At 41.9% G+C, this 144,179-nt stretch overlaps 1 long non-coding RNA gene across 1 annotated transcript; it reads left to right on the top strand.

Moving 5' to 3' along the window:
* Window positions 1–42,837: 42,837 nt before the first annotated feature.
* Window positions 42,838–137,583, top strand: LOC140736840 (uncharacterized). Its single transcript, XR_012101013.1, has 4 exons — window positions 42,838–42,911; window positions 122,487–122,653; window positions 125,237–125,279; window positions 134,847–137,583. It is a non-coding gene; the product is annotated as an uncharacterized lncRNA (long non-coding RNA).
* Window positions 137,584–144,179: the final 6,596 nt, after the last annotated feature.

Raw genomic sequence — 144,179 nt, 5'->3', positions numbered from 1 at the left:
GTGAGTTGAGGGCCCCCATTGCAGTATTCATAAAAGTCAGTGAACAAATCCATTACACAGAAAAGGTTTCCCTGTGTACTCCTCCTATATATATACACACACACACACACACACACACACACATATATATATATATGTATATGCACACACACAAATATATATATATGCATACACATATACACACACATTACACACCTATACATATATATATATATTCTCATTTTGGTGGGGAAAAAGGAGTAAGTGAGCGAATAAAGAATAACAACTAAGTCATATAAAATCCACATTATAATAAGTATTTCTCGAGATAGGTATATCACCGTGTACTTTTGCTTCTGTTTATCTTCTCAGCATTTTTAAAGTTAGCCAAACTTTATGGCTCTTCTGAAGGGGGTGAGGATTGTCTTTGGGAAACTCCCGGTCTCTTCCTGATATGTTTCTCTCAGCTTCCTCCTGTCTCCTGCCTTCTCGATTCTCGCATTATTTCCCAAGCCGAGCGAGACAATTCCTCAGCCAGGCTTTCTTTCGTTTTGGTCATGCTGACGGACAACCCTCTGGCCTTCATGTCTGTAGTCGCCTCTTCCACTGTCTGGTACAACTGCGTCCCGTTGTCATAAAACACTCGAAGTTTAGCAGGGTACAGAGTTTGAAATCTAATCTTATTTTGCTTTAGTACTCACTTTACTTTGGAGTATTCTTTGCGTTTCTGGAGGACCGCGGGGGGGGGGTAATCTTGGTCGAAATATATTAATTTATCCTCTAAAAACACTCTCTTCTTACCCCAGGCCCTTCGTAGAATCTCTGCCTTGGTGCTATACCGAAATAATTTAATTATAATTGATTTTGGCTTTCTATCCCGGGTAGGTTTTGGGACTAGTGCGCGGTGTGTTCTCTCGATTTCCAGCTTCATAGCCGGGGGAAGATCCAACGCGTCCCGCAGTAACTTTTCGACAAACTCCATCATAGACGGGCCCTCCGCTCCTTCGGGAACATTGTAGATTCTGATATTTTTCCGCCGTGATCTTCCCTCCAGATCAAGCAGTTTACCTTCTTGGTGATGTATGATTTTTATTGTCTTGCTCAGTATCTGTTCCACGTTTTGAACGTGATCTTCCACCTTCTCAATGTGAGTCTCTGTCACTGCTATTTTTTGATTAACGCTGGTGAGCTCTGCCTTAATATCACGGAGCTGCTGCTTTATATCTTTCTGGACCTCCATTATTTCTTTCAGGATTTCGAAGACATTCGCCGCTTCGACTGAACGAGGCCCAGCGGCCGCCTCGCTCACACAGGGTCGGGTCGGGGAGCCGCTCGCAGCACTCCTCTCAGACGCAGGCTCCGCAGTGTCGCTTTTTTTATTTCCGATCTTTTTCCCCATTCTTGCCCCTCTTTTCGAAAAATATTATATCTGACGGGTTAATGGGGCGTAATACACGTTTTTCCAGAGGAGCTAGTGACTTAAGCTGCCATTCTCGACGATGACGTCACCGGAAACCCCTTCTTTATTCCTTTTAAGTTCTATTTGGTGGCTAGACAATAACTGAACATAAAATAGCTTTGCACATGCAGTCAGTTGTGATATTATCCATTGTGAGTATTTTTAAGTGATATTTGCCGACATTGAATGTTTCCATTGTGATAAATGGTGGCAGGGGATGAACGAACATTAGCCACTTCTGTTGGAGGAGTAAGTGCTACTTGCCCTTCATGATATATGAGGTGTTGTTTTCTCTTCTAGAGCTGTTGAGCAGCATGTTTTATTGAGGCTAAGTTGTATTTCACCAAATCAGTTTCAATGTGTTGGACTGAGGTACAGCATAAGCTATGGCAACATTGAATAGTTCTTTTGATTCTTTCAATAGCTCAATTTAATCATGGATTGAATATGTAATAAGGAGGGAATATGTCTTGCTGCAAATGACATTGCTGGAGAGGAGAAGAAATAAATCAGATTTGTAAATGGAAGCCAAGAGCAATTATAATGAACCAGAGTGTTGTCTCTGGCACTGACACTCAACCACCTGTAGGTAGTGATGAATATACAATACTCTGCTCAATCTCTTCTCCAGAGACACCTATTGGGATAATTCCTATTAATATTAGGCTGGATGATAAGGTGTGATGATGTTCTTACCAGAAACTTAAATAAATAAATGAAGAGTTTTAATATTTCAAGGCCAGGCCATTTATTGGAAGCACCTCAGATGTAGGATGGCATATTTTTCAAGTTGCTGAGTGCAACATGGGACAGCGTAATGTCAAACTGGCCAAAGTTTTAAAGGTGACCTCAGCCACAACTTGCAACAACTTCTATTGATAACCATATTGCAAGGCCCATGTCTGCTGAGAACAGGAAAGAAACCTGTGCTAGCTGCTGTGAACGCTTACTATCAGCACAGTGAATAGCAAAACCTATTGACCTCAAGCCTGCCTCCATCTCCTTGCAATCATGTCAAAGTTGCTGCAATGTAAAATGTTTGGCCACAATCCATGCTGTCCCAGCAACTCCTCTACAGCCATCAAACTCTGACAGCTACTAAGACGCTCTGTCAAATCTCTACAGTCTCACTTCTTCCTTTATGGATGCCTTTGTGCTTGTTTTATTTGGTCTTTATCGCATTTAATCTTACCAGAGTGTTGAAATACCACCGAAATTCCTTTTTCCTCCAAGGCTTCATGATGATGGTTCTCTACCTTCCTTCTATATTTAACTGCTCCCATTATTTTCACTCAAACCTCTGGCATGCCTTCTGAACCCAGTGAAGGAGTGATGACTAATCATCTGCAAGACCACAGAGCAGAAATAACTGAGGGTTCCAAGCACACAACCATCCTGATGCGATTGGCTCCAGTTCCCAACCACTTAGAAGTAATTGACATCAGTACAGGATAATTGGCTGCACATGGAGAATTACTTAATGGGGCTAATTTTTCTGTCCCTTTCTCAAACTGTGCTGCAGCTGTTTAAACGTTGTCATCCAGACCAACAGAACTCTTTGGTTGGCACACCAACGAGATAGATCAAACATGAACAGCTGCACTAAAGCAGCACAAAGATTTGGCTGAATCCCTGGGTATCTTTGTACTTAGAATCACTTTGACCTCTTGCCAGCACCCTCCTGCTACCCCTTTTTACAAGATCAAGGTCAGGACTGGGAGCTGCTCAGGCCAGGGCTGAAGAAATAGTTGCTGGCATGAAGAATGTTCGAAAGACAAAGGTCATAATGTAGAGAAGATATTTCCTACAGTGGGGAAGTCTCGGAACAGAGAGCATAGCCTCAGAACAGAAAGATGTCCCTGTAGAACAGAGATGAGGCGGAAACCAGAGAGTGGTGAACCTGTGGAATTCTTTGCCAAAGATGGCTGTGGAGGCCAATCCACTGGGTATATTTAAAGCAGAGGTTGATAGGTTCTTGATTGGTAAGGGCATCAATGCTTACGAGAAGCAGGAGAATGGGGTTGAGAGGGATAATAAATCAGCCATGATGGAAAGGCAGAGTAGACTTGATGGGTTGAATGGCCTAATTCTGCTCCAATGTATTACAGGCTTATGGTCTTATAATTAGAATGGATTCTGAAGGAGGTGTTTGTAATAGTGCTTTAACTCTTCCTGGTACCTTAAACAATCCCTTAAAAAGTAAAGTGTAGCTGCTAAGGATCTTCTGTTTCAATTTTTCTTCTCCCTGTCTTCACAATAAAAAACAATTACTTTGACTCACACCCTGCTTTTGTTCATTATTCCTGCAACGCCTGTGCAGCACAAAGAAGGACTTCATCTGTTTGGTTAAATGTTCTTGTCTGACAGATGAGGGGAATCTCATTGAAATCTCCCAAATCATGAAAAATCTGGATAAAGAGGATTTGTTTCCATTAGTAGGAGAGTCGAGGATCTGACGACACAGAATAAAAGGGACATCTCTTTGGAACTGAGATGAGAAGGCACTTTTTCAGCCAGAGGCCAATGAGCCTGTGGAATTCATTGTCACAGACAGATGCGAAAGCCCAGTCACTGGGTGTATTTAAGGCAGAGTTTGATAGGTTCTTCATTGATAAGTGAGTTAAGAGTGAAGGGGAGAAGGCAGGAGAATGGGGTTGAAAAATTCAACCATGATTGAACGGCAGAGCAGAATGAAAGGGGTGAATGGCTTATTTGTTCTTCTATCCCTTATGGTCTTCTGCTCATAAGGACAGATTAAAATATAAATAAATGAGAAGGTGACCAAATCAAAAGTCAATAAAGCCACAAGCAATTCTAAATGCCCAAACACTGAAAGACTGAAACACAGTTGAAAATGCAATTCAGTACCACTGTGCAATTGTACTCTCATCTACAGTACTCTCTAGATCTTATTGAAATTCAGCGGTGCCTCTGACAATAGCTTAATCGCTGATCAGCAAAGACCTGGTATATATGGGCAATAGTGGAACTTCGGACTGTAACACATAAAGCTGACACTGCGCATTCAACCCAGCTGAAATTACCTACTCAATCTCTGAATATCTGATTCCTTCTGACTGATAGTTATTCAATCACATAGCCTGATTTTCCAGCAGCCAGTGTTAAGTTCAGCAGTTACAAGGCACGAGAATTGTCCTTTCCCTTTAATCTTTGCTTTTATTTCAGATTTGGCTGTAAGTGACAATGGCAGTAAGTGACAAGTGACAGTACTGTTAAATATTAGATGGAATCAGTTGCAATGCAATGTTGATACTCAGCTGAAAGTGACTGGTGTTAAGCTAATGTGAAAAAAAACATCCCGCATTAAAAAAAATGTAATTACAATTCAGACTAGGCCATGCATAACAATTCAATCACTTTCTCATTAGCCATGCAGTCAGCACTCAGAAAACTAACAGGGCAATTTTATTTTTCTTACCAACTAAATATGACAAGTTAAACCCTGAAGGGTCTTATTCTACCTATTCATTCATTTGAAAACACTTCACAGCACAGTCATCAGCCTTTTCAGCAGGGCATGAATCCCTAAAATCCAGCGATGTGTGTCGTGTTTCTTTTTTGCAAAATCATAAAAACAGAAACAAAATTTCCCTGAGGGATATCAAGCGATTCAAGATTTAATTGTTTCATATCAGTGGGTGAAGCAGGGTCACTGGATGATTATTGTTGAAAGAGATGGGAGGTAGAGTAAAGAAAAGGGTTTGCTTTCATTACAATTAAATGTGGCACCTTAGTTCAACTGGTGGGGAAAGAAGAAGCTGTGGTATTGCCAGGAGTGAGCTAAAGAGCATTCACCAGTGTTCACAGACTTCACTCAGAAGCTGGCTGATTTATGAGGCAGAAGTGAAGCACAGCTATTGTTACCTTGGAACTAGTCAAATTATTATAGATCATAGAGTGTGGGAGGATTGTTCTTGTCTCTGAATTTTGAGAAGTTATTATTTATTTCATTTTCAGCTCATGAAAAATGATTCTGGGACGGAATAAAGTATGTTTCCATTTACACTTTGTGGTCATGTCAGCACCTACTAAAAGCATAAACCAGATCTGATGATAGATCAGCAAAAGCTTACAGCACAAGGATTGTAGCCTTGACCACTCACGTGTACCAAACTATCACAATCACTTTTACCTTGTTTTAGAAACTCATGTTGGCACTGATGGTTTACAGTTCCACACATTAGTCTTCTGCACATTCAGCCATCTATTCTGTTTGTTCTTTAGTTCTTTTTCTATTGTTTATATCCCTGTTGTTCCTTTTCCCCTTTGAGAAACCTTAAGGTGATATACTTTAAATTGCATCTCTGAACTCCTTTTGTTGCCCTTACTGTTTGAAAAATCTTTTCCATTTCCTCAAACTGCCTATCAAATCACTAAAACTTGTGCCATCTGCAAAATTTGAACCACCTTTAAATATTGGAAACTCCATGCATTAACTAATTGATTTATTTAAATTCTAAAAAACTCCCTAAACACAACACTTTACTGTACATACATATCTGAGGTAGCCTAGGTTCTGGTTCAGTACGTAAGCTAATTAATTGTCATTGATTCATTAGACCATATAATAATAAAACAGAAGAGCAGAATTGGACCATTCAGCCCATCAAATTTTCTCCACCATTTCATCATGGCTGATCCATTTCCTGATCAAATCCATTCTCCTGCCTTCTCCCCATAACCTTGCATGCCCTGATTAATCAAGAACCTATTAACCTCTGCCTTAAGTGCACCCAGTAACCATTCCACAGATTCACCAGCCTTTGGCTGAAGAAATTCCTTTTCATCTCTTTTCAAAATGGATGTTTCTCTATTTTGAGGCTGTGTCCTCTGGTTCGAGACTCCCCCACCAAAGGAAACATCATCTTCACATACACTCTATCTAGACCTTTTAACAATCAATAGGTTCCAATGAGATCCCCCCTCGCTCTTATAAATTCCAGTGAGTACAGGTCCAGAGCCTTTAATCAATGTTCATCTGATAAACTGTTCTTTCCTGGAATCATTCTCATAAACCGTTTCTGAACCCTCTCCAACGTAAGCACATTCCTTTTTAAATAAGTGGCCCAAGACTGCTCACAATACCTCCAAGTGAGGCCTCACCAGTGCCTTATACAACCTTAAAATTACATCATTACTATTTAATTCTTGTCCTCTTGAAATTAATACTATAAGATCATAAGACCATAAAATATAGGAGCAGAAGTAGGTCATTCAGCCCATCAAGTCTGCTTCACCATTCAATCATGGGCTGATCCAATTTTTCCAGTCATCCCCACTCCCCTGCCTTCTCTCCATACCCTTTGATGCCCTGGCTAATAAAGAACTTATCTATCTCTGCCTTGAATACACCCAATGACTTTGCTTCCAGAGCTGCCCATGGCAACAAGTTCCATAGATTTACCACCCTCTGACTAAAGTAATTTCTCTACATCTCTGTTCTAAATGGACATTCTTCAATCCTGAAGTTATACCCTCTTGTTCTAGACTCCCCTACCATGGAAAATAATTTTGCCATATCTAATCTGTTCAGGTCTTTTAACATTCAGAATGTTTCAATGAGTTCCCCCCCCCCCCCCCCCCATTCTCCTGAACTCCAGGAAATACAGCTCAAGAGATGCCAGATGTTCCTCATACGGTAACCCTTTCATTCCTGGAATCATTCTCGTGAATCTTCCCTGAACCCACTCCAATGTCAATATATCCTTTCTAAAATAAGGAGCCCAAAACTGCACACAATACTCCAATTGTGGTCTCATGAGTGCCTTATAGTACCTCAACATCACATCCCTGCTGTTATATTCTATACCTCTAGAAATGAATGCCAACATTGCATTCGCTTTCTTCATCACCGACTCAACCTGCAGGTTAACCTTTGGGGTATCCTGCACAAGGACTCCCAAGTCCCTTTGCATCTCTGAATTTAGAATTCTCTCCCCATCTAAATAATAGTCTGCCTGTTTATTTCTTCCAGCAGATTGCATGACCATACATTTTCCAACATTGTATTTCATTTGCCACTTTTTGCCCATTCCCCTAAACTATCTAAGTCTCTCTGCAGGCTCTCTGTTTCCTCAACACTACCCAATCCTCCACCCATCTTTGAATCATCAGCATATTTAGCCACAAATCCATATTTCCCACAGTCCAAATCATTGACATACATCGTAAAAAGCAGTGATCCCAACACCGACCCGTGTGGAACTCCACTGGTAATCAGCAGCCAGCCAAAATAGGACCTCTTTATCCCACTCTTTGTTTTCTGCCAATCAGCCAATGCTCCACCCATGCTAATAGCTCCCCTGTAATTCCATGGGCTCTTATCTTGCTAAGTAGACTCATGTGCAGCACCTTGTCAAAGGCCTTCTGAAAATCCAAGTACACCACATCTACTACATCTCCTTTGTCTACCCTACTTGTAATTTCCTTAAAAAATTGCAGTAGGTTAGTCAGGCAGGATTTTCCTTTCAGGAAACCAGACTGGCTTTGGCCTATTTTGCCATGTGCCTCCAGGTATTCCATAATCTCATCCCTAACAGTCGATTCCAACGACTTCCTAACCACTGATGTCAGGCTAATAGGTCTATAGTTTCCTTTCCGCTGCCTCCCACCCTTCTTAAATAGCGGAGTAACATTTGCAATTTTCCAGTCATCTGGTACAATGCCAGAATCTATCGATTCTTGAAAGATCATTGTTAATGCCTCCGTAGTCTCTCCAGCAACTTCCTTCAGAACACGAGGGAGCATTCCATCAGGTCCAGGAGATTTATCCACCCTCGGACCATTAAGCTCCCTGAGCACCTTCTCAGTTGTAATTTTCACTGCTCATACTTCACTTCTCTGACACTCTTTCTTATATGTCCAGTATACTGCAGATGTCTTCCACTGTGAAGACTGATGCAAAGTATGCATTCAGTTCCTCTGCCATCTCTGCGTCTCTCATTACAATATCTCCAGCTCCATTTTCTGTTGGTCCTATATCTACCCACAACACTCTTCTACCCTTTATATACTTAAAAAAGCTTTTAGTAAATTTTGGACATAAGTTGCCAGATTCCTTTCATAATTCATCTTTTCCTTCCTAATGACCTTCTTAGTTTCCTTCTGCAGGTTTTTAAAAGCTTCCCAATCCTCTGTCTTCCCACTGGCTCTGGCTTTGGCTTCTTTGTATGCCCTCTCTTTTGCTTTTACTTTGGCTCTGACTTCACTTGCCAGTCACTATAGTGACCTTCTTCCATTTGAAAATTCCTTCTTATTTGGAATATATCTGTCTTGCACTTCCCCCATTTTTCACAGAAACTCCAGCCATTGCTGCTCTGGGATCCCTTTCCAGTCAACCTTGGCCAGTATCCCTCTCATGCCATTGCAATTTCCTTTATTCCACTGAAATACTGACACATTGGAATTTAGTTTCTCCTTCTCAAATTTCAAAGTGAACTTGATCATATTGTGATCACTGTTCCCTAAAGGTTTCTTAACCTTAAGCTCTCTTATCACCTCCGGATCATTGCACAACACCCAATCCAGCACATCCGATCCCTTAGTGGGCTCAACAACAAGCTGTTCTAAAAAGCCATCCCTTAGACATTCTACAAATTCTCTCTCTTGAGGTTCAGTACTGACCTGGTTTTCCCAATCCACTTTCATGTTAAAATCCCCAATGTTTATCATGACATTGCCCTCTGACACGCCTTTTCTATCTCCTGCTGTAATTTGTAATCCATGTCCCGGCTGCTGTTTGGAGGCCTGTATACAACTGCCATTAGGATCCTTTTACCTTTGCAATTTCTTAACTCAACCCATAGAGACCCTATACCTTATGATCCTATGTCATCCCTTCCTAATGATTTAATATTATTTGGTATACACAGGGCCACACCATCCCCTCTGCCTACTAACCTATCTTTGCAATACACCATGTATCCTTGGACATTCAACTCCCAATGGTGGCCATTCTTTAGCCAAGTTTCACAGATGGCAACAACGTCATACTTGCCAATCTGTAGTTGAATTTCAGGATCATCCATTTTATTTCTTATGCTGCGTGCATTCAAATGCAACACTTTCAGTCCAGTATTGGTTGCTTTCTGTTTTAATCGGACCATGCCTCTATTGCCCTGTAACTCATCCCATTGGCTGTAATTATGCCTCATCTCCTGCCTGTCCATTCTATCATCTCTGTTGCACCCTATCTTTGATTTATTTCTGTTTTTCCCTTCTTCAACCCTATCACTTCGGTTCCCACCCCCCTGCCAAATTAGATTAAACCCTCTCTAACAGCTCTATTCAACCTGCCTGCTAGGATATTGGACCCCTTTGGGTTCAAGTATAACCCGTCCTTTTTGTACGGGTCATACCTTCCCGAGAAGATGCTCCAGTGATCCAGGAACCTGAAGCCCTGCCCCCTACACCAGTCTCTTAGCCATTCATTAACATGCCTGATCATGCTATTCTTGCGCTTGTTAGCACGTGGGACAGGCAGAATTCCTGAGATTACTACCCTGGAGGTCCTGCTTTTCAGCTTCCTACCCAACTCCCTGAATTCTCTCTTTAGGACCTCCTCCCTTTTTCTACCTATGTGGCTGTTTAGCCGATTCCAGGGTAAATCTAGTGCTTCTCTCCTGCATAGCCCTCCAATTTTCTTTCATCTATGTGCTTACCTAAGAGTCTCTTATATGTCCCTAGTGTATCTTCCTCCAATACCACCCCACCTCCCCACCCCTCCCCCAGCAGTGTACCCTATGCACCCATCACTTTGATATCCACTTTATCCTATCCTCCAATCACCTGAAAATTATGCCCTCATGAGCTAGCAATTCCCATTTGAGAAAAAAGCACTGGCTGTCCACTCTATCGATGCCTCTTGTCATCTTATACACCTCTATCAAGACACCTCTCAACCTCTTTTGTGCCAGTAGAAAATCCTTAGCTGGTAAATCTCCTCTGTACCCTTTCTAAAGCTTCCACATCCGTCCTATAAAAAGACAACCAGAGTGACCAGAATTTGCAGAAGTATATGATAAATAGTAATACTGAACCATAGATATCATTGTTAAATTTACATCAGGTCAAGAGTGTGCCTGCGTACAACACTCCTTCAGTTGACATCTTCTGGAGAGGTCACGAAAGTATATACTTCACTTCTTTTATGTCTTTTTTTAATGTTTGTTTTTCATCTTGAATGTGAATCTGTAACTGTTGGAGCTTGTGATTTGCTGTTTGAAAATCATTTGGGAATTCCAGCAATCTGCAGTCTCCAAGAGGATTCTGAGGAATCCGGGAGGCAGAGGTGGCGAGTGTGGGCAGGTTGCAGGATGGGGTGCAAGCCAACATTTGACCCCATTCTGCCCATTAAAGCTTCCATTAATGCTGATTAAAGCGACGATGGAGACTGAAACATTGAAGCGAATATGAAAGTTTGGAGATCGTTCAGGTGCTTCAGCACTCTGCAGTCTCCAAGAGAATTCTAGCAGACAGAGGCAGAGTGAGCAAACTTCATGGCGAGAAGACTACGGGATGGGGTGTGAGCCATTGTTCAACTCCATTTTGCTGATTAAAGCTTCCATTGTACACCAATCAAAACAATGAGGGAAATTGAAACATCGAGGTGAATGTGGAAGGTGCGCGCCGGCTGCCTGACTTTTGATCGCTGGGGAATCACTCTATTCCTGAGAGGGGAGAGCCTGCCATTGAGCCCAGAGAATATTACCAAGGTTTTCTGTGTTTTGGATATGGACTTGGACTACAGACTTTTCACTTTCAGTCTTACAATTTTTTAGATTCTGTACTTTCTGCCTGATTGTTTTTTTGTGTGTGTGCCAGTTGGGGGATTTGGGGTCCAACGTGGCTGTTCCATTTTTGTTCTTCTTTTGTGAGGAGGGGATTTGGTGTTAGATGATCATGTGGACGTTTTTTTTTTCTTTCTTGGCTTAGTGGCTACCCGGTGAAAAAGAATTTCAGATTCGTACACTTTGATAATAAAAGAACCTTTTCAAACCTTTGAATGTCTAGTTGCTCTATATTGGAAACTATTTTTGTACCATTGTGTTTGAGGAATTGAATATTCAGTACAGAGAATGGCATTCTACAGCTCCAGCAACAGGGGTCCAGTTGTGACCTCTGCTACTGCCTGTGTGGAATTCATACATTCTATCTGCATTTCATGCACTTCCTCTGGGTGCTCCAGTTTCCTCCCACATTCCAAAGATATGCCAGTTTGGGGATTATTTACCCATTGTAAATTGCCCTTAGTGTGTAGGTGAGCAACAAACTAAAGGGCATTTATTTATTTATTGAGATAAAGAGTGGAATAGGTCTCTCTGGCCCTTCGAGCTGTGTCTCTCAACAATTCCCTGATTTAATCCTCGCCTGATCACAGGACAATTTACAATGGCTAATTAACTGACCAACCAGTATGTCTTTGGACGGCAGGAGGAAACTGGAGCATCCAGAGGAACTCATGTGGCCATGGAGAGAATGTACAATCTGCTTCCAGGCAGTGGTGGGAATTGAAACCGAGTCACTGTACTGGAAACTGTCGTGCTAACTGTTACACTACCGTGCCGTCTCACATTTATGGGAAAGTGGGGAGAATAATATGAGATTCATGTGGGATTGGTGTAAATGGGAGTTCAGGGGGTCAGTGGGTTACTTTATTACTGCATGACTCTGTGACATGTGCGATTTCACATCCATCAGCAGTTTGTACTTTGTTAGATGGATCCATTCCTCTCCTGATGGACATCCAAAACCACCTCCTCTTGGTCTTTCTCCCCAGATGTCTCCCCTCCTCTAACAACTTCCTTTCTTTGCACAAACATTGGTAGAGCACACACATGAAAGACCCTTCACCAAATTTGTTGCATAAAATTTACAGCATGGCACTAAGCTTTGAATCATGTGGGCTTTGGAATTTTGAGTGGCTGGTTCTTGAGGAAAAATATATAAATTGACCCACCTCAGACCCTCTACTAACCAGTTTTCCTTGCAGTAAAACAATCCTGACTGATATCTTTTGATGAAACGCCTTTCTGGGAATTGAATTTAACATTTATGCATTGAGGAAAGCACTTACAATCCTGCTTTGGAACTGCATCGTAGTTTCTCTGTTACTGTTGTTCAAAAGCCTAGAATTCCTTAACTAACAGCACCATGGGAGCACCTACACCATCAGGACAAAGAGTATCAAGAAGGTGGCTCACCACAATCCTCTGGGAGAACAATGTGGGTTTATATTAAATATATGCATAAATTTTATAAGGCAGCATCCTGATGTCTAGCTCAGTCTTCATCCTTCATCTGTTATCCCTGACTTACAGTAGATGCACTATCTGGCTTTTATTTCATTGATCTCTTGAGGATGTTGCAAATAGGTTGTTATGTTTTCTATATTTTAGTTTTGGGTACAAGCCAGAAGTGCTTTATTGGCTGCTTTGGGATATCGTGAGGTCATTCCTCCAATGATACTGAATGCAGCAATAGTAAGAAATAGAATATTCTGTAGATTACAATAAAATACATACTGAAGACAGCAAATGTGAAAAACAGGACATCTTGTACTGTTAATGCCATAAGACAGAGTACTCAATGGGACCCATGTGAAAGACTTGTGTAGACAGATTATACAGATGGTGAAAGAGTGACAGATTGTTGAAAAATTACAGGACAAACACTGATCTTTCACCTGTTTAGCCGAGCTCCACTCCAGTGCAGACGGTGGAGATGAATGATGTATCGCCCTGACAGGTGATAAGGGTGCAAAATGAAATTAATCTTAACAAGCTTCATCCAATTACCATTCTAAGGAGGCACTAACCATGCAGAGGAATACAGGGGAATTTTAAACCTCACGGAGCAAATGGCTCTGAAGCTGAAGAAAATTGAAACAGCAAGATAGAATGAGCTTTATGTTGCATCTGACTGGTGTTACATCTGGCTACTCTTCCTGAGAAAAGGCTAGAGGATTTGTTTAATATAGTTGCTGAAGTCAGCACCAATTAATCTGAGTTCGATTTGAACTTTATTTTGCAATGAGTCTCACTTATAAGAACACAAGGAACAGGTGCAGCCTATTTGTTTGTTATAAATAGGTAATTTGCCCCTTCCAGTCTGGTCTAATATTTATCAATATCATAGCTGATCTTGCACCGCAATATCTCAAATGTAATAAATACAGGCCCATCTAAATCTTCTATGCCAGTCCAGAGAACGCAAGACCTATCAGATTCATTTCTGGGATCATTCTGCTTTGGACAAATTCATCGATACAAGAGGAAGTCTGGGAGAGATTCTATGTACATAATGGAAATTGTCAGTAGGCCAGGCAGCATAAATGGAGAGAGGAATAGGGCTAACATCAGTGACAGCACTAACAAAAGATCATTGATCAGAAATGGTAACCATTTCTCACTGTCGATACCTGAGTTGCTGAGTAATTCCAGCTAATTTTGATCACCCATTTATCAGGCAATAAGACCGTAGGATTATAAGACACATGATTAGAATTAGGCTATCCAGCCCATCGAATCTGCTCCACCATTTAGTCATGGCTGATTTAGTTTCCCTCTCAATGCTATCTTCCTTCTTCTCCTTTTATCTTTCCATGACCTTACTAATCACAAACCTTTCAACCTCTGCTTTAGACCCAGTGACTTGGTCTCCAGAGCCATCATGGCGTGTTGGGGAGGCAGCATTAAGAAGAGGGATGCCTCACGTCTTAATAAGCTGGTAAGGAAGGCGGGCTCTGTCGTGGGCAAAGTACTGGAGAGTATAACATCGGTAGCTGAGCGAAGGGCGCTGAGTAGGCTACGGTCAATTATGGAAAACCCTGAACATCCTCTACATAGCACCATCCAGAGACAGAGAAGCAGTTTCAGCGACAGGTTGCTATCGATGCAATGCTCCTCAGACAGGATGAAGAGGTCAATACTCCCCAATGCCATTAGGCTTTACAATTCAACCGCCAGGAGTAAGATATGTTAAAGTGCCGGGGTTGATTGTATTTAATGTATCTAAGTAAACTACTTAAGAACTTTTTAAAAGCTATTATTAATGCTTTTTGAGAGAGTGATTTAGATGCATATCATATTTTTACTGAGTAATTTATGTAATTAGTTTTGCTAAAACAAGTGTATGGGACATTGGAAAAAATGTTGAATTTCCCCATGGGGATGAATAAAGTATCTATCTATCTATCTATCTAAATTCCATAGATAACCACCATCTAGCTAAAGAAATTCCTCTTCATCTCTGTTCTAAAAGGACATATTTCTACTCTGAGCCTGTGCCCTCTGGTCCTAGGCTTTCCCACTGTTGAAAACATCTTCTCCACATATATCACTCTTGCCCTTTCAATGTGTTCCAATGAACATGACCACAATTCCATCATCCAGATCATTAACATTTCTCAAAGAATTCCAACAGATTTGTCAGGCAAGATTTCCCCTTGAGGAAATCATGCTGCATTGGAACTATTTCCAAATAGAAATAAATGGACAAGGGAGAGCCAGTGGATGTAGTGTACCTGGACTTCCAGAAAGCTTTTGATAAAGTCCCACATAGGAGATTAGTGGGCAAAATTAGGGCACATGGTATTGGGGGCAGAGTACTGACATGGATTGAAAATTGGCTGGCTGACAGGAAACAAAGAGTAGCGATTAATGGGTCCCTTTCGGAATGGCAGGCTGTGACCAGTGGGGTACCGCAAGGTTCAGTGCTGGGACTGCAACTGTTTACAATATACATTAATGATTTAGATGAAGGGATTAAAAGTAACATTAGCAAATTTGCTGATGACACAAAGCTGGGTGGCAGTGTGAAATGTCAGGAAGATGTTATGAGAATGCAGGGTGACTTGGACAGGTTGGGTGAGTGGGCAAATGTATGGCAGATGCAGTTTAATGTGGATAAATGTGAGGTTATCCACTTTGGTGGCAAGAACAGGAAGGCAGATTACTATCTAAATGGAGTCAAGTTAGGAAAAGGGGAAGTACAACGAGATCTAGGTGTTCTTGTACATCAGTCAATGAAAGCAAGCATGCAGGTACAGAAGGCAGTGAAGAAAGCTAATGGCATGCTGGCCTTTATAACAAGAGGAGTTGAGTATAGGAGTAAAGAGGTCCTTCTGCAGCTGGTTAGGGCCCTGGTGAGACCCCACCTGGAGTATTGTGTGCAGTTTTGGTCTCCAAATTTGAGGAAGGACATTCTTGCTATTGAGGGAATGCAGCATAGGTTCACAAGGTTAATTCCCGGAATGGTGGGACTGTCATATGTTGAAAGATTGGAGTGACTGGGCTTGTATACACTGGAATTTAGAAGGATGAGAGGGGATCTGATTGAGACATATAAGATTATTAAGGGATTGGACACGCTGGAGGCAGGAAGCATGTTCCCACTGATGGGTGAGTCCAGAACTAGAGGCCACAGTTTAAGAATAAGGGGTAGGCCATTTAAAACAGAGATGCAGAAAAACTTTTTCACCCAGAGAGTGGTGGATATGTGGAATGCTCTGCCCCAGAAGGCAGTGGAGGCCAAGTCTCTGGATGCATTCAAGAGAGAGTTAGATAGAGCTCTTCTAGATAGCGGGGTCAAGGGATATGGGGAGAGGGCAGGAACGGGGTACTGATTGTGTATGATCAGCCATGATCACAGTGAATGGCGGTGCCGGCTAGATGGGCCGAATGACCTACTCCTGCACCTATTGTCTATTGTCTGTTATTTTATCATGTTCCTCCAAGTACCTGAAAAACACATCCTTAATAATGGAATCTAACATCTTGCCGACCACTGAAGTCAGACCAACTGGTCTATAATTTCTTGTCTATTTAATCCCTCCCTTCTTAAAGATTTAAGCATTTGCAATTTTGGGATAAGGTATACATAGGAAAGACAGGATTTGAATAGAAATAGTCACAAGGATTTGTACATAGGAGATCTATCATTCAAAGTTGATTGAGTTTTTTTGATCTGACCTAGAAAGTTTATGAGGGCAGGGCAGTAGATGTGTTTTATTTGGATTTCATTTAGGCCTTAGAAGAGGTTTCAGCTGGCAGGTTGCTCTGAAAGGTTAGATTACATGGGAACCAGAAAGGGCAGGCTAATTGAATACACAGTTAGCATGGTGGCAATTGGTTTGAAAGCAGAATGTGATGATGGAATGTAATTTCTTGGAGTAGAGGCGTGTGACTAGCAGTGTGCCTCAGCGGTCAGTAATGGGCCTGTTAGCGTTTGTCATCTGCAATCAGTGCCATGTTTTTTGGTACACGTGTACACCTACTCATTAATGCATATATCTGACCAGCCAATCATGTGGCAGCAATTCAATGTATAAAAGAATGCATACATGGTCAAGATATTGAGACGTTGTTCAGGGCAAACATAAGAATGGGGAAGAAATGTGATCTAAGTGACGTTGACCGTGGAATGACTGTTGCGGCCAAAGAGGTGGTTTGAGTATGTCAGCAACAGCTAATCTCCCGGGATTTTCATGCACAACAGTCTCAGTAGTTAACAGAAAATATAGAAAATGGTGCAAAATGAAAGATCATCCAGTGAGTGGCAGCTTTGTGGGTAAAAATGATTTGTTAATGAGAGAGGTCAGAGGAGAATAGGCAGACTTGTTCAAGCTTCAAGGTGACAGTAACTCAAATAATCATGTGTTACAACAGTGGTGTACAGAAGAGCATCTGTGAATGTGCAACACGTTGAACTTTGAGGTGGATGGGCTACAACAACAGAAGACCACAGGTGGTAGCTAAGTCACCACAGAGTGTACATCAGTGAATTGGATGACCATCTACAAGGCATGGATAATAGGTTTCCAGATGACACAAATAAAGGTGGAATTGTGAATAATGAAGAAGTCTGTTCTAAAATTACAGAAGGATTTTGAATAAGCAGGCCAAGAAGTGGCAAATGAAATTTAATTTGAATAAGAATTAATGATATATTTTGAAGTTAAATCCAGATAGAACATTTACAGTGAAAAACTAAGCCCTAGGGAACGTTGTAGAATGGAAGGACCTTGAAATACAAATACATAATGTACTTAAAATGGAGTCACAGGTAGATAGGGTAGTGAAGAAGTCTTTTGGCACACTGAGCTTCATAGGAGAAGTTGAGTATAAAAGTTGGGAGGTCGTGATGCAGTTCTACAGGATGCTGGTGAGTTCACATTTGGACTTTTTGTTCAGTTTTTGTTGCCTTATTGCAGGAAAGATGTTATTAAATTGGAAATAGTGCAAAAAACCTATAAAGATGCTGCCAAGATTTGAGGAACTAAGTTATAGAGAGAGGTTAGACAGGTTGGGGTTTTATTCCTGAGAATGTAGGAGACTGAGAGAGATCTAACAGAAGTGATTAACATCTAGAAAGGATGGGGTTAGAAGCCGAAGTAAGAAGGTGACGGGACGGGTTTCTATATTCTCATTTTGGCTTCTTCCCCCTTCCTTTCCGGTGATAAAGGGTCTCAGCCTGCAACATTGCCTCTTTATTCCCCTCCATAGATGCTGCCTGGTTTTCTGTGTTCCACCAGCATTGTATGTGTTAGGCTGGAATTACAAAATCTGCAGAATCTCTTGTGCTTATAGAAACATAGAAAACCTACAGCACAATACAGGCCCTTCTGTCCACAAAGCTGTGCTGAACCTATCCTTACCTTAGAAATTACCTAGGGCTACCCATAGCCCTCTACCTTTCTAAGCTCCATGTACCTATCCAGGAGTCTCTTAAAATAATTTATCATTTCCGCCTCCACCACTGGCACCGGCAGCCCATTCCACGCACTCACCACTCTCTGTGTAAAAAAACTTACCCCTGACATCTCCTCTGTACCTACTTCCAAGCACCTTAAAACTGTGCCCTCTCGTGCTAACCATTTCAGCCCTGGGGAAAAGCCTCTGACTATCCACACGATCAATGCCTCTCATCAGCTTATACACTTCTATCAGGTCACCTCTAATCCTCCGTCGCTCCAAGGAGAAAAGGCCGAGTTCACTCAGCCTGTTTTCATAAGGCATGCTCCCCAATCCAGGCAACATCCTTGTAAATCTCCTCTACACCCTTTCTATGGTTTCCATCTCCTTCCTGTATTGAGGTAACCAGAACTGAGCACAGTAATCCAAGTGGGGTCTGACCAGGGTCCTATACAGCTGCAACATTACCTCCCGGCTCTTAAACTCAATCCCACGGTTGATGAAGGCCAATACACCATATCCCTTCTTAACCACGCAGTCAACCTGCACAGCTGCTTTGAGTGTTCTGTGGACTTGGACCTCAAAATCCCTCTGATCCTCCACACTACTGAGTCTTACCATTAATACTATATTCTTCCATCATATTTGACCTAGCTAAATGAACCACCTCACACTTATCTGGGTTGAACTCCATCTGCCACTTCTCAGCCCAGTTTTGCATCCTATCAATGATCCCACTGTAACCTCTGACAACCCTCCACACTATTCACAACACCCTTCAACCTTTGTGTCATCAGAAAATTTATTAACCCATCCCTCCACTTCCTCATCCAGGTTATTTATAAAAATCACGAAGAGGAGGGGTCCCAGAACAGATCCCTGAGGCACACCACTGGTCACAGTAGCCTGGGGTACATCTCAAGCAACACACACAAAATGCTGGTGGAACGCAGCAGGCCAGGCAGCATCTATAGGGAGAAGTGCTGTCGATGTTTCGGGCTGAGACACTTCGTCAGGACTCGTGACAAAGTTGCTTGAATTTCCAGCATCTGCAGATTTTCTCATGTTTGCCTGGGGTACATCTCGTCTGGTCCCGGTGACTTAGTCAACCTGATGCTTTCCAAAATCTCCAGCACATTCTTTTCCTTAATAAAGATGCTCAAGCTTTTCAGTCCACTGTAAGTCATCCCTACAATCACCAAGATCCTTTTCCACAGTGAATACTGAAGCAAAGTATATATTAAGTACCTTTGCCATCTCCTCAGGTTCCATACACACTTTTCCACTGTCACAATTAATTGGTCCTATTCTCTCACATTTTCTCCTCTTGTTCTTCACATACTTGTAGAATGCCTTGTGGTTTTCCTTAATCCTGTCCACCAAGGCCTTCTCATGGCCCCTTCTGGCTCTTCTAATTTCATTCTTAAGCCCCTTCCTGCTAGCCTTATAATCTTCTAGATCTCTAACACTACTTAGTTTTTATGACACTATTGGTTCAGCCTTGAGCTGTAGGCCAATGTAAATTAAAGGAGTTCAATTCTGACTGTGAGTGATGTCATTGTACCATATGATGGTAAGGAAGACTTTCGTTGTCTCATGAGAAGAAGCAATGATTGGTGGAGAATTGCCTACTCTCCAGAACATTGAATAGAAAGTGCCCATGTCAATTTCAAATGTGCCGAAAGTGAAGCAAAACTGAGCTGCTGGAAGAACTCAGTGGGTCAGTCTGCATCTGTGGATGGGGATGGACATTCAGTGTTTTGAGTCAAGACACTTCAGCTGAACAAAGACTGGAGGAGAGGAGAGATGAGGGGGTTGTGTGTGGCAAGAGCTGGAAAGCTATATGTAATGAGAGGCTGATTGGTAGGTGAGGTGGGAAAATGGAGATGGTGACAGAGATTGGGAGGTGATGATTGAAGACAGCAAATTTCAACAGATTATAGAATCTGATGAGAAAGGATATGGACAGAGGATCCAAATAAGGGAGGGAAGGTAAGCAGCATGAACAGTGGAGGGAGAGGGATAGGGTTTCTGTGGACTGAATGTGTGGGATGACGGGGATGTGGAATAGCTGGTGAGAGTGGAAAAATTAGGTGATCAGGAGGAGGGGTGGGTTGGGTTTTCGATAGATCGAAGAGTGTATGAGACTTTGGGTAAATCAGAAGGAGAGAGATTTGGAGAGGGGGGAGCAGTTACCTGAACTGGAGAACTCAGTGATCATGCTGTAGTGTTATAGAAAATGTTCAATCTATGTGCCAGTTCTTCACCCTGTGCAATGTTGTTGCTATAGCATATGGTGGTAGTGTAGAGTGGTGATTCAGGAGTTAAATTATTGGATAATTAATCCATCAGGTTTTATTAACAGCCTTGAGAACTGACTTTAAATCTCACTAGGCAGCCGTGGAATGTAAAATCTATTAATATTCTGGAATTTGAAATAAGAACTCTTCTTATTTAGGTTGACTGGATGTTCATAGTAGCCTAGCGTCCCTTCAAGGGAGAAATCTGTCATCCTCCTTGCTCACGTTGTGTAGTTGACTGTTTAAAAAAACTGCACTGGCATTTTGTACCATGCATTACTGTCAATTACATAATTACCAAGAGTTGAACTAGCAGTGCTAAATTTAAATAAACCCTACAGTATTTCATCTCTGATGTAAGCTATCAGGTGGAGTGGTGGTGGCGATTCCAGACAACAAAGTTCTTGCATAATGACCTGTATCGTTATCTGCTGTGATGTCATTGTTTTGGTCATGATTAACTACCGATGTCCCAAGTGTTTGCAGTATGACATACTGTAGCAATACACACAATGTGCTGGAGGAGCTCAGTAAGTGAGGCAGCATCTACAGATGGGAATAGACAGTTGATGTTTTGGGCCAAGACCCTTCATCAGGACCTTAAAGATCTTGGCCCAAAATATCGACTGTTTATTCCCATCCATAGATGCTGCCTGACCTGCTAAGCTCCTCCAGCACATTTTGAATATTGCTTTAGATTTCCAACATCTGCAGTAGCTCTGGACTCTGTAACTTACTGTATATAGGGCTAGGGTGGGAAACTTTGTCACATGGTGTGAGCAGAATCATCTGCAGCTTAAGGTGAAAAAGACTAAGCAGCTGGTGGTGGACCTGAAGAGGGTTAAGGCACTGGTGACTCCTGTTTCCATCCAAGGGGTCAGTGTGGACATGGTGGAGGATTACAAATACCTGGGGATACGAATTGACAATAAACTGGACTGGTCAAAGAACACTGAGGCTGTCTACAAGAAGGGTCAGTGCCGTCTCTACTTCCTGAGGAGACTGAGGTCCTTTATCATCTGCCGGACAATGCTGAGGATGTTCTACGAGTCTGTGGTGGCCAGTGCTATCATGTTTGCTGTTGTGTGCTGAGGCAGCAGGCAGAGTGTAGCAGACACCAACAGAATCAACAAACTCATTCATAAGGCCAGTGATGTTGTGGGGGTGGAACTGGACTCTCTGACGGTGGTGTCTGAAAAGAGGATGCTGTCCAAGTTGCATGCCATCTTGGACAATGTCTCCCATCCACTCCATAATGTACTGGTTAGGCACAGGAGTAGGTTCAGCCAGAGACTCATTCCACCGAGATGTAACACTGAGCGACATAGGAAGTCATTCCTGCCTGTGGCCATCAAACTTTACAACTCCTCCCTCGGAGTGTCAGACATCTTGAGCCAATAGGCTGGACTTATTTCCACTTGGAATAATTTACTTATTATTATTTAATTATTTATGGGTTATATTGCTATATTTCTACACTATTCTTGGTTGGTGCGACTGTAATAAAACCCAATTTCCCTCGGGATCAATAAAGTATGTCTGTCTGTATTCCTCGCCTGTGTGCTGGTCTTTCTTGATCAGAATCCATCTAGAATCGTTGTCCCCATTTTCTTTAAAGGAGATATGCCAATTTATAACATCAAGATAGCTCCATTTTGAAAAAAAATGAGACTATATGTATATTACTGATGGAGATAGTGGTAAGGACGTATTAGCAAGACTATCTAAAGGAAATCAAGCTTTTGGCAGCCTCAATGCAGTTTGGAAATCCACACAACTCAAATTTAACACCAAAATCAGAAGTTTGAAAAACAACATCTTAAGTGTGCTACTTTATGGAAGTGAATGTTGGAAGATGACGAAAGACATCTGCAAGAAACTTGACACGTTCCAGACAAAATGTCGATGACGGATCAAGAAGATCTTCTGGCTTGAGAAAATCAGAAACCAAGACTTGCTTACATCTTGCAGTATGGAATCAATCTCAGTTTGTGTGAAGACGATGGAGATGGCTGGGCCGTGTAATGAGAATGCCAAATGATGAACTAGCAAAAGTAGCACAAAGGTGGACCCCACACGGAAAGTGAAGTAGGGGCAGGCCCAAAGTGACGTGGCGAAGATCTGTGGAAGCAGAACTGAAAGAATTAGGCATGAACTGGGTAATGGCAAGCAGCAGAGTGAAAGACCGGCAGAAGTGGAAGACCCTTGTGGAGGCCCCATGTGCCACCTAGGCACTAAGGGTTCAGACAACAATGACGATATGTAATATTAGAAACAGGAGCAGTAATAGGTCACCCTGCTCTTCATCTCTGCTCCACCATTCAACAAGATCATGGCTGATCCAATGACTATTTTGCAATTTAATTGTTCACAAGTATTTTCTTAAATAAATTGAAGTTCCACTTCCAGAGCTCTCCGAAGTAGAGAACTCCAAAATTCATAGTTACCCAAGGGAAATATTTCATCCTCATCTCCATCTTAAATGGTCAACACATTACTTTGAAGATGTGCCCTCCAATTCTAGGTACTCTCTGTAGGGAAAACATCCTATCAACATCTTCCTGTCAGTCTTTCTCAATGTTTTCTATATTTCAATAGGAATATCTCTTTTTTCTATACTTCAGTGAGTATAGATACAAATGACTCCAGCATTCTTCATTCATCAAAGCATTCATCTCTAGAATCCACCTGATGGATTCCTTCTGAATCATTTGTAGTGCAAGCCATCTTATTGGAAAATGTCTCTCTAAGATCCCCAAGGTCATATGCATCGTTTGAGTAATATTATCTGTCCATCGTAACCTCTGTCATCCTCTCCTTCTTTTACCTTCTGTTTTACCGAACATGAGAGTCTTTTCCAAGGAATCCTGTCTTCTCATGATGTGGCCAAAATATTTGAGCTTTTGTCTCATAATCAAGCCTCCTAGTGAGCAGTCTGGCTGTATTTCTTCAATTATATTCTACTTTAAATATAGAGATCAAATTGTATTCCACATCCATTCTCTCCAAAACTCCATAAAGTTGAACCTAATCTTCTGTATATTTATTCTCTCTATCCTATGCAGGAAACTTTTATTTGCATCTTTATTAAATCCATTCTGGAAATTGAAATACACATTATCTCAAATTTCCCTTCTATCCACTGTGTAACACCCTCAATCAATATTAGCAAATATGTCAAATATAATTTCTTTGTTATGAAACATGTTGACTTTACTTGATTGTTTTAATTCTTCCAAATGTCCTGTTATTGCTTCCTTAATGTCGATTCCACCATTTTGCCAGTGACAGATGTTAGGCTAAATGGACTTTGGTTCTTGTTTCTCTTTTGTTAAGTATTTGGCATTGTGTTTGTGGTTTCCCAACCTCTTTGGAGCCTCCTTAAAAACTCTGATAGATTACAACCACCATTTCCACCATCTATGCAGCCACTTTAAAATCCCAGGATGCAGGCCATCAAGTTCAGGAGAATAGTTGGCATTTAACCCTATTAGTTTGATGGACACACCCCCTGAGTAATCGAGTCTGAAGTTTATCCCTTGCTTATTTAAGTCACTCATGATTTATTCTTCACATAGTATCTTTCTTTTTCACAGGAATATATCTTTGTTGAGGTTTATGAAATAACTCCTTAAGAGATATCTCCTTGGCTGATATACTGCTTTTGCCCTTAAGTCAATTTTTTTTCCAAGTCCATCAGCTAACTCTGACCTCATGGCATTGTAGTGGTCTTAATTTAAATTTGGAGATTAACTTCAAGTACAAGTAAAAACCAAACCACTGGAGGAACTTAATGCATCAAGTAGCATGTGGGAGGGAGAGAGGAATTATTCATGTTTTAATTGAGATCCTGCTTCAGGGCTGAGAGGGAAGAAAGCTGGTATAGAAAGGAGAGAGAGGGAGAGGACTGAGACATGGGCTAATAAGTGATACACAGACTGAGGAGGGGTGAAAGATGATGAGCAGATGAAGCGGGGGAGCGGTGGAGTTGGGAGGCAGAGGTGGATGAGTGATAAATGGAAGCAGATTTAAAAAAGGCAGATGGGCGAGGTAGGTGGAGGGGAAAGGAGTGTGGAGACAAAGCTGGAGAATGCACAGAAGGTTACAAACTGATTAGTAAAGAAGGTGATAATGTGAAGAATAAAAAAACGAGATGAAAGGCAGGATGGGAAGGGGATCTTCTGGAGGAAGTAAATGGTTGGTAGGTGGATGTAAAAGCTATGGGGAGGTTTAAAAGGGGTGCTGGAGTGAAGAAGTGGGGAACAAAAATGGAAGACTGGAGGTGGATTAGAAGGTGAGATAGAGAGGACCACAAAACATAAAGATTACATGAAACTGGAAATGACAATGTTCATGCATTGTATAGGACCCAGGTGGAATGTTGTTCTTCTATAGATGCAGTTCATCTATCAGTTAGTTTTTGGCTCCATATTTCAGAACCTACAGTGTCTTGTGTCTCCAGCTTCAGTCTCAGGCTTGTCACCCTCAAACTGATCTGAGATTCAGCCATATCATGACCACTCTTTCCTGGGAGATCAAGTGTAGACTAGACCATTTTGCAGGGCATCTACACTGTGTTGGCATCAGCCATCTTGAGCCCCCAGCTGCATGTCATTTGAACCCTCCTTCCCATTCCCACATTGACCTGCCTGCCTTCGGCTTTCTTCCCTACCATTGTGAGGCCAAGTCTGGAAAACGAAACTCTGCGCTCTGCTTGGATATTTTACAATCTAATGATAAGAATGTTGCATTTCCTAATTTCAGGTAACCCACATTCCCTTTTCCCCTTATCTCAACCCCACCAGAACACCAAGGACATTTTCCCTGCCTTTGTTCAGCTTTTCCATTCCTTGCTGCCCCAACTGGCTCCATTTGTCTATCTATCCCCTTGACTTATTCTACCTATCATTACCAGCTCTTGCTCAATTACTCTTCTACACTTCCATGGGGATTTGCCATCTTTCCTCTTCACTCTACCCTGCTCTCCAATCTTGTTGCAAGATTTCAATCCTTTGGACTCAACATATGCTATTTGCGTACTGAATTCTTCCATTTGTTCATACTTTGCTCCGGCATCTGCAGTTGCTTGTTTAACCAAATCATGCCATTAATCCAATCTTATTGCATAATATCAGTTCTAAAATAGCCTGCTACCTGGTTGCTTCACTCAGTGAACTCATTCTGCAGGTTACTCTTGGTAATTTGATTTTTACCATTTAACTGATTAAAATCACCCATTATTATTGTAGTATCTTTTTTTACCAGCCCATTATTTCTAAACAATACCCTGTCCTACAGTTTAGCCATCATTAAGGGGCCTATATAATATTCCAGCCAGTGACTTTTAATCCCAGCTATCTCTTATCTCCATCAGATCTGATTTTATATCTTCAGCCTTTCAGCCAATATCATTCTGCACCATTCTTTAATAACAATTCCACACTTCCTCCTTTCCCTTTTTATCTATCCTTAGGGAAAATTAAATACCCCACAATATTACTCACTTAGCCTTGATGACACTGCGACCATGACTATCATGGTATATCCATTTGTGTTGTCAATTTGCCTATCATTTTCAATAGGTTTCAATAGGTATATTTAATTTCAGAGAAATGTATACAATATACATCCTGAAATTCTTTTTCTTCGCAAACATCCATGAAAACAGAGGAGTGCCCCAAAGACTGAATGACAGTTAGATGTTAGATCCCTGGAACTGCCCCCAGTTCCCCCCTCCCACGCAGAAGCAGCAGCAAAGCAATGACCCCCCTCCCCGACCAGCTAAAAATCATTGTGTCCCCTACCGAGCACTCAAGCATGGAGCAAAGCATCAATAAAGACATAGACTTGCAGTACCCCAAAGATTATCCATCTGCCTGGTAATTCGACATACCCCAGGCTCTCTCTCTCTCTCCCTAATACAGTAAAAAGAGGTAGTCCCATTTCACAGTGAGAGGGGAAACATAATAAACAACTTGCTGCTTTATGATGTCAGAAGTCTGCTGTGACGCTTTTTCCAAGCTCTGCACCCAGAGTTGGCCCCAGAAAAGTGCAGATCTCTGGATACACAGCCCTCAGCAGCTAACCCGCTGCTCCCGATGCTCTGTGTTCTCCCGCAATGCCTCACTCAGGGGCACCGGCCTTGAATCGACCCGTCTCCAGAGCCATGAAAATCTGGCACCCTGAAGGTGCACTAGTCTTCCAGGCCTGCATTTTATGAAAGCTGCTCACATTTGGATAAGAGCCTTTAATATCATCTTGAAATTTTTGTTCTTAATCTGAACTATATTTTGTATGCTTAGCCTCTTCGCAATACACTCTGCATATTGCCATTCATGATATCACTCTGCATCCCCTCCTCTCTCTTTTTGTCTTCCTCAATACCTCTTCATCCAAGCCCCTAAGCTTCCATTTCTAGTGCTACGGATCTTTTCTTGAATAACTTCATTTAGCCAGTAGTTTAATGACTTTTGTTGTGTTTTCATGTGTAAAAGATAAGACAGCAGTAAGATTTTATCTTCTTTTGCTAAGGATAGTCAGAATTGATAGGTCTGGAGTGAATGTGAAAGTATAAATCAATTATGTTCTATTTGAATGGGGGTACTTGCTGAAGGTGTTTAATGGCTGACTTGTTTCTTCTGAGTTCAGAATAAAGTATGAATAACACCATTGATATTGATGAAAATCAAAAGCATGGGTATTGATGCACCATCAATAACTCTCTGAGACGTGAGGCGAGATATCAGCTTTTATTTACTGGAAGAAAGAACAAGCAGCAATTGACCACCATACTACATCCTGGAGACTGAGGGCAGGGCTCAGGCCTCAATCGCCTTTATACCGGGGTCTGTGGGAGGAGCCACGGTCAGTGGGAGGAGCCACAGGAGCAGTCAGCGGGGGTGGCGTGTCCAGACAGGTATATGTAGTTCACCACAGGTATAAGCATGGATTCTTTAACTTCATGCCCATTCAGGTGCTTTTGTTAATGATAACCAACTTGTACCTGAACATTGGGGAAGAAACAGTTTTGTCCAGTGTTTCACTCATATGTCTTGGTGGAGCAGCCCATCTCCAGATTGGCATGGAATTCTAAAGATAATATGATACCGAACACCGCAGAACCTCACGGGTTGTGAAAGTTCAAGAAATCAAATGAGCAGCTTGGCAACTAAGGGGTGTTGTTGGGGCTAGCATCAGTATGCAGATTTTTGACAAGATGGATTTGGAGGCAAATTAACAGAAACTGAAGATATCCAGGGCCATTTCTCAGTGGCTTTTGGTTATTCCTTTTAACAATATTTTATTAGGCTGCTGAATATAAGCAAAAAATAGACTCAGAGGTGTACGGTGCATCTTTTGTCCAATTGTATCATCTGCCCTGATTACAATCCCACAGCTTGTGCACAATGCCAATTTGGATGCCTAAGCAGCCAACCTGTTTATTTTTTTTAGCTGGGTAGTCTCCAGCTTATTTATAAGCCCACTCAAATATTGTATTAGGTGGACCTCCTATGTACTTGGGGCAACCCAATTGTTTCCTCCTGCTGATTGTCAATTATCAGCTGGCCAGCTTCCAGCTGAGAAATAAATCACTGGCAATTATAAATGCCCAAAAGAATCTGCAAAACAGCTGGACTCTATTCTGCCTGCCATCATTGTACCAAGGTTCTGAAACTGCTCTTTGCTTTCTTTTCACCGCTTCTTAGGTTTTGTCTTAAATTAGAAGTCAATGAACGACAATCCATAATTTATTTTGTTCTCTTTAAAAGTATTTTTAATGTACATCTTGTCCTTTATCCTTCCATATCATATCACAATCTTAAATAAGAGGAGCTCATTCATTTAATTTAAACTTGGTAACAATTCATCTACAGGAGGAGTATGAGGGTTTTTAACTCATATAAGATTTAAGATTGAAATATTTAATTCTCTGCACATGAAACTATTTACATACCATGGGCTGGTGGATTCATGCATATATCACCCCATAAGCAATTCCTCTGAATTAGTCTTTCCTGTCATTTAGCAGTGAATAATCAGCCAGATTGGAAAAATACTCTTTGAACATGGGTGTCACTTCATAAATCCAAGTGCATCTTTTCCTAAACTCCTTGCTTGAGACATCCCAATTCGGGTTCATCCAATATACTGAAACAAGAATCACCAAAATCACAGCAGAGATCAAGTTAGTTGTTACTAGGTCAAGCATTCCCTGCTTGTCCTACCAGTAGCCATTACCTCTGAAGTGCTTTGCAAACTGCATGAAAGCCTTTTCATAATTATCCAGCTGAGTGGGACTACATTTGCCCGGTTCCATTCTTACCTACCCACCATTAGTACTTGAATCATCTGCAATGGATTCTCTTTTACTCATACACCATGACCTCTTGCCTTCCCAAGATTTTACCCTTGCTTCTCTCCCATTTATCATTTATGTGCTGCCTCTCAATTACATCATCTAAAAACAGGCAGATATACTTTATTGATCCCAAGGGAAATTGGGTTTCGTTACAGTCGCACCAACCAAGGATAGTGTAGAAATATAGCAATATAAAACCATAAATAATTAAATCATAATAAGTAAATTATTCCAAGTGGAAATAAGTCCAGGATCAGCCTATTGGCTGATCACTGTCAATTCAAAGGTCTGCTGATGTTAATGAACTCACCATCACATCTTTAAATCTTTTTTGACCCCATCATTCTCTCTAAATTGTGAGACATACTTATCCAACATCATACATTGAATGACAGAAATTTCTTCCAAATAGCTATGGGAAGACCCAAAATACTGTTAAAGCTGAAAACTTCATCCCTTCCACTGGCAACAACTAAGGGTGATTACCTCAGTGCTGATCTTAATGTGTTGGCAGTCACATATCTGCACTGTGTCTATTTCCATAGCCATATGTTATTTCCGTAGTCTGCCCTCCCCAGCTAAATTTTTGCCTGAAACCTTTGTCCATGGCTTCTCCATCTCTAGACATTACTTTTCTTCATTAGCATCTCAGTGTCAATCTTCTGCTGATTAGGAAGTCTATTAATACTCCACATTCATGTCCTAAATTGTCCTGTTACTTATATGTGCACATGTTAATAGCTTATTAAACAACATCTCCAATTTGACACCCTCATTCTCGTTTTAAATCTCCTCAATGTGTCAGTTCTCCCTCTTTTTGCAAGGCCGTCCAGCTTCCCGCAGACACATTAGTGATTAGCATGCTATTACAACTTGGGACGCTCTGGAGTCAGAGTTCAGCTCCTGCATTTTTCTGTAAGGAGTCTGTACATTCTCCCCATGGACTGCATGGCTTTTCTCCATGTGCTCCTGTTTCCTCCCACAGTCCAAAGATGTTCCGGAGTTGTCCAAAGATCATGCAGTATCCACACAAACAGGAGGTTTTACACTTCAATCTCATATGTTTGGTGGGGTCAGAGATTGGCTTCCCTAGACTTACGCAGCCCTCTGCATAGTCCGTCCCCTTAGAGGATCCACCTCCCAAGCACCAAAGACATGCTGGCCTGTCTGAGTGGAGCGAAGTGGTTCAGTGTGCTGGACTTGAGGAGTGGATATTACCAGATCCCTATGAGTGAGGCTGGGATAGAGAAGATGGCATTTATATGTCCACTGGGACTCTTCCAGTTCGAAAGGATGCCCCAGGGCATATTGGGACCCCCTGCAACCTTCCAGCATGTCGTGGAGAAAACGGTGGGGTGTATGAGCTTGCTTGAGGTATTGTTTATCAGGATGACCTCAAAGTGTTTCAGTCCACCTTAGAGGAACATGAAGAGAGGCCACTGAAAGTGCTGGGTCGCCTGAAAGCTGAAGGGTTAAAACTTTCTTTGGACAAGTGCCAGTTCTGCAAGACATCTGCCAGTTATGACGGGCACATAGTCTCAAGGATGGAGTAGCTATGGATCTGTCTAAGATAGAGACGGTGACCACATGGCAATGGCTCCAGACAGTAAGTGCTTTGCACTCGTTCCTTGGGTTCTGTGGTTACTATTGGAGGTTTGTGAGGGGCAACGTGAAAGTGAGTCACCTTTTAAATCAGCTTCTGTGTGGTCGCCCTCCTTTGGGGAAGAAAGGGAGGAGGACAAAAGGAAGTTAAAGAGTATCTTAGCCCTTTGGAGCCTTTAGGACTGAGGTAGAATGCGAAATGTGAAGAGGCCTTTCAGTCACTGAAGGAAATGCTGATCCAGGTGTCTGTGCTGGCTTTTGCAGACCCCTGATTGCAATATGTACTGCATACAGCACCAGCAGAGAGGGCTTAAGGGTTGTCCTGTATCAGTATCAGGACACCGGGTTAAGACCTGGTGCGTTTGTCAGCTGGAGTCTGTTGCCCTCTGAGCAAAACTACCCCACACACACAAGTTGGAATTTCTGTCATGGTGGATAAGTTGAGTGACTACCTCTATGGCGAGGCTGGGAAAGAGAAGATGGCATTTATAGAGGTGAGAGGTGAGGACGGACAACAACCCTAACTTATATCCTGACCTCAGCAAAATTGGATGCCGCAGTCCATCGGTGGTTTGCGGTTTTGTCTGCCTATGATGTCAACTTGAAGAATTGGCTGGGAAGTAGGAACGTTGATGCTGATGCTTTGTCCCAATGTGTGCATGAAAGGCTGGACAGGGATGAGGAGTGGGAGAGCGTTCCTTTTCGGGAGTGAAAGCCATGTGTCAGTTTTCCATCACGGTGAAGGCAGACTGAAGGCAAGGGTAGCTTCGAGTGGTAGATCAATTGGGAGCTTATGATGATGGCATTCCTCCAGTTTACTGTAACCTGACTACTCTGAAGACAAACCAGTTACTGGAATTGAGTCCTGGGGAAGTGGCAGCTGCTCAGCGAGATGACCCGGACATCGGTACCATTTAGTCAGCGGTTGAAATGGGAACATGGCCCAAGCAGAGAAGCCAAAACACGCCTGCAATGCCTCCATCACTGGGAGAATGTCCCAGCTTGCTGTTGAGGAACCAGATCCTATTCCGGGTCACATCACCACCGGACCAGTCTCGGCGTACCCAGCTGGTACCAGAGTATTGTGTTGAAGTCACTTCATGATGATTCTGGACATTTGGGGGTTGAAAAGACCTATGGATTGCTCAGAGACCGGTTTTACTGGCCCCGACTGAAGCTGGATGTCGAAGAATACTACAAGTCGTGCATTCGGTGCATATGGAGGAAGACGCTGCCTATGAGGGCAGCTCCACTGTCCCACTTACAGAGTGCAGGACCCCTTGACCTGGTGTGTATGGATTTCCTGTCAATAGAGCCAGATGCCAGAAACATGGTGAATGTCTTAGTCATCACGGATCACTACACCAGATATGCGCAAGCTTTCCCTACCAAGGATCAGCAGGCATCCACTGTGGCCAAAGTGTTATGGGAGAAGTATTTCAGTTATTATGGCCTCCCCAGGTGGATACGTAGTGATCAGGGACAGGATTTCGAGAGTAGGCTCATACATGAGTTACTGAGCAGGCTTGGAGTCGAGAAGTCGAGGACTACTCCTTATCACCCACAGGGTGATCCCCAGCCAGAGAGGTTTAATCGGACCTTGCTAGACATGCTTGGAACCTTGGAAATCAGCAAGAACAACAAGCGGAGTGAACATATTGGACATCTGGTCCACTACTACAATTGTACACGAAATGAAGCTACCAGGTACTCGCCGTATTATCTGATGTTTGGGTGCGAGGTGAGGTTGCCCACCGCCCTTTGTTTTGGGACTGGCGAGGAAGACCTACCATTGAAGATTTATCTGAAGTACGTGTCTGATATGAGAAGGGAGCCGAAAAAGGCTTATGAATCAGTTGAGGTTGTGGCTGCCAAGCAGAATCAAGGAAATAAGAGGAGGTATGAGCAAAAGGTTAGGTTCTCCCAACCCATGCCTGGAGATGGAGTCCTCATAAGGAATTTGGGGCTACCTGGGAAGCATAAATTGGCTGACCGCTGGGTGGCTTCGCCCTCTGTAGTGTAGAGTCAGATGCCAAATGCACCAGTTATTAGCTAGGACATCTTTAGGGAGCGGTGTCCCAGAAAGGGAGGCCCATTATTAAGGACCTCCAGCAAGCAGGGCATGTCCTTTTCTCACTGTTACCATCAGGTAAGAGGTATATAAGCCTGAAGGCACACGCTCAGTGATTCAGGAACAGCTTCTTCCCCTCTGCCATCTGATTCCTAAATGGACATTAAATCTTTGGACACTATCTCACTTTTTAAAAAATATATAGTATTTCTGTTTTTGCACTTATCAAAAATATATTCAATATATGTAATTGATTTACTTGTTTATTTATTATTATTATTATTATTATCATTTTTCCTCTCTGCTAGATTATGTATTGCATTGAACTACTGCTGCTAAGTTAACAAATTTCATGTTGCATGTCAGTGACAATAAACCTGATTGTTAAATATATAATGCTTTATGGTAAAGGTTGCATAGAGCTAGCTTTATTGTTGTTCTTAAACATCTTGAAAGAGAGATACCAAAGGAAGCAAACTCATGTCAGGAATTCTTGGAGAAAATCAAAGATACAGCCATTCTTTCTTTATCTATTCATGGGATGTGGATGTTGTTGTCATTAAGAATTTAAGAAATAGGAGCAGGAGTAGGCCATCTGGCCCATTTAGCCTGCTCCGCCGTTCAATAAGATCATGGCTGGTCAGTCCATAAGCTCAGCTCCATCTACCTGCCTTTTTCCCATAACCCTTAATTCCCTTACTATGTAAAAAATTATCTGCTTCTTAAATATATTTAGTCAGGAAGCCTCAACTGCTTCCCTGGGCAGAGAATTCCACAGATTCACCACTCTCTGGGAAAAGCAGATTCTCTTAAATCTTCTCCCTTGAATCTTGAGGCAATGTCCCCTAGTTCTAGTCTCACCTACCAATGGAAACAACTTTCCTACTTCTATCTTATCTATCCCTTTCAAAATTTTGTATGTTTCTATAAGATCCCCTCTCATTCTCCTGAACTCCAGAGAGTACAGTCCCAGGTGATTCAATCTCTCCTCACAGGTTAACCCCTTCATCCCTGGAATCAACCTGGTGAACCTCCTCTGTATGGAGAACAGAACTGCACACAGTAGTCCAGGTGCGGCCTCACCAGTGCCCTGTGTAGTTGCAGCATGGCCTCCCTGCTCTTGAATTCAATCCCTCTAGCAATGAAGGCCAACATTCCGTTTGCTTTCTTAATAACCTGTTGTACCTGCAAGTCAACCTTTTGTGATCATGAACAAGCACTCTCAAGTCCCTCTGCACAACAGCATGCTGCAATCTTTCACCATTTAAATAATAATCTGCTCTTCTATTATTCCTTCTAAAGTGGATGATTTCACGTTTATCAACGTTGTATTCCATCTGCCAGACCTTGGCCCACTCACTTAACCTATCTATATCCCTTTGCAGACTCTCCACATCCTCTGTACAATTTGCGTTTCTACTCAGTTTAGTGTCATCAGCAAATTTTGCTACGCTAACTCAGTCCCCTCTTCCAAATCATCAAAGTAAATGGAAAACAGCTGTGTGCCCAGCACCAACCCCTGCGGCACCCCACTTACCACTGACTGCCAGCCGGAGAAACATCCATTTATACCAACTCTCTGCCTTCTATCGATTAACCAATCCACTATCCATGCCAATACACTTCCTCCGACTCCATGCATCCGTATCTTATTTATAAGTCTCTTGTGCGGCACCTTATCGAACGCCTTCTGGAAATTCAAGTATATGACATCCACCTGTTCCCCTCTATCCACTGCACTCATTATGTCCTCAAAGAACTCCAGTAAGTTTGTCAAACAGGACCTGCCCTTTCTGAATCCATGCTGCGTCTGTCTAATGGATCCACTCCTTTCTAAATGTTTCGCTATTTCTTCCTTAATGACAGCTTCAAGCATTTTCCTGACAAGAGATGTTAAACTAACTGTTTAATGTCTCTTCAAGGCCACGGTTTAATGTCTCTTCTTATCCCTTCTGTACTAGGCCATTTCAGAGGGTTGTGAGGAACCATGTCAACAAGATTAGAACCAGTTGAACTTTAATGAAAATCTGGTAGTTCAAATCTACCATCACTGACTCTAATATTTTTATTCCAATTTAATTCAGTTATGTGAACTTAACTCAGCTGGGTGCTCAAGGATTATTTGAACTCATATTTCTGGATCAATAGGCTAGGCTTACAATTGCCAGTCTATTAATTAATCTCAATTGGACCCTACACCCAAGTTCATCAGTAAGCTTGACAGAAATTTCTGCATTTTTCATTTTTGAACAAGAGTAATTCCAGTATTCATTGTTTACATTTCCTTTGATTCACAAAAGTCCATGCAATCAAACCACAACAGCTAACATCAGAAATAACAACATTAATGTAGCAAGATCATTCCAAGATGATTTACAAGAGCTTTACAAGCATAAGATATTTGGGTAGATTTGTAATATCTTGGTCAAAGAAGCAGATCTTAAGAACTATAGAAGAAAAGAATTGAGTGAGAATGTCATTAATGCCTAGAAACTGAAAGCAATAATCAGATTTCCAGCGCTAAGGGCGCACAGAAATCATGGAGTGTTGAAGGATCCTAATAGCTAATAGAATGTTGGGGCCTTTGAGAGATTTGTAAGTAGAAAGTGTAGAGTAATTGCAAGTAGCTTTAGCCAAATCTTCATTTTTGAAATACAATTTCTTTTTCATTTTTTTCCCAATTGCTTTTCTATCATTGTATCTGAAGCAGCCGGAGATTCAAAATGTTTTATATTCAGAAGTTAGTTCTTTCTCCGTCATTCCACATTTAGTTAAATTGACTAAGATGACTAAAACATTTGTTTTAGTCATTTTGATTGCATAATCTAGAAGGTTGTGTTGTTCTAAACAGGATTTAAATAAGGATGATAGCATTCTATATCTATGAAAGTGTTGTTCTATCCTTATGCTTAATATTGTAAGTTACTTACAGTATTTTGTATGTGCAATTAGGTGCAAATAGATTCACCAAATGTAACAAATTTTTGGTTTCTTGCTGTGAGCAAACAATCTATTTTATTTGGTACATAACTGCATTTTTGCTACAACTTCTATTATCAATGACTATTGTCAGTAACATGTAAAGCATTCTCAGCTTTGTAACACCTTCACACACAATGCACTACAAGATTGAATGGAATTGAAAAATCGATCACAAAACACAGTTGGGGCTTCCATGCGTGCACGCATCTTAAAATGAAATTAAGTTATTGGTCTTGTGAATATGAAGAGTCAATGCATGAAGATGTCTTTTGGTACAGAGGGATGATATCATTTGGCATGTGATGCACCTTTGATATCACTGCTGCAACTGCCAAGTGAGCATTTGCACCGGGGGAACTTGTTGGGTCTTGGGTGGATGTTGATGTGGTCATGAGCACAATTCATAAGGATGCCCATACCTGAGCTCTTGTGTGGAGACCAATATTGAAGACAAGCATAGACTAAATGACTAGTCTTCTATTTTTTTTTTACCAGAGCTGGGTCTGAATACTCCAATGTTCTCCTAGAACCTCTGACAATATGATGCCGGATAGTCTAAAATGGGAAGTGAGTCGCTGGTTTCTGCATCTGTACATAAGACCATAAGACATAAGAGCAGAAATAGGTCAATCAATAATCAAAATTCTTCATGTTCTAGGCCTCATTGTCTCCTTGTGAAACTGAATCCTTGCTTTTCTCACTTGCAGACCCCAGTCAGTGTGGATTAACAACATCTCCTCCACAATCACCATCAGCACAGGTGCACCACAGGGCTGTGTACTTCGCCCCCGCTCTGCTTGTTTCATACTTATGACTGTGAGGCTAGGCAAAGCTCCCATGCCATTTTTAAGTTTGCTGACAGCTCAATTGTCATTGGCTGAATTAAAGGTGGTGACGAATAAGTGTATAGGAGGGATTTGAAAATCTGGCTGAGTGGTGTAACAACTTGTTAGCAAAACGTTAGCAAAACCAAGGAGATTATCATTAACATGAGATGCTGAAAATCCAAGAAACACACACAAAATACTGGAGAAATTCAGCAGACCAGGTAGCATCTATGGAAAAGAGTGCATATGACTTTTCAGGCTGAGATCCTTCAACAGGACCAAAGAAAAGAAGATGAGGAGTAGAGTTTAAAGGTGGGGGGGGGGGGGGGAGGGGGTGGAGATTATCATTAACTTCAGGAGGAGGAACCCAGAAGTCCATGAGCCAGTCCTCAACGGGAGATCAAAGGTGGAGAGGGTCAGTAACTTTAAATTCCTCTGTGTTATCATTTCAGAGGATCTGACCTGGGTCCAGCATACCTTTCGAAGAAAGCACGACAGATTTACTTTTTTAGAAGTTAGCCAAGATTTAGCATGCCATCTAAAACTCTGACAAGCTTCTACAGATGTGGTTGAGAATATATTGATTGGTTGTGTCAAAGCCTGATATGGAAACTCCAATGTCCCTGTATGGGAAATCCTACAGAAGGTAGTGGATATGGCCCAATCCATCATGGGTAAAGCTCTTTCCATTATTGAGCATATCTATATAGATTGCTGTTACATGAAAGCAGCATCAATCATCAAAGACCCTTACAACCCAAGCAATGCACTCTTCTCACTACTACCCACAGTTAAAAGATACAGGAGCCTCAGGACATGCACCCCTAGGTTCAAGAACATTATTACCCCACAACCAACAGGCTCTTGGGCTAGAGCAGTGGTTCCCAAGCTTTTTTTGGCCATGCCCCACCTAATCACCTCTAAAATCCTGATGCCCCCTGTGGTGATATATAATTCTTATTATTCAAAAAGTGAACTCCTATTCACCTGGAGGAAGCCTAAAAGACCATTAACTTGGTTTAAACAAGCTTCCAAAGAACATGGCATTCATGAAAGAGAAAAATAAAAGAACCAAAGGACTGTTAAAGTTCTGAGGAAGAAATTACTAAGAAATTGTAAAAAAAAAGAACATTAAGTGATATTAAAATAATAATAATAAAAAATAAATAAAACAATGCCGATTCGTTTCTACAGCATACAAAGACAGATACACCGTTTAAAAGAGATGACGCAATGTACACACCTTCACACCACCAAGAACCGAAAGCTACTGCAAAAAGCAGCATTGGCGCGACCTCGTACGAGTTTCTTACGCGTTTGGACTTGTTCATTCGTTCCTTCCTACATCAGTCAATTCATTAATTTAATTATGAAAGCCATTTGATGGTTGTAATGATGGTGATACACTATATATACAGTACATACGCAATTACACATGTACATACACACAAGTATTTTTATGTATGAATACTGTATATACACATATGTATTAACTCGCACACACACTCATACTCACACAGACTTACTAGAAAAAATTCACTGTTAATAACTCATTCTCGAATTGCCCCCCTTAAAAATCAAATTACCCCCCTGTACACCCCACGAACAGGGCTACTGTAGCCCACGTACTGGGCTAGAGGGAATAGCTTCACTCACTCTATCTCTAAACTGTTTCTACAACTTATGGAGTCACTTTCAAGGACTCATTTATCTCATGTTCTCGAAATTTCCTGTTTATTTATTATTATTATTATTATTATTATTATTTTCTTGTTCTCTTTATATTTGCACAGTTTTTGCTTTTATTGCTCATTGGTTTTTGTAATGTGAGATATTTTCTTTTTTTGACTCTATTGTGTTTCTTGTATTTATTGTGATTGCCCACAAGAAAATGGATCTCCGGCGGCATATATGCACTTTGATAATAACTTTACTTTCAACTTTGTCATTTGGCCCATCGAGTCTTCTGGTCAGGACAAAAGATTGGACCTGAGATTCAAAACGTTTTATATTCAGAAGTTAATTCTTTCTCCATCCTTCCACATTTAGTTAAATTGACTTAAGCACCTGTAAATTAACCTCTGAAGATGGCATACTTCAGAAGGTTGTGTACTAAACAGGATTTAAATAAGAGTGATATCATATCTATGAAAATGTTGTTCTATCCTTAGGTTTAATATTGTAAGTTACTTACACTATTTTATAAGCATCACATGAGCTGACAAACTTTTTTAAAGTATTTATGAGTTCCAACTTACTGTTCCCTTTAGACTTTTAAAATTGCATGGGCCTACTCTGCATAAGCAAGCTGAGTTACTTGTACCAATGGCTTCTTGCATCTAAGGACAAAATATCGGTTCCAATGTGCAGCATCATTTTAGCATGTACTCCATAATTGGTCTGTTTTTAACGTCAGCGATTAGAAATCCACAAATACTCATAATCTAGATTGAGTTTCATTGAAAAGTACAAACATACATTTACAATATAAACTCAGTAAAATATTTACTGTGATTATATTCCTCGTTCCACTGTTCCATTCTCATTAGCAACTTTAAGCTTATTTCAGATGGCAACAAGAGTCAATGAGGTGGTGTATCTGAGAAGATCTTCACAGATTTTATTACAACTCACGTGGAATCATGATTAAATTTGGCGACATCCATTTCTTAAGCAATCTTAATATGAGAAAATGACTTGAGGTGCTCCAAAAGAGCACTACCAAGGAAAGAACAGACAGCAAACCACATGGAGAGATTTCAGGGCAGATGTGCAATTGATTATTCAAAGCGATAAATGTTGAGCTGTGTAATTAAAGATTAACAGTGAAATTTGGAGAATCAAAGAAGATTAAAGAGAGGATTTCAGAGCTTAGGGTACTGGTGACTGATGGCACAGATACCAGTGATGATACTGTTATGAACAAGAGTGACCAAAAGGCCTGAAGTGGAGGAATGTGGCTATGCCAGTTCATTGCAGAAGGAGGAAATTACAATCCAGTGGGGCGGGGGGGGGGGGGGGGGCTGGCGATCAGATATTGGAATATTAAAATTGAGGCAATAGTCCAAATTGTGCATTATTGAGTTTGCTGACCATATTGCCAATCATATCTCACTGGGCCCCACAACAGGTAGGTCTCCATTATGGTTTGGATAGTAACTTGGTGGTATGCAATGTTGTCCAGAAGCCTGACTTCTAAAAAGTCTCACCAATTTTACCATCTCTGAGACAGCCATTTATGACTTACAAAAGTTGAAAAGAATAACTTTGAAAAAATAATTTTAAAACATAAAACAGAAATTAAATACATAATTGCACATAAACTATTGAAAAATGATAAAAAAACAAACTATGAACACAAAAAGATTCTGCAGATATTGGAAATACTGAGTGACACACACAAATTCTGGGGTAGCTTTGCAGATCAGGCAGCATCTTTGGAGAGAAATAAACCATCAACATATTTGGTCGAGTCCCTTCATGAGGACTAGAAAGGAAGGGGAAGAAGCCAGAATAAGAGGTGGGGGAGGGGAAGGAGTGCACACTGGCAGGTGATAGGTCAAACCATGTTTTCTTTTCCACAAGCTGCAGTATTTTTGGAAGAGTAACTAATTTTTCCCTTTATAATCTAATCAGTGTTCTGTAAATGCCACTGAAATCAGTAGGGTTTTGGATCCTGCATGACCTCTGACCTAATGCAGGATCTCGCAGTTCAATCAACAACAGCAACCATAACTCCATCGATAACTTATCATCATGACAACCCTGGCCTTAATCCAGTCAGAGATGTTCCTTTTCTTCCGTTGTGCCTTCCCAAATCTTTCTGCAATATGAAACTAACTTATTTCCCCAGACCACTTGGAGAGTTGTGAATGCCAGCCTTTCCTCTTTAGACACTTCCTGCAACTTCAGTAAGGCATAATGAAAGGCTCCCTTCACAATTTCATTATCTATTCTCCCCACTCCCATTCGGCAAAATATACAAAAGCCTGAAAGCACATACCACAAGGTTCAAGGACACATCTATCCTGCTGCTAGAAGACTATTGAATGGTTTCCTAGTGTGATAAAATGTACACTTGACCTTACAACCTACCTTGCACCTACCTGCACTACACTTTCTCAGTAGCTGTTACACTTCATTCTGCAACACACACAAAATGCTGCAGGAATTTAGCAGGACAGACAGCATCTATGGAAAAAAAGTACAGTTGACATTTCAGACCGAGACCCTTCATCAGGACTAGAAAGAAAGAAGAGAAGTCAGGAAACACACAAGATGCCGAAGGAACTCAACAGGTCAGGCAGCATCTATGGACCAACTTCATTCTGCATTCTGTTATTGTTTTACCTTGTACTACCTCAACACACTATGTAATGATTTGATCTGTAGCAACAGTATGCAAAATAGCTGTTTGCAGTTCACGTGACAATAAAATGCCAATTCCAAAGAGTCGTCAACATGAAAAATTAACTCTGCTTTCACGGAATGTGCCCAAACCACTGAGAGCTCCCATCAATTCTTGTGTCTTTTTTTTTCCAGAGTTCCAGCATCTGTTGCTTTTCAATGTTGATGAAGTTATGGTTCAGTTTCTGAGGCAGCAGAGATTTGGATGCTCTTTAAATAAAGGAGAAAAAAAATGAGGAAACCTATTAGGGTCCAATCTAATTAGGGTCATGAATGTGGGTTTCAGCAGATAAGCAGATGCAGGAGTAGTGCGGTAATATTACAGTCATGGGATTTAACTATTTTGGATGATGACAAAGACCTGAGGTTCAAAACTCAATTATCGCAAATATTAAACACAAGGGATTCTAGAGATGCTGGAAATCCAGAGTAACACGCACAAAATGCTGGAGGAATTCAGCTGGCCAAGCAACATCTACAGCTCCTGGTGAAGGGTCTTGGCTGGAAACATTGACTGTTTATAGGTCAGGCAGTATTTATGGAAATATAGATATAGATATCTCTATAGATGCTGCTTGACTTGCTGAGTTCTTCCAGCATTTTGCATGTTAATTATGCCAAATAGTCTGGTTTACTTTTAAACATTTGGCAAGAGAGGGAAGTGAGTTTTTTGCCAGTCAAGAAAGATTCATTCAGGTTAATCTCATTTTCCAGGACTTGCTCTGTTGCCCTGCAGGTTATGGCACCAAAGAATACACCCATGTTACTTTTATTTTGCTGAGCATTTCTCCCCAGCTACCCTTCAAGACAGTGGGTTACAGACCCCCTTTCACTCAGCTCCCACTAATCCTTCCACTAAATACTTCAAATCCATGCCTCTAGAACCAGAATTCAATTGTGCTCTGTTTTTTTAGCTGAAGTACTAATCCTCAATTATAGAAAGACTCTGTTCCAGGAATGATTGTAAAAAAAAATGCCGCACTGGATCTCTAAAGATTGAGTTCCTGTTGAAGTGATATGTTGTCTCTTAAGCACTTTCATCTGTGTCATATTTTAAAATTAACTAACAGCAAATGCAACCTTGGACTATTCAGCTCCTTTCACACAGATGCTTTATTGCTCTTGTGAATTGTACAAGAAAAAAGATGTGTGTGGATTGCTAATGGTGATTACTGTATAACCACCTTCCAGAACTGCAGCTATTTATTTAACTTGTGAACATTTGCCATGGAAATTGACAAATTAGTGCCATACTTTGGTGACAAATGCTGCTGCTATCCTCCGAGGGTTAGCTGATATTCTGAGCTCATCGCAGCTATTATCTATATGTCATTTAGCTATAACTTACAAGAAAAGAAAGATCTGAAGAGGTGAGATGAGTAATATCTTTCAAACATCCACCCTCAAAGACATTTTCTAATCATGGTATTATATGACAGATTGATATTAAAAGATAGTCAGTCTTCCAGCATCTTTCATAACTTATGCGTTTAAAGCTATCTAACATTGGATAGACCCTCCACAGATGTTTTGCATGCTAATGTTGTTTTCTAAGATGCATTTAAAGTCTCCACTTACTATTGAGCAGACTGCAGATGGAGAATCTTGCAACATGCAGTCAGATCCAGACTGTGCAAGATGTAACTGGAAAGGAAAATAACAAAGTGACAAAGTACAAAAAATATTCAACTAGCATTTGCAATACTGAACTAACTTCCAAAGTTTTTCTTGAAACATGAGCTTATTTTGATTTATTAGCTCTATTTCAAAGTTGTTGGTTGCAGTAAAAGGCTAACTAGATAAAGAAGGAATATACAGTCTTAAATCCAGATTATTGAATCTGACAAACACTCTTTATTCCAATTTATTAAAAAACTTATTTGCACTCTGAGCATAGACAAATGAAAAACCAAACAGATTACTGGAAGATTATGAGATATTAAACTTCAGTTTATATTTAATACTTTTTCACCTTCCTCCTGTGTTTATCAAAGTGTGGAAATGTTCCTCTGGTGTTGGGACTCATTAGTGCTTCGGTCTTGAGGAAATGATTAATCACTAATGTACAATTGGTCACTTTTAAATCACGATTTGAGCCCAGCAGTCCAAAGTTTTAAAGATCATTTTAATCAAAAGAAAGTCAAGGAGGGAAGACCGGAGAATAGAGTGTAGACAGCTGATGGTATTACTTACAGTGGAGGAATCAAAATTGGGTATGTGCCTGCAATGGAAACGTACAGTCAAATTAGGGACTTATGTTGCTGGAGGACATTACAAGGTTCTCAGCTCTGAAATTCTTTCCTTAAATCTCACTACTTCTATGCAATTTCTTCCTTAAGTAGTACTTGGAAATCAATCTGGCCAAGCTTTTGAACACTTGTCAGAATGTGACCTAGCTTCAAATCTAATTTTGTGATGCTGCTTAGAGTCTTTAATTGTGTTAATAATATTATAACTGTTAGGTTATGTTGTTAGGCAGTGATACTCAACATTACCACACATACAATTTGATTTATATTCTATAGTTCAACTAATAAGGAGGAATACCTTTAGCTAGATGGTGGCAAATCTGTGGAATTCATTGCCACAGAAAGCTGTGGAGACCAAGTCACATTGGGTATATTTAAAACAGAGGTTGATAGGTTCTTGATTAGTAAGGTTGTCAAAGATTATGGGGAGAAAGCAGGAGAATGTGGTTGACAGGGATAATATATCAGCCATGATGGACTGCTGTAACCAACTCAGTGGGCCAAATGGTCTAATTCTGCTCCTATATCTTGTGGACTTATGGTAGATAAAGGCCTGGTCTCAGCTTTTTGCACGTGCAATTGACTTGTTTGGTGGAATGGGAAGCTGGGGGAAGTTTGGTGATCAATGAGTTAGTCTATTCTTCCACCTCTTTATCAAAGCATTCTTGAAGTTAAATCACACAAAGGGAAACATGAATAAATCCCTTTTTTAATTTTCTGTAGCATTTCACAATAATAAAGATCGCCATGTTAATGCTGAGCTTCAATCAAAATGTTGACTACTTTTAAATTGTAGTCTTAAACTGTAATTTGATTTATTCTTTCATTTATATTCAGTTAACCACTCACTAAAGTTGTTTATTGATGAGGAATAAACAAAGCAATATAAAAAGAAATTTACTCTTCCTCTGATCATCATTATGTAATCACATATTTCAAAGCCTGCAAAAACTATTGTGATGGATAGTCACCGTACAAGGCTAGGGAACCTTTGCTTTTTTTCAAGCTCGGTTTTCTAGCACAGCAGCTGAAACCTCTAGAGATCAAAGAGTTGTTTGAATAAGTTAAACTTCCAACTAATATCCTTTATTTACCTACTTGTTGTAAGTGGAAGCTGGTTTCAGTTCTTAATGTAAGTGGCAAGCAATAAGTAGTCTGATGTTAAAAGGATAGTTTTGCAAACAAACAGCACTGTATATAGAACACAGTCCCACAACACTTGGGCTGACTACTCAAGAGATGCAGTTTAAGACAATGGGGTTATGTTAATAGACCTGTTTCAAACCAGACAATGCTGGCTATGTTACTTAGTTCAAGAAAGTATGTAGACCAGATTAATGCTATCACTTAGCACATGATATAGATGGCCTCTTAATAGCTGGAAGTTTTGTGTGCTCAAAGAGTCAGCTTCACAGCTTTAAACTATGGGATTCTGGGAACTCAGATTGTTTGCATAATAAGTGTGTAACCACCTATGGTGAAGTTATCTGCTGCTATTTATGTCAGATAGGGCTTAAAATCTATGTTTGAGGTGAGAACGTTGCAGTCAGCAACCCCAGTACCATTACTCTAGTTGCAAAGGAGCATGATATTTGAAACACTGAAAGGATAGGTATAAAGGGACCCCTCAGGACCCGCTATGTTGTTTGTTGCTATGTGTACACATACACTCAGTGGCCACTTTATTAGGTACATGTGTACACCCGTTCATTAATGCGAGTATCTAATCAGCCAATCATGTGGCAGAAACTCAGTGCATAAAAGCATGCAGATGTGGTCAAGAGGTTCAGATGTTGTTCAGACCAAACATAAGAGCGGGGAAGAAATGTGATCTAAGTGACTTAGTCCATGAAATGGTTGCGGGGTGGTTTGAGTATCTCAGAAACTGCTGATCCCCTGAGATTTTCATGCATAACAGTCCCCAGAGTTTACAGAGAAAGGTGTGAAAAACAAAAAAAAAAGTCCAGTGAGTGGTATTTCTGAGGGCCAAAATGGCTTGTTAATGAGCGATGTCAGAGGAGAATGGCCAGACTGGTTCAAGCTGACAGGAAGGTGACTGTATCAAATAACCATGCTTTACAACAGTTCTGTGCAGAAAGGCATCTCTGAATGCACAACACGTCGAACCATGAAGTGGATGTGCTACAGCAGACAAATGCCACAAACGTACACTCAGTCGCCACTTTATTACATGAGATACCTGATAAAGAGGCCACTGAGTGTATGTTGGAAATATATATAGCATAGAAGGTATGATTTGTGAAAGTCCTTCCCCTCCCAAAATTTCCTGTCACCTACGTGATAGTGAAACAGGTAGACTTTTCAGAGGTGGGAGAAGGGGAAACAAAATGAATTAATTACATTTCTTCTGGAAAGCCTCACAAATATCATCATAAAGTTTATTCAGTTTGTAACCAGATGGGATGCCTGTTGAAAACAGGAGCATTGCTTTTATTTGGGGCATTTGTTCTGGCCTGCGTTGACAGCACCTCACCAAATGAATTCTAACTGGAAACGCTATTCTACTGACAAGCACTGCGACGACACTGACAGCTATACAATACAGCGGTCAATACCTCTCACAGATCATTCGCTTCTCGTGTGTGGAAATCATCAATCTCTCATCCATGATACACAAAACCAGATGTTTCAACAATCTATACAAATTAGTCTGAGCGTGGCCATTTTTAACTCCGCAGTCTGTGACAAACTGCTTCTTTTTCATCTTTTGTTTATGAGTCTTCCTCTCCCTGTTTTGTGCTTAGCTTGATGTAGTAGTTTTGGACATTTATAGCAATCTTTACAAATTACTTTCCAAGCAGCATTTTAGCATAAACTGCCTGTCTGAGTTATGAACTTGTCTGTCCTTAGCGTGCTTGCTTAAGTGTTATATCTGATGGTTGTTTATTAGAGATAGAGAAGCTGGAATGGTTCTAACAGCATGAGACAGCTCCAATTGCTATGAATTCCAGTGCAACTGCAAAGCTGAGGCTTTAGGTCTGAACAGTGGGGATGTACAAGCTGAAATTTTGTCCATGTTGTTATTCCTAATGCATTTCACAGAAATAATTTACCTTTGAGTTCAGTTAGAGTTTCGATGTATGCAACAAAATAAATACAAAGGATGAAGTCAAGTCAGGTTTATTGTCATTTAACTATATACATTTAAGACATTTAACTCTATACCATCAAATAAGACAATGTTTCTCTGGATCCTCTCTTCTTCCTTCTCAGTGTCAGGGAAGGGGAAACTATTCTGATCTGAGCTCTGGAAACACAAGGGATGGTAGATGATGGAACCTGAAGCACAAAGAAAACAAACTGTTGAGGGACTCCGAGGGTCACACAGTATAGAAAGGGATGGTTGGCATTTTGGATTGAACCTTGATGCAGACTATCCCACTGCCTCCACAGATGCTGCCTAATCCACTGAGTTCCTCCAGCAGTTTTTATATTGCTCCTGATTAGAGCCCTAGTGTATGCATGCATTATTGTTCTATATTTGACCTTGAGCAATGTAATGCGTAGAAAGAAGCATTAAGAAATAGGTAGAGGTGCTAGAACATGCATATTAGTTTTCATATTTTCTGTATATTTATAATACATAACTGTCATTCATAAACACAAGAGATTCTGCTGATGCTGGAGGTCCAGAGAAATCCACACAAAAAGCTAGAGGAACTCAGCAGGTTAAGCAGCATTTATAGAGAGTCCTGATGAAGTGTCTCAGATCAAAATGTCAACTCTTTATTTCTCTCCACAGATGCTGCTAGACCTGCTGAGTTCCTTCAGCATTTTGCGTGGGTAGCTACCATTTGTTCAAGTTGTTTATAGATTAACTATTCACAGGCTTTTTAAGCTTCTTTAATCTTCTCAATGGAATTTATGTTGTCCTTGTCTTCACTTTCTGACTTCAGAAAATTGCCAGTATTTGATGTAATTCAGATAAACTTTACTTCATTTCTTCCAAGTTTGAATGGGTCAGTTTCCAGAACACATCGCACAGGAAATGAGTACACTTTTAATTTAGTCTCCTATTTACCTGAGATATTTATTTGTACTATACTTCAGCTGTCATATTAACATACCATCTTTAAATATCAGATTTACTGTTACTGCTCGTTATGCAGCTGGAGTTTAAGGCAGCAGTGAAGGTCCTCCTTCTCTGGTGGTGTTCAGAGCTTCTTTCATCACATCACTACTGTCAGTCATGCCAATCCCAGGTAGAGACTCAAGAATGCCATCACACTCAGATTTAGAAGAACGCTTCATTGTTGCTTCCATTACAATTTTGTTTGACCAGTCAGGGTTGTTAGTCCTGAGCTGAACCCCTGAACCTGGAGGACCAGTGGACCACTCTTAGTCTGGCCTCTGTCCTTTGACCAGTTTGGCACGTGTGACCCACCCAAGAGCCAGAGCATAAAGCCCTGACTACAGCCAACGTAACTCTGCAGGTCACTGAGGCCTGCGACCCTCCAAATCACGGCACGGTCCTCTTGGAGGTCAGATTTACGAAGTGGTGTTCATACATTTTTATTTTATTTGTGTGAGTAAATAAACTAACGTGAAGACTACAATGCCTCAGGCCATTGAACTTGAAGCATTTTAATATTGCCACAATTCTGATATTTCTAATTATAAATAAAAAATGTGAATGAAGGTTGGAAATAGGTTTCTTGCAAACAGGACAATCCAGACCTTTGTGTCAATCGTACAGTCTGTGCAGATGGCTGGAGGCATATCACAGCTTGTTCACAAACACAACCTTTACATAGAATTTCAAAGTGAGACATAACAAAAAAAGCTCTTTTTTTAGCATTGCACGTATTTCTTGTTTCTTAATCCTTATAATAAACATAACAATGAAATTCAGCTTCAAGCCCTTGAACAAGATGGGTGCTAGAGACCACATTGCTGGGTTTAATGACCAAATCTTGTTTACCTTCATGACAGGAAAATGCAGAGCATTCAGAGGTGTGAATTTTGTGTTGATTTATGAGCAGAGAGGATGAATGATTTGAATACGATTTTGAGAAGAACAACTGCTTGCAAGGCATTGAATGAAATATGAAGCTATTCATACAAACATATAGGTAATTATTTGGGGGAAAAATATTTTAGAACAGTTGTCCAGAGCAATAAGGTAAACAGTAATGTTGGGAAATGTATTCAAAAGTCCTTGATTGCAAAGGGCAACTTAATATTTAGCTGAATAAATTGTGCAGAATAGGAAAATGTGTTTTGTAATTTTTGGTAATGGGTTCAATTATTTAAAAAAGCAATTTTCGGATTGTGAATAAGATACCATTTCTCTCTATTACTTGTTTCTTTGCCACACTTAAAAAAAACACACTTCATCGTCCGTAAAGTCCCTTAGACAGTGTAAGGATTTTGAAGGTCACCATATACATGCTAGTCATTCGTTCTTTTTATAAACACGTCTTTTATCTTAGTTCAAAGAGAAAAATGAAAAGTTTTTTTTAACATGGAGGAATTAGTAAAGGTTAAACATACCAGAAGCATTTTACTTTGAAGTTCAAGAATTGAAACCCTTGGCTAAATCCTTTCAGGATGGAGGAAGTGTAACTCAACAACACATCTTTTGTTTAACAGCTGAAGGAGCAAACTGGTGGACCATAAGTTAGCACAGTGTTTAAGTCACTGGATAAACATAAAGATGTCCGGATCATTATTCCGCAGACCTCATTTTTATACACCTTTTTAATGTAAGGGTTCATAGGATGTGAATGCCATAGGTAACAGCAATAATTGCTGTCTGTCTATCAAATATGCTGAGAAGACATTTAAATGCCAACCACTCTGGCTAATCTGCTGGATTTGGTATTAGTATCAGCCAAACAAAGTGCCATTTTTTACACTGCTAAAAACCTTCTTTGAAGGTCATTAATGCGTCAGATTTTGTTTTCCAGCAATTCTGGTAGATGAGGCTAACTGTCTTTCCCAAAGGATTTAATTAATTATTTGAATTTAAATCCTTCATCTTTGAAGGTGAGTTTCAAACTGAGGCAAGCTGCCTCAACGATTATCACCAAATAACACTCACATCTAAAGAAGTACATTAAGAGGTTGATAATGGCTAGGATTAACTGCTGTCTCAGCATCACCTGGACCTCCTGCAATTTGCCTACCGCCACAACAGGTAGATGTAATTTCACTGATTCTCCACAATTTAGCAGTGGGAGATGCATTACTTGAATTTATGCACATATACTGTATGCCCATTGCTGAAAATGGACTGGCCATCTTTTGGACGAAACTTGAAAACAAGGCCTTATCTGCCCTCTGGGGTGGACTTGCCAAAGTATCATTTTAAAATTCTCTGTGGTCTTACGGTCAAACAATATCATTAAAAAAAGATTATCAAGTCATAATTTGCAGCATTTTAAACAATGACAACAGCCAAGTATTTTAGGCTTTCCTGGAGTCAATAATAAGTAATTATAAATCCCCTCATTATCTAGTGAGGGGACTCAGCATTTTCTGACTAGATTCCTTAACTCTTAAAAAAGAGGATGTGAGGCACCTTTGTGATGTGCTGTAGTCCATATGGTGATGGTATACCTGCAATGTGTTTTGATAAGGTCCTTTCCAAATGATAAAGGAACATTAATAAAATTGTGTGACTCTAATTTGTTGGTATATTTTAGCTTCCAGTAAGTTGTTGTTTGTAGCTAAAGGAAACTCTACAGACAGTCACTGTGTTTTTTTATCTCAGTGACGATGGAGATATCAGTTGCTGAATATTTCTGTTTAAAGAATAGGGTTGGAGATTTTCAGGATTCTTCAGGCACCAGTTTGGTTTTCTTAAAGTTACTACTCACAGGTCAACACATTCTGTGCACCCATTACAACAGCAAAACCTCTAGTTTGACAGCTCACTCACACATTACTTAAAGCAGATTCATTACTTTTTAGAGAAAACCTATTCCTTTCTGCTTGGTTATTTTGCTGCATGAGAAACTTGATCTTCTAGGTCTAGACTAGCAGCCTATTTGTTCCTGGGACCAAATTTCTAAACGTGGTAAAAGTACGAATTGAGGCTAAACACATTGACTGGGATGCCACAAGATGAGTGTGCTAGTTATCTGTATTTAGGAGCGATGGGTAATCAATATGTTTTGCATCCATCTTCACTATTGGGCTTAAGATCCAATCCAACTCACCAATTGCAGGGCATGCCCTGCCCTGAAAATAAAGGTATATGATCTGTGCATATCACTACCCTCACCATTATGTTTATGCAGGAAATGTCAGTGCGCCATTTGTTTGAATGAGGTCCTGTTCCCCATGGAAATTCTGTTTACTTAGCTCTTTCTTTGATGCTTTAAGTTATTTGTTGAATTATTAGGACAATTTAATTACATTTATTTTATATTTACGTATTAAAAATTTTATTTTTCAATTATTCTATCTACTTCTCCCGGGTGAAACTAGGGGATTTTTGATATTATGATCTTGGTTGGTTTAGAGCCTTATTGAACAACTGAAAAATATAATTGCAAGGCAAGTATTTTGGAGACTGAAACCTCTTCTTGCAGTGGAGTATTCTAAATATTGCACAACTTTACAGTCTAATCCATTGCAGGCAATTACTCTTAATTTCTGCCAGATGACTGTTCATCACCTGCATTGATTACTGAATACAGGGAACTTATAAAACTTCTAGAGAGCACTTCTTTCTCTTCTATTGTAAGTACATTGCTCATCTTTTAGCCGTCCATCTTCCTCAACCACCAGAATGTCAATTGAACAAGCTCGTGGTGATGGTGCATTAAAGTTTTTCAATTCTCAGAGGATGCCGTTCTTTCTGATCCATATTTGCAGTAACCTCAGTATAATGCCAATTGGTTATATTGAGTAGACACAAATAGGTCCCTGATGTTTAAATAATTCTCAGGGATTTGTTTCTTAATTGTCACGTTGAATAAGCACATTCATTGAGTAAACAATGATTTACATTAAAATCTAATATACTGAGTGTTGATCATTTTCAGAATCAGGTGCATTATCACTGTCTTACATGATCGAAGTTTGTTGTTTTGAAAGAGCAGCATTGTGTAAAAACACAAATTGACTATAAACTACAAAAGTAAATAACTAGTGCATAAAAACTAGGAATAATGAGGTAGTGTTCAGGGACTGTTCAGAAAACTGATGGCAGAGGGGAAGAAGTTGTTTTGGAATCATTGAGTGGGGATCTTTTGGCTCCCTGATGGTGATGAGAATTCTTATTGATGGCTGCTGCCTTCTTGAGGCAGCACCTCCTGAAGATGTCCTCGATGCTGGCTGTGATGGGGCTGGCTGATCATTAATTTTTTATTATCTTAGCGTCTTTCAGAAAATTCTGTTCTTGGTGTTTGTTTTCTTGTGTAATTTTTACATTAAATTCTGATTTGACTTATAATAGAGAAATAAAAGGTTGGTGCCAGTGAAGGAAATGCACCAATTAAGCCAATTACTGGAGCCGCAGATTCCATTAACCTAACTGTGGTACCGTTTTCAATGTCACTAATCCTTTACGCTTCCAAAGAGTCACCCGCAAGTCAGTAAAATACATTGAAAATTGTGAGAACATTTTATTTTCTAAACTTTGATGCCCCTGTCCTAATGCTCACCCAGTTCAATTAACTTATTGTCCCTGGGCGTGAGGTTAGGTAATGCCTTGATTAGCTTTAACTCCTCTTCCTTCTTTATAGGTCTTTCTACGGTCAGTCCTCTGTGTTTATGAAATCTACCCCTGCCTTGTAAACTTCTAAGAATTTGTGCTCTGAAAATTTCTATTTAAATCCCTACACAACTCAATCTTTTCTTTCCCCTTTAGGAAATCATCACAATTGTTCCCTTAATGAAGGGCCGTTGTTATCAGAATATCAGCACTCACCTTTCTCCAAATCACGTACAGTCACGGGATTTGATACATATTATTACTCCTTCATTGTCAACTGATTGCATCTCTTTACCCTGCTGTATGGTTGTAGGGGGGATTTTCGGCAGAATGGATAGGCAGTTCTGGTTCTAGTTGTAATAATGTGAATGGAATATGGAAATGAGACCAGATGTTTGGATGGAGGTGACCACTTTATAAGGGACACCATTTTGATGGGGTATGTGGATCAAGGTTGAAAGGAGTCAGATTAAGGCAGAGGGTGGGCATTGTGTCTGAGGTGACTATTTGGCCAGAAGTAGGTGTGGTCAATGCAATGCATTGGTGGTGTAGGATTTTGCGAATAAAACATATGAGAGTCATTTTATGTGTTTAACAAAAGCCATAGCCTTTTACTTCCATGACAAACAAACCAAAAGCAGTCGCCTCACACTGACATTATTACGTCAGACACCGTCTCTTAAAGTGAACACAACAGCTCAATGGTGGTGTTTGTGAATTACGTAGAACAGTCTCTGTTCTGAACAATGTGTAATTTGTCACCCATTACATAACTCTACACAGCACCAATCCCCGTCCCCCCCTAAAGAATTCACCCAAACTGGCATTGTGAGTCTGTGTGGTGCTTGTACTGGCTCGGGTCCTATGTGACTTGTTTGGAGTAACAACAGGTTACTTGTCTGGAGGTGTGCTGACAGGCACATGGTCATATTGTGATGTAGGGGTATGACAGCAGATCCATCCAGGTCTTGGTGGATTGGTTAAGGCAATCTACAGAAATACTTTCAGGTTTACCCCTCCTACCTACTATAAACATCTGTCCACTCCAGTCCAAAATGGAATGAGGGCTAAAGGGGAGTATTATGGCAACAAAAACAAATGAGGTAGAGTGTAGGTCAACTGGAACCCAAGAGTGCTGTACGACAAGATGGGAGGTAGGAATAAGGATTGAGTTTACAGAGGACGGTGGAATGCTGAGACACTGACAAGGTGGTCCTGGTGTTATGAATAAAATCACCTAGAATCCATAGAGGCTGCCCCTACACCAACACAGCTGCAGAGGACTGCAGGTCTGCTTTTGGAGCTATCCTGGAGTTCAAAGTATGTATACATTATACAATCTTGAGATTTCAGAATTAGGTTTATTATCACCGGCATGTGACGTGAAATTTGTTAACTTAGCAGCAGCAGTTCAATGCAATACATAATATGGAAGAAAATAAAAATAAAAATAAGTAAATCAATTACAGTTTATGTATATTGAATAGATTTAAAAACGAACAAAAAACAGAAATACTGTATATTAAAAAAAGCTGAGGTAATGTCCAAGGGTTCATTGCCCATTTGGGAACCGGATGGGAGAGGGGAAGAAGCTGTCCCTGAATCGCTCAGTGTGTGTTTTCAGGCTTCCGTACCTCTTACCTGGTGGTAACGGTGAGAAAAGGGCATGCCCTTTTGCTGGAGGTCTTTAATATTGGACGCTGCCTTTCTGAGACACCGCTCCCTGTGGATGTCCTGGGTACTTCGTAGGCTAGTACCCAAGATGGAGCCAACTAGATTTACAACCCTCTGCAGCTTCTTTCGGTCCTGTGCAGTAGCCTCCCCCACCTCCCATCCCATAACAGACCGTGATGCAACCTTTCAGAATGCGGTCCACGGTACATCTGTAGAAGTTTTTGAGGGTATTTGTTGATGTGCTAAATCTCTTCAAACTCCTAATGAAGAAAAGCCACTGTCTTGCCTTCTTTATAACTATTTCGATATGTTGGGACCAGTTTAGATCCTCCGAGATCTTGACACCCAGGAACTTGAAACTGCTCACCCTCTCCTTTTCTGATCCCTCTATGAGGATTGGTATGTGTTCCTTCATCTTACCCTTGCTGACGTCCACAATCAGCTTTTTCGTCTTAATGACGTTCAGTGCCAGGTTGTTGCTGTGATACCACTCCACTAGTTGGCATATCTCACTCCCTTACGCCCTCTCGTCACCACCTGAGATTCTAGCAACAATGGTCGTATCATCAGCAAATTTTTAGATGGTATTTGAACTATGCCTAGCCACACAATCATGGGTAGAGAGAGAGAGTAAAGCAGTGGGCTAAGCACACACCTGAGGTGCGCCAGTGTTGATTGACAGTGAGGAGGATATGTTATCACCAATCTGCACAGATGGTGGTCTTCTGGTTAGGAAGTTGAGGATCTAATTACAGAGGGAGGTACAGAGGCCCAGGTTCTGTAACTTATCAATCAGGATTGTGGGAATGATGGTATTAAATGCTGAGCTATGGTTAATGAACAGCATCCTGACGTAAGTCAGAATCCTGACATCATCCTTTTCTCCCTGGAGCGACGGAGGATGAGGGATGACTTGATAGAGGTGTATAAGATGATGAAAGGCATTGATTGTGTGGATAGTCTGAGGCTTTTTCCCAGGGCTGAAATGGTTGCCACAAGAGGACACAGGTTTAAGGTGCTAGGGAGTAGGTACAGAGGAGATGTCAGGGGTAAGTTTTTTACTCAGAGAGTGGTGAGTGCATGGAATGGGCTGCCAGCAACGGTGGTGGAGGCGGATACGATAGGGTCTTTTAAGAGACTTTAGGATAGGTACAATAATCTTAGAAAAATAGAGGGCTATGGGTAAGCCTAGTAATTTCTAAAGTTGGGACATGTTTGGCACAACTTTGTGGGCCAAAGGGCCTGTATTGTGCTGTAGGTTTTCTGTTTCTATAAGTGTTTGTGTTGTCTCGATGGTCTAAAGCCGTGTGGAGAGCCATTGAGATTCATCTCCTTCCAGACAGTCACAAAACAAAGAAACCCAAAGGAACCCCAAAAAATAGAAGACCTTCGAACACTCACTGTGCTGAAAGAAAAGAAGATAATCATACAATCAGCAACTGCAGTCAAACGGCTTTCTGAACTGAAGTCCACAAAGAGAGTCCAAGACCCATAGTTTAGTGCAGAGCCTAATAAACACTGTGGAGCAGCAATCTAAACTGATTCATCCCACGCCTTGGGCCCCAACACTGGCACCTGGTCCTCGCCGCCTCAATTTGGCCTGTACCCAATCTTTTTGATTTGGCATTTAAATTAAATCAATCGAACCTCGGGTCCTCCTTGCTCTCGGCAACAGGCCCACTGCACCGCCTCGGTTCTGCCACATCAAATTGACTCCAAGGCGAAAGGGAAGTTACAGACTATTACTTGAGATGATCATTTGCCAGAAAAAAAATATGATTAACTAAGTACTTAGTGGTTTTCCTTGTTTCATTAGCCACCAACCAGAAGTCTCAGAGATTCAGCTGTGTGATCTGAGCCCCAGTAGGACTCACAGGAGACAATTGTGCCAACATCCATCCATCAGGAACATCCTTGGAGTAGCCTTTACGGAACGGTGAAACCGCGCACACAGGCGATTGGATGTAGGTGATACACTGTGGTCTGATGCAATTTAACACAGAGGTTGCGGTCCACAGGGATGACATGAATTGTGAGCTGTGGTCGGAAGAGATATCAAATGGGGTGCCAAACTGAGCGATCCAGGTGCTGATGAATGCCCGATCCACGCCATAGCCCTCATCAACACTGGATGGACAACCTCTGGCCACATGACGGCATGGTACACCATGGTAAGGAGATGCAGGAAATGGTGGGAGGTGGGAGAGGAACAACCAGGCCCACATTGATGTAGTCAAAGCATCACTCCGTGACCTCGTAAGGTCCCCAAGTTGCCCGAAGGTAACGGTTCGTTTTTGCCTGCTGACACACAACACAGGCCGGACTACAGTCTCGCACGACCTTCTTAAGACCGTGCCACACAAGAGTTAAAGCAACCAGTTTCATGAAGTCTTCCACCCGGACACGAGAGGCTGTGGATGGAGTTAAAAGCAGTACGCCTCCAGTTTGCAGGGCAAGGACGACCAGCTGAGACGTTGCATAGGAGGGAAACTCCTGCGTCCCTGAACTTAACATCAGCCAACCACAGCCTGTGACTGTTGTCCCCTAAGCCTGGACCTCTGGATAGGTAGCTTGGTCAGCTACCCTGCTGGCATTGCCATACACATTGGGTTGATGTTGATGGCAGGCCATGAGAGGCAGTTGACCACAGCATTATTTTCCCTTCAATGTACTGTCAGTTGTGAATTCTGAAATGTAGGCCGGGTAACAGTGTTGCCATGCAGACCAGGGCCCCGATGCTTTGGCCATTGTGTGGATGGCAGGGGGGAGGTGTGTTCAATCAACACTATGAAATGCGACCCTCCGGCAGAAATGAAAGTGACCAATGGCCAGACAGAGACCGCGAATCTTACGGTCTGATATGCAGTAGTTCCTCTCGTCCGTGGTGGAGCTGCCTGCTGAAGAGGGCATGTGGCTCCCTCACACTCCCAACCGTTTGAGCACAGCGCCCACTGTCTGAGGTGTCAGTAGTGATGGCTTTCGGTGCATTGGGGAGTGGGTGCAGCAGTAGGGTTGCACTCGGAAGCGCTTGTTTGGTGTCATCAAATGCCCTGGTCATGTCTGCTGACCATTCAAGTATGCAATTAGGAGCACTGCCTTTAAGGGCACTATAAGAGGGGAGCACAGGTTCAGCAGCTTGTGATAGAAATTCACCATACCTAACTGAAAGCTCTTGCAGTGCTTTGGCAATGTGGGCCAGTGGAATGTCCATAATAACAGCAACTTTTGATAGCAGGGGTGTCAAACCTTCTGGTGGCCAAGAAAGTCAATAGTAGACAACCTGAACCGGCATTTAGAGGGGTTAGCCATCAGCTTGAAAAATACTTGAGAAGTATGCAAAGATGTAATAAAAGTCCTGCTTTGGATGCACTGCCGACAAGCATATTGTTCGCGTAAACGTGAAGAAAAATCTAAGTCTTTTAACAGAGTCCATTAGTCACTGAAAAATCTGTGCAGCATTTTTCAGCCCAGACAGAAACTCAAATAGGCCAAACGGGGTTACAACAGCGGTCTTGGAATTTCTTCAGTGCCCACAGGCTTCTGATGGTAGCTCCTGACTAAGTCCAATTAAGAAAAATGATCTTTCTGGCTAAATATGCCAAAAAGTCTTGAATATGAGGTTACGATTGGGTTGGTAGTCTCATTAGGGTGGCAGTAATTGCCACATGGACAGCAACCATCTTATCTTGGTAAAGCCCAGGGGCTATTTGACCTGCATACAAAGCCAAGCATTTCCATGTCAGCCTAAATGCTGGTCAGTTTTTGCATCCAGTCCATGTGCACGGGCGAGGACCGGGGAGCCAGTTACGGAAAGTGGTGCTCCACCCCACGCTTTGTGACAAAATGGAAAATGTGGGCTTGGTAAAGTTTGGGAATACGCCCAGCATGTGAGTGAATTCACATGTGGTGGTGCATGCTCTAGACAGTTGTCATGGGGAATTTACTGGGGATATAGGATAATAACCTTTGTGTCCACAACCGACAGTTCTTAAAATCTAATAGAAGTCCTTTGTGCTGAGGAAATTTGTGACGAGCAAAGGTCTAGCAACTTTAACCAAGACAAAGCCCCACGTGTACGTGGTCTACTGAAGCACAGCATCATGCATGGTGTCCCACAGATCCGGATCCAGCTGCCACTGGTGGCCTCCAGCGAGGGTCCATCGCTTTCTATTTTATACTCAATTGGCGATGCTGACAGCACACTCATTTGAGTGCCCGTGTCACACGGGAAGCGTTGACCTGAAAGGTTTCCATAATGAACAATAGATGATCCTGCAGCTGGAACTCATGGTGTTCACGGATCTCTGATGTCCTGATGCGCTGGCACTGTCGAAGCTGCATGGCGGTCAGCGCATCTTGCCGCTTGTGCGGAAGTATGTGCCGTAAAAATGTAGGCCCAATGTCGTTTGCTTCAAAGCTGCGGGCATGAGTCTACTGGAGGCTCTGCTGACAGGCCTTATTGAGACAGAGAAGGGAGAGTGAAAGATGAATCTCTGCCTGGCTGAGTGGGACTATTGGCCATTCTAGCAAGCTCCTTATAGTCCCTCATGGGTACAGCAGCAAGGGCTGCGCAACCTTGATCAGGCACTTGTTGCATAAAGAGCTCTTAAAAAAATAAAACAAGGGTGATGATTACAAAGGAGAGATAACACGTGGTCCAGTCGTTCTGAAGGCCTAGCATCATCCAAAGCCAGGAAAGGGGATCAACCGTTCGGCCCACTCCTATTTATCATGTGCAGACAGCTCATCTAGTTGACTCACCACTCTGGCTGCAGTGGAAATACTAAATGGAGCTACGACATAGTAAAATTTGGTATTGTCTGCCGTGATTTCTTGCAGCACAAACTGGGCTTTCACCTACGCAAACTACCCGGCAGCTTTAAAGGGACTGCATTGGTTGAACTTTCATTGAGTTACTCAGGAATCGCCTGAGAGTGTCGGGGTCGCCAACGTGGGATTTTGCGACTAAACCATGCCAAGGTCATTTTATGCATTTAACAAAAGCCGCAGCCTTTTAGTTCCATTATGAACAAATCAAAAGTGGCCACCTTACACTGATGTTATTACGTCAGACCCTGTCTTTTAAAGTGAACACAACAACTCAATGACGGTGTAGAATACTCTCTATTCTGAACAATATAGATCATCTGGCACCCATTACATTACCCTACGGTGGGATGATAGCAGGCATTCATGATTGGTGTTGTACTGGAGAGGTCATGTTGGCTTGGGAGTGTCCAATTGCAGGCAGTCGGAAGGATGGTATGATCCTAGTAGAGCATTGTTCAGCGACCCCATCATCACCGCATGTGACAGGGATCATTAAATCAGTACGAGAAGAGACCAATGCATGAAAGTGCCTGATCAAATTCCTGGATGTAAAATGACCTTGAAATTGCCATTATATTTCACACTGGGGAAAGGAGTGATTTGTACTTTCACAGCACGGAGACAAACACTACAATGCATTCGAAATTCTGGGTCACTGTTTCTTGCACATAAGGAAAAAAATAAATGTTCAGCCCAAACACTTCTGCTTAGTTCATCTTCACACTTGGTGGGGGGGGGGGGGGGGGGAACTGAATTTGAAATGGTAGAGATGGGTAAAATTTAACAAATACCTAAATAAGATAACAAGAACCAGTGAACTCACAGGATGAAGAGCTTTGAGTTTTTTAGAATGTTTTTGAAACTGTAAAAACAGCACCTTGAAGTGGGAAGACTAGAAAACGCATGATAAGGAAACGTGATAATTGGTGAATCAGATTTTTAAATTAATAATTGCAGATAACAAGCACATGCAGGAAGAATTGATCTCATCCTGATGTTTTCAATGGGTTATCAGACCATGGCAAATAACGTTTGTGTGCAGTGTTCATGCCAGTGTTTGCTTCCGATCACACTGGGCATCCGAAATGAGTTTACTGCTGGCTGGAGAAAGCTGCCCAACCCCATGCCACAGCAGCTGAAAGGTTTACGTGGAGGCTGTTAGTACTGTAATGATGTAATTTATCCATGATAAAGTCGTATTATAAAATTAGCAACATCAGTAAACAGTAAAAGAGGTAGATGTAGGTGTGGTGAGGGAAATGAATATGAGAAACAAGGCAAAATATGGCTGATTACATATATTGTTGATTTTAATGGTTTTTTCCCCCTTTTTCTTTCTTCCTATTTACTTCTCCCTTTGCTATACTAGTCTTTACCACCCCTTTCCAGCTGGCAGCATCACCACTGGGTCACCCTTTTTCTCCAGGTCTATCTCCATAGACCTCCTCATAGTTCTACTACCACCAAAGGATGTTCTTAAAAGCATGAAGTCTAGCAAACTCATATGGGATTTAGGTTAATTGGCTATCGTAAACAGTTCCATGATTAGTCTAGGTTTCAATCAGGGGTTGCTGGGTGGTACGGCTCAAAGGGCCAGAAAGGCAGATTCCGTGCGGTTTCTTTCTTTCTTTCTTTCTTTCTTTCTTTCTTTCTTTCCTTCTTTTCTTCTTTCTTTCCTGGCCCAGGGAATTTCTATTTATTTTTTTCTGCCTTGCAAATTTGAATTTGAAGGTATATACATTGTGAGTTGTATCTCTAGATTCCAATGACCTATTCCCATCCCATTATCAGCAAGACAGTTTTCAGACCACATTAAAGCCTGCTTTTGGATCCCATTCTTTCTTTCTATTTTAAGTCAGACTGGTGCCAGTCTACAGGGTGGTCTATCTGCTGACTATTCTTCCTTATGAATTGTATTTTTTACCCCATAATAAACACTCTGTCTGTGAATTCTGTTCACACTTACCTTTCAAAGTATTGGCCATTGTATTTCTGGGTCTCTGCTGGAGGCAGTTGGCTCAGGTCCTGTTTTGGAGAGACTTGACCACAGAATACTGCTTAACATTCCAATGGAGAAGTGATACCCTATTAATGATTCCATATTTTGGTTGAGTTGTTAACACGAGTCTCTGTTGGCCCTCTTACGTGGACATAAAAGGTCACATGGTCTCTCAAAGAACAGAAAGATTATCTTCATCTTAGATTGGCAAACACGTTTAATGGTCATTATCAGATTAGTGCTCGTGCGAGCTTGTTGTGGAAATTTTGACTGCTGTGTTTCTTGGAATAAAATAGTGTTTTCTCTTCAGAAGATGATTATTAAATTTAAAGTAATTAGGAATATTCTGAAAGGGCTGTAAGAGTTGATATATAAATGCACTTCTTCCTTTCTTACTTTTTTCTTGTACAGTGATCATTCCATCTTTGGCTCTGGGTGTGAAATCTTTCTACAATACAATGATTTAACTAAATGAGTTAAATGGAAGATCATTTGTCCTTCCTTTAGAAATCAAAACAGATTTAAACTTTCTAGTCTGATGTCTTTGAGACTTGACCAATACTAGGCTACAGAAAATGCTGGACTAGAAATGACTGCAAGAACCCCCAACGTAAATATATGCTTAACCCCTTAGACTTAAACTGTATATCCCTTGAATGGCCTCTCGCTTTGAGCAAGCAGCTGCACGCATCAACAAAAGAGATTGGTCTTGTCAGATTCCAAAGGAAATCCCTTAATTGTCACTCATTGATACAGAACTGAGACAATGTTGATGGTGCCATATTTTGGATGAGATGCTATCACGAGACTCTGTGGATGTATGGTATCTTGACAAGCAGAAAGATCATCTTCATCTTAGAATGCAAAACAGGTTCAGTAGTCATCGTCAGATAAGTGTAGAAGTTTGATTTATTTAATTACGAGGGGTGATTGATAAGCTCGTGGCCTAAGGTGGCAGGACATGAGTTACACAGCTCTCGTTACATCCACATGCAATTCAGCTCTTTGAGTTATTGTGCAGAGAGTTTGAAGTTAATAACTCATCTCCTTCTACCTTAAGCCACAAACTTATCAATCATCCCGATGAGTTATTAACTGAAGAGCTATTAACTTTAAACTTTCTGCATAATCACTCAAAGAGTTGATCTGCATGTGCATGTAACGACAGATGTAGAACTCAGCTCCTTCTACCTTAGGCCACAAACTTATCAATCACCCCTCGCCCCTCATATTTTATTTATTGAGATATAGGGTGGAATAGCCCCTTCAAGCTGTGCCATCCAGCACTTCCTCTATTTAACCCTAGCCTAACCACAGGAAAATTTACAATGACTAGTTAACCTACCAGCTGGGTACATCTTAGGACTATGGGATACCCTGGAGCACCTGGAGGAAACCCACACAGCCACGCGGAGAACACACAAACACCTCACAGGCAGAGGCAGGATTTGAACTCCTGTAAAGCATTGTGCTAACCACTACACCACCACTGTGGAACTGCCTGTGGACATTGACCACAGTAAACTTACTCAGTTCTTTGATCAGAGATTAAGGGAGCTAGGGCTTTACTTTCTGGAGAGAAGGAGGATGAGAGGAGACATGACAGAGGTATACAAGATATTAAGAGAAATAGATAGAGTGGACAGCCAGCGCCTCTTCCCCAGGGCACCACTGCTCAATACAAGAGGACATGGCTTTAAGGTAAGGGGAAGGAAGTTCAAGGGTTATAGTAGAGGAAGGTTTTTCACTCAGAGAGTGGTTGGTGCGTGGAATGCACTGCCTGAGTCAGTGGTGGAGGCAGATACACTAGTGAAATTTAAAAGACTACTAACAGGTATATGGAGGAATTTAAGGTGGGGGCTTATATGGGAGGCAGGGTTTAAGGGTCGGCACAACATTGTGGGCCAAAGGGCCTGTACTGAGCTGTATTGTTCTATGTTCTATGTTATATTTATTTACTCACTTCAATTTGTTAAGAGCAAGTTTTTATTGCTTATCTCAAAATCTGCTAATTCAGAAAAAGAAAAACCCTCATAAAAATGCTGGTACAGTCACCCAGATGGTTGGTCTGCAAATCATTGATGCCGGATTCAAAGCATGACGGATTGTGGGAGTTGCTGGACTACAAAATGCCAGACTAGAGCACTTAAACCTGCAATGGCAAAATAGTGGCTGTGGAGAGTAATGAACACTATACTGCAGGCAGTCTGTATGCATTCTGTTCAAAGTTCTTCCTTGTTGTGAAGATATCTGTCTTGCTCCAATATCTGAGACACACTGACCCGCCCTTCTCTCACTCCCTCTTCCGCCCCCACTCCGAGGAAAGTAACAGTACTGAAATGGATGCTACACTTTTACAACATTTATTGCAGAGGTGGTTCTCTTCTACAAACAGACAAGAAGTACCTTGCAAATCTCTCAAGTCCTTTCAGAAAACAGTTCATAATTATATCCTGACGAAGGGTCTCGGCCCGAAACGTTGACAGCGCTTCTCCCTATAGATGCTGCCTGGCCTGCTGTGTTCCACCAGCATTTTGTGTGTGCTGTTGTTTGAATTTCCAGCATCTGCAGATTTCCTCGTGTTTGCATAATTATATCTTTCCATTTTATCAGATCACTTAAGCAGGTTAGAAGTGCAATATGGTCTCTTCCTGCAGCAGCAAACACCCATCTGGAACAAATCTGTTGAGAGGCAACACGGTTATTCTTGCAAAGAGATTTAGAGAATATAGAACATTACAGCACAGTACACGCCCTTTGGCCCACAATGTGGCTCCAACCTTTTAACCTACTGTAAGATCAATCTAAGCATTCCCTTGAAACAGATAATGGGTTAATCATAGGGGTGATCCTGACTTAAATGATTTCAGTTTACAAGGTACTCTTACCTATCCTCTCTCCAAGTGAGGGAGGAAACAAAGCATTTTAGAGTCTAGAACAACTTAAAAAGAGTCACTATGAAGATTAATGCCTGGTTTTAACAAAGCAAGAACTATTTTTAAGAACTACAGCCAGGTGTACAAGAGGTCTAAGGATGAGGTGATGAATATATAACTGAAAGATCTACAGTAATGTGAGATGATCATCTGCAATTCCATGCATTGCTGCAGCTAAGAGATGTCAAGAGCAACAGGAGAAAACTCAAAGAATAGTGGATGCACATTCAATTAACCTCTGGAGCTTGGCTGTATCAGCAGGAGGTAATGACCTTACCAGGAATACAAAGTAATAAGAAGCCATCAATATCTTCCAAGAATGCACTGAATTTAGCTTATTTGCCAAGTAAGTTGATCTCCCTTCCTGATATCTAATTGGTTAAATAAGCAAATCTCTACCCAGTATCTAGACAGACACAAAGCACAAATACAGAAAATGCTGGAAATACTAAGCAAGTCAGAAAACATCTGTTCAGAGGGGAATAGTGTCGATCTAAGAGGGTGAAGGGTTTCTATCAGAGTTCAGACTTCTGTGTTGATAAAGAACGTTTACTTAATTTCATGGTAAGGAAGAGTAATTTTCAGTTTTGCATTCATCTTCAAAAAAATGAAAATCTGATCACACCAGAGACAGAGAGTGAGAGAAGGGGAGATGGAAAGATTAATGATGTGTGCTCTTGTAAACTGCAACACTTCTCTTGTATGAAGAATGGTTAAATTTTAGTGAGAGCGCCTTTAGAGAATGTTACTGATGGAGAAACATATGTTAATCGCTAGTTCATGAAGAACATCCCTCTTCTTCTTTCTCACCTTTTGTGCGCTGTCTGCAATGTATCTCATTAAATCCCTGAAGCACTTCTAGTGTTGGCATCCACGTGAAAGTCTGTAGGTCTGAAATCTTTTCCTGTATTACTTCTCTGCAGGTCACTGAAGAAGAATATGGAAACCCAAATGTATTTGACCCACTGGTAATTCAGAACATACAATGTTTCTTGTTTCTGTGTTAATCTGTCATCTACCTTAAGGTAAAGGGTAGAAGATAAAGAGGGAGCCATTTGGATAAGTATGAATGGTTATAAACCTCTCATGTACCACAAATAACTTAAACCTGATGGAGAAGATTTTGTTGCTGGAACATTACTCCTGAAGGTCTCAAGAACCTGAAGAACTGAGCTATGCTGGATGATGTTCTGTAGCTGGTAGCATAAGCAGAGCTTTGGTAAGTGGCTGTACAACTATGCTGCAAGATGGGTGACATTTACAAGTACATCAACAGCAAAACCCAGCATGCAACACTTAAACAATTATTTGAACTTCTTCCACCAAGTCAACTTGAGTTAGACACCAAGTGGCAAAGACAGAAATGGAAGGCCTAGAAATTCAATTTTCTAATGCACCAGCAGCAGTTGGACAGACACAGTGAATTATGACCTTAGGCAATGTTTGCTCGGATACCCCATCCCATTAATTTAATCTATCATGCATATTGATGCAGGACCCTAGCTCAACAAATGTTATGGGGAGCTCAGTTTCTTTGTTAATGTCCTTAATTGAATGCTTTGCAGTTATAAGGGATGTGTATTATCAAAGTCTAGAAGAAATGTATAAGATAATGAGGCCTGCTATCTTAAGTACATATCTTAGAGTATGTATACTTCATACAATTTTGAGATTTGTCACAATACAAAGAAACCCAAGTAGAACCCATTAAGACAAAAGCAGACCACCAAACACCCAATGTGCAGAGAGGAATGACAACAAATTGTGTGAACAATAAAAGCAAGCAAGTGGCATTTAGAACCGCAGTTCATAGAAGTGAGTCCACAGCCCATTCAGAAGCAATTAGATGCAGGCCACAGCCTCAGTTCAGTGCAAAGACGAGTAAACCTCATGGAGCAGAGAGCTGAACTTGTTTCCAGCCCCAATAGCCTGCCCTTTTCAATCTGGCCCAGTGCTTAAATCATCCAAACCTTGGGTCATTCCTTGTTCTTGGACCCAGCCCTGCGGCTTCAGTACACCCTAGGGCCCAACCTCCACCACCTAGATTTGGCATGTATCTGACCTTTCCAATTCTGCTCGGCACCTAATCAAACCTGAGGTCTTCCCTTGCCCTTGAGCCCCGCTCCACCTCAGCTCTGCCTACCCTCTGCTCACCTCGGTTCTGCCACATCGATTTGTCTCCCAGTCTGCTGTAGCAATGGGCATACATTGGCTAATTCTCCACTCTCCAGCCCAGACTCTGCCACCTTGATTTAGACTATATAAGCCACACCACAACAGTCCTGCACCTTTGAGACTTCAGTTCACTCTGCAAAAATGGCAGATCAGACAGGCGGTTCAAAAGCACAACTCTGACAGGGAAGTTACAGGCTATTGCTTGCAGTGATCATTTATCAGAAAGGTTTAATTAATGAAGTATTTAGCTGCTTGTTTTTGGTTTATTTAACACCAAGAAGTCATCACCGAGCAACAACTGTGCACTCATAAACTGGAAAGACAGACCAGAGCATTTTACTTCACCAGATGTGTAAGCACTTTGTGATACCAGAAAGTGGGAACTTGAACAGGGTTCCTGTGTGGGACTAACAGATGTTCCTCTTAATGACCAAGAATGCCATAATGTGCAGGTGAACAGAGGTCTGCTTAATTTTGGAATCCATGTCTTCCTGTGGAGGTGCCTAGGGAACATTTTCATTTACAGGCTCAATAAAGGAGTAACCGTTGAATTAAGAAGTTTTAACATTGAAGTTGCCATGGAGTTCCTGTGCATCCCAAGTTTTATTTTCTTTATGAGTTCTGGTAACTGATGTATGTGCAATGTGAATATATACTATAGAGTTTCTTACAAGCCCAGCAATGACAGAAATACGAAGGATTGCAGGTCAGGCAGATCAGACAATAATTTCTTGAAGAGAATAAGATTGGCAAACAATCTATTATAAACTGCGTAATACAAGCCTATTAATTTGCACAGAAACCATCTATACCATTTTATTTTCCTCAGAACTTGATTGAAATGCTCTTATCAGAATTTAAGACGATACTTTTGTATCAGTTTGATTCTTGGACGAGTTTAACTCTGATTGAGGTGTGTTACATTGACTTCACTTTCTCTGTAACCTGAGTGGGCTGACTATTTTCCTGAGAATTGATTGGGCGGAATTAGGTTGGCTCTTGGTGATTGAGGGAAAAACAATTGGACTCTGATACTTAAAGGATGAACATGTGGAGAAATTAATTAGAAAGTACGATTAAAAAAATCAACTTTGATTGGAGTACTGCACAGATCAACAGAAACATTCCACGCAGGTCCGGTGAAGAGTTTTAAAAAGGAGGAAGTTTTTCCGATGCGAGTCATTGACTGCAGTACTACGCAGATGCAACAGAAATATTCCCGCACTGGTCTGGTGAAGAGCTTTAAAAACCCAGTCTTATAAAAGCGGGGTACCACTTAGTGGAGCGGTCATCAGAGTGGTCCGAGTCAGAATAGTAAGGGTTTGGCTCAACAGGACTTTGGTGAGGACAGGCAGAGGCAAGGTAAGTAGGAAAGTTCATTCCCTATCTCTTATTTCTTTTTTTATGAATTAGCTCTTGAGAGAATAGGGGATATGTCTGCAAGCCAGTGTTCTGTTCTGAGTGTCAGACGTGAGGTTTCTGGGAGACTTCCAGCCTCCCTGATGGCCACATCTGCACCAGGTGCATCAAGATGCAGCTCCTTAGAACACCGTGTCAGGGAACTGGAGCTGCAACTAGATGACCTTCAGCTTGTAATGGAAAGTGCAGCAGTGATAGACAGGAGCTACAGGGAGGTAGTCACCCCAAGGCTACAAGAGATAGATAAATGAGCGACTGTCAGGAGAAGGAAGGGAGAACATCAGAAAGTGGAGAGCACTCCCGTGGCTGTCCCTCTCAACAATAAGTACTCCATTTCAAGTACTGGAGCGACCTGGAGGGAGCAACAGCTTACGGGCCCCTGGCACTGAGTCTGGCCCTGCAGTTCAGATGGTTAAATAACTGAAGAGAATGGCAGCAGTAGTAGGGGACTCAAAAGTTAGCGGAGAGATAGGCGATTCTGTGGACGTGAAAAGGGAACATGGATGGTAGTTTGCCTCCCAGGTGCCAGGGTCCACAATGTTTCTGAATGTGTCCATGATATCCTGAAAAGGGAGGGTTAGTGGCCAGAAGTCGTGGTACATATTACCAACAACATAGGCAGAAAAAGGGAGGAGGTCCTTAAAACAGAAATCAGGGAGTTAAGAAGGAAGCTGAGGAGCAGGACTTCAAGGTTTGCTGCCTGTGTCACGTGACATTGAGGATAGGAATAGAATGAGGTGGCAGATAAATGCGTGGCTGAAGTATTGGAGCAGGGGGCAGGGATTCAGATTGCCGGATCATTGGGACTTCTGGGCGGGTATGACCTGTACAAAAGGGAAGGGTTGCACTTGAATCCGAGGGAGATGTATATCCTTGTGGGCAAGTTTACTAGAGCTGTTGGGAGTGGTTTAAGCTAATATGGCAGGGAATGGGAACTAGTATGATGGAGCTGAGCAGAAGCCAGCAGGTTTACAAGTAGATGATGCAATAATAGGTAATATAAATGTAAGGAAGGACAAGGCAATGACTGGGTACAACTGCAGACAGAGCAAACAGTTAAGTTGTACCACAGAGGCAAAATTCATAAGGGCATAGAACGCAGGACTGAAGGTGCTGTATTTAAATGCATGTCACATTCGGAATAAGGTGGACAAACTCGTGACGCAACTAGAGATTGATCAGTACAACCTTGTGGACATCACTGAGTCATGGCTGAAAGAAGGTCATAGTTAGGAGTTTAAAACAAAAGATATACTTTATCAAAGAGACAACCAGGAAGGCATAGGAGATGGTGTGGCTCTATCGGTAAGAGATGGAATTACATTTAGAAAGAGGTAACATAGAATCAGAGAAAGTTGAATCTTTGTGGGTGGAGTTAAGAAACTGCAAGGGTGAAAAAAAACATTCTGGGAATCGTATATAGGCCTCCAAATAGTAGCCAAGATGTGGGGTTGAGATTGCAAAGGGAGCTAGAAAGGGCATGTAATAAGGGTAATGACACACTTGCAATGGGGTACTTCAATATGCAAGGGAATTGGAAAATCAGGCTGGCACCGGATTGCAAGAGAGGGAACTTGTTGAATGCTTATGAGATTTTTTTTTTCAGAGCAGCTTCTGCTCGAGCCTACTCGGGGAAAGGCTTCCTTATATTGGGTGTTGTGTAAGAACCCAGATCTTATTAGGGAGCTTAATGTAAAGGAATCCTTAGGGTGCAGTGATCATTATAGAATTAGAAATCTACAGCACATTACAAGTCCTTCGGCCCACAATCTTGTTCCAACCATGTAACCTACTCCAGGAACTGCCACATAGCTCTCTATTTTCCTAAGTGCCTTAAAAGACCCTATTTTATCCACCTCCACCACTGTCACCTGCAGTACATTCCAGACACACACCACTCTCCGTGTGAAAGACTTACCCCTGACATCCCCTGTGTACCTACTTCCAAGCACCTTAAAACTATGACCCTCATGATAGCCATTTCAGCCCTGTGAAAAAGCCTTTGGCTATCCACACGATCAAGGCCTCTCATCATCTTATACCCCTCTATCAGCTCATCTCTCATCTCCCGTCACTCCAAGGAGAAAAGGCTAAGTTCACTCATAAGCAACATAAGGCATGCTCTCCAATCCAGAAACATCCTTCTAAATCTCCTCTGCACTCTTTCTATAGTGTACACATTCTTCCTGTAGTGAGGTGACCAGAACTGAACACAGTACTCCAAGTGGGGTCTGACGAAGGTCTTATATATTTGTAACATTACTTCATGGCTCTTGAACTCAATCCCATGGTTGATGAATGCCAGCACACCATACCATATGATTGAATTCATACTGCAATTTGAGAGAGAGAAGCACAAGTCACATGTATCATTATTGCAATGGAATAAAGGGAATTACGGAGGCATGAGAGTGCAGCTTGCCCGCTGGATTTGAAGGGGATACTGGCAGGCATGATGGCAGTACAGAAGTGGCTGAAGTTTCTGGGAATAGTTCACAAGGTACAAGATAGGCATCTCCCACGGAAGTAATTCTCAAATGGCGGGGCTAGGCAACTGTGGCTGACAAGGGAAATTAAGAACAGTATAAAAGCCAAGGAAATGGCATACAAAGAAGCAAAAGTGATTGGGACATTGGATGACTGGGTAGTTTTTTAAAATCCAACAAAAATCAACTAAAAAAGCAATAAGAAGGGACAAGATGAAGTTGGAGGGCAAACTAGCCAATAATATAAAACAGGTTACTAAAAGTTTTTTTTTCAGTTATATAAAGAATAAAATGGAGCTGAGAGTTCATATTGGATCAATAGAAAATGATGCTGGTGAGTAGTAATGGGGAAGAAAAAAAATGGCAGATGAAGTTAATATGTACTTTCCTTCAGTCTTTACTGTGGAAGACACTAGCTGTATGCCAGAGGTCCACGAGTGTCAGAGAGCAGGAGTGAGTGGCATTGCTATTACAAAGGAAAAAGTGCTATGCAAACTCAAAGGTCTAAGGTGGATAAGTCACCTGGACCAGATGGACTACATCCCAGCATCCTGAGGGAGGTTGCTGAAGAGAAAATGGATGCATTGGTCATGGTGTTTCAAGAATCACTTGATTCTGGCATGGTCCAGGAGAACTGGAAAATTGCAAATGTCACTCCACTCTTAAGAAGAGAGGAAGACAAAAGAGAGGAAATTATAAATCGCTTAGCTTAACCTCAGTGGTTAGGAAAATGCTAGAGTCCATTATTAAGGATGAAGCTGTGGGATTCTTGGAGACTAATGATAAAAAAAGGTCAAAGAGAAATTTTGCCTGACAAATATGTTAGAATTCTTCAAAGAAGTAAGAAGCAGTGTGGACAAAGGAGAGGCAGTTGTTATCAGTTACATAGATTTTCTGAAGACTTTTGATAAGATGCATCGCATGAGGCTGCTTAACAAGATAAAATCCTATGATGTTACAGAAAATATACTGGCATAATAGGGGAATGGCTGACAGGCAGGAGGCAGTGAATGGAAATAAAGTGGGCCTTTTTTGGTTGGCTGTCAGTGACTAGTGGTGTTCCTCAGGGGTCAGTATTGGGACCCCTACTTTTCACATTGTTTGTCAATGATTTAGATAATAGAATTGATGGCTTTGTGGTAAAGTTTTCTGATGATACAAAGACAGGTAAAGGGATAGGTAGTTTAGAGGAAGCAATGTGTTTGCAGCAGGACTTGGACAAATTTGAAGAATGGGCAATAAAGTGACAGATGGAATACAATGCTGGAAAATGTATGATAATGCATTTTGGTAAAAAGAACAGAAGTGCAAACTATTCAAATGGGGAGAAACTTCAAACATCAGAAGTGAAAAAGGGATCAGATGTCCTTGTGCAAGACTCACAGAAGGCTAATTTACAGGTTGAGTCTGTGGTAAAGAAGACAAATTCAATGTTGGAATTTATTTCAAGGGGAATAAAATATAAATGCAAACAGTTAATGCTGAGGCTTTATAAGAAACTAGTCAGGTTGCACTTGGTATATTGTGCACAGTTTTGGGCCCCATATCTCAGAAAGGATGTGTTGTTATTGGAGAGAGTCTGGAGGAGGTTCATGAGGATAATTCTGGGAATGAAGGGGTTAGTATATGAGGAGCATTTGGCAGCTTTGGTCCTGTACTCACTGGAATTTAGAAGAATGTAGGGGGATCTTGTTGAAACCTTCCAAATGTTGAAAGGACTAGACAGGGTGGATGTGGAGAGGATATTTCCTGTGGTGGGGGTAACCAGAACAAGAGGGCACAGCCTCAAAACTGAGGGCTGACATTTTAGAGCAGAGATAAGGTGGAATTTTTTAGCCAAAGAGTAGTGAATGATAAAATTGGCTGAGCCAGCATAGTTTCCTTAAGGGGAGATCTTGCCTGACAAATCTGTTGGATTTCGTTGAAGAAATAACAATCAAGATAGACAAAGGAGAATTGGTGGATTTTCAGAAAGCTACCAATGTATGACAAGGTGCCATACATGAGTTTGCTTAACAAGTCAAGAGCCTATGGGATTACAGAAAGGATATTAGCGTGGATAGAACAACGGCTGATTGGCAGGAGGGAATAAAGGCATGCTTTTCTGGTTGACTGCCGGTGACTAGTGGTGTTCCATGGGGTCTCTGCTGGGACCGCTTCTTTTTCTATTATATGTCAATGATTTGGATGAAAGAATTGATAGCTTTATGGTCAAATTTGTGGATTATATGTAGATAGGTGGAGGGGGAGGTCGTGCTGAGGAAGCAGAGAGGCTACAGAAGGACTTAAACAGATTAAGAGAATGGAAAAGAAATGGCAAATAGAATAGAGTATCAGAGAGTGTATGATCATGCACATTGGTAGAAGAAATAAAAAATGTAGCCTACTTTCTAAATGGAAAGAAAATTCAAAAATCTGATGTGCATAAGTACTTGGGAGTCTTTGTGCAGGTTTCCCTAAAGGTTAATTTGCAGGCTGAGTCTGTGGTGAGGAAGGCAAATGCGATGTTAGCATTCATTTCAAGAGGACTAGAATTTAAAAGCAAGGATGTAATGTTGAAACTCTATAAAGCACTGGCCTCACTTGGAGCATTATGAGCAGTTCTGGGCTGCTTAACTTGGAAAGGAGGAGCTGATGTTGGAGAGTGTTTAAAGGAGGTTCACAGAAATGATTCTGGATTCAAAGGCTTACCGTATAGATAGATAGATAGATAGATACTTTATTCATCCCCATGGGGAAATTCAACTTTTTTCCAATGTCCCATACACTTGTTGTAGCAAAACTAATTACATACAATACTTAACTCAGTAAAAAAAATATGATATACATCTAAATCACTATCTCAAAAAGCATTAATAATAGCTTTTAAAAAGTTCTTAAGTCCTGGCGGTAGAATTGTAAAGCCTAATGGCATTGGGGAGTATTGACCTCTTCATCCTGTCTGAGGAGCATTGCATCGATAGTAACCTGTCGCTGAAACTGCTTCTCTGTCTCTGGATGGTGCTAACTAGAGGATGTTCAGAGTTATCCATAATTGACCGTAGCCTACTCAGCACCCTTCGCTCAGCTACCGATGTTAAACTCTCCAGTACTTTGCCCACGACAGAGCCCGCCTTCCTTACCAGCTTATTAAGACGTGAGGCGTCCCTCTTCTTAATGCTTCCTCCCCAACACGCCACCACAAAGAAGAGGGCGCTCTCCACAACTGACCTATAGAACATCTTCAGCATCTCACTACAGACATTGAATGACGCCAACCTTCTTAGGAAGTACAGTCGACTCTGTGCCTTCCTGCACAAGGCATCTGTGTTGGCAGTCCAGTCAAGCTTCTCGTCTAACTGTACTCCCAGATACTTGTAGGTCTTAACCTGCTCCACACATTCTCCATTAATGATCACTGGCTCCATATGAGGCCTAGATCTCCTAAAGTCCACCACCATCTCCTTGGTCTTGGTGATATTGAGACGCAGGTAGTTTGAGTTGCACCATATCACAAAGTCCTGTATCAGTTTCCTATACTCCTCCTCCTGTCCATTCCTGACACACCCCACTATGGCCGTGTCGTCAGCGAACTTCTGCACATGGCAGGACTCCGAGTTATATTGGAAGTCTGATGTGTACAGGGTGAACAGGACCGGAGAGAGTACGGTTCCCTGCGGCGCCCCTGTGCTGCTGACCACCGTGTCAGACCTACAGTCTCCCAACCGCACATACTGAGGTCTATCTGTCAAGTAGTCCACTATCCAATCCACCATGTGAGAGTCTACTCCCATCTCCGTTAGTTTGTGCCTTAAGATCTTGGGCTGGATGGTGTTAAAGGCACTAGAGAAGTCAAGGAATGTAATCCTCACAGCACAACTGACCCCCTCTAGGTGAGAGAGTGATTTGTGCAGCAAATATGAGGAGCATTTGATGGGTCTAGGCCTGTATTCACTGAAATTCAGAAGAATGAGGTGGGGAATCTCATTGAAACCTATCAAATGTTAAAAAGCCTCAACAGAGTAGATGTGGAGAGTGTTTCCTATGGTGGGGAAGTCTAAGAACAGAGGACACAGCCTTAGGGCAGAGGGATGTCTATTTACAAGGGAGATGAGAAGTGATCTCTTCATACAGAAAGTGGTGAATCTGCGAAATTCCTTGCCACAGGTGGCTGTGGTTGCCGACTCTTTGGGTGTGTTTAAGTCTGAGGTTGATAGTTTTTGATTAGTCAAGGCATGAAGGGTTAAGGGGAGAAGGCAGGAGATTGGGGCTGAGAGGGATATACATCAGCCATGATGAAATAGTGAAACAGACTTGATGGGCCTTTAGTTTAGTTTTGCATCTTTGTCAGCATAGATATCCTGGACTGAATTGCAGATTCCTGTGCTGCACTCTTCCATCTTCCTTGGTCTTCAGAGAACCATGAATACGCACGACCAAAAATTAATAAATATTCACTGAAAAGATCTATTTTGAAATGGTTAACCCTGGTATTGTTGGATCTGTAGACATTATAAGTAAAGATTAATTAGTCCATTGACTACTGCTGTAAGAGCTGTTTGTATAGACTTACAAATGTGAAAACAGAAAATTCTTTTGAATAAGAAAACTTTAAGGTGGTATAATCCAGTTAGGCAGTCACTTTTGTTAGTTCCACAATAGCCTTGAGTTTATAAGCCCACCTATGAGAAGCAAACACCTACCAATCCATCTGAAACTTGTTTTTAATAGGGTCAGTCACCACTAGCATAATACTGCAGTGTGCCACAAAACAAACTCTGTAGTTTAACTCCGGAATTCATTGTATTGCCTTACATTCATGAAGCTGGATGGTTGCCTGCTCTGGTTTACACACTCTCGTGCTTTAATCACCTCTCAGTTCCTCTATTCCAAAAGAGAGCATTTTGTGGTGATGATTATTAGCACAGCCACAGAAAAAGGAGAATCAAAGTCACCAGACACAACACAGAATTGGCAACTTATAAGCATTACAGAGACATCACAATGATTGAACTAGAACATTAACAAAATACCATTCTCTTTCAACATAGCATTAGCCACATCCAGTGTGCTAGTTGCTAATTAAAGATAAAATTTTAGTATATGCAGTCTCAAAGTTCTTTGTCTTGTCAAAAGATGAAAACTGAAATTTTCAGTTACACAATATAAATTAATTAATTTGCAACCTTAGGAGATCCCTGTTTGCAATGATGAAGCACTTAATCTCCTAAAGGAAAGACCTTTGAGGTCTCAGAGTTGATCTATTGAAAAGTCTCACCTTTTTGCTATCTGTGCTGAACATATGGTAAGCAATAATTAAACCCAGTAAACACACACAGCTGAATATCTTTTAAAGTTCTGCTTCCCTCTGTAACAAAATATTCTGTGTCATTGTGAAATTGTCTAACTGTACTTTCCTGAATAGAACAGTGTCTTAATTCAATTAATATTTGAGGACAAGAGAAAGGCAAATGCACAAACAATGGTTCACAGGAGTTGGAAATTAAATGTTTGATTGTATCATATAATTGCAGAAAGAAACCCCTGATGACTGTAAACCAATATAATTTTAATCCTATTGGCACATTAAGAAAGGAGAAATTATATGTAATGCATTGGCATAACTGGCTTTGAAATAAAAATGTGATTTTAAAATGAACTAATCCTTTCAGAACACAACTTGTGCAAAATTATTTTGGAAATTTATTTTCAGCATTTAATCAGACCATTTATTGGGACAAAAATTAGCCTTATTATAAAGTCACTTTTTGCTCCTTTGCTAAGTCCCCATTAGGATTGTTATGATCATATTCAGTGCACCGACAGATTGTAGGGTGAGCTGGCAGATTCTCATGTTGGCATGCTGTAAGTGAATTCTAGTGACATGTTGAAGGGTTTATGGTTAGCACTGTTGTTTGAGCATTCCCTGCAAATTGATAAAATGTTGCCAGGTTTGCAGTCTACAATCATTTTGATTTTTAACGGTTTCTCTTCTTTGGTGCTATCAGTCACAGCATCCCTCACTGAAATGAGTATTCATAGAATGGAACAGTGTGGTAAGGGGCTATTTGGTCCACACATTGAAAGACCCAGACAATTAATCCCACTGCCCTGCAAACTTCTGCATTTAAGCATCTATTCAATTCTCTTTTGTAAATTTACAACCAGTAGTATAATAATTTGCGTGAAGCACGATGAACTGCAAATGGTTTGTTTATTGGCAGGTGCTCAGGTGGTCACAGAGACTAATCCAGGATCCATATAACTAGTGTCACCCTCAGGTTCAGCTAGCGGCTTAATCTAGGGGAAGACAGCCTCCAGCCCGGCCGAACTTGAGGAATCTTGTTTGGGTGGATGCTGCGTGATGTGCTTCCCTGTTACAAATCAGTACCACAAAATAACAAACAGTACACAATATGCGATTAAACGATTGAGCTTTATAATTATTAATTTGACTATAGGTTAGTAAAGAAACAAAAAAGAAAAAGGTCCCATTCACATGAAACAGTCTAATGCGCACATTGGAGCTCATTGCTCCGTCCATTTGTTCCCCATTGACCTCCTCTGAGCATTGCGGACTCTCGCTCCAAGTCCACTCTGTCCGGCGGTCTACTCCCTTCATCTCTCGCCGACGAAAGACTGCCAACATCCCTTCTCTCAGACCCACAAGAAAGAACAACATGCCTCTCATTGGATGGCGCACATTCCAAAGACCCCGTTATCTCTAGTCATAACCCAAACATTGCTGCTACAGAGAAACCATTACATCAGCAGTGAACCCTTACAGCATGTTACACTAGGATGCTGGAGTGGATTCCCTTAATGGAGAACCCCTGTGCATGACTTTGTTTAACATGGAGAGGCTGATGCATAGGAAGCCACCTCATGGTCCTTGGCAGACTGGGGTCAGTGTCCAGTAGTATGGAATGCAAGATTACTGGGGACCTTTCACAACCATTTGGATCGCTCTTTTTCTGGAACTTCCCCTTTGACCTTAGTGCTAAGGGTGACCTTACCGGGAGCTTAGTGCCAGATGTCTAAACTTCAGACGTCATCGCCGTTGGGTTGTCAGGAACTCACAAGCCATCATTTCGTCACGAGAGGAAATGCTATCTCAGGCAGTGCATTCCATGGATGTGTGAAAATGTCTCTTCATCTTGCCCACTGATTCTTTTATCTTATTTTGTATCGGTTCATTTGGCAGTATGACCATCAGGCATTCCCACGACATGGTCACTTCGTAAAGAAGGCATAAACTGAGCAAACTGATCATTGGTAGCAGGACTACAAACAGCAAATTAAATATCCCAGCATATCCACATTGCAGTCTATTATATTTTTGGCAGGGAACCAATAGCTGATGTTTCTCAGATGATTTCACAAGAAAGGAAGCCGAGTTGATTGACTAAAAATTAATAGCCGTCATTTTCAAAAGAACAGTTACAGAATGAATACGTGTAGAATACTAGCTAAATTAAACATATTGCTGGCAGTGAGCAATGCTGTATCTTCTGCATAAAATTACAAAGAGACATTGATAGATTAAGTGAGTGGACTAAATGTTGACAGATGGATTTCAACATAAATAAGTCTGAAGCTGTCTAATTTGTACCAAAAAAAATAGGATGGTCATTATTCAAATAGCAAAAGCTGTGAATTGTGGAGGTTCAAAGAGATCTAGGTGTCCAGCTGCATAGGAAGTAAAGGTGTAATTATCAGGTACCGAAAAAAATTAGATGAGTAATGACGGTTACATGTTTTCCAAGTGGATTGATACAATATATAGGGGGTGCAATTTTGCTACAGCAACACAAAGCTGTGGACTGATGTCAACTGTACCCTCTTCCATAGATGCTGCCGGGCCTGCTGTGATCCTCCAGCAGTTTGTGTGTGTTGCTTGGATTTCCAGCATCTGCAGATTTTCTCTTTTTTGCTGTGCTTAAACCACATTTGGTGTTTGGTGCATATTTTCACATACTGCACCTTAAAAAGAATGCAATGGTGCGGTAAGAAGATTACCTGAATTTTGTCAAAGCCCCTGGGTTAACTCATGAGAAGAAGCCACACAGATTAAGGTTCCATCAGCAGCAGTATAAACAGCAGATGTGGAGTGGATTGACTGTGATTTTTAAGACTGAATGCAGATGATAGAAATAAATAACCTGGTGAGGAAGTTTAGAACAAGACGACATATTTCTAGCTCCAGGCAGTTAGGTGGGAATCATAGGAGAACATTCGGCCAGCTGAAGCACAGCTAAATAGCTTAACCCCACTTTGCAACTCTTGCATCATAGTCTTGTGAACCTCGGCTTGGTTTCTAGAACTTCTTTACCAATAGAACAAGTGCAGTTGAATTTTTCAGAGCATGTCTTTGGTACGTGTTGAACAATAGATAAAGCAACAAAACTAGTCGTTATGGCAGATGGCACAGAATGTTGTAATGAATCAGACCCTCATCTTCTTCTTCTCATCTTAGTTCCTTTAGCAAAAACATTCAAATGTTAAAATCAAGTACTGACGGACTTCTGCAAAATATTTTTTGAGTGCAGGCCAAGCAAGAAGTTAAGATACATCTTAATGCATAGACTAAAATCTCCTTTGCTAATAACAGCAGAAACAGAACATAGCTAGTTATTTCCTTTCAGAGTTTTATATCATTTTGCTTGTCAAAGATATATTAAGAACAGTGTGGTTAGGTTGTGTTCAATTTATTATAGTAGTATGTGAAGGTTTGAGTTCCAATCCTATTGTGGAAGTATGAAATTTAAATCCAAGTGAATAATTAAGCCTGGAATTAAATTTTTTCCTTGCATCACAACAAGCATCAATGATTTTACTGGTTTGTTATTTAATTGCTTGGGCAATGTATTTTGGACAATTAATTGTTTGAGCAATGCATATCAAAAAAGGAGATACATCATCCTTGCTCACTATCAGCCACTTTAAACCTCCTGAAGCAACCTGGAAATTCACCCAGTATATCATAACTATTAAAACAGACAGTTGATACAACTTAATGTGCCACCTCTCAGACTCAGGCGCCTAATTCAAACATGGTCAAGTTGCTCCCAGGTCAGTCAACTCTTGCAGTGCCATTCTCAAAAATATCTCTGCCAATGTCCTGTCCTACCAACATAGCAGACCAGCCAGAGGTATTGGTATATTGTTTGCATAGAATAGATCAGTAAGTCATCAATATTGCTTCAAGATTTCATGGCATCAAGACAAATATGGGAGAAATGTCCAACCCGATTACCAAGCAATCAAACATCTCAGAACACAGGAACTCCCTACACAACTGTATTATGAAAATGCCTTGAACTGGACAACGAAACTAAAGCAATTTCATAAGGCTGCTTGCCACTGTCTTTTCAAAATCCAGTTAAGAAAGGGCAATAAATATTGGCTGTATCAATATCAAAATGAATTAATTAAAATACGCCTGCAATGAAATTCTACCTGAGGTTTAGGTATACAGTTTACAGCTCTTCTCGGAGGATAGTCACCTTGTCATGGTGAAGAGGTGTGAGAGTTCCTGACATCCTGAGAGTGAATGTGTCTGGAGTTTAGCTCCTGGGAGGATCACGTGGTGATAAGGTCAAAGGAGTGGCTGCAGATAAAGAGTGATCCAACCAAGACCTCAGCAGTGGAGTTGGCAGACGATGATGATGCATCACAATGGCAGTGAAGACAGAGGAAGGCTGCACCCTGGACCCTGACTCCGATCTGTCACTGACTGTGTGGTTGCCGCCAGTGCATCAGCCTCTCCATGTTAAAAAAAAATCATGCACAGGCATTCTCTATTAAGGGAATCCACCCTAACATCAAATATTAAGTTCTGTGGCAATAGGGAAATGGCAAAGGGGTAGAATTGGAAGCTGGCACATTTTTGGTGTTTGATTCAGTTGCTGGGCTCTTGGACTGAAGCAGAAAGAGCATTTCAGAAGATGCTCTCAAGACCGAGCAGCCCCATTTAGTTTCCGCTTTGCTCACCACATTTGGGGAAGGGTCTGGAAAAGGTGCCCTCAAAATAGCCTCTCTCAAAACCCCTTGCCTGGATTACCGCAGCCAAAGAGATCACCATATGCAGTCAGAAACAGAGAAATGTGATCTTTGGAACCTGGCATACGTGCACTCAGATAGTACGACCAGTGATGGACCAGAGATGAAACGTGCGATCATCACCAGACAACTGCGGAGATGCCGGACTGACCTAGCAGATCTTTCTGAAACCCATCTGCCAGATGAAGAGCAATTGAGGGCAGAGAAGGATGGTTACACGTTCTTTTGGAAATGGGAGGCAGTTGATGAGCCCAGGATCCATGGTGTTGGGTTTAATATAAAGAACCAGCTTGTCAGTCAGCTTTCTCAACTTACCGTGAACAACTGCGATGGTCTGTTTGGTGCTTGCCAACAACCAGATGGCAACCATCAAGAGTGCTTATGCACCAACACTGGGCTCACACAAGTATGGAAGAGAAGCCCTCTTCACTTGGCTAGATGTGACACCATCAAGCATCCCAAAGGATTACAAGCTAATTCTTGTAGGGGACTTCAATGCCAGGGTCAGTAAGGAAGGCATTGGCGACATCAAATCAAATGAAGTACTACTTGTCACCATATGTGCCCTGCACAATCTTATCTTCACAAACGAAAACCCTCTTCCACCAGAAAAACAAATTCAAGACACCCTGGCCCCCCCCCCCCCCCGGAAATAAACAGTGGCTTCTCATTGACTATGTCATTGTCCAAGCTAGGGATTGCCATGCTGTGAATATCACAAGGGCCATGATTGGCATAGATGACTGCTGGACAGAATATCACCTGATCCGCTCCACATGCCCATCAAACTTATGGAAAAAGAGGAGGGTTTATAAGAACACTTGAGAGCCTGCTTGACACTGCCTTCCAACAGTATCTTCAGGCCTCCATTTGGTGAAAATGTCCAAGAGGAATACTTGAAGGATATCAAAGAACACTGTTGTCTACTTAGATCCACCATCCTTGATACCTCCAAAAACATCCATTGGTACGTCCAGAAAACATCTGGATTGGTTTGATGATAACAGCCTGGAGATAGGACAACTCATCTCCAAGAAAAAGAAAGCCTTTTGTGCCTGGTGGAATGAAATAGACCATAAAGCCAAAAGAGAAACTTACTTCAGAGCCATGACAAACATACAGTGCAGGGTGAGAGAGCTAAAAATTTCTTGGTGGACTCAGAAAGCTTTGGAAACCCAGAGAATGGCAGACTCTGGTGATACAAGAAGCTCCTTCAGTGCCACTAAAGTTGTCTGTGGTCCAAGTTACTTTGGATTAACACCCCCCCCCCCCCCCAATGCTCAGAGGATGGGAAGAACTTGCTAAAGGATCAGAAGGATAACAATGATCGATGGAGAGAGTGTTTTCAAGAACTTATCTGTGACAGCACTGCTGGACTAGAGGTTACTAAGCAAGTCCTGTAGAGACCTGTGAAAAAAGACACGAGAGAACCTCCCAGTGTGAAGGAGGTCCATGATGCCATCCATGATTACACGTTGTATTGGAGGAATAGGAAAATCGACAGAGGAGATGGTGGGGCTCTGCTGGTACAGAATGGCAAAAAATCATTAGAAAGATGTGACATAGGAGTGGAAGATGTTGAATCCTTGTGGGTTGAGTTAAGGTGCTCAAATAACTAAAAGACCTAAAGGTAAACAAGTCACCCAGACCTGATGAACTGCACCCTAGGGTTCTGAAAGAGGTAACAGTAGAGATTGTGGAGGAATTAGTAATGATCTTTCAAAAATTATTGGACTCTGACATGGTGCCAGCAGACTGGAAAATTGCAAATGTCTTCAAGAAAGGAGAAAGGGAGCAGAAAGGAAGTCATAGACCAGTTTGGAAGATGTTGGAGTCAACTTTTAATTGAGTACTTGGTGACACAAAACAAGATATGACAAAATCAGCATGGTTTCCTTAAAGGAAAATCTTGCCTGACAAACCTGTTGGAATTCTTTGAGGAGATCACACATAGGATAGACAAAGTGGATGTAGTGGATGTTGTATATTTAGACTTTCAGAAGGCCCTTGATAAGGTGCCACATGAGGCTGTTTACCAAGTTAAGAGTCCATGGCATTACAGGGAAATTACTGGCATGGTAAGAACATTGGCTGATTGGTAGGAGGCAGCAAGTGGGAATAAAAGGATCCTTTTTTGGTTGGCTGCCAGTAACTAGTGGTGTTCTGCAGGGGTCAGTATTGAGACTGCTTTTTTTATGCTGTATATCAATGATTTATTTGATGGTGGAATAGATGGCTCTGTTGCCAAGTTTGCAGATAAAGGTTAGTGGAGGAGCAGGTAGGATTGAGGGAACAGGCAGGCTGCAGAAGGACTTAGGTTAGGAGAATGGGCAAGGGAGTAGCAAATGAAATACAATGTTGGAAAAAACATGGCCATGTACTTTCATGCAGACTATTTTCTAAAAGGGAATAATCCAAAACTCTGAGATGCAAAGGGACTTGGGAGTCCTTATGCAGAAAGGTCAACTTGCAGGTATAGTCGGTGGTGAGGAAGTCAAATGCATTGTTAGCATTAATTTCAAAAGGTCTTGAATACAAGAACAGGGATGTGATACTGAGGCACTGGCGAGCCCTCTCCTTGAGTATTGTGAACAGTTTTGGGTGCCTCATCAAAGAAAAGATGTGCTGGCATTTGAGAATGTTCAGAGGAGAGTCACAAGGATGATTCTGGGAATAAAAGGGTTATCATTTGAGGAATGTTTGATGGCTCTGGGTCTGTACTTGCTGGAGTTTAGAAATATGAAGGGAGGATCTCATTGAAACCTATTGAATGTTGAATGACCTAGACAGTGTAAATGTGGAAAAGATTTTTCCCATGGTAAAGGAGTCTAAGACAAGAGGGCACAGCCTCAGGATAAAGGGGCGTCCATTTAAAACAGAGATAGGGATACGTAGTCTGTTTTGTCATGTGCTTTTGTGATATCATTCTGAGAATGTTGTCTCATTTTTTAACTGCATTGTATTTGTGGTTTCTAAATGACAATAAACTGAAACTGAACTGATCTGAACATTTCTTTAGCCAGAGGGTGGTGAATTTCTGGAATTTATTACCACAGGCAGCTGTGGAGGCTCAGCCGTTGGATGTAGTTAAGGCAGTTCTTGACTGGACATGGCATCAAAGGTTACAGGGCAAAGGCTAGGACGTGGGGCTGAGGAAGGGGAAAAAGGATCAGCCATGATTAAATGGCTGGGCAGACTCGATGGGCCAAATGGCCTTATTCTGCTCCTATTTGTTATGGTCTTATCCTTCACCTCACTGGCCAAGATCTGTCATAGAGAATCCCAATCATGTATAGAATGGACAACAGGCTTTTCGACCTCAACCAGTTCAAGGCCAAGAACAATATTAGCACCACCATATCCTGGAGCTTCAGTATGCAGAACACAATGCCATTGCAGCACATTCTGAAGAAGATCCCCAATGGATCCTGAGTGCCTTTGTCAAGGTATATGGAGTCCTAAGTCTTGTTTTGAATATTAGAAAAAGACTCAGGTCTTATATTTGTCAGCACTCAATCAGCCATTTATCTGGCCATTCATATAATTTGACGATATTGCCCTTGAAAATGTAGACCATTTTCCCTATCTTGGCAGCATTTGTTGCTCAAAAGCCGACATTGACTCAAATTAACCATTAGTTGAGTAGTGGTAGAAGAGGCAATGCAAGAATAATGAAGAGTCTTTGAAGACCATGACTTACAGCTCCAAACAAAACTTGTGGTCAATAGAGCAAATGTCCTTCCTACTTTTGTATGAATCTGAATCATAGACCACCTACAGTAGACACCTGAAAGCCCTGGAACAATATCACCCAAGAACCTTACATAGATTTTGAGGATCAGCTGGAAAGAGAAACTCCAACATTCAACAACCAACCACAGCCGCCATTTTTAATCTTTCCCACACTGCATCAGAATATGCAGATCCCAGACTGGCCTGTACAGCCACCCGTGGATCCACCAATAGACAACCCCTTAAGAGAACATCATGGTCAACTCGAGTGATCACACTACTACTACCAGAGTTTGTTGGGAATGGGTCTGGAAGTCCTTAGTATCTTCTTCAGACCCAGTGATGTCTCGTGACATCAGGTCAAACATGGGCAATGTTCACAAGCATGATTCTTGTAATTGCCACCTACCATTCTCCCTCAGATGATAATTCAGTATTCCTCCAGGTTGAACAACAGCTGGAAGAAACACAAAGCGACAAGGGCACAGAACATACTTTGTGAAGGAGAAATTACTATCCATTACCAAAAGTAGTTTGCTAGCATCACCACAGACAAACTTGACTTCATCCTCACCAGTCAACCCGTAGCAGATGCACCTGTTCACGAAAGCACTAGCGGAAGCAATTATCATGCAGTTCCCGCAGAGGCAAAGCTCCATGTTTATGTCAAAGAACCCCTCTTTTGTGCTGTGAGGTACAATCACCACATTTAATAAAGGCTATTTGTCAAAGGAGGTGTTCAACCTAACAGATTAGCTCTGAATCTTTCTCTCTTCACAGATGCTGAACGATTTGACCATTTTCTATCTTTGTTACAGATGTCCAACGTTATCAGTTTTTAATATAATTGTTATCATGTTTAATGGGTGGTCTAACATGATAGTGTGCTTCACAGCACAATAAAGACATTATATCTCTTCAAACATTTGGTTCTTGAACCAACCGGCACAGCCCTAATCATGGTCTCAGTTTAGCCAAACTGAGTACTTTCATCATTTTGCACTACAATGGACGTTCTTGTTATTCCGACTGTGTTCTTACTTGTAATAATTGTGTACAAATTATGTTTTTCTTGTGAATGCTGCTTATATGTTGTAAAGTTCCAGAGATGCTGCTGTGAGTTAAGAGTTTCATTGTATACATATTCTTGTGCCTATGACAATAAACTTGATATGCTAAACCAGCCATATACACATGGCCTCACTCTCCCCTTCTGATCCAACCTAAAGCATCAGCCTGCTCACAAAGTTCATTTGTTATCAAAGTATGCATACATTATATAATCTTGAGATTTGTATCCTCACAAGCAGCCAGAAAACTAAGAAATCCAAGTGAACCCTTTCGAAAAAAGATGTTCGCAGAGAAAAAAACAAGTCCTCCAAACAATAAAAGTAAGCAAATAGTGTTCAGAACTAATATCCATGAAAAAGAGTTCTGACAGTGCAGAGCAAAGTAAACATCATGGAGCAGTGAGCCAACCTGGTCTGTCCCTTTCTTCTGGCCCCTACACCCTGATCTTTTCAATCTGGCCTGGCGCTTAAATCACCATCTAAACATGGGAGTCTGTTGCTTCAATACGCCCTGGGACCTGGAGCCTACCACCTTGACTTGGCCCATACCTGACATTTTCAACTCAGCTTGGTGCTTAAATCGATTGAATCATGGGTCCTCCCTGGCTCTCGGTGACAGGCCCGCTCCCTCACCTCCACTCACCCCGACTGCCTTGCCCAGGTTCTGCCACATCAAATCGACTCCAAGTCCAAAGGGAAGTTACAGACTATTGTTTGTGTTGATTGTTTACCAGAAAAGGTGTTCTCAATAAAGTATCCAGTCGTTTCCTTTGATTTGTTGGCTTTGATAAGTAGTTGCTGAGCTTCACCGATGCCACACATCCATAGATGTTTGCACATGATGTAGAGGTAGCATCAAGCATTCCTAAAAAATAAGCAACACACAAAATATTGGAGGAACTCAGCAGGATAGACAGCATCTATGGAAAAGTGTAAACAGTCAACATTCTGGGCCGAGACTCTTCACCTGACCTGATGAAGGCTTTCGGCCCGAAACATTGACTGTTTACTCTTTTCTTCAGATGCTTCCAGGCCTGCTGAGTTCCTCCAATATTTTTTGCATTGGTCGGATTTCCAGCATCTGCAGATTTTCTCATGGTTGGAATTCCTAAGAATAACCTTGCTGAAACCGCAACGCAGGACGACCATTGCTAAACCACAGAGACAATATGCAGTGGACAGAGCTAAGCAATGGCCAACAGATCTGATTAAAGCCCCTTAGTCTTGAATATAACACATGAACTTGAATATAACACATGAGCAGGGATGGAAAAGCTGTAAGAGAGATTTGTGCTATTAAAGTATGAGAAAGTGACAATGATGAGATTATAACCAATTACCTTAACTTTTCAATAGTACTTCTATCTTTAATCCATTCATTCAACTTCAACACTCTAGGGTCATTACATTCACCACAAACTCAGCTGGATCCATCCCAGAGATAACATAGGCCATAAGGGGAGGGTAGGGCTGGGTAGGCTCTGGCAAGTGACTAACCTTCAGATTTCCCAATACTTATCCACTGTTGAAACAGCATGTCAGGATTGTGATTTTTGTAGTATGCAGCTGCAGGCACATGGGACACCACCGCCTGCAGATTCCTCTTCAAACCCTGATTTGGAAGCATATTGCAGGTCTTTCATTGCTGCTGGGTCTCATTTCTGAAACTCCCTATTTAACTAAATGCATTGGACAAAAGGATTTAGAGATTGCAGAGATTCAAGAAAGTAACACAAGGACACTAAAGGATTATCTTTAAATACTGACCTTATCAGCAATATCCACATCCTGAACAATAACTTAAATAAATAACCTAAACACAAGAAATTCTGCAGATGCTGGAAATCTCCAGCTGAGTTCTTTCAGCATTTTGTGTTTGCTGTTCAAATAATTAGCCTTTTCCTATTCCTATGCTTGGCTGTTCACACTGAGTGAATTCTCTTTAAATACTGTTTCATATAATATTCCATAGAGATATTTATATGGGTTTTCTTAATGATATCCAATGATGCATCTAAATATACACAGAAAATAACTGGTAATAATGCTATATTTTAAAAATTAGAATTTCAGAAATGATGATAAGCCCTGCTTTGCTCAGGCTGTTGTATTCAATGGATCTTCTTCATAATGAAGCTAATATTCAAACGGAGCCCTTGAGGATTATAAAGAAGCCAGAAAAATACTCAAGAACAGAATAAGGAAAGCCTGGAAAGGCCATGAAAAGTACATGACAAGCTGGATTAAAGAAAATCCCAAGGCATTTGATACAGACGTCAAGAGCAAGAACTAGGAAGTGGGTGGGACTACTCAAAGATAAAGGAGCAAACAGTCTGAGGATTCAGGTGAAGCTCTAATGAACACTTTGCATCAATATTTATCAAAAGTAGTTCAGGAGTACAGAATGAAGTATATTAATTTGCCAAGGCATTTCCAGATAAAGAAGGAGGTAGTTTTGGGTCACTTAAAGAGCATTAAGGTGGATAAGTTCCCAGGACCTATGGCATATACCCAAAGTTTCTGAGATAGGCAACAGGTGAGATTGATGGGGCCTTGGCTAATATATTCATGTCCTCACTAGCCACAGATGAAGTCCTGGAAGTCTGACGAATAGCTAATGTTGTTCTATTATTCGTGAATGGAAATAGGGATAATCCTGGATATTATATATTGGTGAATCTCACATCAGTGGTTGGGAAGTTACTGGAAAAGATTCTTGGGGATAAGATTTATGAGCATTTGGAAAACCAAGGCCTAATTTGGGCTAAACTGTACAGCTTTATGCAAGGCAAATTGTGTTTAATTAACATAAGGTTTTGTGAGGAGATGATGCGTGTGACTGATGAAGGTATAACTGTGGATCTTGTTTACGTGGATTTTAGAAGAGCTTTACAAGGTCCCTTATGGAGGACTCATCCAGATTAAGATGCATAGGATCCACAGTGTATGGGTCATTTAGATTCAGAATTTACTTGCTTCTAGAAGACAGAGCTTAGTTGTCGATAGGTCTTACTGTGGCTGGAGGTCAGTGACTAGTGGTGCTCTGCAGGGATCTGTACGTGGACCTCTGCTATTTGTGATAGATACAAATGAGTTGGATGAAAACATAGATGGCTAGATTAGCAAGTACGTATACAATATGAACATTGATTGTGTTGTGGATGGTGTAGACTGATATAGAAGGATAAAGACCAGTTGTAGATGTTGTTTAACCCTGCCAAATGTGAGGTGTTGCACCTCAGGAAGGACACAAATATGTAATGGTATGACCTAAAACATATTAACGTGCATAGGGATCTTGTGGGCTAAGGTCCCTGAAGGTGACTACACAGGTTGAAAAGATGATAAAAGTAGGATGCTTGCCTTTATTAGTCAAGGAATTGAGTTCAAGAGTTGAAGAGCTTTGTGGCAGCAGGAGTATTGCATTCTATTTTTGTCACCCCATTACAGGACAGATTTCGAGGCTTCTCCTCCATCTATCTTTGTATCATCTGAAAACTCAGCCAAAGAAACCCTCAATTCTGTCATCTGAATCATTACTTTTTACATGATATGTTAGTGGTCCTAACACTGACTCCTGCAGATCACCACTAGTCACTGACAACCGACCAGTAAAGACACTCTTTGCCTCCTGCCAGGCAGCCAATCTTCTCCCATGTCAGTAGATTTGCTGTAATACCATGGGTACTTCACTTGTTTAGCAGCCTCATGTGAGGCACCTTGTCAAAGGCCTTCTGAAAATCCATGTATACATCTGACTCTCCTTCACCTATTCTGCCTGTTATTTCTTAAAAGAATTCTATCAGACTTGTCAGGCAAGTCAAATCTGTTGGAATGCTTTGAAGAATTAATGTTATGTTATGCTGCTATGTATTGAATTGAACCTTGCTTAATGCCGAGGCTGTATTCCCAGGAATGAGCGTACTAGTGGGACCATTATAGCACTATATATATAGAAATGTGTTATGAACAGTCATGCTGTGTCATGAAACAGTCTCAAACACCTGCCTTTCTCCCTGCTGTTACACACTACTCTGCTGTGATTCTGGCAAACATTTTATACTTCAATGAAGCTCCTGAGGCAATGAAATATTGCTCTGAAGCTCAGTGTGAATTCACCCATCAGGGAGACATACAGAGGCTGCCTGGCAAGGCTTTGCGAGTCCAAAGATCCTTCAAGGTGGCAAAACATATCGATAACATTGTTAAGAAAAGATATGGAATATCAGCCTCCATTAGCTGGAGAATGTAATACCATAAAACACTGAGCACTTCAGCACAGTACAGGCCCTTCTGCTCCAGATGTTGTGATAAATGTTAAGGCCAATCTAACCCTTCCCTACTACATAGTCCTCCACTTTTCTGTCATCCATGTGTCTAACTAAGAATTTCTTAAATGCCCCTAATGAATTTGCCTCTACCACCACACCTGGCAGGACCTTCCATGCACCCACCACTCTGTTTTAAAAAAAAAACAAAATTTCCTCTAACCTTTCCCTTGTATTTTCATCCAATCACTTTAAAATTATGCCCCTTCTCCTTTCGGATAAGGTCTCTGGCTATCCACTCAGATTGCCTCTTATCATCTTGTACACCTCTATCAAGTCACCTCTCATCTTACTTCACTTCACCCACCTTCATTGGTCATACTCTTTAAATCCAGGCAGCATCGTGGGAGATCTCCTCTGCAGCCTCTCTAAAGCTTCCACATCCTTCATATAATTAGGCAGCCAGAATTGAACACTATATTCTAGGTGTGGTCTTGCCAGAGTTGAACTCAATCCTCTGATTAATGAAGGCTAACACACCATAAACCTTCTTAACAACCCGATCAACTTGAGGTATCTATGGTCAGAGACCCCACAATCCCTCAATAACTCCACTTTGCTAAGAATCCTGCCATTAACCCTGTGTTCGGTCTTCAAATTTGACCATTCAAAGTGAATCACTTCACACTTTCCCGGGTTGAAATCCGAGAAGAGAGAGGTTCCACTCCAACTTTATAAAATATTTGTTGGAGCTCAGCTGGTCACCACATTGCAGGAATCATGTGATGGCACTGGAAAGGGTGTTGAAGAGTCTCACTGGATGCTACTCAGGATGGAGCACCTCAGTTATGAGGAGAGACTGAGGAGGCTAGATCTGTTTTCCTTGAAACATTTAAGAGGGGTTATGATTAAATATATGAAATGACATGGTGTATAGATAAGGTAGTTTGCAGAAAAATTTACCCTGTATCAGAGACAGATAAAACTTGAGGACATAGATCGAGGGTAAGAGAATTCAAAGGGACTAGGGGGAGCTTTTTCCACTCAGAGAGTAATGATTATCTGGACCATTGTTGGTAGAATCTCAGGTGGTGATGAGAGGGTGTACAGGAGAGGGTGTACAGGGTGTATACGCCAACTCGTGGAAATGGTGCTGTAGCAGCAACCTGGCACTCAACGTCAGTAAGACAAAAGAGTTGATTGTGGACTTCAGGAAGGGTAAGGTGAAGGACACATACCAATCCTCATAGAGGGATCAGAAATGCAGAGAGTGAGCAGCTTCAAGTTCCTGGGTGTCAAATCAACACGTACAAACAAGCTGGATTTAACCTGGTCCCAACATATTGATGTAGTCATAAAGAAGGAAAGACAGGGGTTATACTTTATTAAGAGTTTGAAGCTATTTGGCATGTCAACAAATGCACTCAAAAACTTCTATAGTTGTACCGTGGAGAGCATTCTGACAGGCTGCATCACTGTCTGGTATGGAGGGGCTACTGCACAGGACCGAAAGAAGCTGCAGAAGGTTGTAAATCTAGTCAGCTCCATCTTGGGTACTAGACAGCAAGGTACCCAGGACATCGTTAGGAAGCGGTGTCTCAGAAAGGCAGCATCCATTATTAAAGCCCCCTGCACCCAGGACATACCCTTTTCTCACTGTTACCATCAGGTAGGAGATAAAGAAGCCTGAAGGCACACACTCAGCGATTCAGGAACAGCTTCTTCCTCTCTGCCATCCAATTCCTAAATGAACATTGAAGCTTTGGACATGAGCTCACTTCTTTCAATATACAGTATTTCTGTTTTTGCACATATTAAAATAATCTATGCAATGTATGTAATTGATTTACTTGTTTATTTATTATTATGTTTTATTTTAATTATTTTTTTCTCTCTCTCTGCTAGATTATGTATTGCATTGAACTGCTGCTGCTAAGTTAACAAATTTCATGTCACATGCCGGTGATAATAAACCTGGTTCTGATTCTGAATGCAATGCCTGAGAGAGTGTTGGATGCAGATTTTCCAACAGCATTTAAGAAGGGTCGACATAAGCATTTGAATTACTGAGGCTCACAGAACTCTGCAAAAGTCTTAGGCACAAACATGTAGCTAGGGTGCTTTGCACAGTACCATAGTAACTACATTGCTGCCATAAAAAAAGCAAATATCACGACATATAGTGTCTATAAGTTCACCCCCTTGGAAGTTTTCATGATTTTTTTTGTTTTACAACATTAAATCACAATGGATTTAATTTGGGTTTTTTGACACTGATCAGCAGAAAAGATTCTTTCATATCAAAGTGAAAACAAAATTTCTACAAATTGAACTAAATTTATTACAATTATTAAACACAAAATAATTGATTGAATTAATTACTCACCCACTTCAAGTCAGTATTTAGTAGGTGCACTTTCAGCAGCAATTACAGTCTCAAGTCTGTGTGGATGGGGCTCTATCATCTTTGAAGATCTGGACAATGCAATTTTTCCCCATTCTTCTTTACAAAACTGCTCAAGCTTTGTCAGATTGCATGGGGATCGTGAATAAACAACTCTTTCAAGTCCAGCCGCAAATTCTCAATTGGATTGAGGTCTGGGCTCTGACTTAGCCACTCCAGGAAATTAACTGTTGTTTTTAAGCCATTCCTGTGCAGCTTTGGCTTAATCCTTGGGGTCATTGTCTTGCTGGAAAAGAACTCTTCTCCCAAGTTGCAGTTCTCTTGCAGACTGCGTCAGGTTTTCCTCCAAGTTTCCCTGTATTTTACTGCATTCATTTTACCCTCTACCTTCACCAGCCTTCCAGGGCCTGCTGCAGCCACCACCATGCTTCACGGTAGGGATGGTGTGTTTTTGATGATGTGCGGTGTTTGGCTTACACCAAACATAGCATTTAGTCTAACGGCTAAGAAGCTCAATTTTGGTTTCATCAGACCATAGAACCTTCTTCCAGCTGACTTCAGAGTCTCCCACATGCCTGCTCGCACACTCAAGCCGAAATTTCATAGACACATAGAAAACCTACAGCACAATATAGGCCCTTCAGCTCACAAAGCTGTGCCAAACATGTCCTTAGCTTAGAACTACCTAGGCTTATCCATAGCCCTTCTAAGCTCCATGTACTTATCCAGGAGTCTCTTAAAAGATCCTATCGTATCTGCTTCCACCACCGTCGCTGGCAGCCCATTCCACACACTCACCACTCTCTGCGTGAAAAACCTACCCCAACAACTCCTTTGTACCTACTTCCAAGCACCTTAAAACTGTGCACTTTCGTGCTAGCCATTCTAGCCCTAGAAAAAAGCCTTTGACTATCCATATGATCAATGCCTCTCATTATCTTGTACATCTCTATCAGGTCACCTTTTATCCTCTGTCACACCAAGGAGAAAAGGCCGACTTCACTTAACCTATGCTCCCCAATCCAAGCAGCATCCTTGTAAGTCTCCTCTGCACCCTTTCTATGGTTTCCACATCCTTCCTGTAGTGAGGCGACCAGAATTGAGCACAGTTTTTTTTCAACATTGGCTTTCTCTTTGCCACTTTCCCATAAAACTGCGACGGGTGAAGCACCTGTGTAATAGTTGTTGTATATGCTGTTTCTCCCATCTCAGCTGCTGAAGCTTGTAACTCCTTTAGAGTTATCGTAGGTCTCTTTACGGCTTTCCTTGCAAGTCCCATTCTTGCAGAATCTCTCAGTTTTTGAGGATGGCCTGCTCTAGGCAGACTTACAGCTATGCCATAGTCTTTCAATTTCTTGATAATTGACTGAACTGTACTCCAAGGGATATTCAGTGACTTGGAAATTTTCTTGTCTCCATCTTCTGACTTGTGCTTTTCAGTAACCTTTTTGAGGAGTTGCTTGGAATGTTCTTTTGTCTTCATGGTGTAGTTTTTGCCAGGATACTGACTCACCAGCAGTTGGACCTTTCAGATACAGGTGTATTTTTACTACAATCAATTTGAACACCTTGACTGTGCACTAGTAATCTCTAATTAACTAATTACATGACTTCTAAAACCAATTGGCTATACCAGTGATGATTTAGTGTTTCATATTAAAGGGGGATGAATTCTTATGCAATCAATTATTTTGTGTTTTATTTTTGTAATTAATTCACATCACTTTGTAGAGATCTGTTTTCAACTTGACATGAAAGAGTCTTTTTCTGTTGATCAGTGTGAAAAAAACCAAATTAAATCCACTGTAATTCAATGTTGTAAAACAAAGCATGAAAACTTCCAAGGGGGTTAAATACTTTTGATAGCACTGTATGTGAACCTGATTCTGATATGGGCATTTACTGAGTACAGAGAATGGGAAGGGGACAGGGAGAGGGAAATCATGTTGGGAAAAGGGAACTGGAAAGGGCAGGGATTGTGAAGCACTGGAGAGGCATTTTGTCAATAACTCAATTATTTAGAATCAAATTACCTTGCCTCACATCTCAGGGCACCCACACTACCCCCTGCCCCTGGCATGCCATCTCTGCTGCCTGCCCCCTGGCACTCCACCCTCACCACTCCAATATCCTTTGCTCCTGTCAGATTTACAAACTCGCACTCCACTCCACATTGAGGAATACAGTACTTTGGATAGGTCTTAGCACACTAGCTATATACTGTATATGTGTCTAAGACTCTTGGCCAGTTCTGTAGAAGATGCTGGAAGGGGGCTCAATAGACTCTTTCTAAGTTCTGAGTCTATGACTGATGTGATGAAGCCATTCCTTTCTGAGATGTGGGTCTCAGTGCTGTATCCTGGACCTCAGGTAATTACAAGCCATTGCCTGTAATTGTAGAATCTGTTCCATGCATTAACAGATCCCACTGTCTCCTTCATCATGTCCTGTTGTATTTGAAGGGAGATGCTGCCTCTTCACCTCTTTACTTGGCTGCACTGATCTTCCTTTCTTACCAATACGCCTGGCCCAGTAGTGGACAGCCCAAGTAGATGTTTTCACAGAGTTCCATGTTATGGTATTCACCAAGCTTGGCAGCTGGCTTGCAGACGTTTCATCACCAGTTGAGGTGACATCCTCAGTGCGCATTTGCCGTTGCTTATCTCTAGGAGTCTTGCATTTATATAGGCCCCTATTCACTTGCTCGGTGCTGATTGGTTACTCCTTCAGTTGGCCTTTAAACTCTATTGGCTTGTATTTCTTTGGCTCTTAGGGGTTCATAGATGGTGTCTATTTCGATATGTTTGTTTACGGAGTTATCAGAAGAGAATCACACTTCTAGAAATTCTCGTGCCTGCTTCATGTTTGCCTGTGCCAGAACCTCCACAGTGTCCTAGTTCCGTAAACAAACTCTGGGCTAGCACCTAATTAGATACTGGTATAAAGAAATGGATATTGGGGAAAAACACTAACACTTGAAATTACTTACTGGTAATCAGAATCAGGTTTATTTACTGACATACGTTGTGAAATTTGTTTTGTGGCAGCAATACAATGCATTACATAAAATGACTATAAGTTACAATAAAAATAAGTAATACATGAATAGTGCAAAAGAGAAATAATGAACTAGTATTAATGGGTTCATGGACTATTCAGAAATCAAACAGCTGAGGGGAAGAAGCTGCTCCTAAAGTATAATGTGAGGGTCTTCAGGCTCCTGTACCTCCTCCCTGATGGTAGTAATGAAAAGAGGGCATGTCTCAGATGGTGAGAGTCCTTAATGATAGATGACAACTTCTTGAAATATCAGCGCTTGAAGATGTCCTCAGTGGTGGAAATGGTTGAGCTAGTGATGGAGCTGGCTGAGCCTGCGATCCTGTGGATTGGAGCTTGCATGCCAGACTGTGATGCAACCAGTCAGAATGTTCTCCACTCTACATCTGTAGAAATTTGCCAGAACCTTTGGTGACATGCCAAATCTCCTCAATAAGTGATGGAAGCATCTAAATAATAGACTACATGATGAATATTCTAGTTTTAGACTCAACTTTAATATAAATTAGCCATAAGTCCTATTAGATTTAAATGATCATCCATATTTCTCGACCCCAGATAGATATTTCCTGAAATTTGTGCATTTTCTGCCACTGAGGTTTGTAAAGATAATCAATCATTTGCTCATTGGAGATAATCAGTGGATAAATGTATGCAGGATTAGGCAATTATGAGCTTTGGGAAATCTGCGCAGATGAGGAGTTGAAGCCTGGGGTAGATCAGCTATGGTCCTGTAGGATGGTGGGACAGGCTAATGGGATGAGGTAGCTTACACCTGCTCCAGTGTTGCTATGTTCTTACGTTTTTGTTTCTAAACTCCCCAAAAGTGGAATCAAGTCCCTTAAATCTACACTATCAGACTCTTTGTTTACCTTATGTCTCTCTATCAGGTGACCCATCTGTTTTTTGTCTCCAGACTGTTCAATCGTCTCTGATGGGTTCCGGTATCAGTCCATCAGTGCTTCAGAGCACTATCAACATCCAAGGATTTAATACAACTTGTCTTCTTTTCTTTCTAGAAAAGTACTCCAGTGCTTTGTTTGCATTCTTTCTATGGATATTAACCTGAGTTACTACTTCTGACTCTAGGCTGAACCTGCACCCCTAATCATTCTAAATCCCTGCCTCCTTATTCTTCCAGTGAATGTCCATTACATTACAGGAAGCATACTTTGCCATTATTCGACCATAGTCCATTCAAATTTTTGTCAACTATGTTATCATCTTCCATTCTATTACCCCTTCCTGCAATTTGGTGCAGTTGGCATTTTTTGAAATTATGCTCTGATTCAAAGATTCAACGTACATTTAGTATCAGAGCATATATGCAGTATGCAACCCTAAGATTTGTCTTCCTGCAGACAGCCATGAAGGAAAGAAACGGCATGGAACACGTTCAAAGAAATATCAAACACACAATGCACAAAAAAAGAAACGAATCACACAGAATGGCAAAAAATGAGCAAATAACACACAGAATATTAAACATCAAACTGCAGAATCTTTGAAACAGTCTAGGAATGTTTGGTTTAGTTCAGTTCAATTCAATTTAGTGCTGTGTTGTTCATTGACTGCAGGCCACAAAGCCAATCCACCCCAATCAAAATTGTGCAAAATGGTAATAAAAAAAGAGTAAACAAAAACCAGACACATATATAACATGAGCTGCAGAGTCTTCTGAAATCTAGTCCAATCCACACACCACACTGATCAAACCTTGCCTAAGACCCAAGACTCCTGTACTTCCTCTGGCAGCAGCGAGCAAGAGGGAGAGGGAGCCTGGTCAAACACAGGTAGACGGCACTGAACACCCCCTCATGTTCTGCTCTCGTCATCATTGATTTCAATCTTGGTTGGCAAATTGGTCGAGATTTGGTGCCGGTCATGGGCTCGCATTCTGCCATTAGGCCACACACTCCGTTCCCAACCTCACTCTCAACCATGCCGATTTCCCTCAGAGACAGCAGAAGTGCCAGTTGGCTCAAAAACACATGATCAAAATGTAAATTACAGACTCCAATCACACTCAGGTTCGTAGTAGAAGTATACTTAAAAGAAGAAGCAGTTTTGTGACTGTCTGCAGTATGTTGTCATTAGTCACATTGGTCGGTGGTGCTATTTTAGACCATCTTACAGATGCAGGGTGACCATTCTCGTTAGTGTGCATTACAGTATAGTTGTGGAGTATAATCAATGCTATAACACTTGGCTATCTAAAGCTGGCTAAGCAGAAGCCAAAAGAGCTACATTTAAGAGGTGGAGTACAATGGACAACATTATCCTGTGAGATTATCTCCATTGATTGACAACTTTACAATACCCTCACCTCATTTACATAAATTGTGAATCATGGCGGTCCTAGAATCAATACTTACAGAATAACACTTCCTAATTGCTCCCGGTTTTTATGTTCTTGACTGCAACCAGCTTTCTATCTATTGTTTCATATTGCAACATATAAGAGAAGTTTGGATACGTATATGGAAGAGAGGCGAATAGAGGGCTATGGTCCAGCTGTGGGTCAGTGGGACTAAGCAGGGTGATAGATTGGCAAGGACTAGATGGGCCAAAGGGCCTGTTTCTGTGCTGTAGAGCTCTATGGCTCTATGACTGTATCTTTTCTGATTCTACTTATTCTGTGTGCAGTCATAAGTCTGCACCTGACTTTGCATCCTTTTAAGAATCAAAGCAGCTGGAATAAGCATATAAACTAACTCCTCAAATGAAAAAAATATAAACAGCTCTGACTCATGTATATGACTAGAGAACTACCTTTATTATGGATCCAGGGTTCACTGAAAGACATGTTATTTTTGATTTCACACTTCTGAGTTAGATAGTTTTCTCTTGCTTTGAGATTATATTCTGTATGTGAAATACTCTAATATCTCTGGCAGAATGCCTAAGTGGAAGATCAGCTATTCTGCTGGGAAGTAATTTCAGGAAACAATGTAACTGTTCTTTCTACTGTAAGATTTCACTGTCATCCAAAATTCTAGCCATTGACATACAGATAGATAGATGATAATGACAGCTTAGTAATGATTCCTTTCAGGCCACGCTGTTACAGGTATAGTTACTCACTGTCAGGTAGACTAGAACATCTTAATAAGACCTCCAATTGGGCTTCCCTAGTATAAGCTGTGAGTCAGAGCTGATGGACGAGAAAGCTTACCAGAGTCCTTCTGCGCATCGTAGTTATTAAGAAAGATGATGTAGATGGGCAGGATTATGCTGTTAACAAACCCATTCAGACACACAAGGAGAGGGAGACCCAAGGAATGGGGAAAAGTTGTCAGCAATTCCTTTCAGGGTATCGCCAGAAAAGATGTATATACTTCAATAAATATACAGGCCCGTGTAATGACTAAGTGAGGACCAAATGCCTGCAGACCTTTCCACTGGAGATCCATTGAGGTGCAGACACATACACAAACACACACGCACATTGAGACTTAGTACCATTGCGCTGCAGACTCAATTTAACCCTGTCATAGCATTTAGAGAGGGGGCATGTCCTTCAATGGAGAGCTGATGAATGAAACGGAGTATTCAACGTGAATGAGGGAAGTTAGTTTGTCTGGTTCAGTTACAGCAACATGCAGTTTTGTTGTGATCAATATGGTGAGCAGGACTAAAAAAAACGTGTTCTTGAAGATTTTAGCAAAAGTCAGATGAGTAACCAATCGTAGAAGGGAGGTGGAAAGGGCTAGAAGATCATCATGAAGTTCATTTACTGAACTCATTCCAGAAAATGGATTATTAAGGAGAATAGTTAACAGAAGATTTAAAAATGCTTAAGAATTTAAAATTGTTCTTGTTCAACACAGTAACAGCTTTCTGCCGAATTCTGTACAAGGCAAATGCCAAACCATGCAAGACACCAATGCTTATCCTAGGACAAACTATTAGTGCAGGGACTTTGAATCAGATTTGAAATATAACTTGAAATACTGAAATTACACAACAATCACAGACAAAGTCGAGTTTATTCTCATATGCACAAGTACATGTATGCACAGGTGCATTGAAAATTTTACTTGCAGTGGCACCACAAGGGACACAGGATCATATAAACAGCGTTGAAAAAGTAAATTATTCACAATTTTTACAAGAAAAATCACAATTAGAACAAAAAAATCACATGGTAATGCAAAGTTGTCAAAGTGGTCATTGTTTGTTAAAATGTAGTGGTTTGTGTTCAAGGGAAGGGATGTACCTGTTCTTGAGCTGTGGAACTTTCAGGCTTCTGTGACTCCTACCTGATGATAACTGTGAAATAAGGCACGCCCTAGATAATGGGGATTTCTTCCATCTCCTGTAGATACTACTGATGGGAGAGAAAGATGTTTCAAAGTTCAAAGTAAAACTTATCATCAGAGTCCATGCATGTCACCACATACAACCCTGAGCCATATTAAGCAGAGTCTACTACTCCGCACCTTCTTACACCTGGAACATTCCAATTCCAGTTCCAAATCTCGATCAACTTGTCAGGATATTTTCAGCAGTACATTTGCAGAAGTTTGTTAGTGTTCAGTGGCATGCTGTATTTCTTAACCTCCTATGAATGTAAACACTCCAGTATGCTTTGTTTATGATTGCACATATGTCTTTAGGTCAGGCAAGTCCAGGAAATTAAAGTTGTCAGCTCTCTCCACCATAAATCCCCCAGTGTAGACTGGTACATGTTTACCTCCTCCCTCTTGCTAAAATCAATAATCAAATCTTTAGTTTTGCTGACATTGAGTGAGAGGTTGGTTTTGCGACACCGCTCAACCTATGGTTCATCGGCAACTGTGATTTGTCTAATGTTACCACCAAATTTGAAGATGGCATTGGAGCTGCGCTTAGCAATGTAGTCAGATCTGTTTAGAGAGGAGAGCAGGGGTGGGGGGTATGAAGCACGCAGCTCTGAGGTGTACCTGTGTTGATGATTAGTGAGGAGATGTTGTTAACCAGTCTTGACTGACTGAGGTCTGCATATGAGGAAATCGAGTATCAAGTTGCAGAGGCAAGTACAGAGGCCCTGGTCTGGAAATTTGCTGATGAGTTTTGACTCATGATTGTGTTGAACACTGAGTGGATGAAGAAGAGCAGCCTGACATACAGGTTTCTGTTGCCCAGATGTTCCAGATCAGAGTGAAAGAACCAGAAAATGTGCTTCTGCTGTTGGCCATGTAGGTAAACTAGAACGATCCAAGTCATCTTTGCAGTCGTAGTTGATTCACACCATAACTAACATCTTGAAGCACTTCATTATGGTTGCTGTCTGATGATAGTCACTAAGGAAGATCACCATGCTCTTTTTGGGCACAATAGATGCATTTTTAAACAGATGGGAGCCTCAAACTGCAAAAATGAGAGCTGTAGAGCATGCAACACACACCTGTGATTGCGGTTTAGTCTGAAATTGCCTCTTTGACCATGCAAAGGCCTTCCAGCGGTTGTATCTGGACTTCTTACATAGCTTTAGGTTGCCGGTCAATAAAATCCTAAGACCTAGCCCTCAGGAAATTACGATTTTCCTTTTTCATCCACAGCTTCTGATTGGGGAAGACGTAAAATATTTTTATGTGTACACACTTGTCCATGCATGTCCTTATGAAATTGGTGAAGACTGCGACTTATTCAGTTAGGGCCACTCCCACTGCAAATCCTTGAACACGGTCCAGACCACTGACCTGAAATAATCCCAAATTCATCCCTCTGCTTTTGCTATCGAGCTCTTCAGAGTCCACTTCACTCTGGGTGGTAGGTTCTCGTGAATAAAACAACGTGAGGCATTTTATGTTTCAGAAGAACCATAGCAACTCATTTATTGAACCTCAAAACAGTCATGAAGCACGGTACCAGAACTTTATGTAATACGTCACCACATAAGACCAGTCTCTTAAAGTGAACCCCAACTCCATGTCAGTGGTTATGAATTATGTACATTTCCACCGACTATTTTACCCTACACAGGCCACCCCCAGAATTCCCTAAAACCTCAATGTGAGCCTATCTGGAGCTTGGGTCCTATGTTCCATCGGTGGAGGAACAGCAGGTACCTCTGACTCATCCAGAGATGTGTTAACACGCTGCTGATGGTCATGTCGTGATGGCAGGGGCATGGCAACAGAATCCTCCAAAACTTGGAGGGACAGTTTAAGGCGATCTACCGAAATACATTCAGGCATTCTCCTATGATGAAAGTCTTTTCTCTCTGTTCCAAAACCTAAGGGAATGTTAATGTGCATCATGGCACACAGAATCAAAAAAAGGCAGAATGTAGGTCAACAGGAACCCAAGAGTGCTGTACGCCATGATAAGAAGGAAGAAGTGCAAAGTAATTGAATTTACTGAGGAGGGTGGAATGCTGTTGAGAGGCCAACCAGGCAATTGTGGTGTCAAGAATAAAATTATCTGGTTGCTCATATACCAATTCAGCCGTGGATGACTTCAGCTCCTCTTCTGGTGCTGTTCTGAATCCCAGCAGGACCCACAGGAGACGATCATGCCAGTGTTCATCAATCAGGGAAGACCTAAGAGCAGCTTTTAAGGAGTGGTGAAACTGCTCGCATGGGCCATTGGACTGCAGGTGATATAGTTTAAAGTGAGGTTCTAGGCCATCACAGCCAAGAGGCCTGAAATGAATTGGGGACAATGGTCAGAGGAAATACCAATTAGGGTTCCAAACTGATCAACGTAGGTGCTGATGAACACCTAAACCATGTTTGTGGCCATCATTGATGCTAGAGGGATGAACTATGGCACCTGGTGGTATGATCCACCCTGGTAAGGAGGTGCATGAAAGCACAGGAGGGAAAGAGGACCAAGAAGGTCTATATTGACATGGCCAAACCATCGCTCAGGGACTTCAAAAGATGCCGATGGTGTCTGAACATGGTGGTTAATTTTTGCCCACTGGCACTCTGCACAGACTGCAGTCCAATCACTCACATAATTTCCAAGGCCATTCCACACAAATTTTAGTGCAACCAGTTTCTGTGAGGCCTTCCTGCCTGTTTACAGGAGGCTGTGTATAGAGTTCAAAACAGTCCGCCTCCTGTCTACAGGCACTATGGGGCGAGTGTGACAGGTTGAGATGTCACAAAGGAGAGAAATCCCAGCTTCCCTGAACTTAATGTCAACCAACCGCAGGCCCGTGACTGCTGTTCAGTAACCTCTGAGTCTGTAGCTTGGTCAGCTGCTATGAGGGCATAGTCAACCCCTATGTGTATGGCCTCAATGGTTGGCCATGAGAGGCAATCAGTCACAGCATTATTTTTCCTTTTGGTATGTTGTATATCATTTGTGAACTCAAGTATGTAGGCCAGGTTGCATTGCTGCTGTACAGGCCAATGGTCTGGTATTTTGGCCATTGTGTGCACAAGGGGTTTGTGGTCAATGAATGCTGTGAAATGGTGACCCTCTAGAAGAAAATGAAAATGGCAGACAGCCAGATAGAGACCAAGAATCTCACAGTCAAACGTGCTGTACTTCCTTTCAGGGGGTGGAGCTGCTGCTGGAAGAAGGTGAGGGGTTGCCACACGTCTTCAACTAACTGTTCCTCCTCAGCGCCACAGCATAGTCTGAGGCGTCAGTAGTAATAGTGCATTGGGGAGTGGGTGTGCTAGTAGGGTTGCATTAGAAAGTGCTTGTTTGGCATCAAATGCACTGGTCATGTCTGCTGACCAAACACATGATTAGGGGTATTGCCTTTACACACACTCTACAGGGGGAGCATAAGTTCACCAGCTTGTGGAATGAAGCAGTGATAGAAATTCACCAGGCCTAAAAACTCCAGTAGTTTTTTAGTGGTGCGGTGCAGTGGGAAATCCATAATAGCGGCTACCTTTAATGGGAAGGGTTTCATATTTTCTGCAGAGATGTGAAAGCCAAGAAAGTCAACGGTTGACAACCCAAACTCATTTAGCAGGGTTAATAATCAAGCGGTGTTGGCTTAAGTGCTCGTGAAGTATGCAGAGATGAGATACCTGTTTGGATTCCGACGCACTGGCAACAAGTATGTCATCCAGGGAAATTAAAAGAAGATCTAAGTCTTTTAATAAGCAGTCCATCAGCTGTTGGAAAGTCTGTGCTGCATTTTTCAGCCCAAACAGCATGCACAGAAACCAAACAAGTTATCACAGCTGTTTGGGGACTGTCCTCCGGGCAGACAGGTACCTGATGGTGGCCCCTAATTAAATCGACTTTGGAAAAAATTAACTTTCTACCCAAACATGTTGAATAGTCTTAGATGTGTGGGACTGGGATCAGGAGTGGTGATCTTGTTGCGGTGTCAGTAATTGCCACAGGGGCGGCAATCACCATCTGACTTAGGGACCCTGTGGAGGGGTACAGCTCAGAGGCTATTCGACTGGCATTTAATGCTGAGTCTTTCCGTGTTGGCAAACTCAACCTTCGTGATTGCCAGCTTTTGGGTCCAGTCTACACACGCAGACATGGACTGGCAAGTCAGTTGTGGAGATGTGGTGCTCCACCCCCATGTTTTGTGACTGTAGTGGAGAATGAAAGCTTGGTGAGGTTTTCGATTTTGCCCAGCATTCAGTTAAACTCACATGTGGTGGTGCATGTGCTTGACAGAGTTATTATTGGGAACTTACTGGGGGAGCAGGGTAACAACCCAAAGTCCTTGACATCCAGAAGCCAGCAGTTCTTAAGATTGACTAATGGTCCTTGGGCACACAAGAAGTCTGCACCGAGCAGAGGCTTTGCCACTTCAGCTAGGACAAATTCTCATGTATAATGTCGACCACTGAAGCAGAGCATCTCCCTTCGTGTCCCATAAATTTGGATCCTGCTGCCATTGGCGGACTCCGGCGAGGTTTCATCGCTCTTTGCCTTCTCGTCAATAGATGATGCCGGCAGCCCACTCACTTGAGCACCCATGTCACACAGGAAGGGGTCTCACAAAATGAACAGTAGATATTTCTGGCAGCTGGAACCCACGCTATTCACAGACCTCTGACGTTCCAAAGCGCTAACTAGTGCTAATACTTCCTTGCATTCGTTCCAAGGTGAGCATGGTAAAAACACAGACCCAGCGTCATCTGTTATGTTAGTAGTCTGCTTCACAAGCTTATGTTGAAGGCCTTGCTGACCGGGCTTACTGAGGCAAGAAATGAAGAGGAATTATGCACTGCTGCCTGGCTGAGTGTCGACTATCAGCCATTTTAGCAAGCTGCCTATACTCCATCATGGATGCATTAGCGAGGGCTCTGTGAACTTGATCAGGCATTTGGCACATGAAGAGTTCTTTAAAAATAAAGCAAGGATGGTGATTTCCCAAGAGAGACAGCATGTGGTCCATTAACTCTGACAGCTTAGTGTCACCAAGGCTGGCAAAAAGAGCAACTTTTCAGCACGCTCAGACTCTGCTAGTCTAAATATCTGTATAAGGTGAATTTTCAGCGACTGCTATTTATCGTGGTTCAGGCAGGTGTTCTAGTAGACTCACCACTCTCGCAGCCATGGAATTACTGAGCAACGTTACTTCATTAAAAAGTCTGGTACCGTCTGCAGGCAATTTGGGCCTCAACTTGTACAAACTAAACAACAGCACTGTTACACCCAAAACTCCTGCAGTTTCAAATCGACTGCATTGGCTGACATGTTCAATAACTCTGGAATTGTCCTACAGCATCCGAGTCACCCAAGACAGAATTTCACAAGTGAAACAACATGAGGCACTTTTATGTTTAAGAAAAAACGCACTCATTTATTGTAATTAAAAAACTGAACATGAAGCATGGTAACAGAACTTCACATAATATGTCATTGCGTAAGACCAGCGTCTTAAATTAAACCTCAACTCAATGCCGGAGGTTGTGAATTGTGTACATTTCCACTAATTACGTTACCCTACAGCATCTGTGGAGAGAAACAGAATTACTGTTCCTCAAGCACATGTAGATTGCCTTGGGGTTTTCATTAATCCTACTCACCAAGGCATGTCTCTTCTTAAATTTCTTCTTGGCTACCTTATAATTCTCAACAGCCCTGTCTTGTTTCCTGAGCCTTATGCATGCTTCCTTCTTCCTCTTGACTAAATGATCCATTTACCTCAAATGCAATATTAGTTCAGTTCCAATGAACTTTTGCATCAGCAGAGGTAACAACCTTTGACCCTAACTCTTGTTTCCATGGTATCTTCCTAAAAAATGGAAGGTTTCTTCTCCAGTTTTCCGATCAGTATTTATTTCCTTACATCTCCATCAAAAAACATTGACTGGTCATTCAATTTATGCTGTTCATTCAACTTATGGTCATACATACAGTGGATCACAGTGTTTAAACACAGAGCACAAACCATTACAATTCAATACCACAATCCATTAGTTCTAAAGGGATATCCTGGGAATGCAAAAGGTCTCTTTAAATCTCTTTATCTTGACAATAAATTAGAAGAATTTGTTTTGTGTGCTTTTAAATTAAATTAACACATGATTCAAACCAAATGACTTTAAATGAAGAGTACTTTGAATTGTATTTGGATTTAAAAACTACCTGCCAGAAATAGCGGAGTTATTCATTTTTGAAGGGGATGTGAGTGGCAATACAGCTCATTCGCACCGTGGGAACATCTCTCATGTATGTTTACTTTTAGCTTATGGAGGCGTAAGGCTGTAATTTAGAAGTACAGTCTCCTTGTCCTGCTTTGACATTCTGGATGATCAGATTGAGAGAACACTGTGAACTCCCCTGATAACAGACTTGTCCTCCTACGCAGGTCAGCAAGAGTGAGGAGGAATCTTCCTGCTGATCAGGGCACAGCAATAAGGCTAACAGGAACCTGAATAGTTCAAGGATACTCAATTAGCATCAACCTTACCATATACAATGCCATCAATATATGCAATATTGACTGTTGACTCTGCAGACGGTATTGACTGCAGAATATGGCAGGTTAACCCCTCTGCTATAAAAGCAGGTCTGCTATTACATGCAGAGAGTAATGCTGCATCCTTCTTATGACTAGAGTTAGAAAACAATCTATTTCACTATTTTATTTACTTTTATTTATTTAGAGATACAACACAGTAAGAGGCCATTATGGACCATCGAGTACACATCATCCAATTAACCCATGTCACCCATTAACCTACTAACTCATACATCGTAAACTCCCAAGGCATTATAGGAAAGATACTGGCATGGATACTGGAATGGCTGACAGGCAGTGGCAATGAAGGGGGTCTTTTCTGGTTGGCTGTCAGTGACTAGTGGTGTTCCTCAGGGGTCAGTATTGGGACCGCTACTTTTCACATTGTTTGTCAGTGATTTGGATAATGGAATTGATGGTTTTCTGGCAAAATTTGCAGATGATACAAAGATAAGTGGAGGGGTAGGTAGTGCTGAGGAAGCAATGTGATTGCAGCAGGACTTAGACAAATTGGAAGAATGGGCAAAAACGTGGCAGATGGAATACAGTGTTAGGAAATATATAATAATACATTTGGTAAAAGGAACAATAGTGCGGACTATTATCTAAATAGGGAGAAGGTTTCAACATAAGAGGTGCAGAGGGACTTAGGAGTCCCTGTTCAAGACTCACAGGTTAATTTACAGGTTGAGTCTGTGATAAAGAAGACAAATGCAACGTTGGCATTTATTTCAAGGGGAGAACATAAATGCAAGGAGACAATGCTGAGGCTTTATAAGACACTAGTCAGGCTACACATGGAATCTTATCAAAAGTTTTGGGTCCCATGTCTCAGAAAGAATGTGTTATCATTGGAGAGAGTCCATAGGAGGTTCATGAGGATGATTCTGTGAATGAAGAGGTTAACATATGAGGAGCATTTGGCAGCTTTCAGCCTGTATTGGAGGGGGATCTTATTGAAATCTACCAAATGTTGATAGGACTGGATAAAGAGGATGTGGAGAGGATGTTTTCTATGGTAGGTATGTCCAGGCATAGCCTCAAAATTGAGGGGTGACCCTTTAGAATCGAGGTAAGGAGGAATATTTTTTGCTCAAGAATAGTGGATCTGTGGAATGCTCTGCCACTGTTAGTGGGATCAGCCATGATGGAATGGTGGCGCAGACTCGATGGGATGAATGGCCTAATTCTGCTCCTATGTGTTATGGTCTTATGGTTATTGGAATGTGGAAGGAAACTGGAGCACCCAATGAAACCTCATGCGATCACGGGGAGAATGCACAAATTCCTTACAGACAGTGCTGGGAACTAAATCCTGATTGCTGGTGCTGTAATAGTGCTATGTCTACTGGTACGCTAACAAGTTACCCCAATATCTTAAGAAAATACTGTATATTGTTTATTTCATAGAGTCAAGGAGTTGTACTGCATAGAAACAGGCCCTTCAGCCCAACTCATCTATGTTGATCAAGGTGCCTTCCTGAGCAAGTCCCATTTGCTTATATCCCTTGCAAACTTTTCTATCCATTTCTGTTCTGAATATGTTTTAGTTAAATCTTGAAGGTCCTTGGGGAAAGAGTAGGACGAAGTGAAGAGCTCTTCATTGTCCTTTTGAGTGGCATTCACCTAACTCAACTATTAGCAATGTTGATAGAATAGTTTGGCTAGAGAACAACTTTGATCAATTGGTAAGATGGGTAGAGCAAATGGAACTTAATCCAGAAAAATGTGAAGTGAAGCATTTTTTTATAAATGACATAATATAAGTAGGACTGGTGCAATGAACTGTAGGATCCAAGCAAATGCAGTGAATAGTTGGACCTAAGCATACATTTGGAAGGATCTCTAAACGCAGCAGCACAGGGAGCTAGGGTGATTAAAAAGGCATGTAGGATACTAGCATTCATTAGCTGAGTGTGGAATATAAGAGCTAGGAGATTGTGATATAATGCTATAAATCATTATTTACACCATAGGTAGAATATTGTGTGCTGTGCTGGACACCACACCAGGACATGACATGATTACACTTGAGAGGATTCAGAGCAGGATGACCAGGACATTGTCTGGAATGCACCATTTCAACTATGAGGAGAGATTGGGTAGGCTGGGCTTGGAATGGGGGAGGCCGGCAACATTATAAGGGGGATAGATAAGGTAACTGTGAGAAAGTATTTCCCTTAATCAAGGTGTCTGAAAGCAGAAGGAATAAGTTTAAGGTGAAGGGTAAGAAATTTGGAAGTGAGTTAAGGAAGATATTTTTTTCCAGCCAGAAGTTGGCTGAAATCTGGAATGCTTTGCCTGAGGGAATGGTGGAGGCAGAATTACTCCCAACATTTGAGAAGTGTTTAGAAGAGCGTTTGAAATTACATGGCATAGATGGCAATGGACTGAGTACTGGGTAATGGGTTCAGTATGGATAGGTATTTGACAGCTGGCACAGAACTGGTGAGCTGCAAAGTCCGTTTCTCTGCTCTATGATTTTTTGACAAAATAACAAATGAGATATGTAAATGAACATTAGAGTATCAACCTCTGAACTAAAGTAATATTTTCTCAGGGTCAACCATTTTCCCAAGGTACCCCAGACACACCAGAACACTAGGAAATTCTCTCCAAAGTATTAATGTTACTGAGACATCAGGAGTACAGTTGGCCCTCCTTATCCGCGAGCTCTGTATCCGCAAATTAACCAACCACGAATCGAGAAAACCCGGAAATGCTCTTCCAGCGCTTGTTGTTCGGGCATGTACAGACTTTTTTTTCTTGTCATTATTCCCTGAACAATGCGGTATAACAACTACTTTACATAGCATTTACATTGTATTAGGTATTATAAGTAATCTAGAGATGATTTAAAGTATATGGGAGGACGTGCGTGGGTTATGGTGGATTGGGATCGAAGAAAATCGGAAGTTCTCTTACTAAGTAAGTCGGAACAGGTACATCCAGTATTATTTAGCGTCAGTTAGTCAAATGTTTGTCTTAGTATATAGTATATATTTTACCTTTCTATGCATATAAAACACTTAAAAACGTATGTTTCAGCGCCGGACTCAGGAACGGAAGTTCCCGAGTTCGATCCAGTGACAGATCGCTATTGAGTGCGCTCTCCATTTGTGCCGGGTTGATGTGGAGGATCAGAAACTCGAAACCCCAAAACCCAATAATTAAACCACTGTGTTGCTTAGTAATAATTGTAGCTTTCATCGGGGCAGGGCCTTTCTCACTTTATCGTTTAAAATTGTTAACCGACGTAGCCTAACGCTTTTATAATGACCGATGGTATTTCACCTCTTTCCAATCGCTTTATTTCCACTTTATTTTCAATCGTGATCTTGATTATTTTCATGAACAGAAACACTGCGGATTCAGAACTCCACCGCCGGGTCCTAATGTCCACCGCACTGAGACATGTTAAATAAGGCCTGGGGTTCCGCTGGGTCCTAAGATCCAGCGCATTGAGACAGGTTGAATAAGGGACTTGAGCATCTGCGTTTTTTGGTATCCGCGAGGGGTCCCGGAACCAATCCCTCGCAGATAAGGAGGGCTGACTGTACCTTCATCAATCCTGCTACAATTAAAATGTTAAAGTTAAACAAATGAAGAAGCTTTAGCACTTTAATATTGTCACATCTGTGGCATGGTATGTACAGGCTGAATCAAAGTGGTCGGAGAGCGGGGAAATGAGCCAATATTTCACCAATCCTGGAGCAAACTTGGAGGCAATTTGATTCAGCAGAACTGAGGCGAGGTGAGCAGAGGTAATGCAGAGTTAAGGCAGTGGGGCCTGGACCTGGGCCTGAATGTGAGGCAAGACCCGAGGTTTGATCAATTTAAGCGCTGAGCTGAATTGGAAAAATTGGGTACAGGCCGAATTTAGGTGGCAGGGCACCGGCCCGAGAGCGTATCGAAGTGGCAGGGTCCGGGTCCGGGTCAGGGAGCAAGGTCTGGACAATTTAAATAGATCTGGGATAGATTGAAAAGGACAGGGTTTCAGGGCCAGAGGCAAGGCACAGGCCAGTTCATCTTGCTGCTCCACAGAGTTTACTCGTCTCTGCACCAAACTGTGGCCTGCAACTGTCACAGTGTGAGCTCACTTTTGTAAACTTTAGTTCTGAATGCTACTTGCTTACTTTTATTGTTTACACATCTTTTTTTTCTTTCTTATTTATCTCTGCACATTGGGTGTTGGACAGTCTTGTGTTTTAATGGATTCTATAGAGCTTCTTCGTTTTGTAGCTGCCCGCAAGAAGATGAATCTCAAGGTTATATAAAGTATACATACTTTGGTAATAAATGTACTTTGACTTTGGCTTTGATCTTATTTCATTTGATTTAATATGTGCAATTTACTATTTTAGCTTGCACTTTATTGTTTATTGTTATTTATTTTGGTTACTTTTCTTACAAAGTCTTCACTGTTCTACATCCACCCTAGTTAGCATTCATATGAGCCAATTGTCTTCATGGTCATAATCCTCATGCCATTTGAACAATAGTGCGTAAATATAATCTCTGTGCCTCATTACAGAGCTCAGGGCAAGTTATTGTCATATTCTTATTTAGTTCTGTGCCAAAATTGCTTTTCAATTGTAATGAAAAAAATATCAGTACAAGCAAAATCAGCTAGCAGTGCACTAAGGGTTAAAATGCAAGAAATATAACACTTTATATTGCATCCTGCTCTGTATCCTACTCTGCACTGCCTATCCATGCTGAGTTTCCTTGACAAGATATGTATTAGGAACTATTTAATCAAATTTGTGTAGAAATGTACTGTTTTCTTGTTTTATTCTGTGTAATGTTTCTCTTTCCTTCTTGATCCCTTTGTGAAAATGATGGGTCCACATACTAGACAGGTATTGGACTGGCGCTTGGGAGCTAGTTGCTTTGGTGATTTATTCTCACATTAGTTCATTGTCTCAAGGAGAATGTTGAAAAGAGGTAGAAAAGGGGACCAATTTGTACCCTGTTTTCCTCTACTTTCCATTCTTTGAAGATTTAAAATCATTTGTTTAACCTGAATAGTGTTTAGAACCATAAAACACTACAGCGCAGTACAGGCCCTTCAGCCTTCCATGTTGTGCCGACCCATATAATCCTTTAAAAAAGTACTAAACCCACACTACCCCATAACCCTCCATTTTTCTTTCATCCATGTGCCATGTTTTGCTGGAGGGTCCATGGAGCAAAATGGAATTTCCTACCTCTTGCGTGGTGCAAGAAAATCTGATTTCCCTCTGTCCAGTAATTAGAATATTAGAAACAATTAGCTATGTAAAGTGATAGATTTAACCTTTAAAGATCTGGAACTACCTTCACTTGTGAATTATCTCTGAATGCACCTGACCTTTCTGAGATACTGTATTTCACACAATTAGAGCATTTTCCATTTACTGCAGCCTGACAAGCAGATTAGCTATTTGCTCTAAAGTAGTTGAAAGCAGCTCTGAAAGGGAAGGTTATTTATCCCAGAACTTAAATTGGTCCTAAATATACTTACTAATATTTTCATCTTACCATAATTACTTATTTGAAATCACTTCAATGATATACTTTGATAGCAATTTAAAAAACTCCTGGAATTTCATCCAACCTTGATAGTGCACAACATGTTGTATAGCATCATCAACATGTGGCAGCCCATGCTCGACATACTTCTGTTGAAGTCAACAAGGGTAAAGGTATAGACATTCTTATTTCTATAAAATGCTTTTTCTGTTACATCATGTCCACCATAGAACCATTCTCTGGGATAACACTGGCAACGTCCTGTGACTGAGCATCAATTCTCTCCAATAATCATCCTCATATGAAATGGCAGCTCTAATAATTTCCCTGCTAATACAAACCCAAGTTTTACATGCTCCAAATAAATTGTAACTTTGAGAATTAGTGTGGGAGCTTCTCTGGGAGCCTGTAACCATAATCTTCAGTTTGCTTCTGCAGCATCTCAAGGGCTTATACTGTAGATATTTTCAAACTGACAGTTAAAATAAAGGTTTTGCCTCTTTAGATTATGCATTTCAGCCTTAAAATGTACATATGTTGCATAACGCCTTATAAGCAGTGAGATTAGTTTTGGTCTGAGATTTGAAATGTCTGCATTTCAATCATTTCAAACCAAGTGGGGCCCTTCTGAATCATTAATATTGTCTTATGACAGCTGCCTTCAGGAACACTCACAATTAGTGAGTCATGTCAGTAAAGACCATGCAGCAAAAAATACCCACGGCTAAGATGTTGGCAGTAGATGAGGATACGCTATAGATCAGAGAACTGTTGTGAGCCAGTCAGAAGATGATTGCTGTGGAGCAGATGAAGAAGGACATAATGTTAAGTGAAAGAAAGGAAATAAGAAAAAGTTGAATGATAAGATAATATTATATTATATTATGCTGTTATAATGAGCATTAGAAATAATGAAAGAACTAATAAAATATTGATTCTATTAGGTAAAAAAAATAATCTAATACAAGTGGAAAAAGGGTAAGTGATGTTACTGATACAGTCTACATAAAGAAGATGTTTCTTTCATGGATGTGAACAGTGAATACGTCAGGCTGATCCTTGCACCATCATTCTCCGTTTCTTTCCTTCCTTTCACAACATGGATCCACCTTTATTGCAGTAGTGTATAAATCATCAACTTCTATTGTGTTTGGTGACCATATCCAGCATATATTTACAGCCTGAACTTCTTTGTCCCTTTTTTTTCTTCTAAACTTTCTGATGGACTCGCTAAACGTGCATTGCAACAGGATCACTTTTCCACCTCCTTTATACCGATCGCGCATCGCCAGGTATTTTCAATGTTCCTGGGTCTGGTAAATCCCCTGCTCTTTTGCCCTGTGCTCACCTATTATTCCAATTTTAAAGGTGATTTACACAGACTTCTCCGACCTTGTGTACTCCATTCCATAGTCCCTGTTCTACTGCTGCCTGTGTGCTAGAACTTTCTGTGTTTACTTATTTTATCTTACCTGCCCTCTGTACCTCTCTTCTACAAATACTGACTTTATCAATGTCTCACCTTAATCAAATTTCTTTATTTCTGATTTCACCTTCACATATTAGTCATAGAATCACAGAAAAGTACAGCACAGAAACAGGCCCTATAACCCAGCTCCTCAAGTCCCAGCAACATCCTTGTAAAGTTTATCTGTACTCTTCAAAATTATTGACATCTTTCCTGTAGGTAGGTGACTGAAAACTGCACACAATACTACACATTAGGCATCATAAATGTCATAGAACTTTAACATAACATTTGAACTCCTGTACTTAACACTTTGATTTATGGAGGCCAATGTAACAATAGCTTTCTTTTTGACCCTATCTACCTGTGTTGCCACTTTCAATGAATTATGGACCTGTATTCCCAGATCCCTTTGTCCTACCACACTCCTCAGTGCCCTACCATTCACTGTGTAAGACCCACCCTGGCTGGTCCTACTGAAGTGCAACATCTTGCATTTGGCTGCATAAATTCCATCTGCCAATTTTCATCTCACTTTTCCTGCTGGTCCAGATCCTGCTGCAAGCTCTGATAGTCTTCCTTGATGCTTACTACAACTCTAATCTTGGTGCCATCTGAAAATTTACTGATCCAATTAACCACATTATCATCCAGATCATTCATATAGATGACAAACAACAATAGACCTAGCACCAGTCCTGAAGCACTCCACTAGTCACAGGCCTCCAGTCAGAGAGGCAACCATTTAGTACCACTCTCTGGCTTCTCCCACAAAGCCAATACCTAATCGGATTTACTACCTCATCTTGAATGCCAGGTGACTGAATCTTCCTGACCAGCCTCCCATCGGCCCTTAGCAAATCACTTGCTAAAGTCCATCTAGGCACCATCCACTGCCTTGCCTTCATCAACTTTCCTTGAAAAACACTATAAAATTGGTTAGACATGACCTACCATGCACAATGCCATGCTGACAATCCCTAATCCCTGTTTATCAAAATACTAGTAAATCCAGTTCCTCAGAATAAATTCCAATATATTTCCCACAAATGATGTCAGGTTCACTGGCCAAAATTTCCTGGTTTATTTTTAGAGCCTTTGTATAGGCCAATCAGCCATGCCAACAAACCTTTACAAAGAAGAGGTGTTTCTCGCAGATCTGTGGCAATTATTTAAAAAGAGAGCTTCGAGGACATTTGTCCATTGTATGTGGTCTATCAGTGGCATCAACAGAGCTCTACAAACTAAAAAGTACAGAAGGGATAAGCAGAACGGCCATTGTTGGGAGTAGGTCAGTAGTGAGAATAGAAGCGACAGGCTTTGGCTCAAAGGAGGCTTCGACTTGGAAGAGGCATCGGCTATGTGTAAAGTGACTGTTAAGGTTTCCTAAGCAAACATGAGGAAATTTGCAGATGCTGGAAATTCAAGCAACACACACAAAATGCTGGTGGAACACAGCAGGCCAGGCAGCATCTATAAGGAGAAGCACTGTCGATGTTTCGGGCCGAGACCCTTCGTCAGTCCTGACAGTCAGTCAGTTTGTTGGTCCTGACGAAGGGTCTCGGCCCGAAACGTCGACAGTGCTTCTCCTTATAGATGCTGCCTGGCCTGCTGTGTTCCACCAGCATTTTGTGTGTGTTAAGGTTTCCTTTTTGTTTTTTTTTCCCTCTCTTACTGTACCATTTAAATGGCTGTGTATGCTCTTCATGTCGGATGTTGGAGAACTAAGAGACCCAGTCTCACAGGGAACTACATCTGCGTGAAGTGCATCCGGCTGCAGCTCCTTGAAGACCGTGTTAGGGATCTGGAGCAGCAGCTGGATGACCTTCAGCTTGTACGGGAGAGTGAGGAGATCATCGATCAAAGCTACAAGGAAGTAGTCATCCTGAAGTCGCAGGAGGCGAGAAGCTGGGTGACTGTCAGGAGAAATGGAAATAGGCAGTTAGAGCAGAGCACCCCTGTGGCCATTCCCCTCAAAAAACAAGTATACAGCTTTGGATACTTTTGTGCAGGATGACCTCCCAGGAGAATGCCATGGCAGCCGGGTTACAGGCACTGATCATGAGTCCGTAGTGCAGAAGGGAAAGAGAGAGAAGAAGGAAGTGGTAGTGATAGAGGACTCGATAGTGAGGGGAACAGATAGGAGATTCTGTGGACGTGAATGGGACAGGGTCAGCGTTGTCTCAGATCGTGTCCACAACATTTTGGGGAGGGAGTGAGAGCAGCTAAATCTCTTGGTACACATTGGTACCAATGACATAGGAAGGAAAAGCAATGAGGTCCTGAAAAGAGAATTTAGAGAGCTAGGTAGAAAGCTGAGAAGCAGGACCTCCTGGGTAGTAATTTCTGGATTACTGTCTGTGCCGTGCACCAATGAGGGTAGAAACAGGATGATTTAGCAGATAAACGCGTGGCTGAGAAGCTGGTGCAGGGGGCAGGGCTTCAGGTTCTTGGGTCATTGGGATCTCTATGGGGAGGGGGTCTGACCTATTCAAAACTGACGGGTTGCACCTGAACCTGAGGGGGACCAATATTTTCTCAGGCAGATTTGTTAGAGCTGGTGGGGAGGGTTTAAACTAACTTGGTGGGGGGTGGGAACCGGAGTGAAGGGACTCAGGATAGGACAGATGGTAAAAAAGTAAAGATAACATGCAGTCAGACTGTCAGAAAGGGCAGGCAGGTGATGGGACTTAGTTGCAGCCAACAGGCTGAGTATCAAAACATTAGGGATGTAGAATTAGGAAGGATAGCAAATATGGTATTCAAGGTGTTGTATCTAAATGTGTGTAGTATAAGAAATAAGGTGGATGATCTTGTTGCAATATTACAGATTGCCAGGTATGGCATCTGGAGGGATAGGAAGGTAGGCAGAGGGGGAAGCATGGCTCTACTAGTAAAGAATGGCATCAAATCAGTAGAAAGATGTGACATAGGATCAAAAGATGTTGAATCCTTGTGGGTTGAGTTAAGAAACTGCAAGGGTAAAAGGACGTTGATGGCAGTTATATCCAGGCCTCCCAATGGTGGTTGGGAGGTGGACCACAGGTTACAACAAGAAATAGAAAAGGCGAGTCAAAAGGGCAATATTATGGTAGTCATGGGAGATTTCTACATGCAGGTCGATTGGGAAAATCAGGTTGGTAATGAATTTCAAGAGAGAGAGTTTGCTGAAAGCCTAGAAGATGGCTTTTTAGAGCAGTTTGTCATTGAGCCTACTAGGGGATCAACTATACTTGATTGGGTGTTACGTAATGAACCAAAGGTGATTAGGGAGCTTAAGGTAAAGGAACCCTAAGGAAACAGTAATCACAATATGACTGAGTTCAAATTGAAATTTGATAGAGTGAAAGTAAAGTCTGATGTAGCAGTATTTCGGTGGAGTAAGGGAAATTACAGCAGCATGAGAGAGGAGTTGGCCAAAGTAAATTGGAAGGAGCTGCTGGCAGGGATGTCAGCAGAGCAGCAATGGCATATGTTTCTGGGAAAATGAGGAAGGTGCAGGACATACGTAATCCAAAAATGAAAAAATACGCAGATGATAAAATAGTACAACCATGGCTGACGAGGGAGGTAGAAGCTATTGCAAAAGCAAAATTAAGGGCATACAACAAAGTAAAAATTAGTAGAAACGTAGAGGATTGGGAAGCAGTTAAAAACCTACAGAGAGCAAGTAAAAATATCATTAGAAGGGAAAAGATGAAATATGAAAGCAAGCTAGCAAATAATATCAAAGTGAATAGTAGAAGTTTTTTCAAGTATGTTAAAAATAAAAGAAAAATTAGAATGGACATAGGACTGTAGAAAATGAGGCAGAAGAAATAATTACGGGGGAAAAGAAGATAGCTAATGAACTAAATGAGTATTTTGCATTAGTCCACTGTGGAAGACACTAGTAGTATGCTTGATGTTGTAGTGTGTGAAGGAAGAGAAGTGAATGCAGTTATTAGTATAAGAGAGAATGTGTTCAAAAAGCTAAAAGACCTAAAGGTACCCAGACCAGATAAAATGTACCATAGGTTTTCTGAAAGAGGTAGCGTTAGAGATTGTGGTGGCATTAGAAATGATCTTTCAAAAATCATTGGACTCTGGCATGATGCCCAAGGACTGGAAAATTGCAGCTGTTACTCCACTCTTTAAAAAAGGAGGAAGGCGGCAGAAAGGAAATTATAGAACAGTTAGCCTGACCTCAGTGGTCTGAAGATGTTGGAGTCAATTGTTAAGGATGAGGTGATGGAGTAACTTGGTGACACAGGACAAGATAGTACAAAGTCAGCAGGTTCTCCTTCAGGGACAATCCTGCCTGACGAAACTGTTGGAATTATTTGAGGAGATTACAAGTAGGATAGATAAAGGGGATGCAGTGGATGTTGTATACTTGGACTTTCAGAAGGCCTTTGACAAGGTGTCACACATGAGGCTGCTTACCAAGTTAAAAGCCCATGGTATTACAGGAAAGTTACTAACATGGTTAGAGCATTGGCTGATTAGTAGGAGGCAGCGAGTGGGAATAAAAGGTTGGCTGCCAGTGACTAGTGGTGTTCCGCAGGGGTCGGTGTTGGGACCGCTACTTTTCATGCTGTATATCAACAATTTAGATGATGGAATAGATGGCTTTGTTGCTAAGATTTTAGATGATATGAAGATTGGTGCAGGGGCAGGTAGTGTTGAGGAAACAGGTAGGATGCAGAAGATCTTAGACAGATTAGGTAAATGGGCAAGAAAGTTGCAAATGAAATACAATGTTGGAAAATGCATGATCATGCACTTTGGTAGTAGAAATAAATGTGTGGACTATTTTCTAAACGGGGAAACAATCCAAAAATCTGAGATGCAATGGGACTTGTGAGTCCTTGTGCAGAACACCCTAAAGGTTAACTTGCAGGTTGAGTTGGTGGTGAGGAAGGCAAATACCATGTCAGCATTAATTTCAAGAGGTCTAGAATACAAGAGCAAAGATATGATGCTGAGGCCTGGTGGGTCCTCACCTTGACTACTGTGAACAGTTTTGGGCCTTAGGAAAGATGTGCTGGCATTGGAGAGGGTTCAGAGGAGGTTCGCAATGACGATTCCAGGAATGAAAGGCTTATCATACGAGGAATATCAAGGCTTATCAATACCCAGAGATGGCTCTGGGTCTGTACTTGCTGGAATTTGGAAGGATGATTGGAGATCTCATTGAAATTTTTTGAATGTTGAAAGAGTAGATGTGGAAACGATGTTTCCCATGGTGGGAGAGACTAGGACAAGAGGACACAACCTCGGGTAGAGGGGAACCATTTCAAAACAGAGATGCAGAGAAATTCCTTCACCCAAAGGGTGGTGAATTTGTGGAATTTGTTGCCATGTGTGGAGGTCAGGTTGTTGGGTGTATTTGAGGCAGAGATTGATAGGTTCTTGATTGAACATGGCATCAAAGGTTACGGGGAGGAGGCTGGGAACTGGTATTGTGGAGGAATTTTAAAAAAGGATCAGCAATGATTGAATGGCGGAGCAGACTCGATGGGCCAGATGGCCTAATTCTGCTCCTATGTCTTAAGGTCCTAAGGTCTTAAACAGTGGAGCAACATTAGCTATCCTCCAATCTTCTATTACCTCACCTGTCTCTAAGAATGAGTTAAATGAAGAATGAATTGGGTGAAATTGTTATGGGAAACAGAGAAATGGCAGAAGAATTTAATGAGTACTTTAGATCTGTTTTCACTAAGGAAGACACAAGCAATCTCCCAGATGTATGGATGGGCCAAGGACGTAGGGTAACAGAGGAAATGAAACAGATTGACATTAGGAAGGAAACGGTGATGAGAAGCCTGATGGGACTGAAGGCTGACAAATCCCCAGGTCCAGATGATCTGCATCCTAGGGTACTAAAGGAGGTGGCCCTGGAAATTGCGGATGCATTGGTAATCATTTTCCAATGTTCCTTAGATTCAGGATCAGTTCCTGAGGATTGGAGAATGGCTAATGTTATCCCACTTTTTAAGAAAGGAGGGAGGGAGAAAACAGAGAACTATCGACTTGTCAGCCTGACATCAGTGGTGGGGAAGATGCTAGAGTCCATTATTAAGGATGAAATAGTGGCATATCTAGATAGCAGTGATAGGATTGGGCCGAGCCAGCATGGAATTACCAAGGGTAAATCATGCTTGACTAATCTGTTGGAGTTTTTCGAGGATGTAACCAGGAAGTTAGACGGGGGAGATCCAGTGGATGTAGTGTACCTCGATTTTCAGAAGGCATTTGATAAGGTCCCACATAGGAGATTGGTGGGTAAAATCAAAGCTCAGGGCATCGGGGGGAAGACATTGACATGGATAGAAAACTGGTTGGCAGATAGAAAGCAAAGGGTAGCAGTGAATGGGTGTTTCTCGGAATGACAGGTGGTGACTAGTGGGGTGCCACAGGGCTCGGTATTGGGACCACAGCTGTTTACGATTTACGTCAACGATTTGGATGAAGGCATTGAGAATAACATCAGCAAATTTGCTGATGATACTAAGCTGGGTGGCAGTGTGACATGTGATGAGGATATTAGGAGAATTCAGGGTGACTTGGATAGGCTGGGTGAGTGGGCAGATACTTGGCAGATGACGTTTAATGTGAATAAGTGTGAGGTTATCCACTTTGGGAGTAAGAACAGAAAGGCAGATTATTATCTGAATGGTGTAGAGTTAGGTAAGGGAGAAATACAGATCTAGGAGTCCTTGTTCATCAGTCACTGAAGGTGAATGAGCAAGTGCAGCAGGCAGTGAAGAAGGCTAATGGAATGTTGGCCTTTATTACAAAGGGAATTGAGTACAAGAGCAAGGAAATTCTCTTGCATTTGTACAGAGCCCTGGTGAGACCACACCTGGAGTATTGTGTACAGTTTTGGTCTCCAGGGTTAAGGAAGGACATCCTGGCTGTAGAGGAAGTGCAGCGTAGATTCATGAGGTTAATTCCTGGGATGTCTGGACTGTCTTACACAGAGAGGTTAGAGAGACTGGGCTTGTACACGCTGGAATTAAGGAGATTGAGAGGAGATCTGATTGAAACATATAAGATTATTAAGGGATTGGACAAGATAGAGGCAGGAAATATGTTCCAGATGCTGGGAGAGTCCAGTACCAGATGGCATGGTTTGAGAATAAGGGGTAGGTCATTTAGGACAGAGTTAAGGAAAAACTTCTTCTCCCAGAGAGTTGTGGGGGTCTGGAATGCACTGCCTCAGAAGGTAGTGGAGGCCAATTCTCTGGATGCTTTCAAGAAGGAGCTAGATAGGTATCTTATGGATAGGGGAATCAAGGGATATGGGGACAAGGCAGGGACCGGGTATTGTTAGATGATGATCAGCCATGATCTCAAAATGGCGGTGCAGGCTTAAAGGGCTGAATGGTCTACTTCTGCACCTATTGTCTATTGTAAATATCTCTGCTAGGGCCCCTGCAATTTCTGCATTTGCCTCCCATAAGGTCCAAGGCAAGACCTTGTCACGCACTGGAGATTATCCACCCTTGTCTGCTAGAGCAACCTCATGCCTTCTTTTAGTGATACTGATTTCCTTCTTAAGTGTTCACATGCATTTTTATACTCAATAAGTACCTCATTTGTTCCTATCTGCCTGTACCTGCTATGCACCCCCTTTTTTCTTAAGAAGCCTCTCAGTAGTGCTTGAAAATCAATGTTCTCTACACTGTTATATTTGCCTTTTATTCTGACAGGCACCCACAAGCTTTGTATTCTCAAAATTTCACTTCTGATGTCCTCACACTTACCAAGTACACCTTTTCCAGAATACAGCCTGTCCCAATCCACACTTGCCCGAACCTTTGTGATACCATCAAAACTGGTCTGTCTTGAATTTAGAATCTTATCCCGTGGACTAAATCTATCCTTCTCCATAATTACTTTGAAACTAATGGCATTATGATCACTAGATGCAAAATATTCCCCTACACAAACTTCTGTCACCTGCTCTGTCTCATTCCCCAATAACAGATCAAGTATCACACGCTCTCTTGTAGGGACTTCTAAGTACTGGTTAAGGAATCTTTTACAGTTAGAGAGCTCTCTACAAATTTGTTCCTCTGACTCCCATGGAATGTTGTGTGGTCTATAGTGTAGCCCCATTAATGTGGTTATACCTTTCTTGTTCCTCAATTTCACCCATACAGCCACACTAGAAAAGTTCTGCAGTCTGTCTGACGGAGCACTGCCATGAGCTTTTCCCTGACTAGTAATGCCACTCCTCCCCCACTAATCCCTCCCACTCTGTTGTGTCTAAAACTACAGAACCCCAGATTATTGAGCTGCCAGTCTTGTCCTTCTCACAACCAAGTCTCACTAATGGCTGCAATACCATAATTTCTCATGTTGATCCAATCCCTGAGCTCACCTACCTTTTCTACAGTACTTCTTGCATTGAAATATACATAGCTCAGAATATTAGTTGCACTATGCTCAACCTTTTGATTCCTGGCCTTGACTGAAGTCTTACAACACCTCTCTACGATCTGTTCTGACACTCTGGTTCCCATCTCACTGAAACTCTAGTTTAAAACCTCCATGCAACACCAACAGACCCTCCTGCTTGGATGCCTTCCAACTGCAAACTGTCTCTTCTGTTTAAGTTCCTGCCTTCACGGACGAGAATCCCAATGATCAAAAAATCTGATGCCCTCCCTCCTATACCAACTCCTTAGTCACATGTTAAATGTATGCTCTTCCTACTTTTGGCCTCACAAGCATGTGGCACTGGTAGCAATCCCAAGATCACAACCATGGAGGTCTTGTCCTTTAACCTAGCACCTAACTCCCTGTACTCACTTTGCAACATCTCATCACCCTTCCTATCTATATCTTTGGTACCAACATGGACCACAGCCCCTGGCTGTTCACCCTCCCACTTAAGAGTGTTGAGGACTCAATCTGAGATGTCCTCGATCCTGGCACCATACCATCCAGGAATCTCATTTTCATCCACAGCACCTCCTTTCTGTTCCCTGAACTACTGAATCCCCTATCACCACAGCTCACCTGTTCTCCCTCTCCCCCTTCTGGGTCTCAGAACCAGACTTAGTGCCAGAGACCCAAGACCCATGTTCTGCCATGATCCCACCCATTATAGACCGATTGTTTTCAACATTAGTCTTCCTAAATTCTTTTGACAACCTTTCAGATATGACCTTTGTGGGGATTTTCAGATAGTTTATTTTATATATCGGAGGCTTCTCTTTCCAGACGTTGGTGTTTATATCAGAGTTATTATCAGCACAGCAGTTAGTGTTGTGGTTAAAATCAGGCTTTCTTACTGTCATGATCACAGTGTTCTTTTTATGATTATTTTGTCATCCTATATTTGAAAAATAATTTTAATTCTTGTGACTGAAGCTGCATATTACAGCTCAAATTATTAAAAGAGACACTAATGTAAAATTAACCTTGAATGTTAGCTATTTCACAATCATATGAAGTGTATAAAAATAACAAAAGGTACAGCACTTTGTCAGCATTCTCACTAGAAGAAAAACTCAAGTAATGTAACCTGTAACACAATCATATATGTGTAAATAAATATGAGTTTTTAGTGTTACAAGTAGATATCTCCATCTCGGTGGACTGAGACAAGGTGAAGGGCAATATCAAGCTGCCAAAATATATTTTTTTGCCTGTGAACTGGAGTTGTCTGTCAGCTCCTCCCACAGATTCTTTTATCAACCATCAGTTGCTGTGAGAAGCTGCCATACCATATCAGTTCTCACAGGCATCCGAACTGTCAATTTGTGCTGCAGATGAAATGGTGCATAGCCTGAGCCATGCAATAGATCAAGACAAATTTATTTATCCCAGTCTTGGGATACTTTGTACTTCACTGGTTAGCTTACAAACAAAACAGGCATGAGAACGAGGTTGCATTAACCATTTTAACATTGTGTGGCCCAGAATGTCATATGCATCTTGCAAAAATGACTCATCCCCCCACGCCACCCTCCACAATTTCTCCTCAACGCAATCTGATTTCTTCCACCTCTCCCAACACTCTCTTTATCTCCCAATGGCCTTTTTCCTGGTCAAACATGAACAGTCATCTGAGCAGTTGCTGGGGACCATTCCCAGCAGTATCTGACTGCTCGCCAGTGCAGCAGATCTTCCTACCAGCCAGCTGGCTAGACCCCATTGTGAACTTGTGCTAGACAGCAACGGGACTGAACAAAACCTGAGGTCCTGTTGAATTTAACAGCAAGGTACCTGGGATCATGCTGCCAATTTACTTGATCTTTAACTTTGTTTTTATTCTGATCTCTTTTATCCACAAAATGATAGCCTCTGGTACAAAGCGAAATCAAAAAGCTTGTAGTAATTCATTTCTCGGTATACTTCAACCAGTACAGGCTTTCCTCAGATCATGAACACCCAATATACTGTATGTACAACATGTATATTTGAAAGTCTGACTGGATGGATAGCAGATGCTTGCAGAACTGCAGATATCTTCTGCTATGCTAGGTTCCTCATAATATCTGAATGATTGCATTAATGCTCTTGTTTAACTACACACTGCCCTTGCTTGCCCTATATTTTTATTTAAATATGATGCCAGGAATCTGCATTTTTTACTTGTAAGCTGGGTTACTCTGTTTAAAATAAAAGTGCAGAGGATGTGTCTGTATCATTATGCAGGAATATGTTAATATATTTTGCTTTCTGTGAGTATTTATGAACACATCAATCAAACTACCATGGTAGCCTGACAATTGGACACTTAAAAAAGCAAGTGATTTTCATCAGAGTTGGCCTCGGGTCTTTGTTATAGAACTGCAGCTTAAGGCTTAAAACTATTGCTTGAAATCGCTTGCTTGTAGTCTTTTCTTGCTGTCTTTTTGTACTTACAATTTGTTGTCTTTTGCACACAGGTTGTAAGCTCAAGCTGGTGAGGTCTTTCATCGATTCAATTGCATTTCTTTGTTTTTCTGTGAATGCCTGCAAGAAAATGAACCTCAAAATTAGAATATGGTGGCATATACACATTTTGATAATAAAATTACAATGAACTTCAAACTTCATGAAAGAGCATAAATGTGTGAGTTTTTCAGAAGTGTTTGTTTTAGAGTTTTATTGTATATCTTTATTTTCCTGTAAATACCTGCAAGAAAATCAATCTCAATTTACTTTGAACTTTAAAATTATTCTGAATGCCATCAGCATCTAAAAACATATTGCCTATAAACTAATAATGATCCATTTCCAACCCACCTAACCCATTTGGACAATTGGAGTCATCTTCAAGCTAAAAGCATTGATTTTGATAACCTAAGAGAGTGTTGTTTATTAAATGCCATGACAAGAGACTCCATCGAATAATTAACAAGAGCTTTGATTGTGTATTGATTTCTCCAGCATGCTTTGACAACATGACTTACGTGTAGCATTCCTTTATCTCTTGCTTTGCAAAATGATGCCAGGAACTGGGGATGTAGGCTGTTGCAGCTCGTTAGTTTGCTAATGTGCTTTGCATGGGGTGCTGCAATGCTGGCTCGTATATTTGATTTCTCTGATCTTAGCCAGGCTGCTAGTCCACTGAATGAAGACTCATCCCCACAGGGAAGAAGAGAAAGAAAATTGGAGGGCAAGCTTTCTCGAGCATAACAGCAGTAATGGGCTGTGGGAAGATTGGTTGGCTGGCTACCCTCTCAGTTGGAAAGTGTAGAGTGCTGCAGGGTCATGAAGTACAGAAGCTTATAAAACAAAACCTCAGTGGCAAGTTATTCATCTACTGTATAAGCTCGCTTTTAGTTAGTTTAAATTATAAATGGAGATATTATCCTTTATCAAGGTCATGTGTTCCTTTAAATAAAATAAAATCCCAGTTATTTTTGCTTGCTTAGACTGGGGTGGCATGGCAGCATAGAGGTTAGCGCAGCACGTTACAGTACTAACGACCCGGGTTTAATTCTTGCCGCTACCTGTAAAGTGTTTGTATGTTTTCCTAGTGACCATGTGGGTTTCCTCCAGGTGCTCTGGTTTCCTCCCACAGTCCAAAGACATATGCCGGTAGGTTAATCGGTCATTGTAAATTGTCCAGTGATTAGGCTGGGATTAAATTGGGGGATTACGTGCTGTATGGCTCAAAGGGTCTGGAAGGGCTTGTTCTGCGCTGTATCTCAGTAAAGAATAATAAAATATTAACTAAGGAGAGAATTTGGTGTTTTTAAATTGTCCTATTTTATATTAACCCCCTTTTCACTTTGCATTTTTGGTCCTTTTTATATTAATAGAATTATACAGCATGTAAACACTTCCTTCAGCCCAACTTGTCTATGCTGACCAAGGTGTTCTCCTGAATTATCCTCATTTGTGTACGTTTGGCTCCCATCCCTCAAGCTTTCCCATCCACGGACTTGTCCAAATGTCTGCTAAATGTTGTTACCGTACTCACCTCTATGATTTGCTCATGCCATAAATCCATCAACTCTGTGTGGACCCTCAGGACCCCAGTAAATCTTTCCACTCTCAACTTAAACTGATGCTCTTTATTGTTAAACTCTCCAACCCTGGGAAAAAAACTGTGACCGTGCACTTTACATATACCCCTCATGATTACATTGTATCAACCTCTGTAAAATCAACCCTCTGCTTCCTTCATTCTAGGGAAAACAGTCCCAGCCTATTGAGTCTCTGCAGACCCAGCAACATCCTTGTGAAGCTTTCCTGTACGCTCTCTAACTTAATTATATCCTTTCTTTGAGACGTCAGCCAGAAATGCACACAATATTCCAGGCGTGCTCTCTGCACAGCTGTAACATGATGTCCCAAATCTTGTCCTCACTGCTTCCTCCAGCAAAGGCAAGCCTTCTTCAAAATGTTGTCTACCTATGTTTCCATGCTCTGGGAACTATATAGTAGTAGTGCAATCACTTGAGTCAAGTGTGATATTCTCCAAAGAGCTTGTCTATTGATAGGTCTTCAGATGGCTTGGAAAGCTAGTCTGGGATCCACATATTTTGCCCTTAATGGAGAATGCCTATGCCTATGACTTATTTTTTAATATGCAGAGGCTGATGTACGGGCAGCCACCATACAGTCCGTGAAAGATCGCAGTCAGGGTCCAGTGGCATGGAATGGAAGATGACTGGGACCTTTCACTGCTGCAGTCTTCCTCCGCCTTCACTATCATTGTGATGCATCTTTATCTTCAGTCAACTCTACCATTGAGATCTTGGTTGGAATGCTCTTTGTCTGGGAACTCCCCTTGACCTTACCACCATGGGTGACCCTACCAAGAGCTAAACTCCAGATGGCATTGCTCTCTGGATCTCAGGAACTCACAAGCCTCTCCACCATGACAAGGTGACGATTCTCAGAGAAGGGGAACTATTCTGTCCCTTAGTCTCTCTTCTACAACAAACACTTGGGGCCTGACATGTAATGTGCAAGCGCTAACCTGCTTTAGTTTCCCAAAATGCATCACTTCACATTTGTTGATTAATATTTCCTTCCTCTCACACTATCATAGTCCGTCCACTTGGTTCTCTCATAACATCTTTCTCTTTCTCTGCATTACCTCTCACAATCTGAATGAGTGTCATTAACTTGATTTCTGTCTCTCTACAAATTTGCTGCCTGACCTGCTGTGTACTTCATACATTTTCTGTTTATTTTTCAGATTCCCAGCAGCATCTCATGGTACTTTGTTATGTCATTCTACAGTAAGTCTAATGTATTTTATTACTTTACAGTAAAAGTATTTTATCAGCAATGATGATCATTGCCTGTGTTAAAGTTAGTGATCTTCCACAGATACCAACTCAGGTAGGTGAAGTCAATCACTTTTTCAATATCAGAGCGTTTTTGTTTCATAGGAGTTGACTTGCATTGCCTTTTTTTTCCGACTGAATGAAAGATGTGGTGCAGCAATGGAGTCCTCTACACAAGCAAGAGGAAATCTGCAGATGCTGGAAATCCGAGCAACACACACAAAATGCTGGTGGTACTCAGCAGGCCAGGCAAAATGTATAGAAAAAAGTACAGTCAATGTTTTGGGCCGAAACCCTTCAGCAGGACTGGAGGAAAATAGCTGAGAAGTAGATTTAAAAGGTGGGAGGAGGGGCGGAAGAAATGCCAGGCAATAAGTGAAACTTGGCGGGAGAGGGATGAAGCAAAGAGCTAGGAAGATGATTGGTGAAAGAGACAGAAGGCAATGGAAGAAAGAGAAAAGGGGTGGCGAAGAGCAACAGAGGGAGGTGATAGACAGGCAAGGAGATAACATGAGGGAAGGACAAAGGTATAAGAAATGGTGGAGTGGGGGAGGCATTACTGGAAGCTTGAGAAATCAATGTTTATGCCATTAGGTTGGAGGTTACCCAAACGAAATATAAGTTGTTGTTCCTCCAACTTGAATGTGGCCTTCTCCTGACAGTGGAGGAGGCCATGGATGGACATATCGGAATGGGAATGGGAAGTGGAATTAAAATGGGTGGCCACTGAGAGAGCCCACTTGTTCTGGTGGACAGACTGTAGATGCTAGGCGAAGCAGTCTCCCAATCTCCCAATCAAGTGGTATACTCTTGTGACTTTTATTGTATATGTGTCTTTCACTCAGGGAATCAGATATGGAGTTGGTCAGTAACTTTTAAATTCCTTGGTGTTATCATAGCTCCAAAGTACATATATGTCCTCATATATAATCCTAAGATTGATTTTTTTGTGGGCATTCACAGCAACCACCCTTCGTGCAGATGAGATCATTTTAGATCTGTATTGCAGGTTCAAACTTCAAAGTTCAAAGTAAATTCTCTATCAAAGTACATATATATCACCAGATACAACCTCGAGATTCATTTTCTAGCGAGCATTCACAGTAAATTCAAGGAACATAATAGAATCAATGAAAGACCGCACCCAGCAGAACAAACAACCAATGTGCACAAGGCAACAGCTGTGCAAATACAATAAGAATGAAAAAAAGAAATAATATTAAATAAATAAGCAAAAAATGTTGAGAACATGAAATAAAGAGTCCTTGAAAATAGGTCCAGTGGTTGTGGGAACAGTTCAGTGATGGGGGCAGTGACATTGAATTAAGTTATCCACTATGATTCAAGAGCCTGATGGCTGAGGGGTAATAACTGCTCCTGAAGTGATAGTGTGGGCCCTGAGGCTTCTGTACCTTTTTCCTGATGGCAGTAGCGAGAAGAGAGTATGACCTGGGTGGTGGGGGAAATTGATAATGGATGCTGTTTTACTGCAACAGTGTTTTGTAAAGATGTGCTCAATGGTGGGGAGAGCTTTACCGGTGATGGACTGGGCTGTATCCAGTACTTTTTGCAGGCACTTCCAGTCAAGGATATTGCTGTTTCTATACCAGGCCAGGATGCAACCAGTCAATATATTTTCCACTACACATCTACGGAAGTTTGTCAAAACTTTACATGACAGGCTGAATTTTCACAAACTTCTAAATACAGTAGAGTTTCTGCTGTGCTTTCTTTATAATGGCACTAATGTGCTGGACCCAGGACAGGTTCTCTGAAATGATGACACAGAGGAGTTTAAAGTAGCTGACCCTTGTCATCTCTAATTCCCCATGAAGACTGGCTCTATGGTTTCCTCCTGAAGTCAATAATCAGCTGTCCTGGGGTCTGCACCTAAGTGACATTACAAAGAATGCACAACAGCATATATTAGCTGATTCACGTCACTGCCTGGTATGGAAACACCAAAGCCCTTGAATGGAAATGCTTACAAAAAGTCATGGATACAGCCTAGTCAATTACTGGTAAAGCACTCCCCAACAAGGAGCACATTTACACAGAGCAGAATAGGCAGGTTATCTAAAACTTTGACAACCTTCTATAGATACACAGTGGGAAAGTATCCTGACCAGTTGTACCACAGCCCGGCATAGAAGCACCAATGCCCAAGAATGGAAAAGTTGACAAAAAGTGGTACACAGCCAAGTCTGGGTCACAGCTAAAGCCGTCCCCAACATTGAGCACATTTACGAGGAGCATTGCAGCAGGAAAGTGCATCTATTATCAATGACCATCCAGGTCATGCTCTGTTCTCACTGTTGCCATCAAGAAAGAAGTTCAGGAGCCTTAGGTCCCAAACCACCATGTTTGGGAACAGGTATTGCCCCTCAACCATCAAGCTCCTAAACCAGAGTGGTTAACTTCACTCACCCCAAAACTGAACTGATCCCACAACCAATGGACTCACTTTCAAGGACTCTACAACTCATGTTCTCATTATATATTTAATTATTGTATTTGCACTATTTGCCTTCTTTCACACATTGGTTGTTTTCCCATCTTTGTGTGTAGTTTTTCAGTGGCTGATGAATGTCATATCTAATTTTGGGCACAAATTGTTCTGATGTTTTATTTCATTATAAAGTAAATATGCAGAACAACTCTACAGTACTATTGATGCACCATCAATAACTCTCGGAGACGGGAGGCAAACGATAGGCTTTTATTAGCAGCAAAACGGAGGACAGCATCTCGGAGACTGGGGGGGGGGGGCAGCAGTGCCTCCAATCGCCTTTATACAGGGGTCTGTGGGAGGAGCCACAGGAGCAGTCAGCAGAGGGGTGTGTCCAGACAGGTATACACAGTTTACCACATTCACCCCACCTTTGTTTTAAAAGAGAGTCCCCAGGGGGCGAAGTTTCTTACAAGTATATTTACAGGTTAAGTCGATCAGGCGGTCGAGTCTGTCGCTGCGATCTACGTAGCACCGGTGGTGATTGCACAGGTGCCGGTGGTGATTGCACCGGAGACGGTGGTTGTGCTGGCTCCGGCCTGACTTGAGGTGCCAGCACGTTAGGTGTCAGTAATCCCTCATGCGTGTGCGTGGCGCCCGGTATGGGAGTGTCGTGAGGAGTCTGTGTAGGGCTTGGCGTGCACGGTGTCTCGTGGGTATAGACCTCGGTGGGTACAGGGTTCATAGTCACCATGGAGTGTGCGGAGTAGGGGTCTGGTGCTCCTGCAGGCACCAGGTCGCAGACGGAGACCGTGTCCTCCCGCCCATCAGGTAAGACCACGTAGGCATACTCGGGGTTCGCATGAAGTAGGTGAACCCTCTCAACCATCGGGGAGTATTTATTGCTCCTCGCATGTTTCCGGAGCAGCACTGGCCCTGGGGACGTCAGCCAAGCCGGTAGGGTGGTCCCAGTGGCAGACTTCCTGGGAAAAGAAAAGAGTCGCTCATGAGGGGTGGCATTGGTGGACGAGCATAACAGGGAGCGGATGGAGTAGATTGCCTCGGGGAGGACCTCCTGCCAGCGAGAGACCGGCAATCCCTTTTACCTAAGGGCTAAAAGTGTGGCCTTCCACACAGTGGCATTCTCCCTCTCCACCTGTCCATTCCCCCGGGGATTATAACTCGTGGTCCGACTAGTAGCAATGCCCCTAGCCAGCAGGTACTGGCGTAGCTCGTCACTCATAAACGAGAACCCTCTGTCACTGTGGATATAGCAGGGATATTCGAACAGAGTGAAGAGCTGGCGCAGGGCTTTTATGACGGACGTGGCAGTGGTATCGGGGCAGGGGATGGCAAAGGGGAACCGCAAGTACTCGTCGATTATGTTGAGAAAGTAGACATTGCAGTCGGTGGAGGGAAGGGGGCCTTTAAAGTCGACACTCAGTCGCTCAAAGGGGCAGGTGGCCTTGACAAGTTGCGCCGTGTCAGGACGGTAGAAGTGCGGTTTGCACTCAGCACAGACTTGACAGTCCCTGGTCATCATCCTGATTTCCTCAAGGGAGTAAGGCAGGTTCCGGGCTTTCATGAAATGGTAAAGTCGGGTGACCCCCGGGTGGCAAAGATCTGCATGGAGGGCATATAGCCGGTCGAGCTGCGCGCTGGCACACACTCCCCAGGATAGAGCATCAGGGGGCTCATTGAGCCTTCCAGGCCGGTACAGGATGTCATAGTTGTAGGTGAAGAGTTCTATTCGCCATCTCAAAATTTTATCATTTTTGATTTTGCCCTGCTGTTGGTTGCTGAACATGAATGCAAGTGAGCGCTGGTCGGTCAGCAAGGTGAACCTTTTGCCGGCGAGATAGTGCCTCGAGTGCCTAATAGCTTCCACTATGGCCTGGGCTTCTTTCTCCACCGCGGAGTGCCGAATTTCAGGGCCCTGAAGAGTAAGAGAGAAGAATGCTACTGGCCTTCCTGCCTGATTGAGGGTAGCAGCCAGCGCGAAGTCGGAGGCGTCACTCTCTACTTGGAAGGGAATGGTCTCGTCCACCGCATGCATCGTTGCTTTGGCAATGTCCCTTTTAATGCGGCTGAAGGCCGTGCCGGCCTCGGCTGAGAGGGGAAATGCGGTGGATTTGACCAGGGGGCGGGCCTTGTCTGCGTAGTGAGGGACCCATTGGGCGTAATAGGAAAAGAAGCCCAGGCACCATCTGAGGGCTTTGAGGGTGGTGGGAAGAGGGAGTTCTAACAGGGGGCGCATACGGTCGGGGTCAGGGCCAATGACCCTGTTCTCCATGACATACCCAAGGATAGCAAGTCGGGTGGTTCTGAACGCACGCTTGTCCCTGTAATAGGTGAGGTTAAGAGCTTTGGCCGCTTGGAAAAATCGTTAGAGGTTATTGTCGTGATCCTGCCAGTCGTGACTGCAGATGGTGATGTTATCCAGATATGGGAACGTGGCCTTCAGTTGGCACTGGTCCACCATCCGGTCCATTTCCCTCTGGAAGACAGAGACACCATTCGTGACACCGAAGGGGACGCGCAGGAAGTGATAGAGCCTGCCGCCTGCCTCGAAGGCGGTGTAGGGGCGGTCCTCCGGGCGGATGGGGAGCTGATGGTAAGCGGATTTCAGATCTATTGTCGAGTACACCTTGTACTGAGCTATCTGATTGACCATATCCGTGATGCGGGGTGGGGGTACGTGTCAAGTTGCGTGAACCTATTGATGGTCTGGCTATAGTCCACGACCATCCTATTTTTCTGCCCGGTCTGAACAACGACCACCTGGGCCCTCCAAGGACTTGTGCTTGGCTCAATGATCCCCTCCCTGAGCAGCTGCTGCACCTCCAACTTAATGAAGGCCCTGTCCCCCGCGCTGTACCTCCTGCTTTTAGTTGCCACAGGTTTACCGTCGGGGGTCAGGTTGGCGAACAGCGGTGGGAGAGAGATCTTGAGGGTGGAGAGGCTGCAAGTGGTGTCAGTAGCACGGCTGTTGGCATGGTGTTGGGTGGGATGTGCGGGTCAGTGTGTGTGTGTGGTCAGTAGCGGGGTATATGACGAAGTTCCACAAAACTGAGGATTTCTGACAGTGATTGGTGGGAGGGGCCCGTCATACTCCATTGTCACACTTTTCAGGTGGCTCTGGAAGTCGAGCCCCAATAGCACAGGGGCACACAGTTGAGGCATGACCAGTAACGCGAAGTCCCTTTATTCTGTGCCCTGCACCATCAATGTTGCTACATAACCCCTCCGGATGTCTGTGGAATGCGATCCAGAAGCCATGGTGACCTTCTGGCTTACCGGCCGTGTCACGAGTCCGCAGCGTTGCATTGTGTCCGGGTGAATAAAACTCTGAGTGCTGCCCGTGTCAAACAGGCAGCTAGTCCTGTGCCCCCCCACCAGGATGTCCATCATTGACCTGGCGAGCTGGTGTGGAGCGCTTTGGCCGGGGGTTACGGAGGCCAGAGTTGCATTGTCGTCTTGGTGCCTGGTAAGCACCTGTGGATCGGAGGCGGGGCGAGGTGGCGCTGACAAAGATGGCCGCCCCATGCCTTGCACGCGGCGGGCAGGCAAGATGGCGGTGACCAAGATGGCAGCCCCCATGCCTCACACGAGGCGGACAGGCAAGATGGCGGCGACCAAGATGGCGACCCCCATGCCTCGCACGCGGCGCTGCTCGACCCCGCTCATGGTTTGGACTTACAGGCCTTGGCGAAGTGGCCCTTCTTTCCACAGGTGGAGCAGGTCACTTCTTGGGCCGGGCAGCGTTTTCGGGGGTGCTTTTTGAGTCTGCAGAAGTAACACTGCGCGGACTTGCAACTGGCAGCAGCCTTGGTCGATTTGCCGGCGGGTTGCAGGGTCTGCAGCGTCCATGAGGTCGGTGGGAGATCACGCGCCTGGACAGCGTCAGCATCGTACAGAGCGGCCTCCAGCGTGTTGGCCAGCTTGATTGCCGACTGTAAGGTAAGATCGGCGTTTTCCAGCAGCCGCTGGCGCATGTACACTGACCTGATCCCCGTAACAAAGGCGTCTCGTACCAGCAGCTCCGCATGCTGTTCCGCCGTCAGTCCCCTGCAGTCGCAGGCCTGCACGAGTGTCTGTAGGGCCCGGACAAACTCAGCGCTCGACTCTCTGGCCCGCTGCCGCCGTGTCGCTAAGCGATGTCTTGCGTAGACGGTGTTCACTGGCCGCAGGTATTGTCTTTTGAGGGTGTCCAGTGCCCCTTGGTAGGTCGGCAGGTCCCTGATCAGGGAGGAGACCCGTGGACTGACCCTGGAGAGGAGAACTCTGTGCATCGTGGCAGGCTCGGTCACGCGAATCTCCTCCAGGTACGATTGGAAGCATGCAAGCCAGAGTTCAAAAGCGATGCCGGCTTCCGGAGATTGAGGGTCAATATCCAATCTGTCGGGTCATAAAATGCTCTCCATGTTCTAAAATTGCTGCTAATAAAATTGATGCACCATCAATAACTCCCGGAGACGGGAGGCAAATGATAGGCTTTTATTAGCAGCAAAACAGAGCACAGCATCTCGGAGACTGAGGGAGGTGCAGTGCCTCCAACCGCCTTTATACAGGGGTCTGTGGGAGGAACCACAGGAGCAGTCAGCAGAGGGGCATGTCCAGAAAGGTATACATAGTTTACCACAACTATCTTAGTCAATATGACAAATTTTGCATTGTGATAAAAAAAATAATGAACATGCCACATCATTTGTTATCACTGGATGTCTTAATTGCATTCCTAAGTGAAGCCTTTTATTTGTTCCTCATCATCTTCTACTTTCCATGTTATCTCAGTGAAGTCCTTTGCAACTTCATTCCGAGTTACTGAGAGGGGAAAATGACTTCTCCATCAGACTCCAATCATTGCGTGAATATCTGGCTTTTCAACAACTTACTCATAGTTTTATATCCTTTCAAATTCTCTTTGTTTTAAAATCACAGTGATCAAGCACAACCATTTTCCAACTGCTTCTTCGTGGGGAAAAAAGTGAAGAAAAAAAGTCCTGAACTGTTCAACTGTCAGTAAAAGTACAAGAATGCACACTAGTCCTAGTGAAACAAAGGGTCATTTAAATGAAATAGTTTAGAATGTAGAACATTTAACCTCTTCAAATATTTTGTTAATTAAATTGGTTGTATTTGATGAGAAGCTGGAGAAGGATACAACCTTTCTTTCTCTGTAGTTAATGATTTGAATCCTGTTCAGTTTTACAGTGTGGTTCACACTGACATTCATTATCTTTTAATCCTTTGACACTGAATTTGCCACTGACCATTCTCATCAGGGAAAAGTTTTCCAGCCTCTTCAAACTCAGTTATGTCTTCCGTTTTTTCCTGTGCCTTGCACACTTTTTCTGGAACTACCATACAACTATTTCATTTTACAAATAAATTCTATTTTTTATGAAACAAAATCTCTAGTGACAAGGTATTACTTTACAATTTTACTCTTGGTTCAGGCAAAATAAATAATTTGATGTGTGGATAAAGTTGTGGCGCAATGGGATTTAATGTCGAGGAGAAAGCTGTGTGACTGAGTGATAACAAGCATAGAGAAGTTATAAAAAAATAAAACAGCCAAACGGTTCTAGTGTTACATGATTGATTATTCATATCTAAAGCCTGTCTGTCCAAGTATGTTGCCTTTCCATTAAAATATTTCTGTGAAACGAGACAACTAGCCATTCCAGGCATAAACCTCATGTAGTGCTCTGTTCAGGCATCAGGTATGAATGACTGAAAGATAGGAACACAGTCTTGTATGATGCCTATTGCACCATCTTGTCTTAGGTTGTGTTTTTGAGATCATTTGTTTTCATATTCTTCCTGGGATTGGATTTGTAGCTGATTTTCCCCCTTCACACCTTATCAAAAGAAGTATTTTGTCTTTCCCCTCACTAGATGAAAGGTTAAAACAGCTTGTGAATTATTTGTTTGGTGCGGACTAAAAAGCTATGGTAGGTGACGTGAGTTGGTTGGGAAAACAGCTCACAATTCAAGAGTAAATTGAAGTTTAAATATAGAACTCCAAACACCTGGTGCCAAGGAATGCTCAGGAAGCACTGTCAGTGGGTACCCATACTGATCACACTAGATATATTTAGCATTAAACGTGTTGTGTGTTAGATCACTGATTCTGGCAAGGGTGTTTTAATTGGTCTTTATTCCTTTAGGCTGCATCATTCCTATTTCTGAATATTTCAGTGATATAGTCTAATGATGGCATGAGCATGGGTTAAAGATGTAACTGGCCTTAACTCTAATATGCCCTGTGGCTCAAAGTGCCAACACATCATAATGAGCCCTTAATTGAGATAACACGAGGAAATCTGCAGATGCTGGAAATTCAAACAACAACACACACAAAATGCTGGTGGAACACAGACGAAGGGTCTCGGCCCGAAACGTCGACAGTGCTTCTCCTATAGATGCTGCCTGGCCTGCTGTGTTCCACCAGCATTTTGTGTGTGTTGTTGCCTTAATTGAGATGTTGCATGCTCATAGAATTATACCCCAGTAAGGAGGTTCTGCCTTCTACATACAAAATAGGTTGGCAGTTTGGCAAAGAGAGTGCAGTATAAAAATAGTTCAGAGAACAGGGAAAACCACAAACACCTTAATTATCTTTTTAATGTTGGCAAAGAACCAGCAGTCTATGTGTCTGCTTTAGCTTGCTGATGGCTTGCTCTAAGTAATTGAAACATTGAATATTTATGGTTTTAAGAAAGGTGGAAATAGAGGGGAACACTGCAGTAGCATGTTCAAATATAGAATGGCCAAACTATTTGTCATTTGCAGAATTAATGTAAAGCCTTCAAGAAATGGGTGATCCTGTGAAGGGTACAGACCAAGTGTATTAATATTGCCACGTACACTCTTGAAAGAGGGAGGCATGGTGCCTTTGGAACAATATACATGCCTGGGCCGCTGAGCCCACTCCTAGGAGAAATACAAATCATTTAAAGTAAAACCACTCAGCTAGAAAACTACATTCTATTAAAGTGGTAACTAATACCTTCATGTATATTCAACAATCGTAACCAAGGTTAATTTTTCTTCCTTTTTCTCAGAATCTCAAATGAACTTCCCAAGTCAAAACTACATTGGATAAAGAGTACGTTCAACAACAATTTCAGACTCTAGTCCGTCATGGTGTGCACTCCCAGGACTGGATCCAAGTGCAGAGGAACGGCGGGCTCCCTCTGTCACGGCAGCTGCTGGCACTGACTCAACCCAGGTGCAGGGGAAGACAGCCTCAGTAATGCAAAGTGCTGACAACAACTTGATGTCAGCAGGTTCCTCATGAAGAGACGGAAACAAAAGGTTAGATGTAGGAATACCAGCAGAGCCTCGAAGGAACAACAGAGCTACACCAGAAGGCGAATCATTCTCTCCAACACAATGATTCTGCAAAGGGTCACCTTCTTCTTCTGACTTTTAAACTCCTACTAGTTCTTCAGCTAAGGCACTAAACAAGAGTCTTCTTTAAATAATCAAAGAATGAGGAAAAAGCTGTGTCAGTCACAAGATTAAACCGAAAGCATAAAGGCTTAGTATCTCTAGTTAAGATAACAGTAACTAGGGCTCGAGAAACCTAAAAGATCAATGCTCTACACCAAGCTGCAGAGGACTGAAGGGTTCTTGGCATAGTTAGCAATATTCTATATAATTAAAGAAGGTTTGGTTTTGGTAATCCACCTGTAAGTTTGTAAAGAACCCTTGCAGAAACCCTCACTGCTGTTATTCTACGTACTGCCCACTGTAGATTTTTCATGGTGTCTAGCAGATTCCTGTGGCCTCCCTCTAGTTACTGTGAAGTATCTGCCTGGACCACCTACCTTCTTATTCTAGCTTCTTCCCCTTTGCTTTCCAGTCCCGATGAAGAGTCTTGGCCAGGAACAACTATTATTCCCCTCCATAGATGCTGTCTGACCTGCTGAGTTCCTCCAAAAAAAAGCAGTGCGATGAGACCATACTCAGGTTGGAGGAACAACACCATATATTTCATCTGGGTAGCCTCCAACCTGATTGCATGGACATCAATTTCTTGAACTTCCAGTAATTGCCCACCCCTCACCTCTCCTTCACCATTCCCCATTTCCCTCTCTCACCTCATCTCCTTACCTACCCATCACCTCTCTCTGGTGTTCCTCCCCCTTCCCTTTCTTCCATGGTCTTCTACCCTCTCCTATCAGATTCCCCATTCCCCAGCTCTTTACTTCACCCCTCCTCCCTTCCTGTTTCACCTATCACCTACCACCTTGTACTTCTTCCTCCCCTCCCTCCAGCTCGTCGCTCTAACTTTTAATCTATTTTTCCGGTCCTGATGAAGCGTTTTTCAGCCTGAAACGTTGACAGTTTAACTCCTTTCCAAAGATTCTGGCCTGCTGAGTTACTTCACCACTTCGTGCGTTTTGCTTGGATTTCCAGCATCTGCAGGTCTTCTCTTGTTTGAGTTCCTCCAGCAGTTTGTGTTTTGCATTGCACATGCACAGGATCAGCAACTTTATCAGAGAGAGATGCCTGCAATGTAGAGACACAAACATCATGTTTTATTTCTGAAATAAATATTAATTGTTTGTAGGTGTTTTCAATAGTTGTCGACATGGAGTGCTTTAATTAAAAAAATGAAAATATGTTAAAATGTTTACAGAAAAATCTAATTAAGTGTGAGTTATTTTGGTAGGTTTTGAATATTTGTGATTTTTAGGCCCTTTTACAAACTGCTTTAGACAGTCAATAAGCATGGCTTAGAAATCTGCCACAGCTTTTTGTAATTGGATCACTTCAGCTTTCACAGAGCTTCACCAATCAGGCCAAAGTTGTTGCTAAAAGTTTTGCTTCAGGTAAGTGCAGGCCTAATAGGTGGAGGAGTAACAAGCACACTATCTACTCCCAGGAGACTCTAAAACCAATAAGTTAGAAATATAAAGCTGATTTGTAACCCATATCGTAAAATTATTGTCTCATCTAAATGCTCTAAATGTCAATTGGGGAACATGGTCATGCGTAATTGGCAGTAAAACTTTAATCACTGGGATAGATAATAATTGTATATGTCAGAATTTTAGGAGTGTCTCATATTGAAACTAATAGCCTGCCATCTTCAACGTCCACTTAGGACTGTTTGCAGAAGGAACTCATGGTAATAACATTGTTAACCAAAAATACATTCTCCTAACAAGGTATGATGTTTGGTAACTAAAAGAAAATGGCCAATTACAATGTTATGATCACGATATGTAGATTCACGATTGGGTCTTGCATTTCTGACCCTTTGCACTGTGACATTAGCTGTTTTGCTTAAATTGTGGAATCCGTGACAAGATGATTGCTTTTGTTTTCATTCAGCGTCTAGTCATCTTTGGTGCCATGGACTTCTCCATTTCCAATAATGTTCACCCTCAATCTTCTCCTTAGTTTGTTGGCATTCTCAGTCAGCAATGGTATATTTTATTAGGAGTCTGAAGAGATTTGGTATGTCACCAAAGACTCTGGCAAATGTCCACAGATGTACTATTCTACCAGGTGCATCACTGTCTGGTGTGGAGGAGCCACTGCACAGGGTTGGAAAAACATTGCAGAGGGTTACAAATTTGTTCAGCTCCATCATAGACAGTAGCCTCCCCAGCATCAAGGACATCTTCAAAAGGACATATTCTCTTATCATTGCAGCCATCAGGAAGCGGGTACAGGAGCCTACGGACACACATTCAACGTTTTGGGACAACTTCTTCCTCTCTGCCATCAGATTTCTGAACAGACAATGACCAACCCATGAACACTACCTCGCTATTTCTTTCTCTCTTTTTGCACTACTTATTTTATTTGTTTTTAATAAATATTTCTTATTGAAAACGTACAGGTTTTTTGTGTATTGCATGGTACTGCTTTACATGACACATTGATGGCATCTGTTAGTCTCATGAGACCAAGGATCTGCACCTGGAAAGACTTTGGAGTGTCCTCTCCAGGGCACAGGCCTGGGCAAGGTTATATGGAAGACCAGCAGTTGCCCAAGCAACAGGTCTCCCCTCTCCACGCCATCGATGTTGTCCAAGGGAAGGGCAAGGCCGATACAGCTTGACACCAGTGACATCTCAGGAGTTGCCAGAGCAAGGTTGAAGGCAAGGTCAGACTGTTTTAGGGACTCCAGCTCCGGATTTGTCCTCAGCGTTTACTCCCGAAGCCTTTCCCATGAGTGGGTATGGCCGGAAGGTAGCAGAGGTTTGAAATCAGAGTTTTCCCTCTCTTAAATGGACTGCCTTCCCATACTGACGAGCTCCATCTACCCGAAGCACTGGTTTTAAGGTGCCAGGACCCGCCTTCACCCCTTCTCCTGTCAGTAGAAACAGTTCCGCCGGGCTTAGAGGCTAAGCCACATGAGAAGGCCAGGAGTTGGACTTGGTTGTCAGAGACTATTTGAGGCGCATGCCATGAGGAGCACTTTTAGGCAGTGGGAGATTGACCCCGCTACCACTCTTCAGCTTGACAACCTTGGAATCACATGACATATATCAGTGATATTAAACCTAATTCTTGCTCTAATTCTGAGCAGAATGGATGCTATGAGCAAGTAAATAAAAGAAAAAGAAGTTTGCTGTTCAGAGGGAACCATGGATTCCACTAACCTTGCTACCATCGAGCTAGTTGAACAACCAATGAAATCCAAGAATTCTCAAGGATGGCAAATCAGGAAGAAATAATGCACACTTCTTTGCCAATATTGGCAACGTTTTACAGGGTGCTTTGCAATGATTGAAGCATATACGTGAGAATAAGGCAGAAGCTGAAATATCAAATACATTTATTTATAAATAAATATTTATTACTTTGCAACTTATGTATAAAATGCAGATCTTTTTCATAGGACCAATAAGTCTGTCAAATAGTAACAGTTCACCATTAAATATTCATAGGCATCAGTGCAATATTTTCATGGTATCTTACAGTGACAGTGGCTATAAATACTTGAATTTATTTTTAATCAATGACAGCACTGGAAAAGCTCAAAAAGCATCAAAGCAGCTCAACATAATGGAAAGCGAGCAATCTAACAGCAGTTCTGGACTACCACATTTAGTTATGTGTGCATTACCAAATGGGTGGATATTGTCACAGTAAACACCAGTAGGCTTCAGCCTCATTGTAACCTCATTATAATCTAGACTATTATTTGATTCAACAGCAGTTAGCATCTGACGTAACAAGCAAATAGAATAACAAAGTAATAAGAAGCTGCTTTAAAACAAGGCTTGTAAAATGATGCCGGAGTCCAGTAATTTGTGGCTCTATTAGTGGCCACTTAACACTCACAGCAGAATGCTTATCTTAAGGCTGAAATTGTCCAAATGCTATTTATAATAGCCTGTTTAGTGAACTCGTTAAGTTCTTATGTCACTGCTTCTTTAGTGCTGTTAGAATAGCACATATCAGAATGTTACGTGGTTGTATCAACCAAGATATTATAACCAAGATATATGCTGTTTGAGTTTCTGTGGGTGATGAAACTTTAACACCCTAAATAAGTCAAATAGAACAATGCAATACTGTGCGAAAGTCTTCAGCACCCTACCTATATGTGCCTGACACTTTCACACAGTACCGTACAGTCTTAAAACATAGAGGAGGAAGGGTTAAAATTTTAAACACAAAATCTGCAGATGCTGGAAGTCCAAAGCAACACGCACACAAAATGCCAGAGGGACTCAGCAGGTCAGGCAGCACCTACGGAAAAAAAGAAACATTTGATGTTTTGGGCCGATACCCTTCTTCAGGACTAAGTGATTTGATGAATAGATAAAATGACCAGTCAAGGAAGAAATAGTGATAATGTGGAATTAAACAGTTGACTCAAGAACCTTGGAAAATAGCCTGATTTAAGAATCTGACTGGTGTTTGAAACATGAGAAGTACCAATGTTTGGGATCAGCAGGTAGATTCCAAAGCTGTCTTCCGGGTTTTTACGATCTAATGGACTACCTTCTTGGGTAGATATTTTGTTTTTGATAAATATTATTAAGTATTGACTGAGTAGACTCTCGCGAGTGTAGGTATGCCTGGGGCGGCCATTGCTGGTGGTGGGCACGGCCTTGATGCCTGTTGGCAGAACACAAACCTGTCGTTGGGTCCATTACTTTGTGTCAATTAAAGTGTGGAGCAAGATAAAATCGTCGAGGATGAGAGCGGAAATCGAACAGGTATTCCAGTGCCAGCTACTGTGTTTGTCCTGTCTCCCTCCCTTCTTGCTACTACTGTCGAGCGGGACTTGCAGGAACCTTGGGTCCCACGCCTCTGGGTTCGGGAGCAGATGCTGCCCTGCAGCCATTGGGCTCCTGGAGGGGCTTCAGTCACCTCACAAGAATGGGCTCTGCAGCTGTAGCTGTGGACTCACTTCCCAGGTCTCTGCAGTTCATGCTTTTATGTCTTTTTGTTTACATGTTTTTACTATCTGCGTGATTTGATCAAGGTGCTTCAGGGCTGAACTGACCCGGCAGATATGGCCTGCAACCATTGGCACTCGCACAGTGCTGAACTATTGCAGCTATTGGGCTCCTGAACTCTCTTCATTCGCCTTAGCGCTGAACTGGCTCCGTGGCTGTGGAGTTACTTTCCAGAATTCTGCAGTTAATGCTATGTGTGTTATTTGTTTACATTTTTTATTGATTGTACAATTTATTCTGTCTTTCACACATTGAGCCTTTAACGGTCTTTATTGCCTGGGTTTTTTTTAATGGGTTCTTTGTTTTGTAGCTGCCTGAATAGGAAGGTTGGGGGAGGGGAGGAATACAAGCTGGTAGGTGATAGGTGAAACCAGGTGAGGGGGAAGGTGGGTAAGGACAAATCTCAAGGTTTAGTATATATACTTTGATAATAAACATACTCCGAACTTTGAACTTTGCTTTTGGTGCAATTATCACAAAAGTTAATTTTCTGGATTGGTTTGAATAAGTACTGAATATAGTGTATAGTATATACCTTCAAGCATGTATGTATTGTACCTGGCTAATCTCCTTGGCCTACTAACCTATGTAGTAATAGCTCTGTTTGATATATGAAATATATGTTCTGTTGCACGTAACTCTTCCTCACACAGAAACAATAACACAAAAAAAACTGGAGAAGCTGGAAATCTTGAGCAACGCACACAAATACTGGAAGAATGCAACAGGTCAATTAGTATCTCTGGAGGGGAATAAACAGGTGAGATCCTTCATTCGGTCTGGAAAGGAAAGGGGAAGAACCCAGAGTAAGAAGGTTGGAGGAGGCGAAGTAGTATGAGTTGGTAGGCGGTAGGTGAAACCAGGTGAGGGGGAAGGTGGGTAAATATGTGGTGGGGGGGGGTGTGATAAAGTAAGAAGCTAGGTGTTGATAGGTGGAAGGGATAAAGGGCTGAAGAAGAAGGAATCTGGTAGGAGAGCAAAGTAGATCCTAGAGGAAGGAAAGAAGAGGGGGAGCATCACATGGATGTGATGGGAGGTGAGGACCTCAATACAATAGCTATCACTAAAGAGGTAGAACTGAACAAACTTGTGTGTCTGAAGATAGATAAGTCTTCTGGTCCTGATAGAATGTATTGCAAGGTACTGAAAGAAATGGCAGAGGATATAGTCGAGGCCTTGGTGATAACTTACCAAAATTCTCTGGAATCTGGGCAGGTCCCGGCAGATTGGAAGACAGCGAATGTCATGTCACTGTTCAAAAAAGGATGTAGGCAAAAGGCAGGTAACTATAGGCCAGTTAGTTTAACATCTGTAGTTGGGAAAATGCTTGAAGCTATCATTAAAGAAGAAAGAGCGAGGTATCTGGAAAGAAATAGATCCATCAGGGAAATGCGGCAAAGGCAGGTCCTGTTTGACAAACCTACTGGAGTCTTTGAGGACATAATGAGCACAGTGGATAGAGGGGAACAGATAGATATTATTTACTTGGATTTCCAGAAAGCATTCAATAAGGTGCCACATAAAAGACTTACTCACAAGATAAGGATGCATAAAGATGGGAGTGATGTACTGGCATGGTTAGAAAATTGGTTAACTAATAGAAAGCAGAGAGTTGGGATACATGGATGTTACTCTGGTTGGCTATCAGTGGTGAGTGGTGTGCCACAGGGGTCAGTGCTGGGCCCGCAACTGGTTATGATATACATTAATGATCTGGAAGAGGGGACCGGGTATAATATATCTAAGTTTGCTGATGACACTAAATTGAGTGGAAAAGCAAATTGTGCAGTAGATATGGAGAATTGTTAAAGAGATGTAGATAACTTAAGTGAATGGGCAAGTGTCTGGCAGATGGAATACAATGTTAGTAAATGCGAGGTCATCTACTTTGGAAGGAAAAATGGAAGAGCAGATTACTGAATTGAATTGACCTTATTTCTTGCATCCTTCACATACACGAAGAGTAAAAATCTTTACATTCTGTCTCCATCTAAATGTATAATTTGCAATTTATAGTAATGTGTAATAAGTAGTATGTACAACCAGGATAGTCAATATAGCATAACAATACAACTGTATCAGTGTGAATTAATCAGTCTGATGGCCTGGTGGAAGAAGCTGTCCTGGCTTTTATGCTGCGGTACCATTTCCTGGATGTAAGCCACTGAACAGCTTGTGGTTGGTGTAACTTGGTCCCCAATGATCCTTCAGGCATTTTTTATGCACCTGTTTCTATAGATGTTCTGATTAGCGGGAAGTCCGCACCTACAGATGCGCTGAGCTGTCCGCACCACTCTCTGCAGCATCCTGTGACTGAGGGAAGTACAGTTCCCATACCAGGCAGTGATGCAGCCAGTCAGGATGCTGTCGATTGTGCCCCTGCAGAAAGTTCTTAGGATTTGGGGGCTCATACCAAACTTCTTCGACTGTGTGAGGTGAAAGAGGCACTGTTGTGCTTTTATCACCACACAGCTGGTATGTACAGATCATGTGAGGTCCTCGGAGATGTGTATGTTGAGGAAATTAAAGCTGTTCACCCCTTCAACCCCAGATCCATTGATGTCAATAGGGGTTAGCCTGTCTCCGTTCCTCCTGTAGTCCTCAACCCGAGTCCCTTGTTTTGTGACATTGAGGGAGAGGTTGTTTCTTTGACGACACCTATTATTACTTAAGTGGCAAAAAATCGCAGCATGCTGCTGTGCAGAGGGCCTTGGATGTGCTTGTGTATGTATCACAATGGTTGGTTTGAAGGTGCAGCAGGCTATCAAGAAGGCAAATGGGATGTTCGCCTTCATTGCTAGAGGGATTGAATTTAAGAGCAGGGAGGTTATGCTGCAACTGAACAGGGTACCTGGAGAACTGCATGCAGTTCTGGTCTCCTTACTTGAGGAAGGAATCAGAATCAGATTTATTACCACCCGCATGTGTCGTGAAATTTGTTAACTTAGCGGCAGCAGTTCAATGCAATACATAATATAAAAGAATAAGAAAAAATATAAAATAATAAATAAACAAATAAATAAATTACAGTATACGTATATTGAATAGATTAAAAATCATGCAAAAACTGAAATACTATATATTAAAAAACTGAGGTAGTGTTCACAGGTTCAATGCCCATTTAGGAATTGTATGAGAGGGGAACAAGCTATTCCTGAATAGCTGAGTGTGTGCCTTCAGGCTTCTGTACCTCCTACCTGATGGTAATAATGAGAAAGGGGCATGCCCTGGGTGCTGGGGGTCCTTAATAATGGATGCTGCCTTTCTGAGACACTGCTCCTTGAAGATGTCCTGGGTACTTTGTAGGCTAGTGCCCAAGATGTAGCTGACTAGATTTACAACCTTCTGCAGCTTCTTTCAGTCCTATGCAGTAGCCTCCCCCCATACCAGACAGTGATGCAGCCTGTCAGAATGCTCTCCACAGTACATTTAATGAAGTTTTTGAGTGTTTTGGTTGACATACCAAATCTTTGAAGTATAGTCGCTGGCTTGCCTTCTTTATTATTGCATTGATATGTTGGGACCAGGTTAGGTCCTCAGAGATCTCGAGGATGAACTAGTTTTGGAGGCGGTGCAGAGGAAGTTCACCATGTTGATTCTAGAGATGAGGGGGTTAGACTGTGAGGAAAGATTGAGTTACCTGGGACTGGAATTCAGAAGATGAGAGGAGATCTTATAGAAAAATATAAAATTATGAAAGTGATAGATAAGATAGAGGCAGGAAAGTTGTTTCCAAACTAGAACTAGGAGATATAAACTCCAGATTTGCAGGAGTAGATTTAAGACGGAGGTGAAGAGGAACTGCTTTTCCCAGAGACCAGAGAATCTGTGGAATTCTCTGCCCAATGGAGCAGTGGTGGCTACCTTACTAAATATATTTAAGACAAGGTTAGATCAATTTTTTGCATAGTAGGGAAATTAAGGATTATGGGGAAAAGGCAGATAGGTGGAGATGAGTCC

Source organism: Hemitrygon akajei, chromosome 12 (assembly GCF_048418815.1).
Source record: "Hemitrygon akajei chromosome 12, sHemAka1.3, whole genome shotgun sequence".
Taxonomy (NCBI): Eukaryota; Metazoa; Chordata; class Chondrichthyes; order Myliobatiformes; family Dasyatidae; genus Hemitrygon; species Hemitrygon akajei.
Note: the sequence above shows the minus strand (reverse complement) of the source record. Positions and strands in the feature narration are given on the sequence as shown.